We start from the raw sequence: 122,807 nt of genomic DNA, 5'->3' as shown, positions 1-122,807 counted from the left end.
GACGATCGGAAGGTCAAATTTTGGCAAAATGAACATTAGCAAGACTGGTGGCCAACATCAGTCTGAACGTCAACCTTTCCATGTGTCGTCCATTGTATTGGCCTACTGGGTGAGTATTGTTAAACATTCATGAGAAAAAGCATGAAATGCAAATGGCAACCTGAAACATTGGCAAAGCAGAAGGCATCTAACCAGTGTTTGTGAGGTCAAAGTGAAGCCGCAATTGTACTCCTGTTAAAGTAATTTCCAGTTTTTGGTTAGTATAGACACCAGAAGATGCATGGTGCAACCACCACAGTCATCATGAGCAGGTTACAGACATGTCTAAGGACTGTTGGCCATCGATGGCCAACTGTACTCTAAAGTTCTTTATGTGCAGAGTCTGGACAAGCGTTACATTTAACATTCAGTGACAGTCAATGAACAATGCAGTGAAATACATTCAACCTGTCCGGGAGACACAGACATATACCAAGACTACTGCACGGAAGGCCAAATGGGCGCCATGAATACAAAGGTAGCAAAGAAGGAAACCCATAAGTAGTCAGCTGGTATCTCAATGGTTACCACTGACAAGACCGTTCTTCTTTGCACCAATTGGCTGTCAATTCAAGTGACGTATCTGACAGCACAGCTCCCAGTATGCTCTACACCAGGGATGTCAAACTCGTGGCCCTCCAGCTGTTGCAAAACTACAACTCCCATCATGCCTGGGCATACTACAGCTATCAGGGTATTATGAGAGTTGTAGTTTTGCAACATCTGGAGGGCCATGAGTTTGACATCCATGCTCTACACCTTACTGGACCCAATGGCCTAGATGGCAACATGAAGCCTAAACCCCACTTTGGTGCCACCTTGCCGTGATGTAGACTAAGATGCAAACATATATTTCATGGAGAACCTGTCACCAGGACAGGTTCCTTTGTATTAGACATCTTGTGGGTGCTCCTACATCACAGAACTAGTGGATGCAGGTATGCCCACCCACAAAAGCTAACCAGCGGGTCCCAAAACAGCCAGCTGACAATGGTGAGCCCTCTCAACCGTTAATCAGAACCGAGCGGTGAGATTTTGGTGCACTTCTCCAGGCTGAAACGGGAGTAAAAAAGGGGGTATGTAGTGAGCAGAACTTAGCCTATTTAAAGGGATAGTGCTACCCTTGGCTCCCGGAGTTGTAAACCATTTGTCACAGTAAACTGCCAATTTTTCTCCCGTTATAATAAAAGATACTGTAGTCCAGTTTTCATTCTTGTAGTTAAAGAGGTGGTCCAACCTCTAAACCAAAATGAACTGCCGCTGGGAATGTGTGTAAAGTAATTTAAAAAAAATCCATCTCTTGAATGCTGCTCTGCCTAGCAGGAAGTCCCATCTCCATTGCCTTCAGTCCACAGTGGATCCTCTCAATGGTTACATGAACTGCTGCAGCCATTCACTGACCTCAGCAGTGACATGTTCCTGAGTGATATGTAACCAATGAGCCTCTGGAGTCACATGCTGCTTAGGAACACGTCACCAGTGAGTAACCATGGATGGGATCCACTGGGGACTGGAAGCAGCGGCAATGGGACCCTCGGTACCGAAGCAGAGTGCTGGTGAACAAGTGAGGGGCTTTTTAACTATTTTTTACCCGTGATAATTCATTTTGCCTTGGGTGTAAGACATCCTTTTTAAGACTCTCTGAACCCGATGAATTCAGCAGGAGGGGCTGACAATCCAACCTATATGGGTAGCTCCAGACTCTCCCCTGACAGATGACGTCTGGGGGACAGGATGGTTGGGAACGTTTTGCTTCAATGCCCAATCCTTTAGCTCCTCTGGGTGATAAGTTCTGCTAGAGGTGTTTGGCGGTGCCTTTCTCGTCTCTCCCCATTGAACACACATACAGCCAGGTCCATAAATATTGGGACATCAACACAATTGTAACATTTTTGGCTCTATACACCACGACAATGGATTTTAAATGAAACGAACAAGATGTGCTTTACCTGCAGACTGTCAGCTGTAATTTGAGGGTATTTACATCCAAATCAGGTGAACGGTGCAGGAATTACAACAGTTTGCATATGTGCCTCCCACTTGATAAGGGACCAAAAGTAATGGGACAGAATAATAATCATAAATCAAACTTTCACTTTTTAATACTTGGTTGCAAATCCTTTGCAGTCAATTACAGCCTGAAGTCTGGAACGCATAGACATCACCAGACGCTGGGTTTCATCCCTGGTGATGCTCTGCCCGGCCTCTACTGCAACTGTCTTCAGTTCCTGCTTGTTCTTGGGGCATTTTCCCTTCAGTTTTGTCTTCAGCAAGTGAAATGCAGCTCAGTCGGATTCAGGTCCGGTGATTGACTTGGCCATTGCAGAACATTCCACTTTTTTCCCTTAAAAAACTCTTTGGTTGCTTTTGCAGTATGCTTTGGGTCATTGTCCATCTGCACTGTGAAGCGCCGTCCAATGAGTTCTGAAGCATTTGGCTGAATATGAGCAGATAATATTGCACGAAACACTTCAGAATTCATCCTGCTGCTTTTGTCAGCAGTCACATCATCAATAAACACAAGAGAACCAGTTCCATTGGCAGCCATACATGCCCACGCCATGACACTACCACCACCATGCTTCACTGATGAGGTGGTATGATTAGGACCATGAGCAGTTCCTTCTCCATACTCTTCTCTTCCCATCACTCTGGTACAAGTTGATCTTGGTCTCATCTGTTATAGGATGTTGTTCCAGAACTGTGAAGGCTTTCTTAGATGTCGTTTGGCAAACTCTAATCTGGCCTTCCTGTTTTTGAGGGTCACCAATGGTTTACATCTTGTGGTGAACCCTCTGTATTCACTCTGGTGAAGTCTTCTCTTGATTGCTGACTTTGACACACATACACCTACCTCCTGCAGAGTGTTCTTGATCTGGCCAACTGTTGTGAAGGGTGTTTTCTTCACCAGGGAAAGAATTCTTCGGTCATCCACCACAGTTGTTTTCCGTGGTCTTCCGGGTCTTTTGGTGTTGCTGAGCTCACCGGTGCGTTCCTTCTTTTTAAGGATGTTCCAAACAGTTGTTTTGGCCATGCCTAATGTTTTTGCTATCTCTCTGATGGGTTTGTTGTGTTTCTTCAGCCTAATGATGGCTTGCTTCACTGATAGTGACAGCTCCTTGGATCTCATCTTGAGAGTTGACAGCAACAGATTCCAAATGCAAATAGCAGACTGTAAATGACCTTTTATCTGCTCATTGTAATTGGGATAATGAGGAAAAAACACACACCGGCCATGAAACAGCTGAGAAGCCAATTGTCCCATTACTTTTGGTCCCTTAACAAGTGGGAGGCACATATGCAAACTGTTGTAATTCCTGCACCGTTCACCTGATTTGGATGTAAATACCCTCAAATTAAAGCTGACAGTCTGCAGGTAAAGCACATCTTGTTTGTTTCATTTCAAATCCATTGTGGTGGTGTATAGAGCCAAAAATGTTAGAATTGTGTTGATGTCCCAATATTTATGGACCTGACTGTACATGCCTGGCCGAAATGGGTGTCTATGTGTAAGGGGGAGTCAGGAGAGAGCTGTAGGCTGGGACTTTCTCCTAGGACAACCATACACATCAGCTGAGCCTGCTGATTATGCCAGGACTGCTCAACCATCTAGTCTACGGGCGATTGGGGCAAGGCGTGTCCTGACTCTTCCCTGACGGCAGATGTCACGGGGAAGAAGGATCGGGCATTTTGGAATTTAATGTGTCACATCCGCCAGAGGTGTCTATATTCCCCTCTCCCCACCGAGGACACGTGCGCGCTTGGCTTATGTACACGGGGAAGTTGGGAGGAATAGCTGGTGATCAGACAAGTGTTCAGCCAGCTTTAGTTTGCTGCATTATATCTATATAGACTGGTCAAGGTAGTTCGACTGTGTGAGTGCCCCCCCCCCCCCCCAGGGATTCTGCCACATGATGATTGTCAGCTATCTCACACCACAGTATGCCGGGAACAAGCCCGCACATACATAACCTGAACACACCCCAGGCAAATACTCGCCTTTTATACCGTGCAACAAAAAGGTGCACCCAATTATTGCTGATAATACCAATGCGATACTTAAAGAGGCATCTGTCAGCAGTTTTGCACCTATGACACTGGCTGACCTGTTACATGTGCGCTTGGCAGCTTAAGGCATCTGTGTTGGTCCCATGTTCCTATGTGCCCGCATTACTGAGAAAAAGGATGTTTTAATATATGCAAATGAGCCTCTAGGAGCAATGGGGGCGTTACCATTACACCTAGAGACTCTGCTCTCTCTGTAACTGCCGTGCCCTCTGCATTTTGACAGGGCCGGGCAGTGTAAACGTTATCACACCTGGTCATGTCATGCAGTGGACACAGCAGCTGCAGAGAGAGCAGAGCCTCTAGGTGTAATGGTAACGCCCCCATTGCTCCTAGAGGCTCATTTGCATATATTAAAACATCATTTTTCTCAGCAATACGGGCACATGTAAACATGGGACCAACACAGATGCCTTCAGCTGCCAAGCGCACATGTAACAGGTCAGCCAGTGTCATAGGTGCAAAACTGCTGACAGATGCCCTTTAAGCTGGCCATGCACTTCAGATGTTAGCAGAACGCTTGTATGGCGGACAGCCATCTCTCCCAACACACATGCATGTGGGAGGGTAAGCTGCTGGCAGACTCCTCTGGCAGGGACTTATCTGCCTGAGAACAGGAAGATCGGGCATATTGAAAATCGAACAGCCCCATCCTTATCTTTCCTGATAACATCTGCCGTCAGGTAGAGTCGGGAGCTCCCCATACACTTGAGACGTTGGCCAGCCCCAACGCGAAGGGCAGGTTTGATTGACACATCTAATGTGTATGGCCAGCTAGGGATATTAACCATATAAGGGAGAAATCAATGGTGCACATACATCGAAGGATCCGAGGCCCCCTGTTTAATGCCGCCATGCCCTCCTGTCTCAGATCAAGGGCGTTATAAACCTTGGGCCCGTTCCTTCATCATTGAGAGAGTCGTCCTATACAGCACCCCAGCACCCACGAGGAAGGAGGATGGGACATACCTATGCCTGGGTGCACCAGAGTACCTCTAAGAGAAATGACAGTCCACGTTCTCATCAAGGCCGTGATGATGTTGGAGCGTTTAACTACGTATTTCTCTTCCGTGACGACCTGTGAATCGCCTTTCAGTCCTCAATATATAATGCCCATGCAACTAGCTTTGATACTGCGTAAAGACAAAATAAAATAAAAAAAACCCTGTAAAGAGGATAGTGTCAGAATGTACTGCAGGAATTGTATTCATTGAAAGCTGCTGGGCTTTTTTTCACTGAAGGAGGCACTGTATTCAGTTCCATTGCACTTGGAAGGGTAAGCAGCAGCGTATGTCCCGTAATAAATAAACATATATATATATATTTCTATAGCGCTATTGACTACAGCGGTCCGTCTGCTTTTACCAGCAAGCAGTGTAAACAAGCCAAAAAAGAGGGGGGAAAAAACAGGTGAGTGCACTTGTAGACTGTGATCGGTGACACGTCCGCCCTCGGAGGGTGACATCGGCCTCTCAGCCTTGGTTAGCGGCCAGGCAGCAGGACGCTTTGGAGGCACTTACGGCCCGCTGGATTACGGCCTGACACTTCTCTCGCTTTACCAGTTTGTTGTTCTCAAAGAGGCCTTCGTTTCTTGGCATTCCATGGGAACCGTCTGAAAATGTGAAAAGACCTGCGCAGAATACGGAGCGTTAACATTGGTTCTTAGAAAACCCAAAAAAATTATGTCACACAAAAAGAAAAAAGATTGAAACGATTAGACATTGCTGCTGCCCTCCAGGAACAGCGCCTCCCCTGTCCATGGGTTGGGTTTGGTATTGCAGCACAGCTTCAATGGAGTGAATAGGGCTGAGCTGTAATACCACGCACGACCTGTGGTCAGGTGTGGCGTCTGATGATAGGGGTCCAAAGGATGTGCATATAGTTCACCCTACAGCATCATTAGTGTCACGACCATGTTTATGGCTGTGACTCCTTGGGAGCCGCATACAGTTGCCCGCGGTTTGGGTTGTAGTGTCAACCGCAGCTGGAGGCATAATGTTGTTAGCCTCAAGTGCGGTTGCCGCGGACAACAGCTATGTGTGCGGTTCCCTTGGAGTTGTGTGCACGTTTTTATGCACTTTGGTATGTCTGTGTGCACTCTGTGTTATGTGTGGTGTGCACTTACATCTTCCTCTCACTGTGGTTGCCCGTGGCAACGTTTGGTTGTATAGTGTACATGTGGTGGCAGTGTCCCGGCCTTCGGGCTGACTTCCAGGACACGGTTGCCACCCATGTCGTTGCCTGCGGCAACAGCCACAGTGTGTGCTGGATTTGGACATTTCCCCTTCTGTGGTTTTGGAAGGGTTAACTCCCTTTCTGTGTGTGTGAGTCACGGGGTGTGTCTGACTGATGGGTGTTGCCTCTTGGCTCTATAAAGCCTCAGTTGTAGGCAGTAGCCAGAGAGGGTGCTTCAGCCATGCTTGCTGGAGACATCCGCCTGGTTACTTACCAACTGCCAGTGGGGGCCATCCTTCTGGTCATAGCAAATATAATGTCCAGGGGTGTGGAAATTTTTTAAAAACTACTTGTCGAAGGACTAAAGTGGGGTCTCAATCTACTTGTCCCTCATGACAATCTACTTGTCCTGATACAAAAAGTAATTTTAAATCAAAACCATATTTAAGTGAATCCCTTTAATGTACATGCCAGTATGGGGAAGTTCCCCCCTCCACCCCCCCTATTCATGGAGGGTGAGTGGCTGGAAGTTGGAACCTGGCAGCACTCCTATTGACACTTCAATGCCAGGGAGAAGAAGCAGAGCGGCAGCCTGACTAACGTGTGCCTCCGCTGGGAGCTGACTTCCGGCCCGTGGCGCCCGACTTCCGGCCTGCACAGGAGCGCTGATAACTAGTGATGGGAAGTTCGGATCTTTTAGGTGAATTGGTTCATTTGAATCAGCTCATTCAAATGAACCGATTCATGAATCGGATCTTCGGTTCACTTGGTGAGTCACTGACTGCTGAGCTGACTCGCAAGTGAACCGAAGACTCTAGGTGCCGGTGCGCATGCGCAGATGCTATACACATTCGATTCACTTGCTGCTGCTGACTCAGTGCAGTCGGCTCTTCAGCTCTCTGAACTCTGATTAGTATTGAGTGAGTCAGGAAGAGTGATTTATTATAGTAAAGGGAAGCTGAGGCTGACGCCGGACAGGAGGACAATAGACTTATGACGGAAAGCAAAATGGAATGCCTCTTAAAGGTTTCCGTTTTGCATTCCATTTTATGGATTACGTTATTTTCTGTTATAACCCTTTTAATACGGAAAGCCATAACGGAATCCATAAAGGTGACGTGAACCCACCCTTGGTTATATAGCTACTGAATGAGATGCCTTTAACATATATCTCCTGAGAAGCCAATTTGATCCTAAAAGGGTTAATATATTCAACCTGTAATCTAAACTCTGTGTCATCTGTCCCTTCTCTTATCTCTCTGCTCCTGTCCCTTAATCTTATCACTGCTGCAACAAAAGCCTCAGCCTCAGCCTCAGTGTAAACTGTTCTACAGCCTGACTCACGGCTCTTTAACTCCATGAATCGAATGAGTCACAAACTAAGTCGGATCTTTAGATTCTTTAACCCTGGGTTCACACCTGAGCGTTTTACAGCGCGTTCAAACGCGCTGTAAAACGCTCAAGACATGAAATCCAATGCTTCCCTATGGGAATGGTTCACACCTGGGCGTTTTACAGCGCGTACGAACGCGCTGTAAAACGCCCGACGCTCAAACAAGTACTTGAGCTTCTTTGGGGCGTTTTGACGCGCGTTTGTGGCCATAGGACACTGCAGTCAATGACACAAACGCGCGTCAAACGCGCGTTTACTATTACAAAAAACGTGCATAAGAACGCGCGACAAAAACGCGCGTAAAACGCGCGTTTGAGAAGCGCTCAGGTGTGAACCCAGGGTTAAGGCTACTTTCACACTAGCGTTCGATCGGATGCGTTCTGAACGGATCCGATCATAATAATGCAGACGGAGGCTCCGTTCAGTACGGATCCGTCTGCATTATTTTGGCATATAAAAGCTAAGTGTGAAAATAGCCTGGGACGGATCCGTCCAGACTTTCAATGTAAAGTCAATGGGGGACGGATCCGCTTGAAGATTGAGCCATATTGTGCCATCTTCAAACGGATCCGTCCCCATTGACTTACATTGTAAGTCTGGACGGATCCGCACGCCTCCGCACGGCCAGGCGGACACCCGAACGCTGCAAGCAGCGTTCAGCTGTCCGCCTGTCCGTGCGGAGGCGAGCGGAGCGGAGGCTGAACGCCGCCAGACTGATGCAGTCTGAGCGGATCCGCTCCATTCAGACTGCATCAGGGCTGGACAGAAGCCTTCGGGTCCGCTCGTGAGCTCCTTCAAACGGAGCTCACGAGCGGACAGCCGAACGCTAGTGTGAAAGTAGCCTAACTTGTGACTCATTCGATTAATTTCTATTCTTAGACTCCCTGCACTTGTGTGACTCAGACCGAGCTGCTAGTGTGCTGTGCTTGCCTTGCCCCCTCAGCTCTGGTCGGTGATTGGTTGGTGGGCGGGGAGGGGTGGGGCTGGCAGAAGCAGCTTCCACTCTAAGATCATATTACGCTCCTCCCAGTCCCTCCCTCAGGCTCCTCCCTGCTGCCAGCGTGAGGTGAGCGGCTCTGTCTGCATTGTCTGTGAACACTGCGGTAAGCAGCCCGGACTTGCTGCACGGGGCTGTGTATTAGAGGAAAACACGGTGCAACCCTAGCCCTGCTACTTGCCCGCAGGGCTAAGCTGCCTGCACAAACTACCTGCCCGGCGCCCGGAACTGCATGTCCCGGGCGTCGGGCGATAGGAATTCCACACCCCTGATGTCGTTTGGTGTCTAGAAGATGTGTTTGGTTTTATGCTTGTTTATTGCACCTATGGTCCTGGGTTCCCGTGTGTTGTGTGCTGAGTCCTGTTGTCTGTGGGCTGTACTTCCACATGGGTTCCAGGCTTTGTGTCTGTGGCAGGTGAGTGTTATGTTTGTGGCAAGTACCTGCCATTGCCATAGGTTGTATTTGTTCTCTCTTCCTTGCAGCTTGGCCAGTGAGACTCCTGTTCCTCCGTATCCAGAAGGAACAGGTTGTCTTACCCTGACTCCTAGTCCAGGGACCGGTCGGAGGGTGAGTTAGGGCTCCGAGGTTCCTGAGCATGGGTCCTCCTACCTTAAAGGTCGGCCCATACAGCTAGGAGTTAGGGTCAGGTTAGGGACGCGATAGGAGGTGACCTGCTCCCTAATCCTGTCGTCCTGGTCAAGCAGCGACCATCTTCCACCATCGCACGGCTGAGGGTTTCCCCCATCCTCAGCCGTGACAATTAGGTGCTCCAGCTCAGTGCACAGTTGTACAAAGAGATTTAAAGAGGGCACATTTGACCCAGGTTTTATGCCACAAAAATGACGTCAGAGAGTCACAAAGGGTGCGGTCCCTTCTCCGAGACCCGCACCTATCTCCAGAACCAGTCCTTGAAAGTGAAGGAGAGTGCACCATGCATGCACAGCATACTCTCCATTAATTTCTATGGGCGTTACGAAAACAGTTGAGCGAGTGCACTCAGCTATTTTCGGCAGTCCCATAGAAATAATGAATGGAAAAGCACACAGAGCAAGAGCGGCTACCGCTACATGAACTTCTATGGAGCTGCCAAAGATAGTTGAGCCAATGGCATGCATTGCGTGCTCTCTATTCATTTCTATAGGAGTTCCGAAAACAGCTGAGCGAGTGCACTTGGCTGTTCTCTGCAGTTCCATGGAAATGAATGGAAGGCGGCTACGCACGCGTGTCTGATCTCCACTCACTTCGGGGGTTCGTACTTATCTGACATTAGTAGCATATCCGAGTGATATGCCACCAAGAGGTTATCCCATTAAGACAACTTATCCCTGATCCAGTGTCAGATCTGAGAGGGGTCTGACTGCCGGGTCCTGTCGATCATGAGAACGGGGGCCTGTGCTTCCCAGTTTGAATGAAGCAGCGGTCGCATATGCCCGTTGCCTCTCCGTTGAGCTCTATGGGGCTACCGGACATAAGCGAGAGCTTGTACTCAGCTATCTCTGGCAGTCCCAGAGTTGAATGGAGGACACACATGTGCCATTCAAAATGAGAGCATGGGCCCCCATTCAGTGGGGACCCCAGCGATCGGACCACCATCGACCACTGGAGATAAGGGATAGGTTGTCTTAATGGGACAACTCCTTCAATTTGCATACTTTGTTTCCCATGGAGCATTGCCTGAAAATAAGCCTCCATGGACTGCTGGGTCTCTTCGGTGAGAAGCAGTACCCCTCCCCAGATGAATACATTCTAAACGTGCGAACCCCGGCTCAGCTTCTCAAAGCTCAAGGAAGAAATAACACAATGAAAAACCGGTCCTACCGACAGCCATTGCCTTACCATAGCCTTCAACGCGGCCCCCTTTAAACTCCCCCTCATATTTCATCTTGTCATATCTGGTGAATACACCCGCTCCTTGAAATTTTCCTTGAACGAACTCCCCTTCGTACCTTATATATGTAAGAGATAAAAGAAAAAATGCATCAATTTTACAAAGAAAAAACAAATACCAAAAACTCAACCTTTCCGAGATTGCTCCCAAACAACCCCAAAACCCTTGGTTACTTAATGTATGGTCCTAACCATGCCGACGAGCTAATGTTTCCAGGGGCAAAGATGAGCACCTTAAAGGGGTTGTCAATCCTTTAAAGGCTATGGACACATTTGGGAGCAATTTTTTATTATTATGACATTGTACTCATTTTGAGCTAAAAAAAATTTTTTTTTCAGTTGGTCTGGTTGGTTTCCTAAAATTCTTTACCCCCTTGAGATTCTCTATTAGCAGGCTTTGAGTTTACATTGTGTCCCGACAGCTGACGGCTCATGTGTAGCTCTTATCTCTGATCTCCTGACAGCTCATAAACATTCATTAGAGCTTAGTTCTTATCTGACTGATAACGCTTGTTTCACACTAGTGCTAATATCCGGCAGGCTGTTCTCTGCATTCCGCCATTGCCGGAAGCTAAAGCGCCGTCGTCCGACCCCATCCAGCGAAGATTGGGCCGCAACCTGGCAAATATGCTGAAACAGCCTGTCGGATATTAGGAGCTAGTGTAAAACTAGCTTAAATAAGTAGTTATGAGCTGTTAGTAGTTCAGAGATAAGGGCTATACATAACCGTCAGATAAAGTAAGATGCTCACAGCTAGGCTAAAACTTAAAGGGGTTGTCCGCCTTTTACTATTGATGACCTATCCTCATGACAGGTCATAAATATCAGATGTGCGGGGGTCCGACAACCGGCACCCCCACGATTAGCTGTTTGAAGAGAAGGCAGTGGATCCGACCTATTCACTTGAACAGATAGAGCCGCCCATAGAAGTCAATAGGGACGCCATACTTGTAATTACATCTGCTCACCACTGCAATTGCTGCGGCGAGCAGTTGAACAGAGCAGAGAAGGCAGCGATCGTACGAGCGCTGCCTTCTCTTCAAACAGCTGATCGGCCGGGCTGCTGGGTTTCGGACCCCCGCAGATCTGATATTGATGATCTATTCTGAGGATAGGTCATCAATAGTAAAAAAAATATAAAAAATCCCTTTAACCCTTTATCATAAAAATTGCTGAAATCTTTATTAAAATATTTCAGCAATTTTTATGAATAAAAATAATAAAGACCAATTGAAAAAAAAAAATGTTTAGCTCAAAATGAGTAAAATGAAATCATAAAGATTATTGCCCCCAAAAGGTGTTCATAGCCTTTAACTCCTTAGTGACCACCGATACGCCTTTATTAGGGCCCACAGCTGGCTTTAATCAATGATTATATGTACCCAAAATGCTGCATTAATAAATATAACTTGTCCTGCAAAACATAGCCCTCACACAGGTGCATTGATAAAAAAAGTAAAAAAGTTATAGGTCTTGGAAAGCGATGATGAAACAATTTGCGTGCAGGGTTCAGAAACCAGCCACTCCCATCCTGACACTTCCCGTTTGTGCTTCTTGGTCCCTCTCGACATAGACCAGGGGTCAGCAACCTCCCGCACTCCAGCGGTTGTGAAACTACAACTCCCAGCATGCACACTTGCTCAGCTGATCTTGAAACTATGATAGAAGTGAATGCAGCATGCTGGGAGTTGTAGTTTAACAGCAGCTGGCATGCAGGAGGATGCTGACCCAGTCACTGGTTGTGGTCAGTGACTGGTGAAGTAATCACATTACTGTATTGAGGGGGTCCAGGAAAAATACAGACTGGCAGGGGACCCGGGAGGTGTCAGAACGGAAGCAGCAGGGGTTGTAGGAATTATTACTGACTGGACAATCCCTTTAACTGTCATTAGTTATGGTGACCATCTAAGACAGCTCTGCTCAGTAGTGCTCGGACCGATGACTTACCTTCTATGCCTGCTACACAATAAATGCAGGAAGCAATTGTACTGTCGTAGTAATAGTTGCGATCCCAATCGGGAAGGCAATGGGATGGGCAGGGGTGAACAATTGGGTGACTGACTACGGTTTTCAATCTCGAGGTACTATAATATATACAGCTGCGTACACCTGGCCTATACATTGCTTACGCCGAATGTAATGAAATAAATGAGACGTGGACAGTGGTGTGAATTGGTGTCCACAGAACGTGCTCAGTTCATGGCCACGAGCAGATGTCTTACCTTGAGCCATCAGGAAAGGTCAGCACCCCGTAGCCACTGAAAAGTCCGTTCTCAAACTGTCCCACATAGATGGCTCCATCTGCAAATAATAACTGACCAAGGCCGTGCCGCCGACCTGCGGAGGGGAGAGCGAGGTGCGCTTTAGGTCAGGTGTACATGTAGCGCCTTTACTGAATCTGCAGCAGAATGTTGCCGTTTTGCGCTCAGCTCCATTGAAGTGAATGAGTTTGTCCTGCAACCTGTGGACAGGAACGGTGCTGATTTTGGAAACCCAGGACCGGGCTAATTTCACACTTCAGGGCAACACTACTTAAAGGGGTCATTCATCCCCCGAGAGGCCTCTCAGGCTGGACCTGAGGTGGGAATCATACTTACCTGCTCCACAGCCCTGGGTTCCAGCTACTTTGCTACCCCGCTGCGGCTGCAGCTCTCCGGTCCCCCTGCGTCAACATCCGGTTTGACTGCTGCAGCCAATGACAGGCCGCAGCGGCGACGTGTCACGTGATCCAGTGACATGACACATGGATACATGTGAGTCATTAGCTGCAGGAGACTGGAGAGCTAAGGAGCCGGAGCGCAGCGGCGTGGGGCAGGCAAGTATGATTCCCTCCACAGGTCCAGCCATGTTAAGGGATCTGTCTGAAAGGCACCTGGAGTGAACAATCCCTTTAAATGATAATCATTTATAAAAGCTTGCACTATAAGGGGGAAATGTAAACCCCAACATATCAGACTCTCACCTACAGTGGAATCCTTCAAAAGAAACCTGAAAACCCACCTCTTCAGACAAGCCTACAACCAGTGACCCTGCTGCCTCTATACCGCCATGACTAGCTTCACCCGCACCTCCTGTGTCCTGCTCCCACACCATGTAGATTGTAAGCCCTCACGGGCAGGGCCCTCTCTCCTTCTGTACCAGTCTGTAACTCGTCTTGTTCATGATTAGTGCAATTGTCTGTATTATGTACAATACAGACCAAAAGTTTGGACACACCTTCTCAGTATCCACCTGACTTCTCTACAACGCAACTGAAGGTCCCAACCCCATTTATAAGGCAAGAAATCCCACTTATTAAACCTGACAGGGCACACCTGTGAAGTGAAAACCATTTCAGGTGACTACCTCTTGAATCTCATCAAGAGAATGCCAAGAGTGTGCAAAGCAGTAATCAAAGCAAAAGGTGGCTACTTTGAAGAACCTAGAATATGACATATTTTCAGTTGTTTCACACTTTTTTGTTATGTATATAATTCCACATGTGTTAATTCATAGTTTTGATGCCTTCAGTGTGAATCTACAGTTTTCATAGTCATGAAAATAAAGAAAACTCTTTGAATGAGAAGGTGTGTCCAAACTTTTGGTCTGTACTGTACGTGCACCGCTTATTATATGTACAGTGCTATGGAATGAATGTACGCCATTTCTTTCCAGGACTTAAAGACCCGTGACGTACATGTACTTCATGGTGATCGTGCAGGTGCAGAAGCTGTGCACGCCCGATCAGCGGCAGGGGTTCGGCAGTCACTGATAGCCGGACCCCTGCTGCATGCGCCAGCGTCGGTGAAATCACCGATGCCGGCGCATTAACCCTTCATGTGCCACGGTCAGCGCTGACCGTGGCACGTGCGATGTCGGACGGGGATCGGAGCTGCGATGTCGGATGGGGACCCGATGGCATGGAGGGCAGAGCGATGCCTTCCTTAGGCATCGGCGCTGCCTTCCGGTGACGAGCCTGTGAGATCCAGCCCCCTGGATCTCACAGGCCGGAAGCTGTATGAGTAATACACACTGTATTACACATACAGCCAATGCATTCCAATACAGAAGCATTGGAATGCATTGTAAAGGGGATTAGACCCCCAAAAGTTGAAGTCCCAAAGTGGGACAAAAAATAAAGTGAAAAAAAGAAAGTTTTTCCCCCCAAAAATTTAAAGTTTCAAGTAAAAAAAAACAGCATTTTCCCCAAATAAAGTAATACATTTTTTTGTGAAAAATAGGGGAAAAAAGAAAAGTATACATATTAGGTATTGCTGCGTCCGTATCTACCGGCTCTATAAACATATCACATGATCTAACCACTCAGATGAACACCATAAAAATAAAAAAATTAAAACTGTGCTAAATAACCAATTTTTTGGTCACCTTACATCACTAAAAGTACACCAAGCGATAAAAAGGCGTATGCCCGCCAAAATAGTACCAATCTAACCGTCGCCTCATCCCACAAAAAATGAGCCCCTACCTAAGACAAATGCCCAAAAAATAAAAAAACTATGGCTCCGAATGTGGAGACACTAAAACATTGTTTTTTTGGTTTTAAAAATGATGTTATTGTGTAAAACTTAAGTTAAAAAAAGTATATATATTAGGTATCGCTGCGTCCGTAAGAACCTGCTCTATAAAAATATCACATCATCACCTAATCCCTCAGGTAAACACTTTCAATTTTTTTTTTTTATAAAAACTGTGTAAAAAAAAGCCATTTTTTGTCACCTTACATCACAAAAAGTGTAATAGCAAGCAATCAAAAGGTCATATGCACCCCAAAATAGTGCCAATCAAATCATCATCTCACCCCACAAAAATGGTACCCTACCTAAGATAATCGCCCAAAAACTGAAAAAAACTATGGCTCTCAGAATATGGAGACACTAAAACATGATTTTTTTTTGTTTCAAAAATGATATTATTGTGTAAAACTTAAATAAATAAACAAAAAGTATACATATTAGGTATCGCCGCGTCCGGAATAACCTGCTCTATAAAAATATCACATGATCTAACCCCTTAGGTCAGTGGTCGGCAAAGTGCGGCTCGCGAGCCACAAGTGGCTCTTTAGAACCTTCAATGCGGCTCTTTGGTGCGGGCTGGCGGTCGCGCAGCCATATCGCGCCGCTCAAGCTGCTTGCAAAATGCCTGTCATGCGCCTCCTGCCCCGTCTGTCTGCTCCTTCCACTTTATGAATAAAGCAGGCAGGCGGGGCAGGAGGCGCATGATGGAAGGAGAGATGTCACGCTGCGCACAGCAGCAGAAGGGCGGGCAGCGGCACTCTAGTTCGACTGCCCACTGCCGGCCATGTGAGGAGTGGTGGAGTGGTGAAGAGGCCGCCGCTCAGGAGGAGCGAAATGTCCTGAAGCAGAAAGGTAGGAGCTGACCCCGGTGTTTGCACAGCACCGGGCACTGCACTGGCCCCGCCGCAAGTGTCCCTTCCCCCCACTAATACATTACTTTACTTACTAGAAAGCACTTATGGGGGATATCTGTGGATGACACATATATAGCATCTTATGCTATATATGCGTCATCCACAGATATCCCCCATAAGTGCGTCATCCACAGATATCCCCCATAAGTGCGTCATCCACAGATATCCCCCATAAGTGCGTCATCCACAGATATCCCCCATAAGTGCGTCATTTACATTACATCCACATCTGCAGACAAGTTTAATAAAAGTAAAAAATGATAAAGATAAAATGAAATAATAATCAAGATCCAAATAAAAGAAAGTACATATAAAAAGTATGTAAAAACACACTCTGGGCTCATGCCCACGAATGTAAGGGCACCGTGCCTGTGCTGCGGACCGCAACGCACGGACACAGACCATGGGGCAGCTGCATGAGGATCGCGAACCCATTCACTTGAATGGGGTTCGCGATCCGCATCCGACTGGCCGCATCCGCAAAAAAGTAGCGCATGCTGAAGTGAATGGGTCCATGATGCGGGCTGCACACAAAAAAGTAGTGCATGCGCTACTTTTTTGCGGTGCGGAGGCACAGCCAGAAGCACCAAGGAAGCACGCATATCCCGGATCCTGGACCCACTGAAGTGAATGGGTCCTTGATGTGGGGCTGCACACGGCCAGTGCCCGTGTATTGCCGACCCGTCGTATGCGGCCTGCAATATGGCAACAGTCCTCACTGGTACTGTTGACGCAATATTATAGGTTTTAAAAATGTGGCTCTCGAAAGAAATTTCAATCGTGGTTTTGGCGATATTTGGCTCAGTTGACAAAAAAGTTTGCCCACCACTGCCTTAGGTAAATACCGTAAAAAAAAAAAAAAAAAGAAGGGAGACGGCACCAGCAGCTAGGGAGGGAGACGGCACCAGCAGCTAGGGAGGGAGACGGCACCAGCAGCTAGGGAGGGAGACGGCACCAGCAGCTAGGGAGGGAGACGGCACCAGCAGCTAGGGAGGGAGTTCCGTCAAAAATCCTAAGTTATATATTACAAAGTGTGAACATTCTTATACCCACCTTATATGATCCTGTCCTATATTAATGTACATCCGCAGTTTCAGCCATTTCTGTGAATGCAGTGCAGAAAATTAAAAGCCTAGTCCTTACCTTCCCTCCAATCTCCATGATATTCCTCCCCGGTGGAATACGTAAAGGAGCCTTTAATCAGTGTCATTACTCCGGGTGCTCACAAAGAATGATGAAACCTGTTGTAAAAAGAGAAGGAAAAAATTTAAAAAGATGCAAAATACATGTTAAGGGCTCATGCACACAAACGTATTTTCTTTCCATGTCCATTCCATTTTTTTTGCGGACCATATGCGGAACCATTCACTTTAATGGGACCGCAAAAAAAAAAAAAAAAAAAACAGAAGTTACTCCGTGTGCATTCCGTTTCCGTATGTCCGTTCCGCAAAGAAATAGAACATGTCCTATTATTGTCTGCATTACGGACAAGGATAGGACTGTTCTATTAGGGGCCGGCTGTTCCGTTCCGCAAAATACTAAATGCACACAGACGTCATCCGTATTTTTTGCGGACCACAAAATACATACGATCATGTGCATGAGGCCTTAGAACCGGCCATCAAATATTTGATTGATGGGGGTCTTACTCCCGACACCCCAGTAAATTAGCTAAGTGAATGAGAGTAGTAGTACCAGTCACAGCCACAACCATATGAATGGCGCTGTGCCACGTAATGCAACGAATGGGACGCAGCGCAAACTGGAGCGAGGCGGCAATTAATTCTGCCGATTTGCAGGTCTGCCAGTAGTCGGACCCTTAATGATCAAATCTAACACTGTAGGAAAACCCCTATCATAGCAGGGATACATTACTTCTTATAAAGCATGCCTCAGCTGCTGCAGAACCTCTTTTGTAAGGAAAAACCAGAAGCTTCACATTAATTACTGACTGAATGACATGAAACGATTCATAGAAGGGGTTTGCAGTAGCTCATGTGTGCCACTCACCATGTGCCCGCACACAGTGCCACCCATAATGGCCCAGTGCCAGCTATAGTGCCCCTAACCAGTGCCAGGGAATGCCCCCAACAGTGGTAGTATACAGTGCCTCCTATATATTGCCTTACACAACTGCACCCATACAATGCCCCTCATACATATAGAGGGGGCACTGTATGCAAATATGTATGGGGGAGGGGCACTGTATGGGTGCATTTGTGTATCGTAATAAATGCACCCTTACCGTGCCCCCTATGTATGGCCATACACAAATGCACCCATACAGTGCCCCCTATGTATGGCCATACACAAATGCACCCATACAGTGCCCCCTATGTATGGCCATACACAAATGCACCCATACAGTGCCCCCTATGTATGGCCATACACAAATGCACCCATACAGTGCCCCCTATGTATGGCCATACACAAATGCACCCTTACAGTGCCCCCCATACTAAGTCACCTAAAAGCACTAGCCCCTTATGTAGTTGCAAGCACAATGACCATAACCCCAGAGGCAATTATTTAAAATGACCCAAATCCCAATACATTGTGGTCAAGCGTCCCAGTATCTTTTACCGTATTGGAGATTTCTACTTCTGTGTAGCATAATAGCACCACCTAGTGTCCGATTTGGGGAACATTTTAATATAACACGCACAATACATAATATAAAAATATTTAGCACGCTTCCTGTTAAATTCCAAAACCATAAAACTATCCATAAATCACCAAGTTACCATCGAACACAATTATAGAGTGAAACTAAAGAAGAAGAAAAAAAAAAAATCTTCCTTCGAGCCGGAATCGAACCAGCGACCTAAGGATTACCGCATCACCACTACAGTCCTCCGCTCTACCAGCTGAGCTATCGAAGGAACCTGCCAGCTGCCTCCTCCACAGGCTATGTGTAGCTACAAAGCACGGTGCTGCTCAGCCTTCCCCACAACCCATAAGGCTGCTACAAGTCACCGCCCCCTTCTCATTACTGATCATCCTCCAAACACTTCCACCAACTACTGCTATACTCTTTTTATTCAATAGTCATCTCACACAATAATTATGAAAAATGTAACATATAACTATAATAAAAAGATTATAATAAAGTTTACACAATATAATTGAAAAAAATATATATCGTAAGAAAAAAAAATATACGGTACATATAAAAATTTGACTTGCGTTGGCCGGGAATCGAACCCGGGTCAACTGCTTGGAAGGCAGCTATGCTCACCACTATACCACCAACGCTTCACGAGCTCACAGCCTGCGACACACCTACTAGTAGGAGGCGATACACGAGATTGATATAAACCACTCGTTCTGATACAGAATTAACCCTGTAATGTTCGAATACTAGACCACACGTGGCTACAGCTTCCCCCCCCCTGCGGTGTTTCTAAGGTTTCCTACTATTTTACACTGATGTGGATACACGAATAGCTTTATAGAATGCTTAACTTTTATTTGATGTGGGTGATATATAGCCATGAAAAGTAAAGCGTTTAATTAAGCAATAGAATGCAATCAATTAAGGGAATAAGAAAGAAAAAACATATACTTGGAGGATGCGGGCATCGATCCCGCTACCTCTCGCATGCTAAGCGAGCGCTCTACCATTTGAGCTAATCCCCCTGCACATCACAGACCGGTACACAGCAGCTTGTGAAGACATCGCTTATGGCAGCAGCCAATCATAGGCCATTTCACATTTGCATCTCAGCAGAGTAAACATTGAAAGCAGCGCTCTGATTGGCTGTTTTGTTGCTAGGTCACAGAAAGCTCCATCAAGGGCGACATAAAGACATTTGGTATTGATGTGATCGTACAGCCCCAAAATACCTTAGTTATGAACAGCACAAAATATAAAAAACACAAAAAAAATCAATGTTGGAATTGTTTTAGTTTTTCCATTGCCCCCGAAAGATTTAGGCCCCTTTCACACGAGCGAGGGTGCAATGCGTGACGTGAACGCATAGCACCCGCACTAAATCCTGACCCATTAATTTAAATGGGTCTGTGCACATGAGCGTTTTTTTTTTTCACGCATCAGTTCTGCGTTGCGTGAGAATCGCAGCATGTTCTATATTCTGCGTTTTTCATGCAGCCCTGGCCCCATAGAAGTGAATGGGGCTTTAGTGAAAAACGCATCGCATCCGCAAGCAAGTGCGGGTGCGATGCGTTTTTCACTGATGGTTGCTAAGAGATGTTGTTTGCAAACCTTCAGTTTTTTTACACGTGCGGAAAAAACTGAACTACTGAACGCAACCGCAGACAAAACTGACTGAACTTGCTTGCAAAATAGTGCGAGTTTCACTAAACGCATCTGGACCTAATCCGTCACGCTCGTGTGATAGGGGCCTACAGCGGTGAAAAAAAAAATCGTAAACGTTCCTGCAGGCCTTAAAGGGATACTCCCACGTCAACCTTCGTGGCATATCACTAAGACATGCCACAACTGTCACATAGTTGTGGGTCCCACCTCTGGGACTCGCTTGTATCTCCAGAATGGGAACCCCCCAAAGTCCACATGTGCAGCCGCCCTCTGTTGACCGCTATGAGACTTCAGAAAACAGCCAGGGGCGCTCGCTTAGCCAGTGCGGTGAATGGAGGTTGGCCGCGCTTGCGCAGCGTGTTCCCCCTCACTTCAGGGACCCCATTCTGCAGATAGGAGCAGGTCCCAGAGGTGGGACCTGAACCTATCCCCACACTGGTGGCATGTCCTAGCGATATACCACAAATGTTGAGTTGGGACAACCCCTTTAACACCACTATAGACTTGGTACTTAAAGGGGACGTGCCAAGATTTAAACATGTCCCCTGTTGCACAGTCTTATAGGAGGGGTCCGGCTGTTAGGACCCTCACAGAGCCCCGACACAGGGGTCCCATTCTTCACAAGGCCGCTGGAGATAGCAGAGTACGGCGCTTGGTGACTATGGCGATTCCACAGAGATGAATGGATCGGTAGCGTGCATGCTCAACCAGTGCTCTATTCCTATGGGGGGGGGGGGCCTTCTTGTGATCAGTGGGGGTCCTAATAGTAGGACATCCACCAGTCAGACATTTATCCATGCCTGGTGAAAAGGGGCACCATGCCTTTAAGGGGTTGTCAAAGAATAGCTATACAGACCAATGTCATGCCCATAGAAATCAATTGATGCTGCAGTATAGGCTGCCGGCTGTGGTCAGTGACTTAAGACCCACCTGCGGGGAAATTACTAATGTCTTTATTAACTAATTTAATTAACCGCCATGAGCCCCCCTAAAGTGCCATGTGACCTTCATATTAGGGACTATTTTTACTGTAGGGGAAGAAGGGGTTAACGAGGGCAGATGCAGGCGCTTGATGAGCTGCTGCCTGCCCACAGAAAGGGAAGAATGGGAGAACCCTTGTAAATGGCAAAAAAATATAAATAAATCAACTTCAATAATAGAATGAAATCTCTGCTTTTCTCTCCAGCTTCGGTCATCAGCGCTGAATATATCATTTCCTTTACAGTAGCCATAAAATCATTAATGAGGGAGGCGGCGGCGGCGGCATAGAGGTGATTGAGTCCAGACGGCCGGACGGGATGATTTAATCGCGTAATGGATGCTGCAGCCGCTCCTCGTGGATGATGTCAGCGGGCAATCGCCTCAAAATTCCCAGGACGCCACTTGTCTTAATGACAGTAAAGAATAGGAAGGGCAACCGAGCCCACCCCGTATCCCCAGCCTCCCCCCCCCCCCCCGGGATACAAAGCCACCGCATGGCGATGTCCTTTCTTCACCTCTCATCCACACGTGGGCCATCAGCACAAAAAAAATATATACAAAAAGTGCTTCAGGTTTTGATTATTTTTTTTCATTCACAATTACCCATTATTTCCCTAAGGTTCCGTACTGTGTGCCGCCATACCGCGCTTCTGGATTGCACCTTATGAAAGGCCTCCCTTACATTACCGTGGCGGTTTCACCTCCGTGGAAAAAAATATACGTTTGTGTGCATGAGCCCTTATACAGACCCTTCAAACCTTCATATTAGGGACCTGCATTCATAGCAATTCTTAAAAGGGAACCTGTCACTTAAAAAACCGCCAGCATTACCTCATCGTAGCCCCCTGTCCGATTGGCCGGGATCGCACAAGTCTCGCGCATGCGCAGTGCTCCTCTGAAACCCGGCTAACAGCTGCAGCTGGAGACAGGATTGTGCTTAACCAAGGAGCGCACCGCGCATGCGCAAGACTTGTGTGATCCCAACCGCACTGCAGGCTGTCCCGGTTAGGGGGGGGGGTGCTTACCTTGACTTCAAGCTGACCGGCAAGATAGCGCTGATGGCGCTCAAAACATCGTTTTTTTACTCTATGGAGCATCAGACTACTGGATCAAACACATGACTATTAACAGACAGGGGGCTACTATGAGGGAATGCTGGCGGTTTTATATGCGTTTTTGAGGTGACAGGTTCCTATCTGGCTTGATTGCCAGTGCCTGTTGGGAGTTGTAGTCGCACAGGGTGCCGGTCACTTTGTTCAGATCCGTTTTTATGACAGTGTGCGGTCCCCCCCTTAGTAAATAAATAATGTAAGAGACACAACACCGCGGCCCTTCTGAGGACAGCACATCTGCATGAAAAAGAAAACCGCAAGGGCATAAATTATTCCAATACCGCAGGCGGGGTCAGAGGTCACTGTGAACCTGAGAGAAGTAAATTATTCCAACCGACAGACCCTGGGGACACAGCGGCGGCGGTATCCGACAGCCATGTTCTCCATGGTACAATTAGCTGACACCACTGAGTACAGCACTGCATACGACCGTACCTAGTTTGTGGTCTGCAGAAAATACGGATGACGTCCATGTGCATTCCGTATTGTGCGGAACGGAACAGCTGGCCCTTCATAGAACAGTCCTATGCTTGTCCGTAATGCGGACAATAAAAGAACATGTTCTATTTTTTTACGGAACAGAAATACGGACATACGGAAACGGAATGCACATGGAGCAACATCCGTTTTTTTGCGGAGCCATTGAAATTAATGGTTCTGCATACGGTCCGCAAAAAAACTGAACGGACACGGAAAGAAAATACGTTCGTGTGCATGAGCCTTAAGGGGAGGCCTGAAAAAATGTTCCTGTCCCTGGCGCTAGTGGTGAGCCAGCCCAGATGACCCCAGAACCGGCGCAGCCAGCCGCAGTCGCCCCAGAACCGGCGCAGCCAGCCGCAGTCGCCCCAGAACCGGCGCAGCCAGCCGCAGTCGCCCCAGAACAGGCGCAGCCAGCCGCAGTCGCCCCAGAACAGGCGCAGCCAGCCGCAGTCGCCCCAGAACAGGCGCAGCCAGCCGCAGTCGCCCCAGAACAGGCGCAGCCAAACGCAGTCGCCCCAGAACAGGCGCAGCCAGCCGCAGTCGCCCCAGAACAGGCGCAGCCAGCCGCAGTCGCCCCAGAACAGGCGCAGCCAGCCGCAGTCGCCCCAGAACAGGCGCAGCCAGCCGCAGTCGCCCCAGAACAGGCGCAGCCAGCCGCAGTCGCCCCAGAACAGGCGCAGCCAGCCGCAGTCGCCCCAGAACAGGCGCAGCCAGCCGCAGTCGCCCCAGAACAGGCGCAGCCAGCCGCAGTCGCCCCAGAACAGGCGCAGCCAGCCGCAGTCGCCCCAGAACAGGCGCAGCCAGCCGCAGTCGCCCCAGAACAGGCGCAGCCAGCCGCAGTCGCCCCAGAACAGGCGCAGCCAGCCGCAGTCGCCCCAGAACAGGCGCAGACAGCCGCAGTCGCCCCAGAACAGGCGCAGCCAGCCGCGGTCCCCCCAGAACAGGCGCAGCCAGCCGCAGTCGCCCCAGAACAGGCGCAGCCAGCCGCAGTCACCCCAAATCAAAGTAGCAGCTTTGCCCAGCCCCCGTAAAAGCCTCATCCCCCCAGTGCCCCATAACAAGGCTCCAGACAGCCTGACTTACCTTACAACTGCTGTAACAAACTTCCAGGTGACAGAACGAGCACTATCCCGGAGCCTGACACTGCTACCTGCACTGAATCAGCAGCTTCACAAGTCATGCACACAATGCAAACAGGTGAGTAAACTGACAGCTGGCCAATGTAGCAGTGCTAGAGCCGGCTGTGTAGGCGCAGGGTGTATGACATGAGTGTAGAGAGGGAGCAGCACTTACTGTTCCAGGCTGTGGCCTTCTGGGCTCCCCATACAACTCGCTGCTCACTCTGGCTCGGCTCCCAGTCCTGTCTGTGGTCCTGTCTCATCCCCCCCACCCCCGGTATCTGTCTATCAGCCCCGATGGCTGTTGTCATGACAACACCGATCATCTACGCCCATAATTGGACAGACGCACCAGGAAATAACTGTAGTCGCCATGTTTAATGATGGAAAAAAAGAATGTGAATGTAACGTTTAAGCAGCTGTATTGTTCATTTTTACTATCTACACAGACAACGAAGATAATTCATATTTCTATATTTTACTGTCTGTGTTGAAAAATTATTTTGACGTTATGTTATGAGCATTACACCAGAAAGTCTCGGAGGCCATTTTAGAAGCGGGCATTACGTCATCAGAGCGCCATGGAACTACGATCTAGCGTCAAATGAATCACGTGACCTCCCGGCTGCCCATACACTCCATGCTTTTACCTCAAAATGACAATCCGTACTGACGGGGAATGATGCTCACCACGCCCTCTTTTTCTACCATTGGTCGAGTCCCGGGAGTGTCTACTATTGTCATGACAACGATCATCATTGACCGCTGTGATTGGACACACCAGGAAACCTGGATAGAAGCCATGTTTAATGAGGGAAAACAAATGAAAGTTAGAGTGACTCTTTGCTAATTAATTAGCGCACCTCGCAAAGACGTCAAGTGGACATGAACCGCTTCTAACGTTTACACTCTCTCATGGATAGTATGACAAGACCGTATGGTGATATCGGTGTCGGGCTTCATGGCGGCCATTTTTAAGAAGGGCAAAGCTCCATTGCACAGTAACGAGCTCAGCGTTTAGTAGTGACACTGGGCGGGGCTCGCTGGTCCCCTCCCTCTCGCTCCCATTGGCTGTCAGTCCCGGAAGTTTCCAGTAGCAGTTGTGAGTCAGCTGCTTGTCACCTGTTCTGTAGCTTTTGTCGCCGTTTCCTCCGGCAGTGCCCGGGCGCTCTTCTATTTCCACCATGGACGAGAACAGCCCGCTGGTGTCTCCGGAGCGGGAGCTTCCTGACTACACCTTCCAGTCTAAGCCTTCCCCGGTGTCCCCGGCACCGCTCAGCCCCGCCGCTCGCACCGTGCCCGGGGTAGTGGTTCGGATCCCGCAGTCCTCCCCGCAGTGTGTCCCGGCGCCTTCTCCCCCCGGCTCCCCCACAGAGGAGAGGCAGCCGCTGCTGGAGCGCAGCCATCACCGGAGCAAGAACTGCTTCCCGGACGACCCGGAGTTCACGGAGGTGGTGAGGCGGGCGGAGAGGGCGATCAGCCGGGGCATCTTCCCGGAGAGGATCTACCAGGGCTCCAGCGGCAGCTACTTCGTCAAAGACGAGCAGGAGGTGAGGTGACGCGGGCCCCTGTGGCCCCTACAGCAGCCACTAGGCATGGGCCCCAGGTAATGGCTGGCTGTATGTGGCGGGGCCCCTGCTAAAGGCTGGTTGTATGTGGCGGGGCCCCTGCTAAAGGCTGGTTGTATGTGGCGGGGCCCCTGCTAAAGGCTGGTTGTATGTGGCGGGGCCCCTGCTAAAGGCTGGTTGTATGTGGCGGGGCCCCTGCTAAAGGCTGGTTGTATGTGGCGGGGCCCCTGCTAAAGGCTGGTTGTATGTGGCGGGGCCCCTGCTAAAGGCTGGTTGTATGTGGCGGGGCCCCTGCTAAAGGCTGGTTGTATGTGGCGGGACCCCTGCTAAAGGCTGGTTGTATGTGGCGGGGCCCCTGCGTTCTATAACGTTTTAATACACTTTGGATTTCAGTTCTTTGCCTTTTACTGGACCTCTGCTTGCTGTCAGTGTCAGCTTGCTGTCTTGTTTACATTCCAATCCCGTGGAGACCTTGCCTGTTTCACAGCTGAGAGTTTGCTACAGTGGTATCCAGTCCTTCCTCCTATAATAAGTAAGCCCAAATCCGGGACCAGGGGTTCATCACACAGTACATAATAGATGAGGGGCCCCGGGAGAAGCCGAGCGCGGGTGAAGGTCAGCCAATGCAGTTTTGTGAGTCTGAGGAATTAAAGGGGTCGTCTCACCTGATCACATATTCTCCAGGATAGGCCACCAGTGTCGGGTACAGTGCTGCCCATAATTATTCATACCCCTGGCAAATTTTGACTTAAAGTTACTTTTATTCAACCAGAAAGTAACGGGAAATGACATAGGTGTCTCCCAAAAGATAATAAGACGATGTACAAGAGGCATTATTGTGGGAAAAACATTTCTCAGCTTTTATTTACATTTGAGCAAAAACTACAAGATGTTCCGCACTGTGGAAAATCTCAGAGGACGTGGTCGGAAGCCAAAAGTGACCCCTGTGCTGCCAGGAGGATAGTTAGAGAGGTGAAGAAGAATCCAAGGATCACCACCAAGGCCATCCTGGTGAATCTGGGCTCTGCTGGTGGCAATGTCTCACGGCAGACAATCCAACGGACACTGCACAATGCAGACCTAGGAGGACGCCACTTCTCCAGATAAGGCACACAAAAGCTCTCTTAGCCTTTGCAAAAGCTCATCTGGACAAAGAAGAAGACTTCTGGTCTTCTGTGTTATGGTCAGATGAAACAGAAATTTTATTGTTTGGTCACAATGATGGTTCCTTCATTTGGCGTAAAAAAGGAGAAGCCTTCAACCCAAAGAACACCATCCCCACTGTCAAACATGGTGGTGGGAACCTAATGCTTTGGGGGTGTTTTTCGGCCAATGGACCAGGGAACCTAATCACAGTAAACGGCACCATGAAAAAAGAGCAATAAATGAGGTTTCTCACCGACAACATCAGGCGTCTGCAGAGAAACTTGGCCTTGGGCACCGGTGGACATTTCAGCAGGACAATGACCCAAAACACCCAGCAAAAGTGGTGAAGAAATGGTTATCAGACAACAACATTAACGTTTTGAAGCGGCCCAGCCAGAGTCCAGACTGGAATCCAATTGAGAATCTGTGGAGGGATCAGGGTGATGGCAAGAAGACCCTCCAACCTGAAAGATTTGGGGCTCATTGCTAAAGATGGATGGGCAAAAATACCTGTGGAGACCTGCAAAAAGCTGCTCTGCAATTATAGGGAGCGTTTGATTGCTGTAATAGCCAATAAAGGACTTCTATTAATTATTGAGAAGGGGATGAATAATTTTGCACTGGACACTTTTTTCCCACAATAATGCCTCTTGTACATCGTCTTATTATCTTTTGGGAGACGCCTATGTCATTTCCCGCCAAAAAATTACTTGCTGGTTGAATAAAAGTAACTTTAAGTCAAAATTTGCCGGGGGTATGAATAATTATGAGCAGCACTGTAGGTGCAGGTCCCACCTCTGAGACCTGCACCCGTCTCTACAATGGGCCCGCGGGGTGCTCTCCATTAAGTTCTATGGGAGTTCCGAAAAAAGCCAAGGAAGCGAGCATGATGACTGTTTTTGGAAATGAATGGAGAGTGCACTGCGCATGTGCTCGCTTCAGGAGATAGAACGGGACCCCTAGCGATATGCCACCACCGTCTCGGAGGAGACCACCCCTTTAATTCCTCAGACTCACAAAGACTGTAAAACGGCGTATCAAAAGGCGCATGTGCTGACCAAAAGTGAGCAGAGAGCAGGTGCACATGCGCAGTGCACTATTTCTATGTGGCTTCTGAAAATACCTGAGCGTGCTCACTCAGCTTTTTACAGAACCCCTATAGAAAGGAATAGAGTGCACGCTGCGCATGCGCGCTCCTTCACTTTGGAGGCACGTTGAAGAGATGGGTGTGGGTCTCAGAGGGGGGGACCTGCACCTACCTGAGATTGGGAATATGCCGCCAATGTACGAGATGGACCAACCTCTTAAAAAACAAACAATCCCAGCGGTGGGCCCGCTATTCTCCTCTCTGTATAGTGTGGCCCTTCGCTGCCAGACTGTATACTGAGACAGTCCAGGATTACAAAAACATGGCTGCTTTTATTCCAAACAGCACCACCCCTGTCCGCAGGGGGTATGCAGTATTGCAGCTCTGCCCCATTGACTCCAATGGAGCTGAGCTGCAATTCCAGACACAACCTGTGGATAGGGGTGGTGCTGGTTTTGGAAGGAAGCAGCCATGTTTTTGTAATTTTGAGCAAATCTTTTAACCCCGGAGTGATTTGTTCCTTGGGAATTTGGATGGAGGATTAAAACCACCCGGGAACCTCCTGAGCAGGTGGCAAACGATGGCCCCGGGACTTCCTTATCTAGATGTACAAATCTGCCTTGGCCCAGCAAGTTCTTCTGTCTCTGAATGTAAAAACAAGCGTAATGTTGTCATTCGCTGACAGGAAGCAGAGCGGCAAGACAGTTCACATGGCTTTGAGTCACGGGTCTTGGAGAGCTGTAGACTAGAAGATAAAGTCACGGATGTCGGTGGCGTGACAGCGAGGTCACATGATCGGAGTCACACGGCCACCTGTGACCAGGATGTCATGGCTGGAGCTTCGGGGGAGGAGGGTCTAAGGCTCCTTGGAGACACAGGCGCTCTGGATCTCAGCTTCCTCTACAACTGGCAACACGTGGGACTCCTCGGTTCCCTAATAAATGGCAGAACACAAGGCTTCTGAGTTCCCCTTTCACACTCAAGTCCGGGGCTCCCCTTTAGTTTTCTGATCAGCAGGGGTGCTGGGTGTCAAACCCCCGCCGATGAGCTAGTGACGGACTGTTCTGAGGATAAAGGCTGGACAACCACTTTAAGGCTGTGTTCACATCCGCGTTATGGTTAACCAGTGACAGATCGGTCACACGACTGCGCCCACGGCCTCCTGTCGTCTAGATGGTAGCGGACACCGATGTGGGGAGATAATTGGTGTAAATCCTTCCTTCTCGGCTGTGTCACCCCGTCCCCTGTCATTCTATAGACGTGGCTTCCCATCTCCGCCATCTCTGTGTCATCGGCAGTGCTGGCAGGTGATTGCACGTGGCATGCTTTGGCAGTGAGATACTAGATAGAAGTTGGCAAGCGTGCCCATGTCACACAGATTTCACACGTCTTCGTATGTCTTCTGCACTGCACGATGCTCGCAACACGACACCCGTAAATGATAGCGGCCTTTCATCCCGCGTGCTGCACCAACCGCCAGCACGAAATTCTGGAAATGCAAGTGTCAAATGCAAAAATGTCCTGTAAATGTCACTGCGCAGCTTATGCTGGAAGCCTGCCATCCCCGGGGAGTGCTCCTGAATGGGATGTTACTGCACCTCGGAATAGCCTGCCAGCCATTGCCCCGTTACCTTTACTGATATTACCCCCGGGGATCAGCAGATGATCCGTGGGCAGATGGCCGCGCCAGACGGGGCGAGTGATTACAACTCCCATCAGGTCTAGTATTAGTATTGCTGCTTCTCAATAGTCTAATAATATTGGGCAACTGCTAGTTGTGCAATTTTCCTATTCAGCAACTGAGGTAGCTGCTGATTTCAGGCAAAAAGAAACAAAAAATGGGGAAGTGATTGAGCCTGCCTAAATCTGCTGAGATATTGCAATAAGGATTGGACTTAAAGGGGAATTCCAGGTTGTTAATATTGATGGGCTATCCTCAGGATAGGTCATCAGTGGGGGTCCGACTCCCGGCACCCAGGCCGATCAGCAATTGGAAGAGGTCACAGCGCTTTACTGAGAGGGTAGTGGATGCATGGAATAGCCTTCCTGCAGAAGTGGTAGCTGCAAATACAGTGAAGGAGTTTAAGCATGCATGGGATAGGCATAAGGCCATCCTTCATATAAGATAGGGCCAGGGGCTATCCATAGTATTCAGTATATTGGGCAGACTAGATGGGCCAAATGGTTCCTATCTGCCGACACATTCTATGTTTCTATGTCTCTTTCTCAGTCTGTGACGTAATTTCCATCAGTCCTATGGTCTATGTACAGCTCAGATCTATTCAAGTGAATGGGCCTGGGCTGCAATACCAAGCACAGCCACTGTACAATGTATGGCGCTGTGCTTGGTGCTCTATGAAGGCTGCAGAGCTCCGCCTAGCGCTGCGGCCCCTTCTTACAGATGATTATTGGAGTTGCTGGGAGTCATAGATCAGTTTGTCAGTCCCCTTTAAATTACTGAAGCCCCTAGAGTCCCTCCATATGTCGCTATATGGTGCGTTATTTGGCACAGTATTGTGGGATTATTTTCCCCTAGAAGCCGTGCTGTGTAATATGACCTCTGAAGGAGATTGGAAAATGCTGAAATCTACCTTGATCAGGTGCCAGATGGGAGGACTGTGAGCCTTAGGCCCCTTTCAGATGAGCGAGTGTCACGCTGCGGACTCGCAGAGCAGCACCTGTCCTGACCTCCCTAGCACTGCCGGGGTCACATAGCATTATATTGATTTATGATGCTGTGTACATGTCGGTCTTATGCAATACTACAGACCTCTAAAGGTTACATAACATCATAAATCAATATAATGCTATGCGACCCCGGCAGTGCTAGGGAGGTCAGGACAGGTGCTGCTCTGCGAGTCCGCAGCGTGACACTCGCTCGTCTGAAAGGGGCCTAAGGGTACATTCACACAACCGTATTTATGGGTCTGCCTCTGTCCCGCAATTTTGTGACCCATTCTTTTCAGTGGGGCAGCAAAAGATGGCGACAATACACCTTGTCAATTGCGGACAAGAATAGGCATTTCTAACATAGGGCTGGCCGTATGCCTTCTGCAAAATGCGGAACGCATATGGGGCTGGTTTCCGCAATTTGTGGACCGCAAAACGCATACAGTTGTGTGACTAGACCCTTAACTGTAGCGAGATCCACGGCGCTCGGTTGCAGCATTGCAAAATATTTGCTGGTTTGTAAATCGTAAAGGCGCCATACACGTTGGAGAAATATCAGGCGAACCCACCTATCGTCGACCGTGCCTGGGGGCGGCACGCCAGAACGCCGAATAAACTGCTGTGGTGTGTGTTCAGCTTTAGACGCTTTCAAGATTTCGGCTAAGTGCAAGTGAAACATCCTGGAAGGGAGGTCCGTGATGCAGCTGTGGATCCAGAATGAGGAGGTTTTATAATCTCTTGTGACTGTATGACGCAGAGCCGCCATCAGGAATTGGACCCGGGGGCTGCTTTTTGGAATGGGGAGATTTATTAAGATCTAAAAATCAAAAAGTTGCACCATTTTTCTGCAAGAAATGTGCCACTTTTTGATAAATTCCCCCAACATTCCACTCTTGCCATACACGCATACATTTGTGTTGCTTTTTGCACCAGTTTCTTGTCATAGAGTAAGATGCGCCAAATTTATTAAGAGGTGACCAGACCGTTGAACCTCTCTGCAGGGAAAGCTGGCACAGGTCAATGGAGGCCCAGATGGATCGGTCACATAACCCTCTATCGATGACCATCCGTGCGCCTACTATAATATATGCCAGCTTGTAGCATAATTTATAAGAAGTCTGTCGGACCGCAGGAGGCCGTTCCCGCTCCCGCCAAGCCTTCTTACTCAAAATGCCACTTGTTCCATATATTGCCACTTTATTAAGTCACAAAAATGGCACAAATCACTTGATAAATTTCCTCCAGACAGTTTCCTGTGAGAAATAACGAGCAATTCCACGCGTGCTATATACATGCTCTGCAGAGGCTGCAGTGTTAAGCAGGCCCTGACTCGGGTTGACCCTGTTCCTCAGGGGTTGACTCTGTACAGGCTCCACTGAAACCTCAGCATTCGCAAACTCGGATGGGGATCAAGTGAGAAAGGACCTGTTGATTCTTTTCCAGGATGGAAGGGGGAGTGGGGTCCATTACCAGCAGTTGCATTTTGATGCTTGCAGTGGGACTTCCTAATCTCTGAGTGCACTCTTTTATAGTACTCGCTCAGTACAGTGCACTTGACATGAGTGTGTAAGGAGGACAGAGCGGAGATGTTCCACTTATAGCATACTTGACATTCCAAGGATTCTTGCAACCTTCTGCTTGATGCCTCCATCACTTTGATGCCTCATTCCCAGTTATTCAGCGCTGCCAGTTCCCGCTACCTTAGGACAGAGGGTAAAGTAAAGACTGCACAGACAACAGGGGTGCGTTTGCCCGGTCCCTGGGACCCCTGCGGCGTGGGTCGTATGTTACACAGATGCAGAACCCCTGCTACATGCCCCGGGTATCATGGTCGGATGACGAACAGTCACCAGAAAGGCATGTATATTAGATTTGTCTGGCTTCAGACGCTTTTATGAGGTTACGATGTCATGGGATTAGATTTATAATTTAGAATAATAGAATTAGGCTGAGAGATTTTTTGATGGCTTCGATAATGATCCTGTACAGAGGGCACAGGGGGCATCACCAGGAGATGTGATGGACCTATATCCTTTATACACTCTGTACATTGCCGTACGCCTCTTTCAGGGCTTCTAGTTTTAGTTCCTTTTTGTACTGAAGTGATCACTTTAGAAAGCGTAGATATTCTTTGCCCGGGTGAGACGTGGACGCTTGCATTGTAGACCCATTGCCATCTGTGCCCATTTTAACGTGGAAGGATGGAGTAATGGCCGCAGATAACTTCATTACTATTCCACAAGTTTGTTAATTAGTGTGTCGGACTGTGAGGATCCTCCGATCAAATATAGGGTTCTACATTACCAACATGGCGTCTACATCAACCCCTTCTACCCTACTCCTTACCAAGGGGCCCTTGGTTCTGGTATCTAAAATGGCTGGGTCCTGTCAATTATGGTTATGCCATTAGTGGGAGCCATAATGAAGCGTTTTGCTGCCCTTGCTCAATTCAGAACCGATGATGGATACCAGCTTAGATCCACCGAGGTGATGGTAGGCTGTGCCTTTTGTTTGATAGAGCCTCAGCCTCCCAACCTAAATAGATTAATTCAGGTGACATTCATCTTCTTAGGAGGAGGGTAACATGTGCAGCACTCATATTGTGCTAGGGTCTTCAAGTGCCTTAGATAAAAGCACTTGTGTGAGGATCTGACTGCCCCTTGGTTATAGGAGTGATGCTGAAGATTGACCAACTCCATCAATGTTATGCATGTTTCTTCCAGTCAGAAGGAGATGGTTATATCGCCATCGTGCAAGCCCCTCCAGTTAAGGGTCTTTCAGCTGTTTGGTGAAGCCTCTCCTCTCTCCCATGTCGGTCTGCAAGACCCTTATGTAAAGACCAACAAAGTTTAGGTCTGTCAGTCCCATAAATGAAGGCCCTCAACGAGGGTCTGCCAGTTCATTAGATGAAGTTGCTCGAGGGTCTGCCAGTCCCTTGGACGACAGCCCTCAACGAGGGTCTGCCAGTCCCTTGGACGACAGCCCTCAACGAGGGTCTGCCAGTCCCTTGGACGACAGCCCTCAACGAGGGTCTGCCAGTCCCTTGGACGACAGCCCTCAACGAGGGTCTGCCAGTCCCTTGGACGACAGCCCTCAACGAGGGTCTGCCAGTCACATAGATGAAATATGCTAGATGCACCCTTAGTGCTGGACATTATGAGGTGAATGGTTGAATCTTCCATTGACACATGCGTTATGGTGGGATGCCTACCATTTACTACGGTCAGTGGTCTACCGGCCAATTTTTTGAAAGCCCTCAAGAATGAGAAGGTATTAGTTTGTTGGTTGTCAGGATGAGGCAGTGCATGTCTAATGTATCTGGGCAGCTGGTGAAGTGATAACTGCAGAACTTTCTCTATTTCATGTCCCTGTATTTTGAGCTGCGGAACCGTTTAGTTTGAGCCACACTCTGAAACGAGAGCGGATTGGTGACCTTCCCTTCCTTTCTCAATTTCGTAATTTCTAGAGTTCAGGAGATTTCTATCTCCTCCTTTCTCACCTTTCCCGTCCTCCCGTTTCACCTCGCTTCAGTTATCTTCCCGTCTAATGTTGTTGGGTCCTCGCATTATCTGTCTTCTGCATCTGCTGAGTTTCTTTTTCCCTTTCTTCTATCAGACCGGTTGGTTGCTTATTGATTTTGGGTTGGTGCCCATCATCTCAGCCGGAACGGAGCCTTCACTATCTACAGCTCTTATTAGAATAACAAAACAGCCGTTCACGTTTAAATAAAGGAAACCAGGAATTTGGAAGCCGACCCGGCTGTTTTCTGCACTTTACTACTGCCGTGTATGTGGTTTAGATTTCATCCCATGTTCTTTTCATTCACTCCATCTTTAATTGTGTGTAATTGACCCCAGAGCAGATCCTTCACTGCCCTTTGATGTTTTCAGTGAATGTATGACCCAGTCTTCAGTTTCTGGAGGTTGTTGCCCCTCTGTTTCATCCATGGAAGACGTTGGGTTTCTTTATAATCAGAGATGACCACGTCCTACATCATTGATGGGAGAGAGACTTAAGTTGGGGGCAGCGTAATGTTAATTAGTGTACCCATAGGCTGGCTGGAGTATCCTCTCAATAGGGTTAGGCACTGATCGGGACAGGGTGCAGCTTTCTGCCATGTCAGAGAAGGGGCAATGGAGGGGATGTAGAATGAAGCCTTTCATCCTGGATGTCTATGTTATGGAATTACTACTACTTCCTTCCTCCTTTCCTTTAACTCCTTCCTTCCTTCACCCCTTTCCTTTCATTTACCTTCCTTCTTTTCTCCTTTCCTTTCCCTTTCATTTACCTCCTTTCTTTCTTTACCTCTTTCCTCCCTTCCTTTCCTTTTACCTCTTCTCCTTTCTTTACCTCTTTCCTCCCTTCCTTCCTTTAGTACCTCTTTCCTCCCTTCTTTCCGTTTTTACCTCTTTCCTCCCTTCCTTTCCGTTTTACCTCTTTCCTCCCTTCCTTTTCCGTTTTAACCTCTTCCTCCGTCCTTTCGTTTTTACCTCTTTCCTCCCTTCCTTTCCGTTTTTACCTCTTTCCTCCCTTCCTTTCCGTTTTTACCTCTTTCCTCCCTTCCTTTCCGTTTTACTCTTTCTCCTTCCTTTCCGTTTTACCTCTTTCCTCCCTTCCTTTCCGTTTTTACCTCTTTCCTCCCTTTCCTTTCCGTTTTTACCTCTTTCCTCCCTTCCTTTCCGTTTTTACCTCTTTCCTCCCTTCCTTTCCGTTGTACCTCTTTCCTCCCTTCCTTTCCGTTTTTACCTCTTTCCTCCCTTCCTTTCCGTTTTTAACTCTTTCCTCCCTTCCTTTCCGTTTTTACCTCTTTCCTCCCTTCCTTTCCGTTTTTAACCTCTTTCCTCCCTTCCTTTCCGTTTTTACCTCTTTCCTCCCTTCCTTTCCGTTTTTACCCTTTCCTCCCTTCCTTTCCGTTTTTACTCTTTCCTCCCTTCCTTTCCGTTTTTACCTCTTTCCTCCCTTCCTTTTTTCCTGTTTTACCTCTTTTCCTCCCTTCCTTTCCGTTTTTACCTCTTTCCTCCCTTCCTTTCCGTTTTTACCTCTTTCCTCCCTTCCTTTCCGTTTTACCGATCTTCTCCCTTCCTTTCCGTTTACCTCTTCCTCCCTTCCTTTCCGTTTTACCTCTTTCCTCCCTTCCTTTCCGTTTTTACCTCTTTCCTCCCTTCCTTTCCGTTTTTACCTCTTTCCTCCCTTCCTTTCCGTTTTTACCTCTTTCCTTTCTTGAAAAGTCATTTTTGTGTTGCTGCATTCCAACAGAGGAATGTTTGGGGGGCAGGGGGTTGAATAGCAATTCCGGCATACAGTATTAGTGCCTGTCAGTGTTACTGACCATCCATCGGATGCTCACAGCAGACCTAGAGGCTTTCCTTAGGCCCCCGGCTTCCATGGTAATGTGTAGGACCCCGTTAATGTCCAGTACATAGGAGTGTCAGTGGCCCCTGTGGAGCAGCACATACATTATGTCTGCCTGGTCAGCATTTATGTTAGGTCTTCATATTTCTCCCATTTGTCCCAGCAATGGAGGTGACCAGTGACTAATGGTCCTCACACTGATCACGAGTCAGGCAACTGACTTCAGGGACTCTCATTCTGGCATCATCTGCAAAAGAGGAAGCTTGTCTCCGTGGTCCAGTAGTATGCGGTGCACTGTAGTTGTGTGTTATTTATATTTTTATTCTTTTTATGAAATATTATGTAAAATGCACATAATCTAAGGTTAGTTTCACATCCGCGTCTTTTTTGTTCAGGTTCCGCTTTTGTTAATACAACACTACGCATCCGTTCCGTTCGTATGCGGTTGTATTATATTGAAACCGAACAAACTGGATCCGGCATTAAAATCGTTGTAAGTCAATGGCGGACGGATCAGTTTTTTTAATGCCAGATCCGGTTTGTTCCTTTTCACAGACCGGACACAAAACCGCTGCTTACTGTGTTCTGTCACAAAACGGAACTGATGCATCCATCATTGACAATGAATGGGGACACAACTGAACCGGTTTGACCCGATTTTGAGGTCCTCTGCCAGACCTCAAAATCGGAAAGCCAAAAACGCTAATGTAAAGATAGCCTAAATTAGGATTTTTATGTGTCCCATCAGTTAAGTGTCCTTTTTTTTTTTATTTCTCATAGAGCAGGGATCAGCAACCTTTGGCACTCCAGCTGTGGTGAAACTACAACTCCCAGCATGCACACTTGTTTTGCTGTTTTCAGAACTCCCATAGAAATGAATGGAGCATGCTGGGAGTTGTAGTTTCACCACAGCTGGAGTGCCGAAGGTTGCTGACCACTGTCGTAGAGGCATGTCTGAAATTATAATAGGTGGGGTCCAAGTGTTGAGACCCCTATACATCTCTAAAATGTAGGGACAGAAACGCTCAACCCCCATTCTTTTTGCTCAGGTCTCCTCCGAGAGCAGAACCGACAGGAACTAAGGGGTGCAATGCTCATCTGAGCGCTTCTGCCCCTTCCTTTTAGCAAAACATGGAGGTCTGATCACCTGGACCCCCACAGATCTGAACTTCTGAAGTGTAAATTTTAAGTTTCCATTCCTTAATAACAGTTCGCTGATGACATTGGTTCACATTAGGAATGGGTGACTGGTCTCACAATGTTATGATGGGGATGAAAGTCCTGGATGGAAATGTGAGGTCTCCCTGACCTCTTGATGAAGCATTTTCTGCATGATGTTCTCTTTTATTTTCCAGGAAGTCATTGCCGTCTTCAAACCAAAAACAGAGGAGCCCTACGGCCAGCTGAACCCCAAGTGGACAAAGTGGCTGCAGAAGCTGTGCTGCCCCTGCTGTTTCGGAAGGGACTGTCTTGTTCTGAACCAGGGATATCTGTCCGAGGCCGGAGCCAGCCTAGTAGACCAAAAACTGGAGCTAAATATTGTTCCTCGCACTAGGGTAATCTCACTCCTCCATCATGCAGGCAGCTAGAATTCAGCTGTGGCTCCACGGAGATGTGGCGTCGCCTCTGATTTGCAGTAACATTGCACAAGGCCACAATGGACGATCGGTTTAGACTTGAGGGCCACTGGAACCGGCTACTCAGTCTGTTCATGAAATGTGGAACTCATTAAAGGGTTTCTCTGCGATTTTTCTTATTGATGGCCTATATCCAAAACTCCAATCTAGACAGCACTTCAAGTGATAAGAAGAGGAGGGGGGGGGGGGGGGGGTAAGATAAATGGATAGTAAGATTCAGATTCAACTCCCCCACATAAATGGATAGTCCAAAACTATACAAGATTAAGACATCCATTTTAATTTCAAAATTGGGTATCCAAAGCAAAGTCGCATCTGGAATAAAAAGGATCACCAATTTTGCAATTGGATGTGCTGTCTCCATCTTGCACCGTTTTGGACTATCATCAGGATAGGTAATCAATCCGAAATTGGCAGAGTCCAACTCCCGCCACCCCTGTCCCATCAGCTGTTTGAGGAAACTGCGGCGCTCACCGGAGCCTCCTCGCAGCTTACCAAGCGCAACGCTGTCCATTTGGTAGCAACTGTGCTTGGTATGGCAGCTCAGGCCTATTCACTTGACGCCTAGGCCATGTGACCGATGAACGCAATGTCACATGTCCTAGAGAGAGGCCTAAGCTGTCATGGAATGCTGTGGCCTCTTTGGCCAATCTGATATTGACGACCTTTCCTGAGGATAGGTCCCCATCATCAATATTAAAATCCTAGAAAACCTCTTTATTATTATCATTTATTTGATTGCGCCATTAAAGGAGTTGTGCAGCGATTTTATATTGATGACCTCTCCTCGGCCACCCCCACCGATTAGCTGTTTGACAAGGAGGCGGCGCACTATGCGAGCTCTACTTCCTCTTCATTACACTACGCATCGTCTCTTGTGGAGCGGCAGCGTAGTGTGATTACAAGTACCCGAGTACTCGTCATTATAGGGTGATGAACAGGAAGCAGTGCTTGCATGGAGCACCGCCTCCTCTTCAAACATCTGATCGGCGAGGGTGCTGGGTGTCGGAACCCTGCTGATCTGATACAGATGACCTGTCCTGAGGATAGGTCATTAATAGAAATCCCCTTCAATTCCATGGAACTGTACATCAAGAGGGGGTTACACATACGTAATATAAAAAATACAATAAACAGACTGGTACAGAGGGGGAGAGAATCCTACATACAAGAGATTACAATCTACAAATCTCTTTATTGGGGTTGTCTATGTTGGACAGTCTCTTTTTGTTTGTTGCAAGGGCCCCCAATAATAGTGATCACACGGTGTCTCCTCCGGTGAGAATGCCAGCGATCAGTTGTAAGCCCAGGTACATGTTCTCAATTTCCTTGCTGCTCCACCATCAGGGGAAGCAAAGATTAGATCCCATTGAAATCATTGGTCGTCTTGGTCTTGGACCTCCAGAGTGAGAGAGACTTTTTGAATGGCAATCAATGCTGGTCCGACTTAATGCGGCGCCCAGCTGAAGTGTATTATGGGCTGCGCAGTAAGGCTACTTTCACACTTGCGTTGTTGCTTTCCGGTATTGAGGTCCGGCAGAGGATCTCTATACCGGGGAAAAAAAAAAAAGTTACTGTTTTGTCCTCCGGCATTTTAAATGGAAAGAGATCCATTCAGGATGCGTCTTCCGTTCCAGCAGCAATCCGTTTTGTGACCGGACACAAAACCGCTGCAAGCTGCGATTTTGTGTCTGGTCATAAAAATGGAAAAAAAAACTGAAAACAATGTAAGTCAATGGTGACAGATCCGTTTTTTTTTTTTTTTTTAGTTTTTTTTTTATGGAGCCTAAAAAAAACAGATCCGTCGCCCATTGACTTTCAATGTATTTAGTGACGGTGACTATGTTTTGTTTTTTTTTTGTTTTTATTTCACACAATCGCATCCTAACGAAGCGGATGCATCCTGATGTGCAAAATCAAAACGGATCAGTTTTCCTCTGCCGGATCTCAATATTAACAACACAAGTGTGAAAGTAGCATGAGGGGCCCTGACCACTGCCAGATCTCCCCCTACATTGTACTTTCATATTCATTATAGAAACGTAATCTGTTCACGCGGCTCTCGATTCCTGTAATCTTTCTAGATGGTCAGCTCTGCCCTGTGCTTTATTGCAGGTTGTATATTTATCCAGTGAAACATTTAATTACAGCGCCATAGACCGCGTCAAGTCCAGAGGGAAGCGGCTGGCGTTGGAAAAAGTGCCAAAAGTTGGTCAGCGGTTTAATCGGATTGGATTGCCTCCTAAGGTAAGGCAGAAGGACCAATAGCTTGTATGGATGCAGCCCGCCTGTTCATGCTGCCCGTTGAGCGCAGTGCTGACTTGGTGGATTGCATCTGATTAAAACACTCCATAATGAAACATTTTGTTCTGTTGGGGCCTCAGGTCTCAGCGCTCGTTTTCTTTTCTGTAAAATGTTAAAAAAAAATGCATAAAGGGTCATCCTCTTCACAGATGCTGATGGCATATTGCTGGGGCATGCAATTCCTTGGGGGGTGGAGGAGAGACTTACCCTGTTCTGAGATTGAAGGGGTCACAACGGCTGCTTGTAGAGATCGGTCATAACTTTCTGTGATGGGAATAAGTCATTTAACTTGTCAAGGATGCAGAACAAGCCCTGTGACGGGATCAAGGCCCATGTCTATTATTGGCAGACAGCCATTGGTCTGTTAAAGGGCATCAGGGCTGTCTGACCATACTTCCTGTTGTTAGGTCAGGACATACCAGAGTGTGCCCTATGTACTATTCCCCGCTGGTCTCTACCACCCGGTCATTTCTCGACACTGGAAATGCCCGCTCAGCCAATCACTACTGCCTCAGCCAGTCATTGGCTGAGTGGGAACTTCCTGTTTGTCGAGAGAGGACGGGGTGGTAGAGACCAGCGGGCGACGGGAGCGGCAGGGGATCAATGAAGGGAGTATGGGTTCTTATACTTTTTACTTCCCTCTCAGTCCACTGCCACAGTTTTTTTTTTTTTTCTCCACTGGAAAACTCCTTTAAATAGAAGTCCTGGTACATAAAATAATATAGATTTTTGTTGGTCTTGTAACAACCTTTGCGATAAATCTATAACCATTTATGATTGACTGTAAAGAAAAACATGAAAAAATGCATATAAATGAAACGCTGTCTGTGTACCAAGAAATGGAAGCTACATAAAGTACAACTCCTCTCCAAAGAGCGAAACCTAAAACTGCTGCGTCAAACAAAAAATATCAAAATTATGACCTCTCCTTTACTTCAGGGGCCCTGTTCTAGAGATAGGTGCGGGTCCCACCTCTGGGATCGGCTCTTATCTGACACTGATGACATATCCTAGCGATATGCCACCAATGTCTGAGACGAGAATACTCCTTAAAGGGCATCTGTCAGCAGGTTTGTACCTATGACACTGGCTGACCTGTTACATGTAGCAGCTGAAGACATCTGTGTTGGTCCCATGTTCATATGTGTCCGCATTGCTGAGAAAAATGATGTTTTATTTTATGCAAATGAGCCTCTAGGAGCAACGGGGGCGTTACCATTACACCTAGAGGCTCTGCTCTCTCTGCAACTGCCACAACCTTTGCACTTTGATTGACAGGGCCAGGGATGATGACATTTACACTGCCTGGTTCTGTCAAAGTGCAGAGGGAGCGTCAGTTGCAGAGAGAGCAGAGCCTCTAGGTGTAATGACAACGCCCCCATTGCTCCTAGAGGCTAATTTGCATATATTAAAACCTAATTTTTCTCAACAATTCGGGCACATATGAACATGGAACCAACACGGATGCCTTCAGCTGCCGAGCGCATATGTAACAGGTCGGCCAGTGTCATAGGTACAAAACTGCTGACAGATGCCCTTTTAAATAAGATCACAGAGATTTTCCCATAGACTGCAATGGTAAGCCATTGCAGTCTGTTGTAGAAGTGATCTAATGATCGCATGATAAGTCCCCTAAGGGGCCTAAAAATAAAGTAAAAAATTTTAATATAAGGGAAAAAAAAACTAAATTGTCAAACCAGTTTTCTGGTTGAATTGCCTCCTAAAAGGTTTGTATAGAAAGTGATTAAAAGTCATACTGTACATACTCAAAATGGTATCAAATAAAAACTACAAATGGCCCGGCAACAAAAGAGCCCTTACATAGACAGATATATATACACTCACCTAAAGAATTATTAGGAACACCATACTAATACGGTGTTGGACACCCTTTTGCCTTCAGAACTGACTTAATTCTACATGGCATTGATTCAACAAGGTGCTGATAGCATTCTTTAGAAATGTTGGCCCATATTGATAGGATAGCATCTTGCAGTTGATGGAGATTTGAGGGATGCACATCCAGGGCACGAAGCTCCCGTTCCACCACATCCCAAAGATGCTCTATTGGGTTGAGATCTGGTGACTGTGGGGCCATTTTAGTACAGTGAACTCATTGTCATGTTCAAGAAACCATTTTTCCAGTCTTCAACAGTCCAGTTTTGGTGAGCTCGTGCAAATTGTAGCCTCTTTTTCCTATTTGTAGTGGAGATGAGTGGTACCCGGTGGGGTCTTCTGCTGTTGTAGCCCATCGGCCTCAAGGTTGTGCGTGTTGTGGCTTCACAAATGCTTTGCTGCATACCTCGGTTGTAACGAGTGGTTATTTCACTCAACGTTGCTCTTCTATCAGCTTGAATCAGTCGGCCCATTCTCCTCTGACCTCCAGCATCAGCAAGGCATTTTCGCCCACAGGACTGCCGCATACTGGATGTTTTTCCCTTTTCACACCATTCTTTGTAAACCCTAGAAATGGTTGTGCGTGAAAATCCCAGTAACTGAGCAGATTGTGAAATACTCAGACCGGCCCGTCTGGCACCAACAACCATGCCACGCTCAAAATTGCTTAAATCACCTTTTTTTTCCCATTCTGACATTCAGTTTGGAGTTCAGGAGATTGTCTTGACCAGGAGCACAACCCTACATGCATTGAAGCAACTGCCATGTGATTGGTTGACTAGATAATCGCATTAATGAGAAATAGAACAGGTGTTCCTAATAATTCTTTAGGTGAGTGTGTGTGTATGTGTGTGTGTGTGTATATATATATATATATATATATATATATAATGTGTGTGTGTGTATCTAAGGTTTGTCAGAAGAAAATTAAAACATGCCAAAACAATATAAAACCTATATAAATACAAAACCTCAAACTATGGTGCAATTTAGGTGTTTTTTTTTTTTCCAATTCCACCCCATCAGTACATTTTCTGCAGCTTCCCACTAAATTTTATATGGAATACTAAATAGTGTCGTTAGAAAGTACAACTTTTCCTACAAAAAAACAAGACACGTTCAGCTATGTTAAAGGAAAAAATAAAGTTATGGCTTATGGAAGGCGAAGAGGAAAAAATGGAAAATGGTTGAAGTGGGAAGGGGGTTTAAACGTACATTCAAGTATTAAGCATTCTGGATTTTGTAGTTACTGGGGCTCCTCCCTGCAATTTTGTGAGATGCGGGACCTACTGTACTGGCCAAGGAGAAGTGATCGAAACTGTGTCTCATACCTGACTGTAACAGAGACAGCAAGGAAGAATGTCCCGCGGCACAAGAACCACCCAGTGGTTTGGTTAAGATGCAGGGTTCTTTATTAAAGAGGACCTTTCATCTGGCAAAACATTGTGAACTAAGTATCATGATCTGTACAGCGGCGCCCAAGGATCTCACTGCACTTACTATTATTCCTGGGCGCCGCTCCGTTCTCCTGCTATGCCCTCCGGTGTGTTCGGTCACTTGGTTAAAGTAGGCAGATGTGACGAAACCAACCTTGCCACAGTGTTTTGGAGGGGACAGTTTGCTAGCCTCCTGCCCCAGGATTACGGCCCTTTGAGATACTTTTACTAACTTTTAAAACTCCTGAACCTATTCAAGTGAATTTTGGATGGGTTTGTCCCCAAGTTATACTGGTTGGGTTGATGTGGGTTATGTGTATGTACAATGTAGGCTCACAAAGTTGTGGCAATTTATGAGAGGTGTAACTTTTCAGCTTAGGAGATAGTTGGGTGATACAGAAATTGACTCAATTGTCTCCTAGACAGAGGGGAGGAATATGCTGGGTGTGTTTCTATTGTCCCATTGTGTGTTTAAATGGTGATGTCTGTCCTGTTGTCTCCACATGTGTATTGGCGATTTCCCTTTGTCCTGAGAGATAATTGGATTGCTCCTCGGGTGTCTCCAGGGCAGAGAGGAGGAAACCATGATGCATTGTGGGGATGTGTTGTGTCTGTATCCTGAATTGCTACATATCTGTCCTGTGTCACAGTCTCCCTTCTGGTCCCCTAGGGGCGTGAACGATTGGTTGCTGTACTTACATTGTATGTGTTGTAATATATTGATTGGTTGTATTTCAAAACCCTGTGGGCAGTACTATGTTTGTGGTTTGTGAATAAAGGGAGGCTGTATGTGCAAGTACAGTGAGTTCCTGATTTATCCTTCATCATGTTGAGACTGGTGTTTGGCTAACTGATCAAAACTGGGGGATTGCTATACGCTGAAGATTTTCTATACTCCCCTGGCATAACTACTAGCTGTTGTAAGAGCTGTTCCTGCTCTCGGGATTTAGGAGAGGTTCACCCACTGGAGCCTGGAGCCTTGTCGTAGGTCCAGGGTGGGTAGGAGACGGTGAGACCTCAACCAAGCTTCGGCGGTTCATGGGGTCTGCAGTGCATACGTTGTCAAGTGGAGTTCTTGGAGTCCTCAGAAAGCACTAGGAGCATCTATCGACGGAGGTACCCGGTCGGGGGGGCCAGGAGATCCGCTACAGCGGAGACTTAGGGGACTTGGTTATAGTAGGCGGAGTCTGCGCTTGTTCTCCTGGCCGTCGTCTTCTCCCAGTTTTTTTTTTTCTCCCAGGCTGTGAGCTCTGCGCTGCGATTGGCCAGCGCTACAGCCTGGGAGAAGACGACGCCCAGGAGAACAAGGGCAGTCTCCGCCTACTATAACCAAGTCCCCGAACATACCGGAGTGGCTCCCAGGGATAATAGTAAGTGCAGTGAGATCCTTGGCCACCGCTGTACAGATCATGACACTTGGTTCACAATATTTGGACCGATGAAAGGTCCTCTTTAAGCAAGTGGTACAACGCGTATCGGGGATAAAATCCCCTTCTTCAGGTACTAATAACTTGCATACACAGTAGTAAAATATACGCACATATAAATGTAATAAAAAAAAATGCCAAAAACACACTGGGGGGGAGGGGTGGTACTTAGAGATAACCCAGTGCTGGTGGTAAAGGCTATTGCATAGTGAGGAAAAATGGTTTTAGGGTACTTTCACACTAGCGTTTTTCTTTTCCGGCATAGAGTTCAGTCACAGGAGCTCAATACCTGGAAAAAAACAGATCAGTTTTATCCTAATGCATTCTGAAAAGAGAGCAATCCGTTCAGGATGCATCAGTTCAGTCCCTCTTGCATTTTTTGGCAGAAGAAAATACCGCAGCATGCTGCAGTTTTTCTCTCCGGCCCAAAATACTGATCACTTGCCGAAATGCCGGATCTGGCATTAATTTCCATTGAAATGTATTAGTGCCGGATCCGGCATTAAGTGTTCTGGCAAAACTGATCCGGTTTTCCAATCTTCACGTGTGCAGACCTTTTAAAAATGCAAAAAAAATAAAATAAAATACCGGATCAGTCTGACAAATGCCATCCGTTTGCGTCAGGATTGCCCTATCTGGCAGGCAGATCAGGCGACGGAACTGCCTGCCGCAATCCTCTGCCACAAGGGGGGGGGGTGTGAGTGCATTTTTATTTGAAACTTGAAGATAGAAATATCCTTGGGTGATGGTCCGAGCCTGCCGGAGCGATCGCAAGGCTGGGGGTGGTCACATGGTACAGGGCGGCTGGTCACGTGATCAGACTGCCGAGAACGTGACCTCTGTGTCCCAGCAACAGGAACAGACGGGAATGTAACAGTGACAGAGCAGGAATGGCGGCCACATCTTTAATAAGGGGTGCACTGAGAGCAGGCATTTCTATATTTCTATATTTTATGTTTTGTTTTTTTTTCTTATTTTTTTTCAAGGTTGGCTCCTTCCAGCTGTTTGTTAAAGGCTATAAGGATGCAGATTATTGGCTGCGGAGGTTTGAGGCGGAACCCCTTCCTGAAAATACCAACCGGCAACTACAGTTACAGTTTGAGAGGCTGGTGGTCTTAGATTACATAATCCGGAATACAGGTACATTTACACCACTGCTTGTTAAGAGTTGTGCCAAAATCATGCATCATGTCTCCGCAGGGTAGGGGGATAAGTGTCCAACTGCTAAAGGGCCGACAAGAACGGGGTTCCTGGGTCTCCCTGCATCAATGGTGCCGCTCCATTTCTCTGTGGGACTCCCAAAGATAGCGTTGCACTTGGCTTCTCTTTGGCAGGCCCTTAGCGATGAATGGAGTTAGGGAACATGCTTGACTGCCACTCATTCATACAGGGGGACACAGGACCCCCATTATGATCGGTGGATGGACCCCCTCTAATCAGGTACTTACACCATCCCCTGTGGATATAGAATCAGTGTTTGATCTTGGCACAACCCCTGTCGGTACAATACGAGGTGGATACATGTTAAACCCCTCCAGATCCTTGACCACAAAAGCACACGTCACAGTCATGTATGGCAAACGTTTTATTTTTTTTGGTAATACCTTTCAGCATCCGTAAATACATGTAGCTGATTGCGCAGGGTGCTGAGCCTGTGCCCACACGATCACCTGCTGGAGGTGGGGGGGGGGGGTGATGACTTCAATGTTAGCCATAGAACTCCTACACCTTGATCAAGGCAGATTGCGGTCTTCAGAAATGAAAAGGGGGTTCGCTTTTTCGCCTCACTGCCAGCTCCTGCATTGTGATAGATGGGGCAGCCAGGAGGTTACAATACGGTCCCCAGAACCGTCCAGTATAAGCCCCAGTAAAGGCGTACCTGAGTCATTTTACATGCGCAGGCTGTCATGTCATCTAGCCCTGTGACATTACATTACAAAAAAAAAAATGGTTAAAATTTGTATTGGGACTGTAAAAAAAAAAAAAAAAGTTAAAAATAATTTAAAAAAAGTTTACAATAAAGTAAAATATCAACTCAAAAGAAAAATAATACAATAAACACATTTTTTACTTTTTTTTAATAAGTCAATAATTAGTAATCAGCGTACACATTAGGTAAACTCTCAATAAAAACTATAGCAGAAATATGTTTTCATGCCATTCTAAAAAAAATTATCTAAATTAAAGGGGTTGTGGCAGCAATAAATGTTATTTTAATATAATTCAGCATGAAAAACTAGTATTTTTGTAATTTTATTTGTTACAAAAATGCTCCAGTTGTGAGAGATTCTCTTTAGTTCATTATAATGGCGCCCCCTGGTGTTTAAACTGTATAGTAGTGTGCACGTCCACCTACGGAGGTGGTCAGTTCCTCCAACTGCCACCAGGTATCTCTACTGCTAGAAATTGTAACCGTTACAGAGAGAGAGCTGCAACAGAAAGGACGCACCCACTGAGCTGTAATAAGGAGAGGGCTGCAGTAGAGAGTACACCCCCACCCTGAGCTGAGATATGGAGAGAGCTGCAGCAGAAAGGAGACACGCCCTGAGCTGTGATGGGGAGAGAGATGTAGCAGAAAAGACACACACCCCTGAGCGATGATGGGAAGAGAGCTGCAGCTAAAAGGACACCCCTGCTGAGTTGCCAGTTTGAACTAAATCTAACACGGCAATGAATGGGGAGATCACTGGATCCATGTGAGGTTCAGGACTGGTTCTAGCTCCGACATGTCTATATGATGTTTGATTTTCATTTTTTTTTATTCAATCATGGGAAACCCCTTTAAAGATTGGCTGATATGTACAATGACTCTGCAAAAAACAAGGCCCTAAACAGCTACTTGGACATAAATATAAAGAAGATCTGCCTGATTGAATGCTGTGCAAAAACAAAAAAAATTCCTGTGGTCCTTTTAAAGGGGGTTATCCCATGATTAATGTAAAACATGAAAATCAGACATCATATAGAACATGACAATCTCTTTCTAACAAAGCTAGAATCAGCCCTGTACCTTAGATGGGTCCAGAGATCCCCACATACATTGCTCTGTTAGATTTATATCAAAATGACAGCTCAAGGGGAGTGTCCTTTCTGATGCAGCTTAGGAGGCGTGTCCATGATCTCCCTATCACAACTCAGGAGGCAGTTAAAACTGAGCATGTGCGGCCTTCTCAGTGATCAGGTCAGAGGAATAAGAAAAAAACAAACAGCAGGTGGCGCTATACAGATGCATTTTATTGAATAACTCAGTGGCTATGCTTAGTTTTCAGTTACATGCAATTACAAAATAATTCAGATCCAGGTGCTGGTTTGAAAACTAGAATATTTTTCGTGGGACAACCCCTTTAAGAGGTCACGAGTCGTTCATACGGGTTAAAAGCCCACATCTCGTTGGTGGAGCCTCAGGCAGGTCCCAAAGATGTTATTAGATTGCCACCTGGTCCTATTAAAATGCAGAATATGCTGAGAAAAATGACTCAAGCTAGAGAAGACAATTATACACTGTTTGTTTGTGTTTTACATTTATAATTGTGACATCTGTAACCCAATCCTACAGGGATATTTTCCAGCTACAAGTCGCGTCATTGGCCGTACATGGCCTATACTCCATTGAAATCAGTTTTTATTCTCCGGTATCCCTGTAGAAATGCTCATGTGAGCGACGATATAGATCAACAGTATCCATAGGGCTCCATTCATCAGACTGAGGCCTTAAGAGCGTTCTTTGGCCTCCATCGGGACGATATAGGAAGGCGCGGCAAAGCCTAATTACATATAAAACATGTGTAGATGTTGGATTATGCGACTTACTGAAACTTCTGCATTCGCTTGTTTCTTCAGATCGAGGCAATGACAACTGGCTGATAAAGTACGACTACCCCATGGAGAATGCAGCGTCCAGGGTCAGTGATCGCAGGGTTTTATGGACAGTTCTAACATCTATCAAAGCTGTCATAAGGAGTTTTTGAACCATTTGCTTCTCCTTAGGATTCAGATTGGATCTTAGTAAGAGAACCCATCATCAAGATCGCTGCTATTGACAATGGTTTGGCCTTCCCGCTCAAGCATCCCGATTCCTGGAGAGCCTGTATGTCTGTACTCCAACTATCTTCTTTATTGCCAAACAATTAGTAGGGGCCCTACGTATAGGCCGTCATTGTTTTTCTAAGAATACCTTTTCACTGACTTTTTTTGTTTATTTGCTTCCTAAATGCACAATTAAAAGGAGTCTGTCATCAACATTTCACCTTTGTAACCCTTCCCATAGCTTTCTAGCAGCCTTACAGTTAATAAAAACGTTACCTTTATAAAACCGGCAAAAAACATCTTTGTAGCATATGCAAATGACGTCTTGCAAGTGCCCAGGGGCGGCGTTACCCTCGTAGGTGCCCTGCTAGCTCAGCCTTTTCTTCGCTTCCCCCGCCCCTTCTTTCCCTCTGACCGCCTATCTACTAACTTCTTGTTTCGCAGAGATCCCGCGCCTGCGCACTCAGTCCGTCGGCCGGCGCATGCGCACTGCGATGCCCATTCCTTGTACGGCATCACAGTAATTAATGCGCATGCGCCGATGGACCGCCTCCTTGTGTTACTGTGATGCCGTACAAGTAATAGGAATGGCAGTGCGCATGCGCCGGCTGATGGACTGAGTGCGCATGCACAGGATCTCGGCGAAACAAGAAGTTAGTAGATAGGCGGTCAGAGGGAAAGGATGGGCGGGCGGAGGGAAGGGGCGGGGGGAAGCGAAGAAAAGGCTGAGCTAGCAGGGCACCTACAAGGGTAACGCCGCCCCTGGGCACTTGCGAGACCTCATTTGCATATGCTACAAAGATGTTTTTTGCCGATTTTATGAGTCCAGGATTGATCATAAAGGTAACGTTTTTATTAACTGTAAGGCTGCTAGAAGGCTATGGGAAGGGTTACAAAGGTGACATGTTGATGACAGACTCCCTTTAAGTAACTTTCTAAATAGTTTTCTTTAAGAGATTTCTTCCATTTTAAATCTGCAGAGTCCTTCACCTGGCCGTCGATCCTGCTGAATTTGACATAAATCTGCCATGACTGATCCTATTTCTGATGTCTCTCTCAGCTCTCCTTCTCCCTTCTCTCAGTGTTAAAGGGGTGGTGCAGCGCTATAGTGTTGAGGACCTATCCTCAGGATAGGTGATCAATATCAGATTGACAGGGGGTCCAACTCCCGGCACCCAGGCCAATCTGCTGTTTGAAGCAATAGTAGTGTAATTACCTGCATGTCATCTCACTTGTAGAGGCGGCGCAGTGTAATTTAGGCACCTCTTGACACTTCAAACAGTTGATCGGCGGGGGTGCCGCGAGTCGTGACCCCCGCCGATCTGATATTGATGACCTATCCTGAGGATAGACATCAATATTGTAGCGTTGCGCAACCCCTTTAAAGAGATTTTATTCCTCAGAATAGGTCATCAGTATGAGATCATGGGGTTCCGACTCTCGGCATACCCGGGAGGACGCCAGGGCGCTCACCAGAGCAGCGGTGAGCACAGTGGCCTTCTCGCAGTTTACCAAACACAATGCTGGTATTGGTATCGCAGCTCAGCCCCTTAGAATGGGACGGAGCTGCACCTAGGCCATATGACTGATGTCACATGTCCTAGGAGGAGGGCTAAGCGTTCACGGAGTGCCACAGACTCTTTATATAGCTGATCAGCAGAGGTGCCAGATGTCGGACCCTGCCGATTTTCATATTGATGACCTATCCTGAGGATAGATCACCGATATAAAGATCCCAGAATACCCCTTTAAGGCTGCCATGGACATTCAATAGCTCTCAGATGCATAGCTTGGTTTATCCAACAGATATCTCTTCCTACTAACCCATATACATACAGGTTCGGTTTGGCCGAATGTATATGTGTATTCATTGGGCAGAGGGCGAACGAAAGCCGCTGCCATACACTTCTGGTGGCAGCTTACCTTCAGGGAGAACAAAAGGATTGTGCAAACAAATTCACTTTGCTTGATCCTTCTCTCCCCCAACATCATCAGGTTCATCCAATAATACACTAATGTGTATATAGAGAGATAGCAGCAGGAGGTTAAATAGGGCAGATCGGAGTGTGGAGAGGGTGACGATCCAAGGGTGGAAGATCACACAGGCTGTGAGTAGGGACAAAAACCGATATAGGGCAGTTTGCAGGGGAAAGCAGCAGCATCCTGGACACACTAATTCAACATGTATTATTGAGAGGGAAACGTCCACTTGAGAAAAGTCTGACATAGGAGCAGGGTGCAAAACTGAATATCAGGGGTCTGAAAATGAATGAAGGAATGAACATTGCAAACTGACATTTTGTGCAACTTTTTTTTTTTTTTTTTTCTGTCTTTCAATATTTTTTTTAATTAATTGAGATAAATACCTTTACTTGTGGAGTACCCCCCGCTGATTCTGCCACCCTGCCTTATTTTTTAAAATATCGCTCCTGCACCTCGCTGTGCCCCCCCCCCACAGTGGGGGGCAGAATCAGCGGGGGGTATAATCTCAATTATTAAAAACCTATGAAAGGTCCTCTTTAAATCAAGGTAACCACTAACATGTAAAATTCATATCTTATACGTCAGTGGTGTCCATAGCTTTTATGGGCTAAGTGCAGGCAAAAAATTAAAATCTAGTGTCCTGTGCTGTGGTGCCGCTGGAGCCAAGTGCTGGTCATGACCCATATGGGTGATGATATGATACTGGGACTCCTCTTTGTGGCTTTTCTAGATGTTCTCTTACGTGAGCGGCTTCCTATATTAACTGCGGCTCCTAACATTACCCTTTGGCTGCTCATACATATTGGACCATTTAGTTTTTATGTTTTTTTTCCCCTCTTCCTTAGATCCTTTCTACTGGGCCTGGTTACCACAAGCCAAAGTTCCATTTTCACAGGAGATCAAAGAACTCATCCTCCCGAAAATCTCAGACCCCAATTTTGTGAAAGATTTAGAGGAAGATCTCTATGAGCTTTTTAAGGTTGGATATCTTGCATATCTCCACTTCTGAGAACCTCCAGATACATTTACATACATAGGGCTCTGTTTGCACCCCGTCTGAGCCTTCCATCAGATATAGACATTGGGAGAACTGCCTCTGACATAAGACTCCATCAGTGGTATAGGTCACTTATTGACTCCCAGCATAGCGTAGTCGGCTATGCTTTTCTATATAGGGGGGGGGGGGGGGGGGGGGAAATCGGTATTTTGACCTCCATCTGTTGAATGAAACCCCATAGATACGTTTGACATGTACTCCAGGAGCTTTCATTGTCTATACAGCAAGATTAAGTGCTACTGATATCAGCCACCCTGCTGTCCTCCTATAGATCTAGTAACCCTTAAAGGGTTTGTCCAGGGTTTTGATATTCGTGGCCCGCCCCGAGGATAGGGCAGGCATCCTCAAACTGCCGGCCCTCCAGCTGTTGCAAAACTACAACTCCCAGCATGCCCGAACAGCCTACAGGTATCAACCTACAGCAGGGCATTATGGGAGTTGTCGTTTTACAACAGCTGAAGGGCCGCAGTTTGAGGATGCCTGGGATAGGTCATCATTACCTGATTGGTGGGGTTCCGATTCCCGGCACCTGTGCTGTTTAGCTGTTTGAAGAGGCGGCTGGCACTTTGGTGAGTGCTGCGGCCTCCTCACTGCTTACAAAGCACTGCACTATTCATTGTATAGCGGCAGTGCTTGGTATTGTAGCCCAGTCCCATTTACTGATGTGACTGATGAACGTGACAGCATTTGCCAAGGAAGAGACTGCAGCGCTCACCAGAGCACCACTGTCTCTTCAAGCAGCTGATCGATGGGGTGCCAAGAGTCGGACCCCCATCGATTTAGATATTGATGACTTATCCTGAGGATAGGCCATCAGTATCAAAATACCAGACAGCCCCTTTAATTAACATATTTTTCGCTCTATAGAATTTACCGGCCCATAAGACGCAGCTAGAGGAGGGCAATAGGAAGAAAATTTATTTTTCATTAGACTTTAGATCAGACTACCAGTCGGACCCGGAAGAAGCGGTTCCAGCACTCGCAATAAAACTTTGTTGCACTTTATTTCTTCTTGTAGCAAATAACTCACATAGACACAATCCTCCACCCAAGCATACTTATCAGACCCCAATGTTAATAAGACCCTCAATCAGACCCCAATGTTAATAAGACCTCAGATCCACAATCGGACCTCAGCTCAGACCCCAATGTGAATGCCCCCCAATCAGACCTCAGATAAGAGCCCAATATAAATTGTGCGCAGCCACAGTACAGCCGGCAGCAGGGGAGCAGGAAGTGGTGAGTGCAGAGCCCGAGGAGCGCTGTATTCACCGCTTCCTGATCCTCCCGTACTAATGAGCGCTCCCATAATGGGAGCACTCGTTACTATTCGCCCTCACTTTGGGGGGAAAAAGTTGTGTCTTATGGGGTGAAAAATACGGTACATATCATATATAACGCGCCTGGTTTTGTATCTTTATATTATAGAAGTTGTCTAATCATGAAAAAAAACTAGGGGTCATCGGTTTGCCCCATTTTCAGCTTCTGGAACTCCCAGCAATCAGATGTTCCCTCGATGCACTGGAAGCTGCAGCCGGCCAAACATGTGCCGAACATGTGCAGCACAGATATGTAGTGTCTACACGTCAGGCATTCGCATGGATGGGCCAGGAGGTACTACTCTGCATTAGAGAGGGGTTTCCTGAACAGTAGCGCACCTCTAGGACACCCATAGACCTAATGTACCACATGGGATAAGTGATCTTAGACCAGTGTTTCCCAACCAGTGTGCCTCCAGCTGTTGCAAAACTACAACTCCCAGCATGCTCGCACAGCCAAAGGCTGTCCGGGCATGCTGGGAGTTGTAGTTTTGCAACAGCTGGAGGCACACTGGTTGGAAAACACTGTCTTAGACAACCACAGTTTTTTTTTTTTTTTGTTTTTTTTTTGGGGGGGGGGGGGGGATTGAATGAGAGGTAATGTGAAGTGGTCGGGGTTTGTGGGTCAGACACGTGACGCAGAATCCAGAAGTTATGAAGAAAGTGTTTGTTCGGGGTAACAATACGAGCCTCTGTTACTCCTGTATCACATTCCTTCCCACGCTTTATACAATTTGCCGTGGTTTACAGTGAAAATTCATGAGCGTTTGTGGTTCGTCAACAAGAAAAAAAAGTTTTTTTTAGCCAAGAAGCAGCAGTAAAACAGATCTGTAGGAGTCGGTCTGAACACGGCCTTGGGCGGGAATGAAAGATTCAGTGATTTAGCAGTGGTCCCTGCAGCGCTGGGGTCCTGGGTCTAACCAGGGACATCTGCCCGGAGTTTGTGTGTTCTCCCCGTGTTTGCCTGGGTTTTCCAGATACTCCAGTTACAAGTAGGTAAATTGGCTACCTACAAAATTGACCCTAGTGTGCATTGTGTGTTGGGGTCAAGTGCCTGTACGGTCTCACAGGTGGTTGCAGCAGAATATATACTGTAATCTATTCCTTTTTGGTTTCTGAATTTCAAGGTAATATGGTGGTTAGTGGTGCCGAGATCTCCTGCACTAGTTTCTCCTTTTTGCTGGCATTGCCAGGGCGCCTGACTGTATATATTTGGTGCAAATGCCCAGATATGTTTTTTACATTTTGGCTGCCTCTGGCAGGGTCATGGGCAGCTTCTTGAACTTCTCTCTCTGGGGGGGTCAAGAATGTCCTTTTTAAGACATTTTCTGGAGGCTGTGTAGTAGACAATTGCCAGTCATTGAACACAATTGGGCGCCCCCCTTAATTTAAAGGGAACCTGTCACTGGGATTTTGGGTATAGAGCTGAGGACATGGGTTGCTAGATGGCCGCTAGCACATCCGCAATACCCAGTCCCCATAGCTCTGTGTGCTTTTATTGTGTATAAAATCCGATTTTATACATATGCAAATTAACCTGAGATGAGTCAGAGCTTGAAAATATGACTCTTCTCTGGTCACACAAGTAAGATATGACTGTTATGTTAATTTGCATATGTATCAAATCAGTTTTTTTACACAATAAAAGCACACAGAGCTATGGGGACTCGGTATTCTGGATGTGCTAGCGGCCATCTAGCAACCCATGTCCTCAGCTCTATACCCAAAATCCCGGTGACGGGTTCCGTTTAAGGCTTTTATATCCTGAGACAGGAGGAGCTGATGGCAATGGAGAGATGGATACTCCATCTTCTATACTATTTGCTCCCCTAACATCCTTTTTAGGGACCCCAGTGTTATAGGTGTACAGTCGTGGCCAAAAGTTTTGAGAATGACACAAATATTAGTTTTCACAAAGTTTGCTGCTAAACTGCTATTAGATCTTAGTTTCAGTTGTTTCTGTGATGTAGTGAAATATAATTACACGCACTTCATACGTTTTAAAGGCTTTTATCGACAATTACATGACATTTATGCAAAGAGTCAGTATTTGCAGTGTTGGCCCTTCTTTTTCAGGACCTCTGCAATTCGACTGGGCATGCTCTCAATCAACTTCTGGGCCAATTCCTGACTGATAGCAACCCATTCTTTCATAATCACTTCTTGGAGTTTGTCAGAATTAGTGGGTTTTTGTTTGTCCACCCGCCTCTTGAGGATTGACCACAAGTTCTCAATGGGATTAAAATCTCGGGAGTTTCCAGGCCATGGACCCAAAATGTCAACGTTTTGGTCCCCGAGCCACTTAGTTATCACTTTTGCCTTATGGCACGGTGCTCCATCGTGCTGGAAAATGCATTGTTCTTCATCAAACCATTGTTGGAAGAAGTTGCTGTTGGAGGGTGTTTTGGTACCATTCTTTATTCATGGCTGTGTTTTTGGGCAAAATTGTGAGTGAGCCCACTCCCTTGGATGAGAAGCAACCCCACACATGAATGGTCTCAGGATGCTTTACTGTTGGCATGACACAGGACTGATGGTAGCGCTCACCTTTTCTTCTCCGGGCAAGCTTTTTTCCTGATGCCCCAAACAATCGGAAAGAGGCTTCATCGGAGAATATGACTTTGCCCCAATCCTCAGCAGTCCATTCACCATATTTTCTGCAGAAGATCAATCTGTCCCTGATGTTTTTTTTGGAGAGAAGTGGCTTCTTTGCTGCCCTTCTTGACACCAGGCATCTTCCAAAAGTCTTCGCCTCACTGTGCGTGCAGATGCGCTCACACCTGCCTGCTGACATTCCTGAGCAAGCTCTGCACTGGTGGCACTCCGATCCCGCAGCTGAATCCTCTTTAGGAGATGATCCTGGCGCTTGCTGGACTTTCTTTGATGCCCTGAAGCCTTCTTAACAAGAATTGAACCTCTTTCCTTGAAGTTCTTGATGATCCTATAAATTGTTGATTGAGGTGCAATCTTAGTAGCCACAATATCCTTGCCTGTGAAGCCATTTTTATGCAACGCAATGATGGCTGCACGCGTTTCTTTGCAGGTCACCATGGTTAACAATGGAAGAACAATGATTTCAAGCATCACCCTCCTTTTAACAGGTCAAGTCTGCCATTTTAACCCAATCAGCCTGACATAATGATCTCCAGCCTTGTGCTCGTCAACATTCTCACCTGACAGCAATGAAATGCAGTGGAAAGGTTTTTTGGGGATTAAGTTAATTTTCATGGCAAAGAAGGACTATGCAATTCATCTGATCACTCTTCATAACATTCTGGAGTATATGCAAATTGCTATTATAAAAACTTGAGCAGCAACTTTTCCAATGTCCAATATTTATGTAATTCTCAAAATTTTTGGCCACGACTGTACACTGTGGCAGATGATGCTCACTTGATGTCTTTTAGTTGGGGTCTCAGACAGACTAAGCCCCCTCTCCGGAACCACCTTTTTAAAATTTTCTCCTGTCCCTTCTTATCTTTACTCTAGGAACTCTGCATTGGACATCTGCATTGTAATTACGGATATGACTTTAGCCTCATCAAGAGGGCGCCATAATAACCCATTATTAATGTCTGTTTTCTGTAGAAAGATCCGGGGTTTGATCGAGGACAGTTCCACAAGCAGATAGCCGTTATGAGGGGGCAGGTAAGTGATTTACCTTTCTTCGTACATCTCCTTCAGTCCTCGCTGGTGCATATACTTGCTGTGTATGTAATAACCTGACCACTTGGCATATTGGGACCATGGCCGCGTCTCCTGGACCTACTTAAGAGAGGTGCCACTGATGCGGCCACGTGGTCTCCCTCAGCCATTCGGCCACAAGGCATGTAGTATTGTTGTAAGGTGTCTTTCAGTGGGTGCAATTGCAGCTTAAGTTAGGGGGGGGGGTCTGTCTGCATATTCTTTTATTTAGGTGGACCACCAATCGAGGATTGTTTATCTGTCATTACACATTTTCATATCTTCCGAAAAAAATTGATAGGACCTGCTATGTGCTGGAGCAGCTTTTTTTTGGGAAACCTGCATAATGATGTTATCTGTCTTCTTTTGAGTGCTGTCACTGATCTGCAGATGTGTAATCGTGTGCGTGGCTTTTGTACAGATAATTAAAAAGGTTTTCCGAGATATTTTTACTGATGATCTATTCTCTGGATAAGTCATCAGTATCTGATGTGAGAGGGACAGACACCCAGGGACCCGCCAATAAGCTGTTTGAGAAGGCAGCGGCGCTTGCAGTAGCGCTGCTGCATTTTCTCAGCTCACCAAGTACAGCGCTGTCAATTGTACAGTGGCTATGCTTGCCGTGTGACCAATAAACGTGACATCACTGGCCTAGGAAAAGCTACTGCGAGTGCTGGTGCCTTCTCAAACAGCGGGGTCCTGGGTGTCAGCCCCCACCAATCAGATACTGATAATCTATCCAGAGTATAGGTCATCAGTAAAAATATCTCAGAAAACCCCTTTAAAGGGGCATTCCCTTGTCAGACATTGATGGCATATCACTAGGATAGATGGGAACTACTCCTATCTCCAGAACAGGGTCCTTTAAATGAAGGAAAGCACACCACGCATGTGAAAGCGCTCCGCTATTTCCGGCAGTCCCATAGCAGTGAATGGAGAGTTGGCCATGCGTGTGTAGTGTGCTCCCCATTTACCACTATGGGATTTCCAAAAATAGTTGATCACGCTCCCATAGCAGTGAATGGGTCTGGACCTGTCTGTGGAATCCGCATAGATTTTGCTTATGCATTGGGGACCGCAAATTGCACGGAACGGCCGAACAACAGCTGTGTGGATGAGGCCCTAAAATTGTAGATAACGAAAGGATGAACACAGTCCAAAATAGCCACACCAGGAGCTCCACTCTCCCCCAAATCACAGCGATTCAGTCATGCGGACTTCAACCATGAAATTGATGCTATTATATTGTACTCCCGACCCGTGTCCTCTTTCATACAAAATCACTGGTTACACGGGTAAATTCCAATATGTGAAGGACGCAGATCCCAACATCATCTTCTTGGCCTCCTGCACCCCCGCGGAGAAAGGATATATTTATGTATGGGTGTGCCTCTGTTAATTATAAGAGTAAGGGTGGGCCGAGTCCCCCGAAACGTCACTTGATGGCGGAGGAAGCCAAGAGGATGTCATTTGCTTTGTACATTACATTTTGGATGCGTGTAGTCAACAATTCTTCTTTTAATATTCAAAATGCATTACCCTTCTGCATAGGGGACAGCATTATAGTGCTAATGATATTATTATGGTATTTAGCAACGGCATTAATATAGTTAGTACCAGTATTATAGTATTTCGTGGCACTATTATAGTATTTAGCAGTGGAATTCGAATATTTAGTAACAGTATCTTAGTATTTTAGTGCCAGTATTATAATTTTTACTAGCTGTATTTATCAATTTAGTGCCAGTATTACAGCATTATAATTTTTTGTGACAGCATGGTAGTATTTAGTACCAGTATTATAGTGTTTTAGTGGCGGTATTAGTGTTTAGCAGTGGCATTGTAATATTTAGTAGCAGTATCTTTAGTATTGAGTGCCAGTATTATAATTTTTATTAGCAGTATTATAGTATTTAGTGCCAGTAGTATTGTATTTAGCAGCGGCATTATCATATTTATTAGCAGTTTTATAGTATTTAGTGACAGAATTATAGTATTGTTTCACTATTGCGCTAGTATTTAGCAGTTAACATTTTACACTGTAATATTTTGTAGCAGTATTTAGTGCGAGCATTATAATTTATACTACCAGTATTATAGTATTTAGTGTCAATATTATAGTGGAGTTGTCACTTCCCCACTGCATTTCATATCACATTCAAAATGCAGGGGGCGGCGTTAGCAGTTATGAATTCTGTGCTCCATCCTGAGGCATGATGGGAGTAAAATTTTATATATAATAGGAAGAATGTTTAGAAAAATTGTTATTTTCTGTAAATGAGATGTGATCCTAAATATTTTTTTTCCCCCCAGATCCTCAACTTGACTCAAGCTCTTAAAGATGAAAAGAGCCCATTGCAGTTGGTCCAGACTCCGCCTGTCATAGTGGAAACGGCGCGGTCCCATCAGAAGAGCACCAGCGAGTCCTATACACAGAGCTTCCAGAGCCGCAAGCCATTCTTTTCCTGGTGGTAACACACAGACAACCACTTGCTTCGGAAACACCAGAAAGGTGTCAGTCTGCAGCTGTAAAGCCACTACTTGGACATCAAACGAGATGAAAACTGACAAGTGGAGAGAACTTAGTCTGGATTTTTGGAGCGCTATTATAATTGACTAATTCACTGCCATGGAATATATACTAAACTAAATCCATTCCGGGTGCATGCATGCGGCATTAGGGATGCAATACGACACCGCGTGTAATCACAGAATTCAAGCCAAGATGAAGCTTTACCCTTTAATTGTATTATTACCGAATCCATCCAAGAAATGCTAGCCAGCAGTAAAACGTCCACACTACCTGATACTACTACATATAGTACCTGTGCACTTTCTCCTAGAGCAGATTGCTGGAAGTTGTAGTTCCACGGATCTGGCTCTTCCATAAACCTGATTTTGAAATAACCTAGTCATGCACGCCAGCCTTGCAACGAAATTTCTAGAACTAGAGGTACCGCATAGGTATGACATGTGCATGTTCTAGATTACTGGACAGTGCATCGTACAGACTGCCACCTAATGGATGCCAGTGGTATTGCATGCACTGGTAGTTGTACAGTCTGTATGAAGGCAGTGGGGGAACTTGTTTTCCCAGCCTCTTGCTCCGTGTGTGTGTATAGGGGATATACACACAGTGACACGCTCGTGATCCCTGCACATGCTCCAAAGTTTAAGTTACAAAACCCTCAGTGAGGGTTGTATTATATTTTTTAAAGGTACAGATAGCATCGGTTGTGTTTTAGCCTTCTCCATAAAATCTGCTATTTATAATTTCGGCAAATCTTTGTGGATTTGTTCAGAAAGGAAAACTGGCTGTTAAAAAAACAAACAATTTTTTTTTTAAACACAAACCCTATGGCAGATAAAATAAATGTTAACCAGTTAAAGGTCCTGCTGTTATCTGTGTTCATTGACTACGTGCCTTGGGAATTTTCCACAAACCACTAGCGAGTGTGCAGCTGCAATCAGAATTATTCAACCCCCATTACATACAGGTCCTTCTAAAAAAATTTGCATATTGTGATAAAGTTCATTATTTTCTGTAATCTACTGATAAACATTAGACTTTCATATATTTTAGATTTATTACACACAACTGAAGTAGTTCAAGCCTTTTATTGTTTTAATATTGATGATTTTGGCATACAGCTCATGAAAACCCAGAATTCCTATCTAAAAAAATTAGCATATTTCATCCGACCAATAAAAGAAAAGTGTTTTTAATACAAAAAAAGTCAACCTTCAAATAATTATGTTCAGTTCTGCACTCAATACTTGGTTGGGAATCCTTTTGCAGAAATGACTGCTTCAATGCGGCGTGGCATGGAGGCAATCAGCCTGTGGCACTGCTGAGGTGTTATGGAGGCCCAGGATGCTTCGATAGCGGCCTTAAGCTCATCCAGAGTGTTGGGTCTTGCGTCTCTCAACTTTCTCTTCCCAATATCCCACAGATTCTCTATGGGGTTCAGGTCAGGAGAGTTGGCAGGCCAATTGAGCCCAGTAATACCATGGTCAGTAAACCATTTACCAGTGGTTTTGGCACTGTGAGCAGGTGCCAGGTCGTGCTGAAAAAGGAAATCTTCATCTCCATAAAGCTTTTCAGCAGATGGAAGCATGAAGTGCTCCAAAATCTCCTGATAGCGGCTGCATTGACCCTGCCCTTGATAAAACACAGTGGACCAACACCAGCAGCTGACATGGCACCCCAGACCATCACTGACTGTGGGGACTTGACACTGGACTTCAGGCATTTTGGCATTTCCCTCTCCCCAGTCTTCCTCCAGACTCTGGCACCTTGATTTCCGAATGACATGCAACAGTCCAGTGCTGCTTCTCTGTAGCCCAGGTCAGGCGCTTCTGCCGCTGTTTCTGGGGAATGTGGCACCTGTAGCCCATTTCCTGCACACGCCTGTACACGGTGGCTCTGGATGTTTCTACTCCAGACTCAGTCCACTGCTTCCGCAGGTCCCCAAGGTCTGGAATTGGTCCTTCTCCACAATCTTCCTCAGGGTCCGGTCACCTCTTCTCGTTGTGCAGCGTTTTCTGCCACACTTTTTCCTTCGCACAGACTTCCCACTGAGGTGCCTTGATACAGCACTCTGGGAACAGCCTATTCGTTCAGACATTTCTTTCTGTGTCTTACCCTCTTGCTTGCGGGTGTCAATGATGGCCTTCTGGACAGCAGTCAGGTCGGCAGTCTTACCCATGATTGCGGTTTTGAGTAATGAACCAGGCTGGGAGTCTTTAAAAGCCTCAGGAATCTTTTGCAGGTGTTTAGAGTTAATTAGTTGATTCAGACGATTATGTTAATAGCTCGTTTAGAGAACCTTTTCATGATATGCACATTTTTTGAGATAGGAAATTTGGGTTTTCATGAGCTGTATGCCAAAATCATCAATATTAAAACAATAAAAGGCTTGAACTACTTCAGTTGGTGTGTAATGAATCTAAAATATATGAAAGTCTAATGTTTATCAGTACATTACAGAAAATAATGAACTTTATCACAATATGCAATTTTTTTTAAAAGGACCTGTATTTGGCTGATAGGTTTATCTTCAGCGCTGCAAGCTGGATTTCGCCCCCCAAAAAACTTTTATGCAGTTTTTAAAGCCAAAATCAGGAACGGATCATAAAAGGAGAGAGAGAGTAAACAGAACCGATCCAACATCTCCTCTTTTTTTAATTCGATACTGGTTTTGGTTTCCAAAACGATATCGGGAAACCTGACCGTGTGGTCGTACCCTAATGGTACCTGCACCCATTGCAGATTCTCCTGCAGAAAAACCCACAGTGTAAGGCCCCATGCACACGGCCGTGTTTCACAGCCATGTGCGGGCCGTGGAACCGCGGCCTGGATCCCTCCTGAGAGCAGGAGCGCACGGCGTCACTGGTTGCTATGACGCCGTGCGCTCCCTGCTGCCGCTGCAATACAGTAATACACTGGTATGATCTATACCAGTGTATTACTGTACTGTGCAGGGAGCGCACGGCATCATAGCAACCAGTGACGCCGTGCGCTCCTGCTCTCAGGAGGGATCCAGGCCGCGGTTCCACGGCCCGCACACGGCTGTGAAACACGGCCGTGTGCATGGGGCCTAAGGCTGGGTTCACACGGGCGTTGCGGGAAAATGTGTGATTTTTCTGCGCGAGTGCAAAGTGCTTTAATCGCGTGTGAGAAAAATCGGCATGTTTGGTACCCAGACTTCTTCACAGAAGTTCGGGTTTGGTAGTGGCGTTGTGTAGATTTTATTATTTTCCCTTATAACATGGTTATACGGAAAAATAGCATTCTTAATTCAGAATGCTAAGTAAATTGGGGATGGAGGGGTTCAAAAAATTAAATAAAAATTTAACTCGCCTCATCCAGTGGATGAGGGGAGTCTAATATTAAATTATATATATATATATATAAATTTAATATTAGACTCCCCTCATCCACTGGATGAGGCGAGTTAAATTTTTATTTTTTGAACCCCTCCATCCCCAATTTACTTAGCATTCTGTATTATTTTCCCTTAACCATGTTATAAGGGGAAATAATAAAGATCGGGTCCCCATCCTGATTATCTCCTAGCAACCATGTGTGAAAATAATTCACTTCTATGGGGCCTGTGTTGCGTGAAAATCACCGCTCATGTGCACAGCCCCATTGGAGTGAATGGATCCAGATTCAGTGTGGGTGCAATGCCTTCACCTCGCGCATTGCACCCGCGGGGAATTCTCGCCCGTGTGAAAGGGGCCTAATAAAGTACCAGCAAACTTGCCCTGCGCCCCTGCTACACCCAAGTGGCAAGGACAGCATAAAAACTCAGCACGTGACAAAGTATTGTTGCACGGGCATTTAAGTTGGAAAACGTGTGTCTTGCAACTCTTTATATACCATTTGAGTTAGTAAATGACCCCCACTATCTACACTACCTGGACGTGACAGAAAGAGGACGCTATCAGAGGCTGTTGGCAGATTCCTGAGGAGGCAAGTGGTCAGAGACCCTTAAGTAACTGCAAAAATCCAGCAGCAAGATTTGCTAACAGCAGGCGCTGAGGTTTCAGTTTGAACAGTAAGGCCACATTCACACAACCACATTTGAGATCCATGTTCTATACCCAATTTTTGCAGGTGGGACACTGTTCTATTCATTTCTATGGGGTCTCTCCCCCCCCCCCCCTCCCAAAAAAAAAACAAAAAAAAACACTGCACACTCTAGGTGCCATCTGCATCCTTGTCACCGTCCCGCAAATTATAGAACAGGTCTTATTCCTGTTCATTTTGCAAAGAGCATTTAGGCCTCCTGCACACAAACGTGTGCGCCCCGTGGTTGTGCTGCGGCCCGCAATGCACGAACACTGTCCGTGGGGCAGCCGCAGGGGATCGCTGACCCATTCACTTTAATAGGTCTGCGATCCGGCTATTCTGCAAAAAGATAGGACATGTTCTATCTTTTTGCGGGACGAAACCCCACGGAAGCACTCCGTAGTAGTTCCGTTCCGCATCTCCGGACCCATTCAAGTGAATGGGTCCGCATCCATGATGCGGAATGCCCATGGAATGATACCCGTGTATTGCGGATCTGCAATTAGGCCTCTTTCACACGACCGTATGGCTTTTTCAGTGTTTTGTGGTCCGTTTTTCATGGTTCCGTTTGGCGTATACAGTGATTACATAGAAAAAAAAAATTGGACAGGGCATAAACATTTTCAATAGATGGTTCCACAGGAACGGATACATTTCCGTATGTGTTCTGTTTTTTTTTGCTGACCCATTGACTTGAAGGCAATAATAGGACACGTTCTTTCAACGGAAACTGAATGCATATTCAGTTTTTTTGCGGAACCATTGAAACGAATGGTTCCATATACAGAATGCAAAAAACGGCCCATAAACGAAAAAAATAAGTCATATGAAAGAGGCCTTATAGTGAGAAAAGACAGAATGTGTATTTTGTGGACTTCAATACTGATCCAGTCATGTGCAAGAGGCAAATACTAAACAACGGTCTCCATCCTTGAATTCCAAGACGTACACATCTACTGCCCCAAAACCTCAAGAAAAGTCAGCTTCAACATGCTCAAAGCCATATGAATAAGCCACAAAAGGTTTGGGATTATGTTCTGTGGAGCAATGAAACTAAATGGGAACCTTTTGGACCTACAGATCTATCTATGCCTGGAGGAGGAAAAATGAAGCATTTGCTGCTTGCAGTGACATGACGAGGCTCTGGGGCTACTTTGCTTCCTGTGACACTGGAAACCTGCAAGATGGATTCAATCAAGTATGAGGAAATCTTACTAAAAGAAAATTCTAACTAGACTTCTGTGAGGAAACTAAAGTTTGGGCGTCATTGGACCTTCCAATAGCACAGCGATTCCAGGCAGTCCTCAAAGTCCACCAAGGCTTGAATTCAGGAGAAGTCCTAGAAGATTCTGTAGAGCAGTCACAAGCACCTGATTTGAACCCACAGCTTTGGTGGGAGTTGAAGAAGGCAGCTGCAGCATGCAAACCTAAAAGGCCCTTTCACACGCTCCGTGATCCTCCGTTCTGGATGCCGCTCTTCTTGCAGGAGCTCACGGCCTTAGGCCGAATGCACACGGCCATTTTTCACGGCCGCGAACGGTCCGTAGAACCGCGGCCTGGATTCCTGCTGAGAGCAGGAGCGCACGGCGTCATTGGTTGCTATGACTCCGTGCGCTCCCTGCTGCCGCAATACAGTATAATGGGGGATTCAGCCCGCACAACCCCTAGCAGGTGCAGAGTGCTATGGCGAAATACAGATACAAACGCAAAAACACAATGCAATAGCACACTGCAACCAGCACTCTGCCCTGCCTTTATGCTGGATGTTGAATAAGGCATTGGTGTACATTTTGGCCAAAGCGTAATAAGCCACTCACCAATACAGTGGTATGATCTATACCAGTGTATTACTGTACTGTGGCGGCAGCAGGGAGCGCACGGCGTCATAGCAACCAATGACGCTGTGCGCTCCTGCTCTCAGCAGGAATCCAGGCCGCGGTTCCACGGACCGCTCACGGCCGTATACCGATTTATAAAGCTGTGTGCCTCTGCATGACCTTACTTCTACAGGATCAGAGGGACAGCTTTATGTCAGTATGATTCTGTATCAGTAAGGTGCTGCAGAGCACACAGCATTATAAATCAGTATAATGCAGTGCGCTCCTGCAAGACTAGCAGCGTCCAGAATGGAGGATCAAGATCACACGCACGAGTCCTGCACTGCACGCGCTCACCTGAAATAGGCCTCATGCACACGAACTTATTTTGTTTCAGTGTCCGTTCCATTTTTTTTGCGGATAGGATTCAGACCCATTCATTTCAATGGGTCCGCATCCGTATGTCCGTTCCGTAGCCCCGCAAAAAAATAATAATTTAGAACATGTCCTATTGTCCGTTTTAGGCATTGTTATAATGGAGCCGTGCAAAAAAAAAAAAAAAAACACGGATGTCATCTGTTTTTTGCAGATCCGCAAAACACATACGGTCGTGTGCATGTAGCTTTAAGAATATTAGTGAACTATGAAAAATGGGCCAAGAGTCCTCATGAACACTGCTAGGAGCTGGCGTCTGGCTATACATCATATTTGCAGAAGGTCATAAAAGCAGGGGGCTGTGCTAAAGACAGTCATGAAGGGGTTGAATCATTCTGAGATTATAGTAATCCAAGTGACATTGTGTGGACTTTGAGAAACAACTTGTTATATTAGTTGTGTTGAGTCATTTAAAGGGGTTGTCCCATTTCCAGAACTTATCCCCCAGCCACAGGATAGTGTCTGATCGGCGGCGGTGTGACCACTGGGTTAGGCTAGAATCAAGTCAGCTCAGTGGGTGGTTTCAGTAGTGTATCTGATACCGCACCATGAGCTCATCAGACCAACTGTGTAACGGTATAACACCAGACGCGGCCCCGTGTGTAACAGCAGTCCTAGTAAGTCTGCAGCAACATAAACATTCAAGGATCTGCAGCAGAAATTTCTACTGAACACGGCCTAATGCATTCACACAGGGTTTGCAGTAAAATGTCAGACACGCGACAATGCTTTTACTTTTTATTGTCCGAGCAGAAGATGAGGTTTTCCCAAGGTTATTTACTTGCCGCCATCTACGGTAATAACTAAGCTTCAGCATGGATCTTTGTTCGGATGAGCAGACTACAGACTTATCCCTGTCTTTTGAATAAATATCTTCCTGCGAGATATCGCACCTCTGATATCATATCGGCGGTGGACAACACTGTAGACAGATCCCAATCGGACTATAAAGACTCGGCCATGAGAACTTTCCTAGAGATCAATAGACAGCAATTCGAAGGTTGCCCATAATCAATGGTACATAGTGTTTCTCTGGCGCAGCTCCCCTATAGCTGCCTGTAATAAATACCATAAATAACGGCCAGGATGGTTCCACATCTTCACCATGTAAAGTTACTCATTTGGAGTGTTACCTAAGGATTTAGTGTCAGTAGTGCAGAATTACATAAGAGGCAGCAGTCGTGGTCGCCGTCAGCTGCTGGTTCTTGCATAGGTTTCCAGTTTGTGAAGCAGCAGCGGGGACAACCGTCCCAGGACCTTGCACAGTTCATCGCCTGATTTGGTGCAGGTAGTCTGGGATCTGCCTCTTCTGGTGCAGTCTTAGTTTATTCTTTTGTCTGTGGATTCCAGAGGATTTCTTGGCCCCGCAGAGTGCTGGCCTCTCTTGAGCATCACCGACGGGCTGAGGGGGATCCTCCTCTCCAGAATTCCCATCTTCTTTAATGCTGTAAGGGAATTAGAAAATGACTGTCAGCCCTTCTCAGGAGAGAGGAATAAACAAAAAAAACAAAAAAAAACACACAGTTCAATCATGAATATTAAAAGGGGTATTCCTACTTTATGACAAATCCATCCACAGGATATATGCCATAAATGTCTGTTGAGGGTGACCCAGCTGGATAGGCAGAGAATGAAGGGAGAGATAGCAGCTTCATGTGTGCGGCCCCCTCCATTCACTTTTATGGGATTTACACAAAACAGTAGAACAAGTGTGGAGAGCGACAAAGACATGGGGGCCGCCTTTCCATTTATCCTCAGCCCCCTCACCAGGCAGGCCGGGAAACCTTGTTGTCTCCAAAAATTCTGGTCCCGAAGCTTTCTGCATCTACCAGACGTTAACAGCATATCCTGGGGCTATTCTATAAATGCCCAAGGTTAGAATGCTTTTAGAAAGTTCTCCGCTTTTGAACAATTCCTGGTGGTTAGAAAGTTAAATCGACCACAGGTCCAGCTTCAGGAACCCCTGGTGATCAGTAGAGATGAGCGAACCTGAACTTTATGGGTTCGGCAGTCGGGCAGTGGAGGAATCCAGTTATCGATTGCTTTTAAACAGAATTCTATGACGGAATGCAAAACGGAAGGCTGTAAGAGGCATTCTGTTTTGCTCCGTCATAATACAAGTCTAGTTTTTATCCCCCCCCCCCAAACAAAACAAAAGATGCTGATCTGGCACCACTGACTCAATGATTTTCATGCCAGATCTGGTTAGTTGCATTTTGCAAACCGGACACAAAAACACTGCTTGCAATGGTTTTGTATCCAGCGGCAGGACATAATGGATGAATACTAACCATGTAATTTAGGTTTTCAGATCCTTTATCGGATCTCAAATCCTGAACAAGACGACGCAGATGTGAAAGTAGTCTTATTCAGTGATGGACCGAGTCTGCCAGAGCCCGTATAGGATCAGGTAGTGTTAGGCTACTTTCACACTCGCGTTTGTTGCGGATCCGTCATGGATCTACACAGACTGATACGTTCAGATAATACAAACGTCTGCATCCGTTCAGAACGGATCAATTTGTATTATCTTTAACATAGCCAAGACAGTCTTGAACACCATTAAAAGTCAATAGAGGACGGATCCGTTTTTTCTATTGTGCCAGATTGTGTCATAGAAAACAGATCCATCTCCATCGACTTACATTGTGTGCCAGGACGGATCCGTTTGGTTTAGTCTAGTCAAGCGGACAGCAAAACGCTGCAGGCAGCCTCCAGAGCGGAATGGAGACTGAACGGAGGCAAACTAATGCATTCTGAGCGGATCCTTATCCATTCAGAATGCATTAGGGCAAAACTGATCCGTTTTGGACCGCTTGTGAGAGCCCTGAACGGATCTCGCAAATGGAAAGCCAAAACGCGAATGTGAAAGTAGCCTTAGTGAGACAACCCCTTTAAAATCACCCCACCGATCTAAGGGTGCCTGGCTGGTTTTGTACAGTCCCTCTATTGCTCGACTGTTCCCATATCTTTCATAGGATACAATGGAGAGAGAGACGATATTCTGGCTGACAACAGAAAGGACCCTTACCAGAGTTTACTGAAGTTTTGCACAGACAGTCCTCCGATCCCATCACCGCTCCGTTTCTGATGCGATAAACGAAAGCCCTTGTTCCTCTTCTTTCTCCGGAGCTTGATCAAGGCGTCTGCAACGTGCCTGTCTCCGGCGTAGTTGTAGATGATCTGAGCTCGTTCATCCGCGAGCTCATCCCCGTTGGTGCGGAAGAGCGTCTGTATCTGCAGGAGGTCAATGTCTTTGAAAATGTTGGCTGAGGCCTTTTTCCTGGTCCGTGGTTCTGGGGCCTGCCACGCTGCTGCAGGGGAGCTGATGACAGAAGCTGGCGTGCCCATGATGGAACAGCCTGACAAATACTGCAAGAGACAAAAAAAATATGAAGTGAAAGCTGCTCAGAGATCAAGATTTGCATACAGATGTCTCAGTAAGATATGCATGCGAGATATGTATCCTACCTCCCCCATATCGGAGCAAAAACAAGTTTCAGTTCCTTGTTGTAACTAGTTCTGCTTTTTGCCCTGGCCAGGTGTGTCTCCAGCCAGATTACCTAGTCACTGAGGGTTAACCCTTTAAATCTCTGCACCCAGCTCTCATCTGCAAGTCATATTGAAGCAGCACCGTGGCTACCTGGCTCCTTGGAGTAGTCTGGGGCCCTGCACACTTCGACATTGATGAAACATTCCTAGGTCTGGAGTCTCCAACCTGTGGCGAAACTACAACCCCTAGTGTGGGTATGCTGGGCGTAGTAGTTTCACAACAGCTGGCAAGCCAAATACCTCCAAAGTCTGGTTGGTGAGGACTCGCCAAACATGGTACTCAATGTAGTTCTATGGTACACAGTGCCACTCTGGACCATGCAACGCACGTGGTTTGGCAGATTAGTTCCATTTCGGTAAAATGCAAAACCAGACAGCCTTCTACTCATGATTAGTGAGGGTCCCTGTGGTCGGACCCCCAGGGTTTGCAAGGGGCAGAGGTCTTGTCAATACTGGAGAGCATGGAGACCACTGCCCTAAGGACTCCAATTGATTTTTAAAAGCGTGGAGCCCCTGTGGCCCTGATTTTGACCTAGGCCTCATCTGCACACAGACTATATGTTCTTTCCAGTATTTGAGTTGCATGCCAAGAAGTATTTGGCCTATTAAATGGGCCCTAGTGAACGTGTGTGGCATGGGATCATTAACTGCGAGCCCCACTGGGAACAGGGACTAATGACAAGCTCAGCTAAAGAAACACTGTAAGCACAGTGTCAGATGGATGCAATATAGCTGCATTTTTAAAAAGGTTAGCACAACGGCACCAAAGCTGGACCTTTAACTGAACTTAGTTCATCATAAGAGCAGGTTCACACGCTTCTAAATGCAATGTCTATTTGATGGGGAGTTTGCAGCAGAAGTACAAGGCTGATCCTTGGATTTCTGATGCAGATTTGTAGTTTGTTATGCTGCTAATCCAATGGTGGATGAGCTCCATGCAGAAATGATCTGGAGCTATATGGATTTCCATCATAAACAATGGGTTGGGGATTTGCCATGTTACCCCCAGGAATATGCACCAAAATCCGCTCTTTAAACCATGCAAACATACCCTCAGGGTCCATTCACACATCTGCAAAATGGGTCCGTATCCGTTCCGCAATTTTGCAGACCCATTCATTTTCAATGGGGCCAGAATGTGCTGTCCGGATCCGCACTTCTACATCCGCAAAAAAAAAAAATAGAACCTGTCCTATTCTTGTCCGCAATTGCAGACAAGATTAGGCATTTTCTATTATAGTTCCGGCGATGTGCGATCTGCAAATTGCGGAATGCACATTGCCAGTGTCCGTGTTTTGCGGATCCACAAAACACTTACACACGTGTGAATGGACCCTCAGGCTACCAGCACACTGCGCAGATTGGAATGCAGGAAATCTGCACCAAAACTGCATAAAATAAATATGCACTAGATAGTACATAAATCGGGAAATGTTTTTTTACAGTACAAATTAATTTATGAAGTCGATTCGCTCATCCCTATACATGACATTTGTCTAATGTCATTCCCTTTGCTGGTACTTTATTATGCTGCAGTTTTTCCATACAAGAATCCGCAGGCGAAAAAAAGAAATAAAATAAAAAAAAAAAAAACACACACACATCATGTGCAGGTAGCCAAAGGGCATTTTCATATGTAGTGGTCTGGGTGTGCATTTTGCAGTGTGGGAAAAAAATTAAATATTGCAGTTTTTAACCACTAATTGATGATGTTCTGCAGAGAACATAACTACAACTTTTGCCGTGTGTGAAGGCGCCCTAAGATTTTGTGGCAGAAAATTCTGCAACTGAAAATTCGTTCCATTCACCTTAGAAATCCATGTGCTGGCTGACCCATGCAAATCAATGAAACTGATTTTCAGTTGTGGAAATGTCTGAAATAAAATCTGATACGTGTGAAGGCGTCCTAACACAACAAAATTGCTGGAATGAGTAGTAAAAAAGCCTTTCGTTTTCCTGTGCAGCACATGTATCGCCATGTCTGAATGCACCCCAAAACAGCGAGGGGTCTGTATGTTGTTCTCTTAAAGGGCATCTGTCAGCAGATTTGTACCCATGACACTGGCTGACCTGTTACATGTGCGCTTGGCAGCTGAAGGCATCTGTGTTGGTCCCATGTCCATATGTGCCCGCATTGCTGGAAAAAAAAAAATCTTAATATATGCAAATGAGCGTCTAGGAGCAACGGGGGCGTTGCCGTTACACCTAGAGGCTCTGCTCTCTCTGCAACTGCCGCACTTCGATTGACAGGGCCAGGCAGTGTAAACATGATCACACCTGGTCCTGTCAAAGTGCAGAGGGTGTGGCAGTTGCAGAGCCTCTAGGTGTAACGGCAACGCCCCCGTTGCTCCTAGAGGTTCATTTGCATATATTAAATGTCGCAATATTTGCTGAAACTTCACAGGCCATACAATTTACAGTAGGACAGAGCCAATATTGTTAATGTTTTTAAAAGAATTGGGTTCTGATACAGCAAGGCCATAAATGAGATTTTGCTTTGTTTGCACTGAGGTTGTGGTCCCTAGTACAGGAAATTCGCAAGATGTCACATTGCTCGGGTACATATGACAGTGACACAAAGTAACCGCCGGTGATGGAGGCCTTCCTGCTGCATCACCCACAGCACACGCCAAGCTGCCTAAATCCCGGCTAACCCTTCCTGCGTTATCTGTGATTAGAAGGCATCACACGTCCTGCCCTGGAGACGCGCCAGCCTCATGATCCGGGGCTCTGCCCATGTGAGTCACATAATCATCACATGCTGTACAAATATACATCGGGGTTGGACCGAATAATCTTCTATACACAGCATGTACTGGTACAATCCTGCACGCTGAAGTCTTTACCACCCTACAGGATGGGCCAACCTCGTGGGCACCCAGAGATATGCATCGCCCACCATGCCCTATGCAACTATGGGTGGTGTAGGCACAGTGGGCACTCTGCATGTAAGACTGATGTTCTGCTTTACAATAAGATTCTGTTTTGTCACCTTTTTTAAAATCTCTGGATATGAACAACAAGAATGTATTCATTCACTTACAGCAAGCAGAGGATGACATCCTGTACAAATCTAATACTATTTACTCCTGGGGGAGTTTGCTACAAATGAATCCAGTCTAGGTAATTCTGTAACATCACACTTCTCTGCCCTTTCATGACAGTTTGCTACAATGTATCAGTCTGTGGAGTCCAAGCTGTTTAGCTCACAGGAGGATACAACTGCAGCTGTGACAAACCTTCAGCTGTGAGAAGTATTTGGTCTGCCTCAAAAGGCTACTTTCACACTAGAATTTTGGCTTTCCGTTTGTGAGATCCGTTCTGGGCTCTCACAAGCGGTCCAAAATGGATCAGTTTGCATTCCAATGCATTCTGAATCGAAAAAGTATCCGCTCAGAATGCATCAGTCCAGTCACCATTCCGCTCTGGAGGCTGCCCGCCTGACGAAGCGGAGCCAAACGGATCCGTCCTGGCACACAATGTAAGTCAATGGGGACGGATCCGTTTTCTCTGACACAATAGAAAACGGATCCGTCCCCCATTGACTTTCAATGGTGTTCAAGACAGATCCGTCATGGCTATAGAAGATTTAATACAACCGGATCCGTTCATGACGGATGCATGCGGTTGTATTATTGCAACGGAAGTGTTTTTGCAGATCCATGATGGATCCTCAAAAAAACGCTAATGTGAAAGTAGCCCAAGCCTATATGCACCGGTCTTGCCAGAATCCACATCAGGGTCACTTAGTTTTCATAGAGGCCTATGAAAAGTTTTGAGAATGCGATGTGTGCAAGCTTCTCCCTTGTTCTAGGGATCGGTGGGGGTCTCAGCACTCAGACCCCCATCAAAACTAATTTGCTCTCACTGTACTAAAAACAAACAAGTCCACAGGTTCCTGCAGCAAGCAGGATAATTCTACTGTACGCGCCGGCGCGGTGGGTGAAGAGCAGTGAAGGGTCTCATGGGGACATTACACCCCTCAGTGACAGCGCCGTACATTGGATAGTGGCTGTGCTTGGTATTGCAGCTCGGTCCCATTCATTTGAAGGGGGACCTCGCTGCAGAACAGCCCAGCAAGTGTGTTCATAGCAGCTGGCGTGCCGGAGGTCGCCGACGCCTGCTATACACCATACCTACTATAGCCTGCAGATCTACAGCTGCTGTGAAAGGACCTGTCTGGGCATGCTGGGAGTTGTAGTTTCGCCACTGCTGTGCGCTTTATGTTTGGATTGTCTTTGACCATATGTGGTGTGAGCTTAACCTTACGCTGACACTGCAGAATAGCAGAGCAACGCGACACACACACCGCATGTGCTACATACATTACATGGGGGCGATATTACATACATGCCACAAACACACAGATATAAGATATGTGGTACTATGTGCACCGTATAGGAATGATGTATACTTTATGTGAAATTAAACATCTATACATATGTGATCGTATATGTATGATATATACTGTATATTACTATGTGCACTGTATGACATGGTATATAATATGCAATTCACATCTATACATACAGATGTGATCATTTATGCACTGTATTATATATACACAGTATATTACATGTTCATACATAGAAGTGACAACATAAGATATATATATATATATATATAATTATTATATGTGTATTACATCTGTACATACATGTGACGTGGTATATAATGTGATATTACACATCTGTACATACATGCTAATATATGCATGATATATACCATATATTAGATGTGGTAGCATTATATATATATATATATATATATATATATATATTACACATCTGTACATGTGGTAGTATATGCACTGTTTATGTTTTACATGACATGTTATATACATTATATATGTGATACCGTATGTACATTCAAACATATGTAATATACAGTATGCACTGTATATGTATGATATACATTACATGTGATATTACACTGCATGCACAGTACATGTAGGACATGCTACATACATGATAACATTATACTGCATACACTGTACACGTATTACATACATGAAAAATATTACACACACTGTGTATGCACTGTACATGTATGACATGACATAGAACGTGTGTGAGACGTGTTTCCACATGTAATATCACACGCTATAAGGCGCACATACCTGCGCAGACATGCGGCTCAGCAGGCCGGGCAAATGACGCTCCTCCGCTCGGTACAGACTGACTGACTGGCGGTGACTACCTCTCAGGCCATGTACAAACCCCGCCCCGCCCCCAGGTAATTGACGCAAGTACACGGCTCAGCCAATTAGCGCAGTCAGGGGCGGGGCCGTGATATTGGCGGGAGACGTGGCTCAGAGCCATTGACGTCATGAGGGAGAGCTGAGGTGATTGTGTGAGGACAGCGGTCACCCCTCCTCCCCTCAGCCGCAGCCTCTCCTGCCTGTGGTGACATAGCAGAAGTAATAAAGAGTACAGATTACAGTCCACAGCAGCACAGAGCATTTACCCCTGAAATATATAAAAAAAATATGGCTGCCATCACAAGTCCTATGAAGGTCACCCAGCTTTCCTAGAGGAAAGCAAATAGTCTTGTTGTGCTGCCTTATTAGAAAGGCCATTCAGGAATCTGAGAAGGCTGGGTGACAACCCCTGTGTGCCATGTTGGTTAGGTGTCAGAATCAGCGCTTGGCTTTGATAAGCAGGGTCTGTGGTGCACCCTGTGTTTGAGAGAACTTGTGCCTTCAAACAAACCGTTTTGTGGACCGCAAGAAAACACTCCCGAAAATATCACTTTTTGCACTTCAAACCCTTAGTGACATAAAACGGTTTTCCGTCATTTTAAGGCTGGTTTTACACGGGCGTTGCGGATTGGGGCCAGATGCGTTCAGAGTGCGTTCAGTGAAACTCGCACTATTTTGCAAGCAAGTTCAGTCAGTTTTGTCTGCGATTGCGTTTAGTTTAGTTTTTTCCGCGCGGGTGCAATGCGTTTTGATGCGTTTTTTCACGCGCGTGATAAAAAACGGAATGTTTACAAACAACATCTCTTAGCAACCATCAGTGAAAAACGCATTGCACCCGCACTTGCTTGCGGATGCAATGCGTTTTTCACGCAGCCCCATTCACTTCTATGGGGCCAGGGCAACGCAGAACTTATGCGTGAAAAACAACGCTCATGTGCACAGACCCATTGAAATGAATGGGTCAGGATTCAGTGCGGGTGCTATGCGTTCACGTCACGCATTGCACCCGCGCGGAAAACTCGCTCGTGTGAAAGGGACCTAATACTGATGAGTCATTGTCTGATTGGTGGGGGTCCGACACCAGGGACCCCCACTTACCAGCTGTTTTGAGGAGGCAGCGGCACTTCTGTGAACGCCTCTGCCTTCTCCCTGCTTACCAAATACAGCGCCGTACATTGTATAGCGGCTGTGCTTGGTATCGCGCTCAGCCCCATTCACTTCTATAGGGCTGAGCTTCTCTTAGGCCACGTGACCAATGAATGTGAACATCACTGGCCTAGGAAAAGCAGCAAGAAGGCAGCAGCGCTCAGGAGCGCAGTTGCCTTCTCAAACAGCTGATTGTCAGGGGTCCCGGTTGTTGTACCCCCCACTGATCAGATACTGATGACCTATTCTGAGGATAGGTCATCAGTATTAAAATGTCAGAAAACCCCTTTAAGCACTCCTCCCAACTGTCCCGGATTCCGGTGGCGGTTGCGGGATAGCTGAGGTATGTCTCAACTCTCTCTTCGTTAGGGTGGCCAGATGTCCAGTAGACTGGTTTCCTGGCTCCCGGTCCTCCGTCCAGCACAAGGCCCGGACAGACACAGGGGTGTGCTATTTTCTGTGGCCCCCATGCACAGACTGCAGCATGTGAGCGTGCTCTCAGACTGACTGCCATTTCCTCTCACCTGCAGTCACTAGACCGAAATGGCCGACATATTTCTCTGTGACTGACTGAGGGGGAGAGAAGCACTCTGGATTCCCGCACATTTCACCTCAAAGGGTTTCTTTAACTTTTTCTCACTGATGACCTGTCCTTTGGATAGGTTATCAGTATCGGATCGGTGGAGGTCCGACACCCAGGACCCCCGCCGATCATCTGTTTGAGAGGGCAGCGGCGCTCGCAGTAGTCAGTGAAGTCATGACTATGTCATGTGGCCTGGCTGCAGCTAAGCCCCATTCACTGACAGTCGGGCTGCACTCCAGTCAAGTCAGGGACCGTCGCCAAGTTGTGGGCCGGCATTTAGTGCTGCAGGTGGAGTACAGGGCTGCACTGTTCCCTACCCTACGTGACAGCAGCCATGGTTATGGGGACTTATTTTGCAATGTAGTCTGCATTCTTCTTTGCATTACCCAATAGACTTGAACTAGTACCTAGAGCGGTATACCACTAGAAATGCGGCCTCCGATGCCGCTGTACAGCAATATAAACCCCCACTGAAATGCAGGTACCGTATAATTGATCTGTGTGACTTGGATCCCAAGCCTATGTGCATGCAACCTGTGAGCAGGTACAGTGTGCCACGGCAGTGACGTAACTAGAATTTACTGGGCCACACAGCAAATTTTTGAATGCACCCCCCCCCCCCCAGCAACTTCTTCGCAACCCATAACTCCTGTGCAAGCCACAGTCCTGTAACTAGTCAACATCTCTCTCTCAGAAGAGGCCCAGCAGCTGCTCCATCTGTTTCATTCAATCTTCCACCTGGGTGGGCCCCTTCTGAGTCCGGGCCCCAAAGCAGCCGCGTCCTCTGCTTCCCCTGTATAGTTACGGCCATCGAGCCGCCATATAACACTAGGGTCGGACTGGCCCACAGGGTACAAGTGACTCCTCTGGTGGGCCCCTGAGCATGGGTGCTTAGTGGTGTACGGAGTAGGGAGTGTGAAATTTATGAATGGGGCCGCAGCAGCGCTGTGAGTATGGGCAGGAGCGCACATTGCTGCTCCTGCCCGTTCCCAGGGGTGCACCTAGCCATTCTGCTGCCTAACGCAAAAATTTAACTCCCCCACCACCACCACCACCATACCAAATTCTCAACCTAACCCCTTCCCTCCTAACATTGTGTATATCACTACAGAACATACAGGCTAATACAGCGCCAGATACCTAAAGCCTCATACACACATCCGTGGAACACGGACCATGTGATACCGGCCTGGATTTCTTCTGAGTGCATGACTGGGTTATTGGTTATTGGCCAGGGCCTGCTGACACCAACCAATAAAAAACCCTTACCCCCAACCACCTCTTACCTTAAATGAATACTCACAGACTGGGTTGGATTAAATCGGCCACAGCAGCCGTTTATTAATGAAAATAAATAAATAAATACATAACATATATATATATAAATATATAAATATAACAATAACATTGCCATACCCCCCCTGACGAGGGAGGTCATAGAAGCCCCAAATTTCCAACATATATAAAAACACGCCAACTCGGCACTTCCATCTTGCCTCCAGCCGCAAAACTCCAGCTCGGAGACACCAACTGATGGACGCCTCTCTGAACGAACCAAAATGCCCCAACTATGAGAGTCCAGCCCCCCTCCTGGGGGCCCTCCCATTTTCCAAACCATCCAAGACCACCAGCTTCTATGACCTTCCCCCGCCACGACTGCCGCGACATCACTAAACGACACCTTCCCCACATAAAACAAAAAAGGGGCGGGTGGGAGGGAGAGGTCTTCTCTCCTGCTGTTCTTTCCCAAAATGGCGCCGGACCGCATGCGCCCGCCCCCTCTTATAACCTAGACCCTCCCCGCTCCCACTCCCACCTACCTTAAAACTTTTAACCCATCCTTGCCCGGCCCTGGCGCCCAAAACCCCTCATGTAGGCCTACCTCCAGCGTCCGGCCTTTCTGGAGCGCACGGCGTCATTGGTTGCTATGACGCTGTGCGCTTCCTGCTGCCGCCGCAGTACAGTAATACACTGGTATGATGTGTGCATGAGGCTTAATAGTGTAAACATAACGTCCCACAAAAATAACTGTGCTAAGCTGATACTGTGCTAGGGTGCCCCCGCAGTAATAGTGCTCCCAAAAGTTCCACCAATAGCAATAATTCTCTGCTAGAGCACACATGGTAGTAATAGTGCTCCTACAGTGCCCCCAACATGTCCCCACTGTGCCCTAGTAATAATGTTCCCATAGTGCCCATACTAGTAATCATGTTCCCCATAGACCCCCAGTAGTAATGAAGCCCACCATAATGTCCCCAGTAGTAATAATTCTCCTTATAATGTCAAAGTACAAACAATGCTCTTTTATAATGTGTGCCAGTGCAAAAAATACCCCCTTTTAATGCCCCCAGTTGAGCTAATGTCCCCATAGTGCTCCCATAATGTGCCAGTATAAGATACCCCTATATAGTGCCCCCAGTAAATGCCCCATAGTGCTCCTCTCCCCCTTCCTCCTAGTGCCCCCCATAATGTACCAGTATAAAATGCCCCTATATAGTGCCCCAGTAGATGCCCTCAGTGTCCCCCATGATTTGCAAGTATAAAATACCCCTTCTTAGTTCCCCCCCCATAGATGACCCCATAGTACTCTTCTCCCCCCTTCCCCATAGTACCCACCATAATGTGTCCCAGTATAAAATGCCCCTATACAGAGCCCCCCATATAAAATACCCCTTCTTTGTGGCCTCAGTAGATGCCCCCATAGTGCCCCTAATAATGTGCCAGTAAGAAATGCCCCCATAGTGCCACCTAATAATGTGCCAGTAAAAAGTGCCCCATAGATGCCCCCCAATCATGTGCCAGTAAGAAGTGCCCCCCAATCATGTGTCAGTAAGAAGTGCCCCCATAGATGCCTCCCAATCATGTGCCAGTAAGAAGTGCCCCCCCATAGATGCCCCCCAATCATGTGCCAGTAAGAAATGCCCCCATAGCACTCCTCTCCTGTATTGTACCATATAAAAAAAAATAAACACATAAACTCTTCCGGTCTGTGTCCTGTGCTGTACGGCTCAGGAGGCCTCTGATAGGCTGCAGGCACTAGGCCTGCAGCCTATCAGAGGAACAGGGAAGGGAGACGCCTCTCCCTCCCCTGTCCCGCCGCAGCATCTATCTGTATCGCTGTCCTGAGGACGGCGATACAGATGACTATGGAGATGAGCTCTTCCACAATGGAAGCACTCATCTCCATGTGCCCTGCCGCCTCCCACTTGTCACCAGGGCCGCGCCGCCTGAGGCGATCGCCTCACCTCGCCTAATTGGCGGTGCGGCCCTGCCCGTACCCCCCTCAGGATTACTAACTCCTGGCATAGCTGAGAACTGCATGTCAGCTCGGAGCAGGCAGGAGCACAAGTCCGCTCCGCTCAGCTAATCCTTACATAGTACATGGGTACAGGTTACCCATGTGCTATGCCAGGCGTTAGTAATCGTACGGGGAGCACGGGCAGGAGCAGCAATATGCGCTCCTGACCGTAGTCACAGCACTAAGGTTATGTCTAAATCCCATGACATTGGAAGCCTCAACCCTAAACTCACCATACACCTCACTGAGACACTATTTATAGGGTTAGTTAGTATTATTTTCACGCTATATTAATACAACGGCGCATGGGATTTAGCCCTTAGGCCAAATGCACGCGGCTGTTGCCCGGCCGTGCCCGTAATATGGCCTGCAATCCAGAAGGAGCGGAAAGGAGGCACGGAACCCCATGGAAGCAATACCGAGTGCTTCCGTGGTGTTTCTCTCCGTACCTCCGCACTGCAACGAAATAGAACATGGTGCTGACGGATCACCGACCCATTCAAGTTGGGTCTGCATCCTTCTGCGGCAACCACACGGATGGTGCCCGTGCAATGGGGACCGCAATGCACGGAACGTCCATCACACGTGTGCATGGGGCCTTACCCCACGTCTGCTTCAGAGTTATGTAACTTACAATGTCACGTTACCCTGTGACGTCACAAGGTCCTCATAGAACATGGGGTTTAGCCACAACCATTCAAGAAACAAGCAGCGACTTATTATTCCACCGCAGATCTGCATATGTTAAATAAGGATTTTGCGGCAGACTGTCCTGTGGATTCACAATGGATTTAACTCTATGCATTCCAAGGGGTGAGATTCTCCAAGAAAAATCCTTGCCTATCCCGCACAAGAATCAGCATGCTCCAATTTGCATGTGGATTTTTCTGCTATAGGTTTTACAAGCCTGATGTATTGTACTGTAAGGCCTTATGCACACGACCGCTGTGTGCATCCGTGTCCGTTGGTCCGTTTTCAGTGATTTTCTGCGGACCCATTGACTTTCAATGGGTCAGTTGAAAACTCGGAAAATGCACCATTGTTCATCCGCGTCCGTGATCCGTGTTTTTCTGTCCGTCAAAAAAATAGGACCTGTCCTATTTTTTTGACGGACAACGGTTCACGGACCCATTCAAGTCAATGGGTCTGTGAAAAAACACGGATGCACACAAGATTGTCATCCGCGTCAGTGATCCGTGTCCGTAGGCTACTTTCATACAGACGGATCCGAAGATCCGTCTGCATAAAAGATTTTTCAGAGCTTCGTGAAAACTCAGATCCGATAATATATTCTAACACAGAGGCGTTCCCATAGTGATGGGGACGCTTCAAGTTAGAATATACTACGAACTGTGTACATGACTGCCCCCTGCTGTGCCACACCTGAGGGGTTAATTGTGCATATCATAGCCCCCTGTAAGAGATCAGGGGCTGCCAGGCAGCAGGGGGCAGACCCCCCTCCCTCCCCAGTTTTTAATTTATTAGTGGCCAGTGCGCCCCCCCCTCCCTCCCTCTACTGTATTAATTTCATTGGTGGCCAGTGCGCCCCCCCCCCCCTCCCTCTACTGTATTAATTTTATTGGTGGCCATTGCAGCCATAGCAATATTAGAAGCATTATACTTACCTGCTGCGCTGTCTGTGACCGGCCGGGCGCTCCTCCTACTGGTAAGTGACAGATCTGTGCTTTAAGCAATGCGCCGCACAGACCTGTCACTTACCAGTAGGAGGAGCGCCCGGCCGGTCACAGACAGCGCAGCAGGTAAGTATAATGCTTCTAATATTGCTAAGTAACCATGGCAGCCAGGACTGCAGTAGTGTCCTGGTTGCCATGGTTACCGATCGGAGCCCCAGCGATTAAACTGCTGCCTGGCAGCCCGCACTGGCCACCAATGAAATTAATACAGTAGAGGGAGGGAGGGGGGCCGCACTGGCCACCAATGAATTTAAAACTGGGGATGGAGGGGGGTCTGCCCCCTGCTGCCTGGCAGCCCCTGATCTCTTACAGGGGGCTATGATACGCTCAATTAACCCCTCAGGTGCGGCACCTGAGGGGTTAATTGTGCAGATCACAGCCCCCCGTAAGAGATCGGATGCTGCCAGGCAGCAGGGGGCAGTCATGTACACAGTTCTTAGTATATTCTAACTTGAAGCATCCCCATCACCATGGGAACGCCTCTGTGTTAGAATATACTGTCGGATCTGAGTTCTGAGTTTTCACGATGTAACTCAAATCCGATGGTATATTCTAACATAGAGGCGTTCCTATGGTGATGGGGACGCTTCAAGTTAAAATATACCATCGGATTGGAGAAAACTCCGATAGGGACACGACCAGGCGGACACCAAAACGACTTTTTTTTTTAACTTTCCTTCATGTCTGGTGATCCTCCAAAAATCACGGAAGACACACGGAAGAAAAAACGGACACGGATCACGGAACAACGGAACCCCGTTTTGCGGACCGTGAAAAAATACTGTCGTGTGCATGAGGCCTAAGGCTATGTTCACATGTGGGATTAAAATCTGTATTTTCCGCAGCAGAAACCCAGAAGTCCCCAAAGTTTCTGCTGCAGATGTGCAGATTGATCTGCCACAGATCCCTTCCAGGATTAACCCCCACGCACTGCTTCTCCATGTGAAATCTGCCAAAAGCATGCAACAGAAATTTTTTCACAGCATCATCAAAAATCACATGAAATTGGTTGTTGCAGAAACCCCATTCACCTGTGTAGGATGCAGATTGTGTACAGATTTGATTAGAGCTGACACGTGAACATGGCTGGTTATAATCCGTATCCATCCGAATCGCATTTTTTGCAAATCAGATGTGGACCCATTCACTTCAATGTGGCCGCAAAAGATGTATGTCCGTTCCGTTGCACCCACAAAAAAATAGAACATGTCCTATTCTTGTCCGCATTACTGACAAGCATAGGGTAGTTCTATTGTGGGCCGGATGTTCAGTGAAATGCAGAATGCACACAGCCGGTATCCGTGTTTTGCGGATCTGAAATTTGCGGACCGCAAAACAGGAAACGGTCATGTGCATGAGCCCTTATTCTGTAGTACTGATTCAGCTACCACCCGTGATCTACTTAGATGCTGTCTAAGTAGAGCATCTGCTAGATTTTTAGGTATTTGAAAGTAGCTGAGAATGCGGAACCTAGACTTTATTATCCCACCCTACCCCCGGTGTCAATGTCCCACCAGCTATTCATTAACTCAGATATGCATACACAGGATATCTGTGTCCAGTATCTTCCAAATTCAGTGATGAAAGTGACGGTGGCATAAAGAGTGTCCCTGGAGTCCAGGTCCTGGCATAATGTGTCACAACAGGGCTTATAAGGCAGCTGACAGTAGAGAGATCATTTTCTGCTGGATTGTAACATTTAGGGCTCATGCACACAAGCATATTTTTTTACGTGTCCGTTCCGTTTAGGTTTTTTTTGCGGCCCAGAATGTGGAACCCTTCACTTCAATGGGTCCGGAAAAAAGCAGAAATGACTTCACGTGCATTCCGTGTCCGTATGTCCGCTCCGCAAAGAAATAGTACATGTCCTATTACTGTCCACATTGGCTGCTATGGGCAACTAAGCCAGTTCTACTTTACACCAGTTTGATAAATTACCCCAAATGTCCCTACAGTGTCTACAGCAGCTATAATGTCCCCTAGAGTGCCCCCAGTAATAATAACACCCTATATTGTGCTCCAGGTAATAATCCCTGTATAGTGTCCCAAGAAATAATAGAATTGCCCCTACAGTGCCTCCCCAATAGCAACATCCCCCATGCTGCCCCCATACAGTAGTGTCCCCCACACTGCCCCCATACAGTAGTGTCCCCCACACAGTAGTTTCCCCCACACTGCCCCCACACAGTAATTTCCCCCACATTGCCCCCCACACATTAGTGTCCCCCACACTGCCCCCACACACAGTAGTGTCCCCCACACTGCCCCCCATACAGTAGTGTCCCCCACACTGCCACCTACACAGTAGTTTCCCCCACACTGCCGCCATACAGTATTGTCCCTCACACTGCCCCCATACAGTAGTGTCCCCCACACTGCCCCAATACAGTAGTGTCCCCCACACAGTAGTGTCCCCCACACTGCCCCCCACACAGTAGTGTCCCCCACACTGCCCCCACACAGTAGTATCCCCCACACTACCCCCACACAGTAGTGTCCCCCACACTGCCCCCATACAGTAGTGTCCCCCACACAGTAGTTTCCCCCACACTGCCCCCACACAGTAATTTCCCCCACATTGCCCCCCACACATTAGTGTCCCCCACACTGCCCCCACACACAGTAGTGTCCCCCACACTGCCCCCCATACAGTAGTGTCCCCCACACTGCCACCTACACAGTAGTTTCCCCCACACTGCCGCCATACAGTATTGTCCCTCACACTGCCCCCATACAGTAGTGTCCCCCACACTGCCCCAATACAGTAGTGTCCCCCACACAGTAGTGTCCCCCACACTGCCCCCCACACAGTAGTGTCCCCCACACTGCCCCCACACAGTAGTATCCCCCACACTACCCCCACACAGTAGTGTCCCCCACACTGCCCCCCACACAGTAGTGTCCCCCACACTGCCCCCACACAGTAGTATCCTCCACACTGCCCCCACACAGTAGTGTCCCCCACACAGTAGTATCCCCCACACTGCCCCCACACAGTAGTGTCCCCCACACTGCCCCCCACACAGTAGTGTCCCCCACACTGCCCCCACACAGTAGTATCCCCCACACTGCCCCCATACAGTAGTGTCCCCCACACTGCCCCCACACAGTAATATCCCCCACACTGCCCCCCATACAGTAGTGTCCCCCACACTGCCACCTACACAGTAGTTTCCCCCACACTGCCGCCATACAGTATTGTCCCTCACATTGCCCCCATACAGTAGTGTCCCCCACACTGCCCCAATACAGTAGTGTCCCCCACACAGTAGTGTCCCCCACACTGCCCCCCACACAGTAGTGTCCCCCACACTGCCCCCCACACAGTAGTGTCCCCCACACTGCCCCCACACAGTAGTATCCCCCACACTGCCCCCACACAGTAGTGTCCCCCACACTGCCCCCCACACAGTAGTGTCCCCCACACTGCCCCCCACACAGTAGTGTCCCCCACACTGCCCCCACACAGTAGTATCCCCCACACTGCCCCCACACAGTAGTGTCCCCCACACTGCCCCTCACACAGCAGTGTCCCCCACACTGCCCCTCACACAGCAGTGTCCCCCACACTGCCCCCACACAGTAGTGTCCCCCACACTGCCCCCACACAGTAGTGTCCCCCACACTGCCCCCACACAGTAGTGTCCCCCACACTGCCCCTCACACAGCAGTGTCCTCCACACTGCCCCCCCACACAGTAGTGTCCCCCACACAGTAGTGTCCCCCACACAGTAGTGTCCCCCACTCTGCCCACACACAGTAGTGTCCCCCACACAGTAGTTTCCCCCATTGCCCATATAGTAATTCCCCCCCCACATAGTAATCCCTCCGATAATAATTTGCCCCCACACAGTATCCCACCATATCCCCCCCCCCCACGTCCTCCTGTGTGCACCCCCCTCATGTCCCCCAAAGTTGGCACATAAAATAAAAAAATAAAAGCTTGCTCGCAGAGTCCCGGCACTGTGCTGCTGAGACCCGGCATCACGCGCGTCTGCTAGGCCTGAAGCCTATTGCGGTGATCGGCGGCGGGGCAGGGAACTATGCGCTCCGCTCCCTTCCCCGCCGCAGTATGTGGGTGTCAGCGCTTCAGCAATGAGCGCTTCCATCTGTATTGATGGAAGCGCTCATTGCTTCAGGGCCTGCCGGCACCCCCGTGAGAGCCGGCACCCGGGGAGGAAGGCCCCCCCCTGGGCACACCACTGGTTCAGTGAGAGCACTGCTGCAGCCGGACCCTTCCTCTGCCAGTCAGGGGAATGTCAGCTCCAGTAAGCAGGGGACCAGGAGAGGAGGGCAGGCCAGACAGGTGCTGGTAGTGGGAGACTCAATTATTAGGGGTACAGATAGGATGATCTGTCACAAAGACCGTGATTGCCGAACAGTGTGCTGTCTTCCTGGCGCTAGAGTTCGACACATCGCGGATCGGGTTGACAGATTACTGGGAGGGGCTGGAGAAGACCCAGTGGTCATGGTCCATATCGGAACCAATGACAAAGTTAGAGGAAGGTGGAGAGTCCTTAAAAATGATTTCAGGGATTTAGGTCAAAAGCTTAAGGCAAGGACCTCAAAAGTAGTGTTTTCCGAAACACTGCCTGTACCACGGGCCACACAAGAGAGGCAGCGGGAGATTAGGGAGGGTAACAAGTGGCTCAAGAACTGGTGTAGGACGGAGGGGTTTGGGTTCCTGGAGAACTGGGCCGACTTCTCTATCGGCTACAGGCTCTATCATAGGGACGGGCTGCACCTCAATGGGGAAGGGGCAGCTGTGTTGGAGAGAAGATGGCTAGAAGGTTGGAGGAGTGTTTAAACTAGGGACTGGGGAGGGTAATTACATTATAGGAGGGGAAGATAGTGCAGATAGAGACCGGGGGCAAGGTAATGGGACCGGGGGAGGAATGGAAGGAGGGACTAGAACAGTTCAGAAGGAAAGGTGTAGGGTAAAAATATACATAAACCTCTTAAATGTATGTATACTAATACCAGAAGCCTGACTAATAAAACTGGGGAACTGGAATTAGCGATGTGTGAGGAGGACTATGTCATAGTGGGAATAACTGAGACATGGCTGGATGATAGCTATGACAGTGGGAATAACTGAGACATGTAATATACCAGGGGGAGAGAAACAGAACTGGATCGCACATCCACAATGCTATGCTTTGATCTGACTCGCTTCTCAGCGCTATATTGAAGTGTACAGCCCCCCATACTGCATGCTGTACAAGAGGCATTAGTGTACATTTTGATCAAAAGGCATAAGCCCACTCACCACGCCAAGGTCGCCTCTTTGACAAAAAAGGCGCAGCGCAGTGCGGTGACAAAGCGGCACTGCCCTGGTAGGCGGCGGGACCCAGGAGTCAAAACAGCAACCCTGATGTCTGACAGTGCCAACCATGGCACTGGGTCCCACCAACCCACCAGAACAGCACCACAAAACAAAGGCCACCACACAGTACTGCACCATGTGAACAGTTGTCTAACACAACATGTCCATTGCTATCAGGAGCTACAGGTCAATGACCACTATATGCAGACTTGTGTGATTAAAACCAGTAAAGAACAAAATAGACCATTAATATACCAGGGGGAGAGAAACAAAACTGGATCGCACATCCACAATGCTATGCTTTGACTGAGACATGGCTGGATGATAGCTATGACTGGGCAGTTAATGTACAGGGTTACAGTCTGTTTAGAAAGGATCGTCAAATTCGGAAAGGAAGAGCTGTCTGCTGTTATGTAAAGTCCTGTCTAAAGCTCCGAGAAGATATAAGTGAGGGACATGAACATGTGGAGTCACTGTGGGCAGAAATACATGGAGCTAAAAACAATAATAATTTACTAATAGGAGTTTATTATAAACCACCTAATATACCAGAGTCCACAGAAAATCTGCTACTAAACAAGATAGACGTGGCGGCAGATCATAATGAGGTGGTTATTATGGAGGACTTCAACTACCCAGATATAGACTGGGAAACTGAAAGCTGTACATCCCATAAAGGAAACAGGTTCTTGGCAATAATCAATGACAATTACCTTTCCCAACTGGTTCAGGACCCGACTAGAAGGACGGCCATACTGGCCTTAGTATTAACCAATAGGCCTGACAGAACAACAGACGTGCAGGTCGGGGGACACCTGGGAAATAGTGACCATAAAGTAATAACCTTCCAATTATCCTTCAAACGAGCATTTCTACAGGGAGGAACAAAAATACCTAACTTCAAAAAAGCAAACTTTAGCCAAATAAGAGAGGCCATAGGCCTAACTAACTGGGACAAAGTCCTCAAAAATAAAAAATACAGTCACAAAATGGGATATTTTTAAAAGCATCCTAAAATCTAATACCTTATGGGAATAAAAGGTTATGGAACAAGAAGAAACCAATATGTATAAATAGAACAGTAAAGGCGGCAATAAATGACAAAAATAAAGCATTTAAAGCACTAAAAAAAACTATAAGGAAAAAAATAGAATATGTAAAAAACAAATAAAAGCCGCCAAACTAGAGACCGAGAGATTAATTGCCAATAAGAGCAAAACTAACCCTAAAATGTTCTTCAATTATATAAATGGTAAAAAATATAAATGAAGGTGTCGGCCCTCTACAGAGTAATGAGGGGGGAGTGCAGAGAGCGATGAGGAGAAAGCAAAGCTATTAAATTTTGTTTTCTCCACTGTATTCACTGAGGAAAATAAACTGTCAGAGGAAATGCAGAATGTAAAAGTTTATTATCCATTAACAGTGCCCTGTCTGACCCAGGAAGAAGTACAACAGCGACTTAAAAATATTAAAATAGACAAATCGCCAGGGCCAGATGACATACACCCCCTTATCCTAAGAGAATTAGGTAATGTCATAGCCAGACCTTTATTTCTGATACTTACAGACTCTATACTGACAGGGAATGTCCCACAGGATTGGCGCATAGCAAATATGGTGCCAATATTCAAAAAGGGTCCAAAAACAGAGCCTGGAAACTATATGCCGGTAAGTTTAACATCTGTTGTGGGTAAACTGTTTGAAGGTTTTCTGAGAGATGCTATCTTGGAGGATCTCAATGAAAACAAGCAAATTACATCATATCAGCATGGCTTCATGAGGGATCGGTCATGTCAAACTAATTTATTCAGTTTCTATGAGGAGGTAAGTTCTAGACTTGACAGCGGCGAATCAATGGATGTCGTATATCTGGACTTCGCCAAAGCATTTGACACTGTACAGCATGAAAGGTTAGTATATAAAATGAGAATGCTCGGACTGGGAGAAAATGTCTGTATGTGGGTAAGTAACTGGCTGAGTGATAGAAAACAGAGGGTGGTTATTAACGGTACACACTCAGATTGGGTCACTGTCACTAGTGGGGTACCTCAGGGGTCAGTATTGGGCCCTATTCTCTTCAATATATTTATTAATGATCATGTAGAAGGCTTCCACAGTAAAATATCAATTTGTGCAGATGACACTAAACTGTGTAAAGTAATTAACACTGAAGAGGACAGTATACTACTACAGAGGGATCTGGATAGATTAGAGGCTTGGGCACAGAAGTGGCAGATGAGGTTTAACACTGACAAATGTAAGGTTATGCACATGGGAAGGAATAATGCAAGTCACCTGTACATACTAAATGGTAAAACACTTGGTAACACTGACATGGAAAAAGACCTATGAATTTTAATAAACAGCAAACTAAGCTGTAGAAACCAGTGTCAGGCAGCTGCTGCCAAGGCCAATAAGATAATGGGTTGCATCAAAAGGGCATAGATACCCGTGAAAAGAACATAGTCCTACCACTTTACACATCACTAGTCAGACCACACATGGAGGACTGTGTACAGTTCTGGGCTTCTGTGAACAAGGCAGACATAGCAGGGCTGGAGAGGGTCCAGAGGAGGGCAACTAAAGTAATAACTGGAATGGGGCAACTACAGTACCCAGAATGATTATCAACATTAGGGTTTTTCACTTTAGAAAAAAAGACAACTGAGGGGAGATCTAATAACTATGTATAAATATATCAGGGGTCAGTACAGAGATCTCTCCCATCATCTATTTATCCCCAGGACTGTGACGAGGGGACATCCTCTGCGTCTGGAGGAAAGAAGGTTTGTACACAAACATAGAAGAGGATTCTTTACGGTAAGAGCAGTGAGACTATGGAGCTCTCTGCCTGAGGAGGTGGTGATGGTGAGTACAAAACAGGAATTCAGGAGGGGCCTGGATGTATTTCTGGAGCGTAATAATATTACAGGCTATAGCTACTAGAGAGGGGTCGCTGATCCAGGGAGTTATTCTGATGCTTGATTGGAGTTGGGAAGGAATTTTTTTTCCCCTTAAGTGGGAAAAATTGGCTTCTACCTCACAGTTTTTAGTTTTTTTTTTGCCTTCCTCTGGATCAACTTGCAGGATAACAGGCCGAACTGGATGGACAGATGTCTTTTTTTTCGGCCTTATGTACTATGTTACTATGTTAGAAAAGTTGCATCCAAATGCTGACCGGACCAAAATATATATACATGTGAATGGGTCTAAGATTGCGTTCCCACGGAACATAAACTGCATCAGAAAGAGTTAGGGCTGTTTCACACGAGCGGATGCCGTGCATGACGTCCGCTGCGTGAATGACAGCCAAGACCCGCTGCGGACAGCAGAAGCACGGAGCATTAACATGACTGATAATGCTCCGTGCCTCTCTGTGACCTCTTTACTACAAAATCACGGTAACAACTTTATCTCACTGTGATTTTGTAGTAAAAAGGTCACAGAGAGGCACGGAGCATTATCACTCATGCTAATGCTCTGTGTCTCTGTTGTCCGCAGCGGGTCTTGGCTGTCATTCACGCAGCGGATGTCACGCGCGGCATCCGCTCGTGTGAAACAGCCCTTACATGTGGATTTGAATTCAACTTTTCTGTGAATTTACCAGGGATTTCATTCACCCCGTGCACCCCATCCTTGCCTCCTATGGAGAATTCCCTGTTTTCTTTCATATGGGCATGCAATTTTCCATTGCTCATTTAAAATTTGCGTGGTCAAAAAAAAAAAAGTGGAGCGAATTCTGTATATAACAAAAAATGCAAATTCACGGCAGAATTTCAAAGGGTCAGCCTAGGTTTTTTTCAGCTTCAAAATTCAGTGTGAACATGTTTTAAAATGTGACTGCTGCATATTCTAAATAAAATGGTTTAAAGGGGTATTACAGTTGTCATAACCTATACCTTAGCTACAGGTAACTAGTAGACCACTGGGGGTCCCAGTGAGATCTCACACCCTGCGGGGCCCCTCACAATAAACGGAGTGGCAGGTCGAGCATGTGCACTGCTGCTCCATTTATCTGTATGGGAGTTCCAGAGCAGCCCAGTACTGCGCTCAGCTATCTCCGGATGTCCCACACAATTTGAATGGAGCAGAAGTGCGCATGCTCTACCTGCCACTTCGTTCCTTTTTATGGGCCTTGCAGGGTATGGGGTCCCCATTCAGTGGGATAGGACTCCCACTGATCTAATCCTTATAGGATAGGAGACAACTTGCTACAATCAGAATACCCCTTTAAGTCAAGTCCAATTTCTCAAATCCCTGTAGATCAGTGTTTCCCAACCTGTGGCTCTCCAGCTGCTGCAAAACTACAACTCCTATCATGCCCTGACAGGAACCGGAGAGTTGGAGATCCCTGCTGCATGTAGGGCTAAAACTCACTGTCTGTGGTGACATGTCAGCTTTATGTTCCCTTGAAATGAACCTTTCCTCCAAGTCCATGTGCATGCTCTGTAGTGGTGGATAATAATACCTCTGCTTGCTGTAATAGTTCTCAGCCCCTTGACATCCTCCTTTCAGGCAGAGGAATGCAGTGCACATTCACACACACACACAGCTCTCTCTACAACCACCCTATCCAGATGTGAAAATGCAGGGGAAGTTACATGCAGAGTGATGTCAGCAGAGGAAGGAGAGGCATTAGGTTACATGGTGGGACTGCCTACACCCAACATCTGAACAAGCTGCACACCAGGCAGGGATCTGAAGAAACCATCACCCTCCTGCCTTGGCACAACGGGCACTGATTCTTCCACAACTGCTCCAGGGATTACAATCTTCTTCCATCATCTCCTCCCCAGCTGCAATGTGTGCCCAAGTGACCACCAGCAGCTCCCTGAGTGCCAACCAGACTTTCCTGAGAAGTTTCCCTGGGGTGCTGAGAGTTCTGCAACTGGTGGCGGGGGCTGCGCTGTGGATCACCATCGCCTCCAGCTTTTACAGTGGAGGGATCCACTTCGTCTTGTTTGTGGCTGTCTTCTTCTGGCTCCTCACCCTGCTCTTGTATTTCGTCACCCTGCTGGACAAGCAGGACCTGGTGCCAATCCTAGGAGGCCAGCGCTGGCTGCTGACCAATCTGGTCTCTGATGCCCTGGCCACCGTTTTGCACGTCGCTGCCACCGTGGTCATGGCCATCTACACCGACGAGAGCTCCTTCTGCACCTTACATGGCTACCAGCACCGCTGCCCATTCAATACCTACCTGACGGCCTCTATATTGGCAGGGGTGTGCAGCCTCCTGTATATGCTCACCACTCTGTACTTCTGCTACAGGAAGAGCAAAGGGGGGCAGAGCGTTATATAGGGGGGCAGAGGACTGCAGCTGGGGGCACAGAGGGGTCCTGGGATGCAAAGAAAGGGACGATTTTGAAGAATGCTTTGGATGACTGATTTCTTTTATTACTCTTCTGTTTTGTTTTCTGTGTTGTATCTTCGATACATTGTTACTTTTTGCTGGGTACGTTACATGGCTGTTACATTGTGCTGCCTTATGTCTGAATATACAAGTGCACAAGGAATGCTGCTTCTCTTCTGGTTTTGGGTTGTTTTTTTTACACAAAAGCACATTTTACAACCCCCCCCTCCCCCCTGGGGTTTGTTCTTTGATGTTCTGCTGCTTTAGGGCTTATATATTTTTTTCTTTTAGGGTTCCTTCAGCGTACTTTCGCTTTCACATAGGTTTTTGGTAGTGTTTTTCAGCACTTTTGCATTTTAAGTATTTTATTTTTATTTTTTTTGTACCCGTGGTTTTTGGTGCGTTTTTTTTTTGTGTTAAGAAGACATCTCCAGATGTTAGCATGGTAGGTTTTTATTCATTAGGGCTCATGCACACAAACGTGCCGTGTTTTGCAGTCTGCAAAACACGGATGCCGCCTGTGTGCCTTCCGCAATTTGCAGAACGGAAGGCCTGTTATAGAGATGCCTATTCTTGTCCGCAAAATAAACAAGAATAGGACATGATCTATAATTTTTCCTGGGCCACGGAAGGGAGCAACGGATGCGGACAGCACACGGAGTGCTGTCTGCATCATTTGCAGCCCCATTGAGGTGAAAAAATGCGGCTTGGATGCGGAACCAAACCACGTTCGTGTAAATGCGCCTTTAGGTGGCATTTTTTGTCTTTCTGGCTTCTTTTCAAAAAAACATAGCCCGCTGGAGTTGTTGGAATTTTTTTTCCAGGTATTTTCACATCACCTTCACTTACTCGTGAAGAAATCGCTAAGGGAGACACTGGAGGTCATTTAGGAAAGACCAGTTTTGGCTAGCCCTTCGCTGCCAGAGGATGCGTCCAATTTATGATGAGGCTCGTTCCTTCGTCATACATTAAGCACATCCTCTGGCAGTCCGTGCGCCTAGACCGAAATCTACTCCAGTCCCCAGGTGTAAATGTAGTGAACTTGCCGCAGCGGCCTGTCCCCCACCATGCCCCTGCCACTCCCCAGTGGCGAGGACTGCGTAAAAACGTCAGGGTCAACAAAATGTCACACAGGCATTTAAAAAGTCACAAAACAGGGTCTTGCGGCTTTTTTAAACCAAAAACCGGCATCAGCTTTGTTACTTCATGCCCCTATTGTGTGCGGAAAATGCCCCCAAAAAGCTAGGGGCCTCAAATATGCCATTATTCTTGTGTTTTTACAGTCCCCCCCCCACCCCAAAAGAAAAAATGCCAAAGCCAAATTTGTGTGTGTAGGGACCCTTACGCACTTTTTTTCAGTGTTTTTCGTAGTGTTTTTTTTTTTTACAAGCATTTTAGTGGTGTTATTATCTTGTAAGGGTGCGGCCGCAAGGTCTGGTTTCCTGATGCAGTTTTGGAAGCCAAAATCAGGAGAGGATCATAAAAGGAGGGAAAGTATAAAAGACAGATAGGACCTCACCTCCTTTTTAAATTCACTCCTGATCTTGGCATCCAAAACTGCAAGCAGAAACCCGACCGCATGGCTGTAATCCATTTACGGGCCAGAACTTTCCAATGGTTGAATTTGGTGCGGATTCCACGTCAAAAACCTCTGAGTGGAAACCAACTCCTGTTGCTTTCAATGTGAGGACACACCATACATGCAGCAGCAGAACCATGGGAGATGGTTTCCGTACGGCCGACCTAGCGGTTTCTGGCTTGGAATCTGCACCAAATTCAGGCTAAATTCACGGCAGAAGAATCAGTACCAGATTGCTACCGTAGCTGAAAATGCGTCATTTTTGGTGGCAGATTTCTAATTTGGTAGAGAGATCATAGAGCAGTTTTTACAATAAGAGTATTTGGTAGATGTTACTCTACATTTCCATTGACATGTATGAAACCCACAGTAACACGCCATTTCTGAAGCAGTTTTAAAATCAGCTACTGAAAAAAATCTCTCCCTGTGAACGGCCCATTAAAGCATAAGGCTGCTGTCAGATGGGCGCGTCCATCCAGCCCCGACCACAAGTCTACTGTCTATGCTCACAGCAACATTTCAGTATGAGACAGAAGACCTGCAGCTGGGCTGGAGCTCAGTGCATCATAGATCCTTATGCTGTACTAAGTTCGGCCCAGAGCAGGGGCGTAACTACCATAGCGGCAGACCATGCGACTGCTATGGGGCCCCAGGGCAAAAGGGGGCCCAGTCTTAGTTGGGATTATCTCCTCTTCTACTGGAGGTGAAAACTTGGTCAGGACTGCCTCTAAAGCAGGCATGCTTAACCTGCGGCCCTCCAGCTGTTGCAAATCTACAACTCCCAGCATGTCTACAGCCTACAGCAGGGCATTGTGGGAGTTGTACAACAGTTTTACAACAGCTGGTTGAGCATGCCCGCGTCTAAAGGAACAACTTTTTTTAGCAAATAAAGCAGTGGGAAAATGGCCCAAGGGTCATTGAAAAGGGTTTAGGCAGAAACCCTTCTGTCCTGTGTGGGGGCCCTTCTCTATGTACGCCACTGGCCCAAACAAGCCAATGTCGGTGCTGGGAATGCAACCTTCACAAGGAGCCTGTTTCATGGCCACACATGTCCTCGTGAAAGCAGCCTGATTCTTTTCTGAAGTCAAATAGAGAAGCCTATGGGTAAAAAAAAAACAAACATACCCAGAGCATGCTGCGTTTGAAAAAAAAAATTAAATGACAAAAACACCACAAATTAGTATGAGTCTTAGGACTCATGCACACAAACGTATTTTTGGTCCTCGTTTGTTCCGGGTCAGCTGCAGACCTGTTCACTTCATTGAGGCCGCAAAAATATAGAACATGTCCTATTCACTCTATAGGACAGTTCTATAGAGAGCAGGACGTTCCGTTCCGCAAAATGCAACACAGCCAATGATCGTGGGCATGAGCCCCTAGGGTGGCTGCTCACTGATTTATTTATTTTTTAAAGGGTTCATATCAAAACGAACTTTTATTGATATGCTAATGAGCCTCTAGGTGCTATGGGGGCGTCTTTTCAGCACCTAGAGGCTCGGTCTACTCACACAAAATGCCGCCCAGCGCGTCCCTCCAGCCCGCCCATCTCCTCTGGAATGCGATCCTCCCTCTGAGCCAGCGGATGAATTCTTGCGCCTGCGCCGTGCGCGTCTGTATTCGGCGCAGGCGCAGTGACTGTCTGAACGCTCCCTGCGCCGGCATCTCCACTGCGCCCGCGCCATCTGTTCCTCGGAGCACTCTGACGTAATCGGCACAGGCGCAGTGGAGATGTCTGTGCAGGGAGCGGTCAGACATTCACTGCGCCTGCGCCAAATACAGACGCGCACAGCGCAGGCGCGAGAGTTCGTCCGCTGGCTCAGAGGGAGAATCGCATTTCAGAGGAGATGGGCGGGCTGGAGGGACGCGCTGGGCGGCATTTTGTGTGAGTAGACCGAGCCTCTAGGTGCTGAAAAGACGCCCCCATAGCACCTAGAGGCTCATTAGCATATCAATAAAAGTTAATTTTTTTAGGCAAACGGCTGCACACAAAGGTATTATAGTAGCATTGTTTGGTAGAGCAGACACCACACACATCTTTGTGTTTTTTTTCCTGGTGTTCACCCCCCAAAAAAAATAAAAAATGCTGCAGCCAGATGTTAAAGGAAAGTTAACCGTGAAATATAAAATGGACTACAGTCAATGCATTTTTGTTGTTTAAAGGGCTTCTGTCAGCCCACTAAACCGTTTTTCTTTTTTGGGTTATGCTCTGCATACATAAGCTAAATATTCATTTTGGCTCAGTAGAATTTGATAAAAAGCTATTTTTATAATATGTAAATTACCTTGCTACCAGCAAGTAGGGCGGCTACTTGCTGGTAGCAGCCGCATCCTCCGATCCTAATGACGCCCCCTCCGAATTGTGATTGACAGGGCCAGGGAACGGAATCGTTCTCTGCTGGCCCTGTTTGAATTCCAAATCTCGCGCCTGCGCCGTACCTGTCTTTAATCGGCGCAGGCGCACTGAGAGGCGCTCCATCCTCAATGCGCCTGCGCCGGGTGTAGATGTGACGTCATCGGTGCAGGCGCATTGAGGATGGAGCGGCCGAGAGAGCGGCCGCCTCTCAGTGCGCCTGCGCCGATTAAAGACAGGTACGGCGCAGGCGCGAGATTTGGAATTCAAACAGGGCCAGCAGAGAACGATTCCGTTCCCTGGCCCTGTCAATCACAATTCGGAGGGGGCGTCATTAGGATCGGAGGATGCGGCTGCTACCAGCAAGTAGCCGCCCTACTTGCTGGTAGCAAAGTAATTTACATATTATAAAAATAGCTTTTTATCAAATTCTACTGAACCAAAATGAATATTTAGCTTATGTATGCAGAGCTCGCAGTATAGGGATTATTATTAACAAAAAAAAAAAAACGGTTTAGTGGGCTGACAGAAGCCCTTTAAATGTGCATTTTTTTTTAAAAAATCCTTGGCATAGTTAACGAGATGCAGCATCCACAAGTTATGGAGTTTTTTTCAGGAATTGATAAACACCAGGAAGATGTAAAAACACAATGACAAATACATGAAATTCTGCTTTTTACAAGCCAATGTGTGTATTAAGAAAGACTTAAAGAAGCGCTGCCATATATATTTTTTTCCTTCTGTCCATTACTAAGTTACATAATGCAAATAGTATGGCAGGGAGTCAGTTCACCAGAGATGGGGCCGGTCCTATGGTGCAAGGGAGGACTGGAATGGAGCTCCTTGATAAAGCCACGTGGTCCCAGACTACCTGTCCTAAATTTGTCATCATGAAACTTAGTAATGGACTGAAGAATGAATATTTTTGTGGGAATGCTTCTGTTGTCTGTTATATTTCAAAAACCTACCCAAACCTCCATGCAAACAGGACACAGGCAAAACAGACCAAGGACCCACAGAGAACTGTATTACAAGTGTAATAAAAGCACATGCCAGTAGGCAGGTTAGGCAATAGTGGTAGAACTACCACAGAACCAAGTGCACTGGCAGACCAGAGGCAAAACCCAGAGAGCAGAGAGCCAGTGAGCCCCGTTCTTCACAGCACCCCTAGTGGTGGGGATGAACTGGGCCGAGAGCTCATTGGTCGCACCTCCAGGAAGGTCCCGATACACTTGGCCCCTACCTGCAGAGAACCAGGCTGGTGAAACCACCAGCGGAAGGACAACAAAACTGGAACCCAAGCAAACACAGGACATGGAACAGACAACAAGATGAATGGGAACTGCAGCGGGAGCCTCCCCCCAGGGCCCTTTAAGGAAAAAAGCACTTATTTTTGTGATGCCAGTTGCAATGAAGCAACAAGGGCACAGTGCGCCTTTTAGTGATACTGTGGATGGTACCCAGGTGTAGGAATGCCAGAGTGGTGTAGGGTGGCCTAAATGTCCCTTAATATTGGTGCACGTGTCACAGTGCTCCTACCTGAATATGCTGGACCCTAGGCGTTGGCTACAAAGCAATCAAAAGGGGGGTTGTTGATGAAGGGGATAAAGAAATAAATTAAGTCCAGACCTTGTGATGAAGTTGATAACAGCTTTACTTTTATTAAACATTTCTCCAAACAGTCTCAGGCTTTGTCTTGGTTCCCAGCAGGAGGTACCATATAAACTCTGGCAGGCAAACAAACTCAACTCTGCTACATCTGTTGCTCCCTAGCTCTGCTGTACTGACAGGCTTAAATAGAATATCTGCTTCTGCAGGATGTTGCAACTTCTCTCTTGTATTTTGACTCTAGGTTTGTCCAGGGAACTATACTTCATGGCTTCAGAGGTTTCAAGCTGTGCCTCCACATCCAGCAGAGCTGAAGGTGCTATAGGACATGGCCCTGCTTCCTTCCCCTAGCAGGGGGTAAGCTAGACCTGCCCCTAGCAGGGGGTAAGCAGAGACTGCAGCTCTGCCGTGTTTGCTGCCACCTACTGTTGAACCAGGCACATTACATGATAACATAAACAGTTTCAAGAAATAGATATGCACAGTGTGACGGTCCTGCAATAAATACACAGAATGGCATTAGGTTAACCATAGAAGATAGTAGCGGGGTGCAGAAGTGGTATTGGCACTCTGGGTCATTACAGAAGCAAATACCTGGACCCCAAGCAGAATGGAAGCATGGTGGTCTCAGGCAGAGCTGCACACAGACTAGAGATTCTCCCTCCGGAGAACCCAAGGGCACTCTCACGAAGGCAGGACAAACACAGGATTGGAACAGAAGCAGAAAGGAACTACAGGCAGACAAGCATCAGAAGCAGTTTAGCACTGCCAGGCTATCAGATGCAGTAGAGCACTGCTAGGCTACACAAGGAACAGAGTGGACCCAGACAGAGAACAGGTACAGAAGAACAGGTAAGGCATGGACAAAGATAACATAAACATAATACAGGACAGGTACAGAAGAACAGGCAAGGACATAACATCAACAACATCACAGAACAGGTTCAGGAGATCAGAAAAGGCAATAACAACAATGCATTACCAGGTGACACCACAAACAAGGGCAGATGGCAAAAACTCCCTGGGTCAGCAACAAGGGGCTACACCGAGAAAGGCACAGGACAGAAGATAGACTGACCCCAAGCCCCACAGCTCACCAGTAGATATAGCTGCATAATGAGGGCACCTGATAAGCCACACCCAGGAACGGACCAGTTAACCCCATCAGAACCAAACAGGGAGGGGAGCCTGCATGAACAGGGAAGTGAACACACAGGCTGCAGTACTGGATGTGCAATCGGCCGGGGGCACTACTTGGGGTCCCTTAAAGCAAATGTTTTTGTTGTGACGCCAGTTGCAGTGAAGCAACAAGGGCACAGGGCCCCTTTTAGTGATATGGTGGTAGATGGTACCAAGGGTAGGAATGCCAGAGTGGTGTAGGGTGGCCTAATATCCCTTAATGGTGTTGCACTTGTCACGGTGCTCCTACCTGGATACACTGGAACGCCAGGCGTGGCCGTCCGAAAGCAGAAAATGGGGTTGTTGAATGGTGGAATGAAGAAATAAATTGAGTCCAGACCTTGTGATGAACTTGATAACAGCTTTACTTGAATAAACTTTCTTCCAAGACGATGTAAAGGCTTTGTCTTGGTTTCCAGCAGGCTTTGACATTAACTGTGGAAGGCTACATCTGTCGCTCTCTGGCTCTGTGGTGCTAACAGGATAACTGTAGAACTTGGCTTTCTCTTTATGCTGCATTTAACTTGGTAGGCTTGTCTGTCTCTAGCTTTATCCAGGGAACTTTCTCTTCCTGGCTTCTGAGGCTACAGGCTTTGGCCTCTGTGTCCAGCAGAGCTAAAGGTGCTCTAGCTGGTTTAGGCAGGGCTCGCCCAACATGGATGAGCTCCTGCAGCACAACCTCCCTTGGCAGGGGGTACTAGTCTTGTGACGTACCAGACGTCCTCAGAGGCAATCCATAAAAGCTAGATAAGTAAGGTGCCGACTATCTGGCAAACAGCATTACTTTACCAAAGTCCATACAAAAAGTGCATAGGATGCCATTGTGGTACCTGAAAAAGGAACACACACAATGGGCAAAATATACTTGTAACATTGCTGAAATAGTAAAAACGTTAGTGCAGAAATAGTGCAAATAGAATACATCTATACTGTAATTAAATAGTGCAATAGAATAAGGCAATAACTTCACATTAAAGTCTCTTCTCTTCAGTGCTTGCGGATCAACTGCACCAAACGGGAACTTTAAGGGCAAAAGTCCTTTAAATGCAAAAGGGTCACTTGTAATCCATAGGGAATAAGGTAATGTCATCACGTGTAATCCATATGAGGCAATATTAGTGATCCACGTGAGGTAATATTTGCAATCCACTGGAAATAATATCATTTGTAATCCAAATGAGGTAGTAAAAGTTATTTGTAATCCACATAAGGCAATAATGTAATTTGTAATCCACATGGGTAGCAATATAAAATAGCAGCACAGGTCATGAGAACCTTTTTATCAAAGGGGCTCCCAAATAACCTGAAAAGAGGGGGGGGGGGGGAATAATTTTGAGCAACTTGGAGATACCATTCTGAGGGGATATAGGATCTCCGACTGTGTTTGGGTTGGCAAATAGCTCTCCACTCTAGGTGGCCTGATGGACAACTTCGGGTGCTCCCTCTTTAATAACTGTGGCTGAGACTTCCACGGCAGTTGGCACGCTACTACCGTCGGATTGAACAATAATGCTGCCTGGGCCATACTATCCATTTGCTGGCCAATGGTTGGGGGTGTGGGTAGTCCCGGTATAAGGGGCTCTGGCTCGGGCTCCGGCTGTTCCCTGTAACACAGCACACCCTCCTCGGTCTGCTGCAAACGTCCAACACATCCCCGGGCAGCTGGGTCTTCCTGCCAGTGCTCCGGTGTGGACACTGGTACTAGCGGTTTGTGTAGTAGGCTCACACCCGTAGCAAAGGGGCCTTTAGGGGACCGCATGGGAGTGAATTCTACTTGTTCTCCCTTGTACAGGCTATGCCGAGCCTGTGGCAGGTACGGCCGTTTGACTATGCGCCTATTAGCGAACAGTTCGGCCCTTGACTGGTCATCCTGTATGAACCCCGTACCACGTTCCACGCTGAACCAGATCACAGTTCCGGTCCTTCTTTCTAGCACCGGGTCGTGGGGTAGCGGATGGTCGAGTTATCGGAGGACCCAGTCCTCAATGGCCTTCCTGTATTCCCAAGTGTCGGTGGCGTAGGCCGTCACTTTCCAAGGCACCACGGGATTAAGAGGATCGTAGGCCGCATTCTTTCAGGGCTGTTCACTCTTTCTGGGCGACTCGCTCTTGCTGGGCGGCTCGCTCCTGCTGGGCGTCTTTCTCTTTCTGGGCGGCTCACTGTTGCTGGGCGGCAGAGTGGGATCTCCTGCTTCCTCCACTGCTTCCTTCAGTTTGGGCAGGTCGTCGCCGCAGACCATTTCATTCCAGTTGGACTTGGACACCGCCATCTTGCCTTCTCTCTCCCTGAGTCCAACTGGTGATGAAGGAGGGGCTTGAAGGGAGGAGCTTCCACTTCCTCTCCTTACACTGTGGTATCGCTCCCAGTAGGCAGGGCCAGACTTTCCCGCTTTAAAGAGGGGAGTGCCTGAATTTTCGCACGCTGTCTGAGCAAGAATACACTGCGCCATCACTTGTAAAAATGGCGGATTAACCCTTTGAGTGCCGGCGCGCAGGGTTTTGCACTTGTCGCTCCACAGTAAATACATCAAAATCATTTTCAAAGATATTTTTTGTAAATCCAGTAGGCTATACAGTCCATGGGCACACAGAGTTAACGGATTCAAATCCTGTTTGTGACTCAAAATGCAATTGGCTGGGGGCACTACTTGGGGTCCCTTATACCAAATGTTTTTGTCGTGACGCCAGTTGCAGTGAAGCAACAAGGGCACAGGGCCCCTTTTAGTGATATGGTGGTAGATGGTACCCAGGGTAGGAATGCCAAAGTGGTGTAGGGTGGCCTAATGTCCCTTAATGGTGTTGCATTTGCCACTGTGCTCCTACCTGGAAACACTCGAACTCCAGGCATGGCCGTCTGAAAGCAGAAAAAGGGGTAGTTGAATGGTGGAATTAAGAAATAAATTGAGTCCAGACCTTGTGATGAACTTGATAACAGCTTTACTTGAATAAACTTTCTTCCAACACGATGTACAGGCTCTGTCTTGGTTTCCAGCAGGCTTTGGCATTAACTGTGGCAGGCAAACAAACTCAACGCTGCTACATCAGTCGCTCTCTGGCTCTGCTGTGCTAACAGGATAACTGTAGAACTTGGCTTCCTCTTTATGCTGCACTTAACTTGGTAGGCTGGTCTGTCTCTAGCTTTAACCAGGGAACTTTCTCCTTCTAGCTTCTGAGGCTACAGACTTTGGCCTCTGTGTCCATCAGAGCTAAAGGTGCTCTAGTTGGCTTAGGCAGAGCTCGCCCAACATGGATGAGCTCCTGCAGCACAACCTCTCTTGGCAGGGGGTACTAGTCTCCACTGAGCTCTAACTAACTAAACTCCTCCCCTAGAGGGGGAGAAGAGAATTGAAAGAAGGTTCCATCCTCAGTCCCTGTAGCTCTGCCATGCTTGCCGCCATCTGTGGTGAACCAAGCACATTACACTTGGTGTAACATGGTGACGTCATCATGCTCGCTGCAGGTCCTTTGGCGGGTTTTCTTCAATCAAGACGTGGGCAGACAGCTTCTCCACGAGCAAGGATGAGGTTATTTTTTCAGCCACTGTTTTAGGAAAAATTGATTCGTTATCACGAAGTGCAAGGAGATTTGGCTTCATGACGAATCAAACTTTTATGAAATTCGGATCGAAGTCCACTTCGGATACTTCCATTCGCTAAATGCTAGTTAAAGTAGAAAAAGAACATATACTAAACCCCTGCTGTTTGAAAGGCCGCTGTCCTGTTCCTTATCTTTGGGCTTCTTGCACACGAACGTTGTGCATCCGTTTCGTGCACTGGGGACCGCAAATGCACGGGCAATGTCTGTGCGGCGGCTGGGACGGATCGATACCCATTCAACTTGAATAAGTTCTAATTTTTGGCGGTGCAGAGGCATGGACAGAAACACCACGGAAGCACTCCGTAGTGCTTCCGTGGGGTTCTGATCCGTGCTTTCGTTCCGCATCTCCGTGATTGCGGACCCATTTAAGTGAATAGGTCCGCATCCATGATGCGAAGTGCACATGGGCCAGTGCCCGTGTATTGCAGACCCGCCGTATGCGGGCCTCAATACGGCCACAGGCACACAACGTTCGTGTGCAAGAGGCCTTGCTCTGTGTTTCATGGCTGCTGCAGTGACGTAGCCGTATTCATCACATACACGTTGTATTCAATCACTTTAAACCCCTTTAAAAAAACATTGCAAGAATTGTGAATGTTTTGTAAATTTATCGGATGTCTATATTTGAAGGGTAAACCTTTTCTATCTTAGAAATGTGTAATAAATCTGCTCCTCAGACTTGAGACGCTACCAGCAGCCACTTACCTTTATGAACATTTCTCTACAGACATACAACACTGCCATGTATACATACCCTGTAGGGTGGCACACAGAGTGACTAAGGGTCAATATTCCAGACCCATTGGTTTTCCGTATGCCACCGGCAAGTGATGAAATCTGTGAAAAGTGCCTATACAAAGTGGTGTCAGATTTGTCCCCAGAGCCTGCCTGGCATTGACTGATTCATTATTTTGGCGTCCATTTCATCTCTGAAAAAATTATTACTCTAGATGATCAAGTAGGAAGAAGTAAATATATGTGTTCGGCTACTATATGTAACTGAAAAAGGCACCAAGTAAAATTTTTTATATCTTATAGGCACCTTTTATTATATTTTTTTAAATGCAAAGTTCAGTTTACTAAGTGCTAATGTTATACACAGATTGATCCAAAATTTTATGAACTGGGTGTTTATTTACATGTATCCATGCAGCAAATCCTGTAGGAAGCCAGCGCGTCCTAAACTTTATCATATGTCTGTTCATTTGAAAGCACATCATGTCCATACAGCTCCTCCTCATAAGGTATCAGCTTGGGGTCTAAATTTAAAAGTGGACTTTACTGTATTTGCAGGAGTTATATGAAGAATAAGGCAGATTGCAACATCCAGTGATACCTCCAAAAAAGCCCACAATTAGGTGCTCACCTAGAGGCGAATATTATGGACTTCCCAAATGGAGGAGTGGGATCGGCAGCAGGGCCTACACGATCCAGGGCCTACACAGCAAGGCTTCCAGACGGGTAAGCAGATAAACGGTAAAGCTAACTAAAAAGATCTTTGGAAACCTCGCTTGATCCAATAAGAGTGGTCTTTATTAAAGTGATGATTAAAAGTCAATACATAAAACACATTCCGGGATCCTGGCCCTACTCCAGTTACAAAGGACAATCAGGTCTGTAATTAATGTAATTGCAATATCATAACTTTTCATGCTCAAGAAATTGAACTCCATGCCATAGGACTCATTCCAACAAGCAATGTAAAACTTTCCATCCATGTGGAATCAGTTTTGTCTCCAACTGTGTTACTTTCATCCATCCGTATGGAATCAGTTTGTCTCTACATATGTTCCTTCTGTCCATCCCTGTAGAATCAGTTTGTTTCTATATCTGTTCCTTCTGTCCATCCCTGTAGAATCAGTTTTGTCTCCTTCTGTATTCCCTTTATCCAACTGTGTGAAATCAGTTTTGTCTCAGACTGTGTTCCTTTTGTCCATTTTTCCCCCATCGATACTGCATCAGTCATGTATGTCGTTAGTTTTTCATGTCCATCAAAAACCTGCTTTCACTACTTTTTTGGTTCACAACAACCATTACTGAAAAACGCAGTTCACATTGATGTAATCTGTGTACTATCCGTTTTTTTCACCGACCCGTTGACTTGAATGGGTATGTCTACTGCAACATTGGACTTAAGTAGTGCATGCTGCAATTTTCTCTGCACAAACTGTTGGTCTATGCAGGCATGTCCAAACTGCGGCCCTCCGGATGTTCCAAAACTACAACTCCCAGCATGCCTGGATAGCTTACAGCTATTAGGGCATGCTGGGAGTTGTAGTTTTGCAACAGCTGGAGGGCCACAGTTTGGACATGCCTGGTCTATGTGAAAAATTGTACATGTGAATTGGCCCATTGACTATAATGTGTCAGTGTTCAGTCCTTGTGCATTCCATTCTATACTGACACAGCACCCGGATGGGAAAATTGCTTGTGTCAATAGGCTCTAAGTGCTTATTCGGACAAGCGACATTCACTACATGCAGGACTTTTTTCCTGTGTAAAATAATGGCTTTCAGATAAAATGGCTAATATGGATGCCAGATGTGCATAACGGATGCTTTAAATACAGGATCTGTTTTTTTTTCTTTCATTTTATTTCTTCTGATGGATCACAATAATGGAAAAATAAATGGTGATGTGAACCTGGCCTTAGTACTCATGTATTTATTTGAAACAAGAAATTTCATTTCATTTCCATTAACCAAAGTATGTTACAAATGATGTTCTAATTAAGCTAATATCCTTCCATCAGAGAACTGGCAACTGAGCTGATAATGAATTTATGGTTTCATGCTTCATGGGGGGGGGGTCACGGGAGAGAGGGCTAAATAGGATATCTGCAATTCCAGCTTTATATGTGCTATAAAAAATATGAAATTTATAAATTGTTCACAGCCTGAAACAGAAGCTGCTGTCAGCAGTGTCCTGTATATAGCCAGTGGTGTCCTATATGCAGCCCGTGGTGTCCTATATGCAGCCGGTAGTGTCCTATATGCAGCCCGTGGTGTCCTATATGCAGCCGGTAGTGTCCTATATGCAGCCGGTAGTGTCCTATATGCAGCCCGTGGTGTCCTATATGCAGCCGGTAGTGTCCTATATGCAGCCGGTAGTGTCCTATATGCAGCCGGTAGTGTCCTGTATTTACAGCCAGTAATGTCCTGTATACAGCCTGTAGTCTCCTGTATTTACAGCCAGTAGTGTCCTTTATTTACAGCCTGTAGCTTTAACAGCTAGTAGTGTCCTGTATGCAGCCAGTAATGTCCTGTATGCAGCCAGTAATGTCCTGTATGCCGCCAGTAATGTCCTGTATACAGCCAGTCATTTACAGCCAGTAGTGGTCCTTTATTTACAGCCAGTAGTGTCCTTTATTTACAGCCTGTAGTTTTAACAGCCAGTAGTGTCCTGTATACAGCCAGTAGTGTCCTGTATACAGCCAGTCATTTACAGCCAGTAGTGGTCCTTTATTTACAGCCAGTAGTGTCCTTTATTTACAGCCTGTAGTTTTAACAGCCAGTAGTGTCCTGTATACAGCCAGTAGTGTCCTGTATACAGCCAGTAATGTCCTTTATTTACAGCCTGTAGTGTCCTTGATTTACAGCCAGTAGTGTCCTGTATACAGCCAGGTTAGACTGGCATATGGAGGAACAACTGTTCACAAATCCAAAGAGCATTATAGAATGTAAATGACACAGTGCATTTATTCAATCAATACTTTCCTCCAGGGAATGGTAACATGATAGGCCAATTCAGTCTGAGTAATATATGGGTTCTATAGGTCACACTAAAAGTAGGTGATCAATAGGTTTTAATGCCTCAAAGTTTAATTATTTTAATGTAATGAGAGGTGACATTTATTGAGATGTGCTCCACATAATGCAGTTTATTTTCTTTTTTCTAAAGAAACCTCTAAAGCTGCCCACGTAAATGTTTTTTTTCCCGTCTTATAAGTGATGGAATATGGCTAATGCCCTTTTCAGACAGTCAATGGTCGATACCTAATATGTATATTTTTATTTATTTATTTAGGTTTTACACAAGAACAGCATTTTTTAAACAAAAAAAATCATGTTTTAGTGTCTCCATATTCTGAGAGCCATATTTTTATTTTATTTTTTGGGCGATTGTCTTGGTAGGTTCTCATTTTTTGTGGGATGAGATGATGGTTTGATTAGTATGATTTTGGGGTGCGTATGACTTTTTGATCACATGGTATTACACTTTTTGTGATGTAAGGTGACAAAAATGGCGTGTTTACCTAAGGGGTTATGTCATGTGATATTTTAATCTGGTTGTTACGGACACGGCGATACCTAATATGTCAACTTTTTTATTTTTTACATGTTTAACACAATAAAAGCATTTTTGAAACATAAAAAAAACCCATGTTTTAGTCTCTCCATATTCTGAGAGCTATAGTTTTTTTTATTTTTTGCCCGATTGTTTTATGTAGGGGCTCATTTTTTGTGGGATGAGGTGACGGTTTGATTGGTACTATTTTGGGGGGCATACACCTTTTTGATCACTGTCACAATGTAGGGGCAGGGGATTAAACACCAGAATGACCACAGAAGGAAAATGACCAGGAATTGAAGATTATGCTAGCGCTAGTGTACTTATAATCTTAATTTTAGTAATGACAGGAGGCGAGTATTTTGCATTAAACTCTCTTTACTTACTCCACAGCAGTAAAGAAACAGTTAAAACAGTAACCAATCAAAATGCAATAGGAGGTAATATATTCTGAGCCGTGAGACTCCTCCTCCTCTTTCGCATGCTACATCAGAAAAACTGGACAAACTAAAGTCAATGTCTCTTAAACCACCGAACGAACTCCTTGTCCTGTAACTGTAAAGCCTGAAGAAAATCCGGAGTGAACTGTAACCGGAATCAAAAGACCTTCTGTCCGCACTCAGATCTCCGTGAGACGAAGTCCGATCGACACGAAGAAACTCCCTGAAGTTGGACCGGAAACCTCAAGCATTTATACTGAAAAACAATGTGAAATGGGTTAGGAACCGAAACTGAACCTGCTTGCAGGCATGACCCACATAAAATGACAGTAAATGACATCACTTAAAAGGATCTTGGCTGCTAAAACGCAAAAGGAAGTGAAACCATATACTTACCCACGAGCACTTACCAAGGGTGGGAAAGAGGTGGGAAAATACTCGCCTCCTGTCATTACTAAAATTAAGATTATAAGTACACTAGCGCTAGCATAATCTTCAATTTTACCACATGACAGGAGGCTTCGTATTTTGCATTTTTAACGCTGATTCACAAGACACATAGCCGCCCCCGTGCTTGGACGAAAGTAGAATGTCCTGAAGGTAGACTCCCTCGACCAGTCCGCCGAATGTAGGATGTCTGTCAGAGAAGCGCCTGCCGAGAAGGCCGAGGAAGCAGCCGCCGCACGAACTGAATGTGCCCCAAAACAGGGGTCCACGCCCGCCGGAGACAGAAGCCACCGTATCCACCTGGCGAGTGTAGTAGTTGAGACGGGAACGTTCGGTAGGACACCAAAAGCTGTCCCGAGGCAGAAGTTCGAAGCGCGGAAGTGACCTCAACGTACCTAGTAAGGGTAGAAACGACCCAAAGTTGCGGTTCTGAGGCAAAGAAGGGATAAAAGACCGACGTAGAGTTGGACTTGGTACGTCTAGACACCCGAAAGGTAACTCCCTCCGGAGAGACCGAAAAGGCGTCGACGTCGAAAGCCCGTACGTCCGAAACTCGACGAAAGGAAACGAGGCAAAGTAACAAAGTCAACTTGGCCGACAGTTGTCTTAGAGAGAGGGAGGTATTAGTCGGCCAATCTCTCAGAAACTGAAGAACCAAGGCCACATCCCAGAGCCGAGAATATCTGGGGTCCAGAGGTCTCTGCAACCTTATACCCCTAAGTAAACGGCAAACAAGTGGATCCCTACCGATTGGGATACCAAGAGAGGGAACGTGCGCCGCCGAAATAGCGGAGCGCACCACGTTGAGAGAACGATAGGAGCGGCCCAAAGAGAACAAATGTGACAGAAAATTCCATATGGCGGTCACAGGTGCCGTAAATGGATCGAAGTCCCGTTCACAGCACCAAGAGGACCAGGAACCCCAAGCTGATAAGTAACATCTTCTAGTTCCAGGAGCCCAGGAGTCCCATATGAGGTCTCTAGCTGCCTGCGATAAATCGCTGGTCTGCCAGGCTCCCCGGAAAGAGCCCAAGCCACCAGAAGGAGACGGCCCTCGAGTACCAGGGGATGCGGATTCCCTTTCTGGTCTGTGAGGAGCATCGGGAAAGACGGTAGAAGCAACGGATCGATGTAGGAGAGCTCCAGAAGGTCCGGGAACCACGGTTGATTCCGCCAAAGCGGAGCGACGAGCAGGAGAGAAATGCGTTGATTCCTCAGGAATTGAATTGTCCGTGCGATCATGCTGAAAGGTATTCTGCCTTGAGTGAAATGTTGCAGGGAAGGCAGAAGTCGAAGATCTCCTTCGTCACCTCCGACAGTAGACGGGAACGGGCTCCGCCCAGGCGGTTGATCTAGCAGACAGCCGAGATGTTGTCCATCCGCAAGAGAATACAGCAATGTGACTTGTCCTTCGCCAGACTGCGGATAGCGAACGACCCCACCAACAGTTCCAGGCAGTTGATGTGGAGAAGACTCTCTTGAGCGGTCCAGGCGCCTCCTGTTGATCTGCCTCCGCCCGTCGCGCCCCAGCCCCAAAGGCTGGCGTCCGACTCCAAAACGACGTCGGGAGAGCTCCCGAAGATGGCTCGGCCGTTCCAACGGTCCCGGGAGAAATGGCCTGAATGGAAGCGGATAGTAGACCTACGATCCGAGCCAGAGTACGGAGTGGAATGGAGAAGCAGCGGATGACTGCGCAATTCCTTCTTGATAGCCGCGATCTTCGTCGCTGATAAGCGTAGTGTGCTGGACCTGGAGTCTATCTCGAATCCCAGAAACTGGACAGTCTGAGTCGGGGACAACTCCGACTTCAAGAAGTTCACCACGAACCCTAGGGAGGTCAGGAAGTCGACGGTAAAACGTGTGTGCCGAGTCAGTCCGGACCTGTCGTCGCAAAACAGAAGCAGGTCGTCCAGGTATATAATGCACCGAATCCCTTGAGCACGAAGATGTGCGACCACAGGCTTCAGCAACTTGGTGAAACACCACGGGCTGAACTGAGGCCGAAAGGGAGGCACGTGAACTGCCATGGTCGACCTTGCCACAGGAATCTGAAGAAACGTCGGCAGGTCGAGTGGACCGGTACCGACAAGTACGCGTCTTTGAGGTCCAGTCTCGTGAACCAATCTCCGTCTCGAAGGAGGTCCCTCAGAAGGTGTATGCCCTCCATCTTGAAGTGCCTGTATCGCACGTAGGAGTTGAGCCTTTTTTAAGTTTAAGACTGGTCTGAAATCCCCGGTCTTTGTCTTCACCAAGAAAAGATTGCTGAAAAAGCCTCCCTGATCGTGTGCGGGCTCCACCGCACCCTTGGAGTGGAGGTCTAGTAGCTCGTTTGCTATCAACCTGTAGTCCTCTGCGGAGCAGAGAAAAGGATGCGGCAGGATCGACTGGTCTGGACGTCCCACGAAGTCTATGACGTAACCCTGTACCGTCTGAAGTATCCATGCGTCCGACGATATAGCCGCCCAGTTCTGAAAACAAAGGGAAATACGACCTGCTGTATGAGTGAAGAGGTACCTGCAACCAGTGACGACTTACCGATGGAGTTGAAGCGAGCCCTGCCCCGGGCACGTGATCCACGAGCTCTGTCGGCTCCTCTGGTGAAGGAGAAAGGCTGTCTATAGCCTGTTTCTGGGTAGAACGGTTGAGGCCTTTGAGAACTGGGGCCCGAAGGCCAGAATCGGCTGGCTGCTCGGCCTCTGTGGCGGCCGGCCCTTCCAAAAACACCCCTTTGGGAGTTGGCTCGGAAGACCCGCTTCATGGAGGTCTGTGCTTTGTTAAGCGAGGTAAAGACATTCACATGTCTATTGAGCTCCTTCAGAAAAGTCTCACCAAATAGCTTGCCCTGTGCCAGAGGTCCTAGTTCTTTGGTGCCCAATTCCACCAATTTTCCGTCAAGACGGAGTAATGCTGCTTTCCTCCTCTCAGAAGAGAGGGCTACGTTGGCGTTGCCTACAAAGCAGAAGCACCGTTGAGCCCATTCTCTAATGTCGTGAGCCCATTCACGAACCATATTAGCGTCAAACTCCTCTGATCGCGCTAGGGCATCATCCGCCAAATACAAAATGCGGGAAAGTGGACCAATGGAGTCCAACAGCTTATCCTGCACGCCGTGGAATGCCTTCTCAACCCCTTTGCGAGGGTCCTGACCACCCCTAGACATAAAGGTGGTCATGATCTGGTCGAACTCCGGAGTTTGCGCCACGAAGTCGGGTAACAGAGGGCGAGGGCATTCGGATCGTAAACGGTTGCGAATCGTTTTGTCCATAGGTTTGCGTAGCCATAGGTGCATAAACTTTGCGAGGTGATCCGGAGGCGTCCAGTTCCCAGAACGTGGATGACGGATGTTTCTCGGATCGAAGAGACGTTGGCCGGAGGGGTCCAGGATGGTTTCCTCATCCTCCAGCAGTGGCGCCGAGTCGTCGGGTAGCTGGGCGGTTTCGAGAAAGGTGCCCTTTTGGTCACCGGAAAACGCGCCCTCATCTGAGCCCCAGGCGTCCTCCGGAACGTCGGAGTCCGCGGCCTGCCACGAGTCCAGAATATTCATGGACGGAGAAAGCATATCCTCCTCGTCCGAGGAGTATTGATGTTCAGGCGAGGGAGCGAGAGGAGACGGTTTTTCGCGCTTGGCGGGGGCCTTGCCCCTGTCCGGATTAGCAGAGCCCTTCTCTCCTTTCCAATGGCGTTTTTGTGGCCGAGAGTCGGCACGAACCTGTGACTCCGAAGCCTCGGAATCGTAGTCCTGTTGCGGGACCTCAGCGAGGTCATCTGGCCTATCAGCCGCCGTCAGAATTCTGGAGAAAGCCTTCTCCATCGAGGCAGCAACTGCCTCATTAATCATGGCCTGAAGCTGTGCAGCGTCCTGGTCCATTGTCCAACAACACCCTGGCACAGGGTAGTATAAAGTATATAGAGATGGTACCAGCAGTACCTATAACCCCAGCAGGGTAAATTGGGATTTTTACACTGGGCAGCACCGAGGAATAGAGGATGTATAGAGATGGTACCAGCAGTACCTATAACCCCAGCAGGGTAAATTGGGATTTTTACACTGGGCAGCGCCCAGGAATAGAGGATGTATAGAGATGGTACCAGCAGTACCTATAACCCCAGCAGGGTAAATTGGGATTTTTACACTGGGCAGCACCCAGGAATAGAGGATGTATGTCTGACACCTCTGTAGCAGCAGCAATTTCGGGGCGACACCCCAAAGCCCAGGGAATGAACCCTGCAGTGGTGAGGCCTGGACAAACGGCCACAGATTTGAGAGCCCTGCCTGGTCGTCTGACAGGCTTATGCAATCCGAGCTGTGAAGGAGGAGAGACACAGTGAGGGCTCTGACACGGAGCACAATATCAAATAGTAAGAGGAAATGGTTGTAATGGACTTACCGCAAAAACCGAGCACTGAGGACATGGAGTCTCTATCCAAAATGGCGGCCACAGTTCTCGCGAGATGCGAGTATAATTCCCGCCGTTGCCGCGAGCGAAAATGCGCGGCGAAAATTTTCGCCGAAAAATGCGCGGCGAAAATTTTTTGCCGAAAATTCGCGGCAAAAAAATCGCGACGCGATATTCGCAGATGGGGTGAACGTTACCCCTTACCATAATCCTTTGGGGGGGGGGGGGTGCTAGTAAATAAATAAATAAATAAATTGGCTAGTAAAGCTTATCCTCCACGTCCGAGTGAGAAGGCCAGACAGGGACGGGAGACCAAACTGAGGAGAAAATTTCTTGCTTGAGCCACAAACCCCCCAAAATGTAGTAGTAGACATTAAATATTACCACAAGGATAGATAGAAAAACATTCAAATGGAAATACGTAACCCCAAAAGCCTTATAATTGGGAGAGCAGAAACTCTGACCTGTCTGTCTGATGGAGAAGTAAAGAAAGAGGAGGAGGAGTCTCACGGCTCAGAATATATTACCTCCTATTGCATTTTGATTGGTTACTGTTTTAACTGTTTCTTTATGGCTGTGGAGTAAGTAAAGAGAGTTTAATGCAAAATACGAAGCCTCCTGTCATGTGGTAAAACTAGGCCTTAAGGCTAATAAAAGGGAATGGATGACCACCTAGGAAACCCTAAACCTAGCCCTGACTCCTGTCAGTATGAATAGACCCTGAAGGTGGGAATATTCATACACCGGCAACCTAGGCCCTAGTAACCCTGAAAATCCCTAGGAGTAGTGACAGGGTCTGAGATCACTGGTTTCTTCCCAGATGAACGAACCGGCGTCTACCTGAGGCCTAGTAAACAACGAGCAATGAGAACAACAAAATACAAAGCAAAGAACACTTATCTTCAATAGAAAATGGATGAGCAGGAACTCTGATAAGAACCACACACCAGCTCTTCCAACTCCAGCCAGATAATATCAACCGCATGGTATGAAGCGTGAGTCCAGACTAAATAGAGTAGCAGTAATGACCACAAGCTGCACTTGGGACAAGAGGTGTGGTCATTACCAACAACAACACTGCAACAAGTGAAAATAGAGAGACTGTCAGATAACCTCACGTGCCGCCATTCTCTCAGATCTTCTAACCTCTGTCATGGGACTGTGACAATCGCTTGGTGTTGCACTTTTTGTGATGTAACGTGACAAAAAAATAATTGTTTTATCACAGTTTTTATTTTATTTTTTCTACGGCGTTCAGTTGAGGGGGTGGATCATGTGATATTTTTGTAGAGCCGGTCATTACGGACGTGGCAATACCCAATATGTCTGGTTTTCTTATTTTTTTCTATTTTGTTTACAATTTTATGTGTTTTATTTTGGGATTATTTTTTTTTACTTGAAACTTTCTTTTTTTTAATTATGAAAAGCACTTTTTTTTTACTTTTTATTTTTGTCCCACTCTGGGACTTCAACTTCTGGGGTCTGATCCCCTCTGCAATACATTACAATACATTGTGTATTGTAATGCATTGGCTGTCAGCTTTTATGCTGACAGCTTTCCTGTGAGATTCAGCCTAAGGGCTGGATCTCACAGGCTTCCGTAGACGGCAAGCTCCGATGCCTATGGAAGGCATCGGGCTTGCCTTCTCTGCCATCCCCAGCGCGGGGACCCGATGGGAAAGCAGTGGGCACCCGTACCCTCCGCGAACCCTCTGCATGCCGCAGTCAGCTTTGACAGTGGCATACAAGGGGTTAACATGCCGGCATCAGTGTTTTCACCGATGCTGGCGTATGCAGCAGGGGCCCGGCTGTCAGTGACTGCTGGGTCCTTGCCACTGTACGGCGCTGGTCCTTAAGTCATGTCCACCAGTGTCGTACATGTACGGCGCGGGTCCCTTACAGGTTAAGTCCTGAAGAACCCCTTTTAACGGAGTATTCTAATTATAGGAAATTATCCCCTATCCACAGAATAGAGGATAACTATTAGGTCGGTATCACTAGGACCCCCCACTAATCAAGAGAAAGGGGGCCATGCGCTCCAGTAATTTTTTTATGGAACTGCTGAAGATAGCCAAGTATAGCACTCAGCGGCAGTGCACATGCTCATCCAGAGGCTTCACCATGGTAACGGATCATGTGACGGACCATGTGATGAGCGTAGTGACGTCATCAAAGGTCCTATTCCTCACAGAACAAGACAGAAGAGATGCGGGCTGCGCGAACAAGTGCATTAAGGTGAGTTAAATTTTTTAATTTTTTTTTTTTAACCCCTCCTGCCCTATTGTACTATGCATTCTGCATTCAGAATGCTATTATTTTTCCTTATAACCATGTCATAAGGGAAAAAAATACAATCTACACAACCTTGAACCCAAACCTGAACTTCTGTGAAGAAGTTTGGGTCTGGGTACCACATTCAGTTTTTTATCACGCGCTTTCAAAACGCATTGCACCTGCGCGATAAAAACTGAACAACGGAACGCAATCGCAGTCAAAACTGACTACAATTGCGTACCTACTCACGCGGGTTTGCCGCAACGCATCCGGACCTTATCCGGACACGCTCGTGTGAAAGAGGCCTAAATTATAAAAAAATGGCTCCGAAGGTGTACATAGCCTCTAAGGTATTTATCAGAGGGTCCAATTAATTTCTATAGGATCTGGCTGCAATCTAATGTGAGTAGAGACAGACAAGCTCTTCTCTGACATCTTATATCAAGGGGAAGTGATTAGATAGATTGCAGATTTATACAGTAGTCAGAAAATTAATCTGTTTGCCTGAAAAACTGTGCAGACAGGAGGTGTCATATGCATATGGGCAGCTTGAAATGTCCATGCCCTTTTAGTTACTCTAAGCGGTCAGAGCTTATCAGTTTTATAGAATATATTTATAAGGGTTGGAGCTCAGCTTTTCTCATACAATGCACCAAATCCCTCATTAGTCTTGGCATATACAGGAGACTCATTTATCAAAGTTGGTCTTATTGCCAGCAGCAAGAAGAAATTGGCTTTGATTCTGTAAAGCCGCGCTGGGCCGGGCAATAAGGGCATTTGTTTTAGGCTTAGTTCACACGAACGTGTGTGATCTGTGGCCGTATTGCGGCCCGCAAATCGCGGGTCGCAATACACGGCCACAGTTCCGTGTGCATTCCGATTCACGGATGCGGACCCATTCACTTCAATGGGTCCGCAAATCCGGAATAGCGGAACGGCCGCACGGGACGGGACCCCTCGGAAGCACTACGGAGTGCTTCCATGGGGTTACGTCCCGTACCTCCGTTCCGCAAAAAGATAGAACATGTCCTATCTTTTAGCGGAACGGGCGGATCGCGGACCCATTAAAGTGAATGGGTCCGCGATCCGATGCGGCTGACCTACGGCCGGCGATCGTGCATTGCGGCCCGCTGTTTGCGGGCCGCAGCACGAGCACGGGTCACACACGTTCGTGTGAACTCGGCCTTATAAGGCATCTTTCATAAATGAAGCCCTAGTATATTACATCTTTACTGCTATCAGTGGTCACTATCAGGTTTTTCCTGTGCCCTTTCCCAATATTGTGGGATTCACCCCTAAATGTAAAATTCTAAATATTTTGAGGGACTGTGAAGTTTTATACTATTAAGTTATGGCCTTGGAATCTTTCTTTTTTAAACAACTGTCTATTGAGATGATCCGTGTAATGTTCCCAGACCCAAAAGAAAGAAATACTTTGTGGACATTTGCAGGAGGACCCCGAGGCGTTTAGTATAGGATGCTAAGGAAAATATGGAAAACAATTATGAGACACAACATGAATGAAGTCAGCAGCTAAGATACATGAAGCATATACAAGAGCTGCCACTGTACGTCTGGAGATTTGTGAGATAACATAGTGATTATGAAGGCAAAGAGTTTTCTGAACATCCTGTTATCCCATGGAAGAACACTACAGTCAGCTTCACTGCAGCCTGAAAAATCAGCACTAGGGATCGGCGAAAATTCTGTTTTAGAAGTTCGCGTTCAGGTTCCGGTAACTGCACAATTGCATTATGGATCCTGTGAGTATGGACCTTAACTTATGGTCCCTGGACACGGGGTCTATAACGCAATTTTGCGGTAACCGGAACCCACACCCGAAATTCTAAGGCTAGTTTCACACTAGCGTTGTTGGATCCAGAAATCTGTATGCAAACGGATATCATTTGTTTCCGGATCCGGATCCATCTGACAAATGCATTGAAATACCGGATCCACCTCTCTAGTGTCATCTGGAAACACAGATCCGGTATTTATTTTTTTCACATGCGCAGACTGAAAAACCGGATCTGTCAATGCGGCAATTTCCTGAACACTTGGTACCGGAGACGGCATTAATACATTTCAACGGAAATGAATGCCCGCAAGTGTTCCAGAATTTTGGCCGGAGAAAATACCGCAGCTGCTGTATTTTCTCTGGCCAAATACCATAAAAGGGATGGAACGGAAGACATCCTGATGCATACTGAACGGATTTATTTCCATTCAGAATGCATTAGGACAAAACTGATGCGTTTTTTTCCGGTGTTGAGCCCCTATGACGGAACTCAATACCGGAAAACTTTAACGCTAGTGTGAAAGTACCCTAAAACAGAAGTTCGTTCTTACCTAATCAGCACCAATAGAAAACTACACAGGTTGATAATCAGCCAGAATGAGCCTTTATAAGAACGTTTGTTCGTAATCGTCACCCAGTTTTAACAGGGCAGCAATCAGCCAGAAAACGAGCAAACAGATCTTTTGTGCTGCCAAAAATTTGCAAGCTGAATGGGGATGAAGTGAACCATTGAACTAATAATGATCATTCATCCCCCTTTTGGTTTGCAACAGACCATCTAAAAGTTCGTTTAAATGAGCTCCTTTATGTTGTCGATCAGCGTTCATTCTCGGCCATCTAAAAGAACCCTTAATTGAAATCACACCTACTGACTGTTTATAGTTCCTCTTATGTGAGAGGGGTTTTATTAGAATAAATATACAGTTTCAATCTGAACTAGAACCTTCTAGTGGGGAAGCACAGCCTAAACAGAAATATTGTTGCAATTTCTGTCTGTCATAGACTTGTACAGAGTTTCAGTACAAGTCAATTGGAAGGAATAAGACATAAACAACAGAGCTAAGGCTACTTCCACATCTGCGTTTTTCTTTACCGGTATTAAGATCCAGCACAGGATCTCAATACCGGAGAAAAATGCTTCTGTTTTGTCCCCATTCATTGTCAATGGGGACAAAACTGAACTGAATGGGACGGAATGCACCAGAATGCATTCTGTTCCACTTGGTTTCGTTCCCACACTGGAGAGCAAACCGCAGCAAGCAGAGGTTTTCTGTCCGGCATGGGATGCAGAGCAAAACGGATCCTGCATGACACACAATGTAAGTCAACGGTGCTGGATCCATTTTCTCAGACACAATAGAAAACGGATCTGGCATCTATTGACTTACAATGGTTTTAATATCGGATCTGTCATTGCTATTTTAAAGATAATACAACCGGATCCGTTCATAATGGATGCAGCTAGTTGTTTTATTAAAAACGGAAGCGCTTTTTGCTGATCCCTGCTGGATCAAGCAAAAAGAAAAATGTGAAAGTAGCCTAAGCCAAACAGTCAAAAGGTCATTTTGTCTGTTTGCATAGGTTTGCAGAGGTAGAAAGTCACAAAGTCTCTCAATATTAGCATTAACCATTTTTCACAGTGCAGTGCAGATATAGTGCAATACCAGTGCAAACTAGAAAAGCTACAATTTCTGGGGAAATTGTGTGAAGTGTTCTTGCCTCCACCGGTAGTTTACAACTGGAGTAGGTGGAGTAACTGGGTGGAGTGACTGGAGTAACTGTTGTGTGGTTGGAGTGGCTGGAGGAGTAACTGGGGAAAGGTTGGACTGGGCTGAGTAACTTTATGGAGTGGGCAGAGTAACTGTGTGGAGTGTTTGGTGTGAGTAAAGATAGTAATCATTACACTAACCAATTGATTAATCAAATTTAAAAAGTGCACATGGCAAGCTTGATAGAGTGAGAAATGCATTTCAACTTTTATTTATTTATATAACACATTTAATTGCAATGTTGTTGCCAAAAGTGCTTCACAGTTTGTGTAGATGGGCTTGAAAATGAGGGAGTGGTGGCAGTTTAGAAATCATGTCCTGATTTTTCAGCTCACACTCTAGCTTTTGTCACTCTGCTGGCTGCTCACACACCTGGGTTCCTATGGCAACTCACTCTACAGCAGGGTAGTGTTAAAAACAAACTGCTCCAACTCGCTCACTTCACTGGCGGTTGCCATCTTCAAACGGTTTTAGTTTAAAAATTATAAATCCTACAGCGAAGAGCTTTATATTGTGAGAATCACAAGACCCAGACCTACATTTTGATGCATAGTATGTCTCTGAAATATTACAAATGAAGGCACAGTCGCAGTTTAGAAATTGCCCTTCAAATTTGAGGTGGCTAGAGTGGAGTTTCAATGAATGTCAATCGGCGGCGTGAGTTGCAAACAAATAGTAATATTGTGAGAACTATCAGGTCTATGGCTTTTTAGTGGCAGCAGGGATAGCTGAACGTTTTAATATAAGATTTGTGTAGGTGGGCTTGAAAATGAGGGAGTGGTGGAAGTTTAGAAATCATGTCCTGATTTTTCAGCTCATACTCTAGCTTTTGTCAGCTCCCACTCTAGTTTTGAACATTCCGCCATTCATTCCTATGGGACCAATTTCGCCACAAAACGCTGATATTTCGTGAACCATTCGGCGAAACGATCAACAAAGTAATAGCACACCAATCGGGAACAATCCGCACGTTTCGGTATATTACTGTCTATGTAGTGTAAAAACTGTGGGAGGAGTTAGCGTGGTGAATTTGGCTGTAATAAGAATATATATGTGAGATAACAGTAAGTGGTCTTGCCATGCAAGAACACTTAATGAACAGGTTATATTATGATAAACATTTTAAAAACTGTTCAACAATATAACACAGTATAAGTACATGCAACAGCATAAATCATTGTGCAAGTTAACGCTTCAACCCTGCCATAAAGGGAGTCAATGCCTTTGCATAGTAGCAATAGGGGCAAATGTCCACAAATGTCCATAGTCCAAAGTACCCTTGCTTCAGGGCACTGCAGCTTTACACAGGGAGGGGATGGACATATATTGGTCAGATAATTTGTTGCTGTAATACATGCCTAAGTGTGTATACAGAGATAGCTGTCAGTTACTGTTCATGGGGGTGGTCTTAAGTTCAGGAAGAGCAGAGATTCAAATGTATAAATAACAAGTTTTACTGAATCTTTTCCTATGAAACCATTTATCAATCTGCTCAGCTCCTCCTGCTCTATAACACGCTGTCTGCAGATCAGGTTGCATGTCTTGCAATAAAATTTATATTCTGGTTTCATGAAATAAAACTTACTGTATTTTTCGAATATAGGGAAAAAAACATGTCCGGCGCTTGTGGCCTCTGAAGTTACTTGTTACCTGCCACGCTGCTGTGCTGCGATGCGATCAAAGTGACGGCCGCGCGGCTGGTGCTTGGCGGAAGGAGCCGGATGCGCTGCGAGTGTTCGGAGGCAGGGACCGGGCGCCAGTGCAGATGGTGATGCAGGGGCTGATCACCTCTGTGGGCTGTCTGTGGTAGGATGGTAGGGATCGGCCGGAATGTTGATAGGAGTGCAGAAGCAGGCAGACGAGGGGCGGAGCAAACTTCCCTGTCACACATGCCTGCTCCGCCTCTCAGTCGTCACACTGCCTGCTCCTGACTACCTGCTCCTGGCTACGTGCAGAGCTGTGCACAGCCAGAAAGACATCCCTAATGTACCCCTAATAACCCCACTCCTAATAAAGTGACCCCACTCCTACTAAAGTGACCTTACTGCTAATAAAGTGACCCCACTCCTACTAAAGTGACCTTACTGCTAATAAAGTGACCTCACTCCTTTTAACACATCTTTTGTTCAAAATATTTTTTTCCCTATTTTCACCCTCTAGCGTCTTATGGGCAGGTGCGTCTTATAGGGCGAAAAATACGGTATTTATCGTGTGATGGAAGCCGCATACATCGAGCTGTATAGGGAGATGTGTATTTATGCCACTTCTCTGGTGTAAATGCATTGAAAAATACGGTGTTCAGGATAAGCGGCGTATTTCTGAAGCGCCTGTTCCAATATTTCTGACATATAAGTTGGATAAAGTGGCCAAGGCTGAGGCTTACATCTCTTTTATTATAATTTAATTTTTTATTTTATTTCTTCCACTTGTCAAATTTGTCAGAAAGTCTGGGATTCGCACTTTGCGTTCCATGTTTTTTAAAGTCAAACAACTCTTTAATAGTTTAATCTTTTTTAATTTTTTTTTGCAATGTGCAATAAGTAGTTTATCGTTGAGTTGTGTCCTCATTTGTTCATTTGTAAGCCTCTTCTATCTTTTCCTGATTGGCCAATGGAAGTTTTTTTAATAGTCCTAGCGGACACAGAAGTCTCTCACCTCATATAAGGCCATCACCTGCCATCATCCTAAGGACAAACTAAAACCTCTTGCGATATCTTTTATGGGGCGATGGAAGCCAGAGCAGCATTTACCGGCATTGTTGGGTGACGAGACGCCGCTAATGTCATTATTGCTATATAAAATCCTAATAACAGAGCCGAGCCTTCTTTTTATGAAATGAATGCCGTGTTGTGAATTGGTTTGGAGAAGATAAATGCTATTATTTTCATGTCATGTTTTCCTGATTCAGAGCTGAGACACTCAGAGGTGTGGAGCCATCTGTTGGCACGTTCAAGTGATGTGCCAGGAAATTACTCAGTATTATTATTTCTTGTATATACTGCCAGGAAGAGGCAGGCAGCATGCTGGCTCAGTGGTTAGCACTGGTTCCTTGCAGCGCTGGGGTCCTCCTGGGTCTAAATCTGGCCATTTGGTCCATCTGCATGCTGGCCATTTGGTCAATCTGCATGGAGTTTGTGTGTTTGCATAGGTTTCTTCCCACACTCCAAAGACATACTGATACTGTTAGGAAACTTAGATTGTGAACTCCACTGGAAACAGTAAGCAATGATAATGTCTGTAAAGTCCTGCGGCATATGTCAGTGCTATATAAGTGAATACACTAAGGAGGCAATTTTCTTAGGTGGACCCAATGGCTTTTTATATTTTCAAAAGTTACCTGGTCCGGCTTCAGCCCTGGATGTAAATTTTATTGCACAGGTCAAGTAACTGGCAGTTCTTTACAAGGGATTGCCACATACAGTCCATGTATTGCAGAGGCTGTGTAGCAGAGATGAGTTCATCATTGATCTCTTTCCTGTATAAATCATTATAGCTCCATATTAGGCCCCAGTGCAAACAGAAGAACACTGAAGAATGCTTTACAGCTCCCAGGTGGCGGATGTACAAAGCCACTCTCCCCTAGAAGCAATGTTTCTAGGGCAAAAAGCTCTGTATACATAATGGAGTCCCATTATTCTGACCACCAGCTAATAAGCAGAGTAACCGCAGTGGGGGGGGACTCAATAAGGTTCTGGTAGGTTGTCACGGGTATCTGGAGCCATGCTGACTGCAATGCATCCCACAGCTGCTGGATGGGGCCTGGGGGGGGGGGGGGAATTCAAAAAGTGAACACAATGATCAAGGTGGTCTCACAATTAGGTTCAAGTCTGGAAATTAGGGGATCACAGGGTAGTGTTTGGACGTCATGGTCATGCTTGGACATTTCTAGCTGTGTGACATGTCGCATTGTCTTGCTGGAAGATCTCTATCCACCCCAGGGGAGACAATCAGCATGTAGGGGTGTACGTGATGTGCAAGGATGGAGTAGTTCCCACATCAGTTGAGAGTGCCTTCCACATGGATGAGTGGCCCCAGAGATTGCCATGAAAACATTCCCCAAACCATAACGCTGCCACCACCAGCTTGTGTCCTTCCATCAATGGTTTTAGGGTGTGTGTTCCCTGATGTTTCTCGCCTGATATGCCAACATCCATCCATTCAATGAAGCAGAAAATGTTACTCTTTTCAGAGAAGACAAACCTTTACCAATCAGCGGAGAAGCCCTTTCTGCCAATGCAACTTCATTGACAGAGGTGCCGTGACCGTCCGTCTGCTCCGGAGCCCCAGTAGGGTTCACCGAAGTGTTGTATTAGACACACATCTGGTAGCCCCCTGGTCCATTTTAGCGGTGAGAAGCTCCACTGTATGTCAGTCCGCTCCTGTGCACCTTCATAGCTGACCCCTTAAATCAATGGCACAAGGTGCTCTGCAGTTTCCATGTCACTTAGTCACAATGGTGCCATTTGTCCACTCACAATACACTTTCACCATAGCAGTGCATGAACAGTTCACACTGTGCAGTTTCAGAAATACTTTAACCCTTGGCCCAAAAGCCAATAATCATCCCGTTATTCATAAATACAATTGGAGGATATGGCAATGCACACGTTTCATGCTCAGGCCTCTGGACAGGAGCTTCTGTGTTACTACTAGATTTGGCTTAGGGCTAAACTGGGGGGGAGGGGGGGGGGTCTCACCATGAAGGGGTTGTCTCACTTCAGCAAATGGCATTTATCATGTAGAGGAAGTTTATACAAGGCACTTACTAATGTATTGTTATTGTCCATATTGCTTTCTTTGCTGGCTGGATAAATTTTTCCATCACATTATACGCTGTTCTTATCCAGGGGTTATGCCCACCCTGCAATCCATCAATGGTGGCCGTGCTTGCACACTATAAGAAAAAGCCTATAGTGTGCAAGCACAGCCACTGCTACTGGATTGCAAGGTGGTCATAAGCCCTGGAAAAATTAGAAAAATTAATCAAGCGAGCAAAGGAGGCAATGGACAATCACAACATTCTAGTAAGTGCCTTTTATTAACTTTCTCTAAACAATAAATTGCTATTTGCTGAAGTGAGAGACAACCACTTTAAACTGACACTGATGTGGTAATGGAGCTGCAGGGAATCCCTAGGTAGAGTGAGTAGTCTCCTAGAGTACTCTCCTGAGGGCACACTGTACCTTGGTATTGTTGCTCCCGCTCTGACCCATACTACATTACATCTTGCATTGCTTCCTTTTTATCCTTTATGGAAATATAATGACTGTTTGTAATGTATAAAGTGATTAAATAGAAGGTAATGGATTGTTAGGTGGTGAGTATATGAAATGAGATTAGGTGGCATGATAATGCCTCGGTACTTGGGCATTGGACCTCTGCCACTTGCTCTGTACCACTGTGGTTCTGCTCTGCAGTCATTCTTATTGCAGTTCCTTCTCGCTGCACGATGAGACTTTTGCACTGAGCTTCTTCATGCACGCGGCTAATTCATTTTGATGTAAGATGGTGGTTGGTGTTTAATGGAGTGCAGCAGACTTGGACGGCTACCTTCA

General features: G+C 46.7%; 4 protein-coding genes and 3 non-coding genes across 7 annotated transcripts; 2 read left to right on the top strand and 5 right to left on the bottom strand.

Moving 5' to 3' along the window:
• Window positions 1-4,562: 4,562 nt before the first annotated feature.
• LOC122941522 (MORN repeat-containing protein 4-like) lies at window positions 4,563-24,265 on the bottom strand. The gene is made up of 5 exons (XM_044298838.1): window positions 24,131-24,265; window positions 17,129-17,226; window positions 12,780-12,894; window positions 10,507-10,616; window positions 4,563-5,734 (listed from the first exon to the last, which is right to left on the bottom strand). The coding sequence occupies exons 2-5, from the start codon at window positions 17,193-17,195 to the stop codon at window positions 5,577-5,579; spliced, it is 450 nt and encodes a 149-aa protein (XP_044154773.1). The 5' UTR covers window positions 17,196-17,226; window positions 24,131-24,265; the 3' UTR covers window positions 4,563-5,576.
• TRNAY-GUA lies at window positions 18,782-18,867 on the bottom strand. The gene is given in 2 exon segments: window positions 18,782-18,817; window positions 18,831-18,867. It is a non-coding gene; the product is annotated as a tRNA-Tyr (tRNA).
• On the bottom strand, window positions 19,169-19,240 carry TRNAG-UCC. Its single transcript has one exon. It is a non-coding gene; the product is annotated as a tRNA-Gly (tRNA).
• On the bottom strand, window positions 19,552-19,624 carry TRNAA-AGC. Its single transcript has one exon. It is a non-coding gene; the product is annotated as a tRNA-Ala (tRNA).
• A 770-nt stretch (window positions 24,266-25,035) lies between the features above and the next one.
• On the top strand, window positions 25,036-59,940 carry LOC122941079 (phosphatidylinositol 4-kinase type 2-alpha-like). Its single transcript, XM_044298069.1, has 9 exons — window positions 25,036-25,505; window positions 37,134-37,334; window positions 39,531-39,662; window positions 45,465-45,618; window positions 48,319-48,380; window positions 48,466-48,565; window positions 51,333-51,466; window positions 56,452-56,511; window positions 58,861-59,940. The coding sequence occupies exons 1-9, from the start codon at window positions 25,140-25,142 to the stop codon at window positions 59,020-59,022; spliced, it is 1,371 nt and encodes a 456-aa protein (XP_044154004.1). The 5' UTR covers window positions 25,036-25,139; the 3' UTR covers window positions 59,023-59,940.
• A 6,161-nt stretch (window positions 59,941-66,101) lies between these two features.
• On the bottom strand, window positions 66,102-74,145 carry AVPI1 (arginine vasopressin induced 1). Its single transcript, XM_044297507.1, has 3 exons — window positions 74,048-74,145; window positions 68,408-68,748; window positions 66,102-66,821 (listed from the first exon to the last, which is right to left on the bottom strand). The coding sequence occupies exons 1-3, from the start codon at window positions 74,057-74,059 to the stop codon at window positions 66,644-66,646; spliced, it is 531 nt and encodes a 176-aa protein (XP_044153442.1). The 5' UTR covers window positions 74,060-74,145; the 3' UTR covers window positions 66,102-66,643.
• Window positions 74,146-90,779: 16,634 nt separating this feature from the next.
• MARVELD1 (MARVEL domain containing 1) lies at window positions 90,780-91,693 on the top strand. Its single transcript, XM_044298609.1, has one exon. The coding sequence runs from the start codon at window positions 90,977-90,979 to the stop codon at window positions 91,472-91,474; it is 498 nt and encodes a 165-aa protein (XP_044154544.1). The 5' UTR covers window positions 90,780-90,976; the 3' UTR covers window positions 91,475-91,693.
• Window positions 91,694-122,807: the final 31,114 nt, after the last annotated feature.

Source organism: Bufo gargarizans, chromosome 6 (genome assembly GCF_014858855.1).
Source record: "Bufo gargarizans isolate SCDJY-AF-19 chromosome 6, ASM1485885v1, whole genome shotgun sequence".
Lineage (NCBI taxonomy): Eukaryota > Metazoa > Chordata > Amphibia > Anura > Bufonidae > Bufo > Bufo gargarizans.
Note: the sequence above shows the minus strand (reverse complement) of the source record. Positions and strands in the feature narration are given on the sequence as shown.

Excerpts from the sequence above, each read along its gene's own strand:
- LOC122941079 (XM_044298069.1), top strand. The coding sequence starts at position 25,140 with ATGGACGAGAACAGCCCGCTGGTGTCTCCGGAGCGGGAGCTTCCTGAC. Across the intron at positions 37,335-39,530 it reads ATATTGTTCCTCGCACTAGG|GTTGTATATTTATCCAGTGA; the intron begins GTAATCTCACTC and ends GCTTTATTGCAG. Across the intron at positions 51,467-56,451 it reads ATCTCTATGAGCTTTTTAAG|AAAGATCCGGGGTTTGATCG; the intron begins GTTGGATATCTT and ends TGTTTTCTGTAG.
- MARVELD1 (XM_044298609.1), top strand. The coding sequence starts at position 90,977 with ATGTGTGCCCAAGTGACCACCAGCAGCTCCCTGAGTGCCAACCAGACT.
- AVPI1 (XM_044297507.1), bottom strand. Across the intron at positions 66,822-68,407 it reads CAAAACTTCAGTAAACTCTG|CATTAAAGAAGATGGGAATT; the intron begins GTAAGGGTCCTT and ends ATTCCCTTACAG.
- LOC122941522 (XM_044298838.1), bottom strand. The coding sequence starts at position 17,195 with ATGACACTGATTAAAGGCTCCTTTACGTATTCCACCGGGGAGGAATAT. Across the intron at positions 10,617-12,779 it reads ACCTTTCCTGATGGCTCAAG|GTACGAAGGGGAGTTCGTTC; the intron begins GTAAGACATCTG and ends TACATATATAAG. Across the intron at positions 5,735-10,506 it reads GGGCCGCGTTGAAGGCTATG|GTCTTTTCACATTTTCAGAC; the intron begins GTAAGGCAATGG and ends TATTCTGCGCAG.